The 120,551-nt window shown below is 40.4% G+C and overlaps 2 protein-coding genes across 2 annotated transcripts; one reads left to right on the forward strand and one right to left on the reverse strand.

The window, feature by feature from the left end:
* The first annotated feature begins 10,500 nt into the window (after window positions 1-10,500).
* On the forward strand, window positions 10,501-64,374 carry FAH (fumarylacetoacetate hydrolase). The gene is made up of 14 exons (XM_072618940.1): window positions 10,501-10,727; window positions 23,766-23,876; window positions 26,225-26,346; window positions 26,826-26,875; window positions 33,438-33,528; window positions 36,188-36,285; window positions 36,419-36,471; window positions 36,858-36,957; window positions 37,268-37,398; window positions 43,045-43,120; window positions 46,074-46,120; window positions 50,077-50,178; window positions 54,807-54,924; window positions 64,248-64,374. Exons 1-14 carry the CDS (start codon window positions 10,647-10,649, stop codon window positions 64,325-64,327), a joined length of 1,260 nt encoding a protein of 419 aa, XP_072475041.1. The 5' UTR covers window positions 10,501-10,646; the 3' UTR covers window positions 64,328-64,374.
* Window positions 64,375-90,081: 25,707 nt separating this feature from the next.
* CTXND1 (cortexin domain containing 1) lies at window positions 90,082-91,666 on the reverse strand. The gene has a single exon (XM_072638773.1). The coding sequence runs from the start codon at window positions 91,633-91,635 to the stop codon at window positions 91,456-91,458; it is 180 nt and encodes a 59-aa protein (XP_072494874.1). The 5' UTR covers window positions 91,636-91,666; the 3' UTR covers window positions 90,082-91,455.
* Between the last annotated feature and the right edge of the window lie 28,885 nt (window positions 91,667-120,551).

Raw genomic sequence — 120,551 nt, forward strand, 5'->3', positions numbered from 1 at the left:
TAACCTGTATTGAATTGCTTGCTTTCTCAATGGGGATGGGTGGGGAGGGAGGAAGGAAGAGAAGTTGGAACTCAAAGTTTTGGGAACAAATGTTGAGAATTGTTTTTGCATACAACTAGGAAATAAGAAATACAAGTAACGGGGTAGAGAAATTTATCTTGCCCTACAGTACAAGAGAGAAGATGGGGATAAGGGAAGACAGGGGTGTTAGAAGGAGGGCACATTGGTGGAAGGGGTAATCAGAATGCATGGCGTTTTAGGGGGGAGGGGAGAGATGGGGAGAAAATTTGGAACTCAAAATTTTGTGGAAATGAATGTTGAAAACTTAATTGAAAAAAAAATTTATAATGTAAAAAAAAACAAAGCAAAAACATTGCAAGGACCTAAGAGAACTCCAAAAGACTCATGATGAAAAATTCTGTCCACATCGAGAGAAAGAACTTTGGAGTCCGAATGCAGGTGGAAGCATACTATTTGATCTCCTTTTCATTTGTTTTATTTTGTTTCTTTTTTCTCATGGTTCCTCCTGTTAGTTCTAATTCCTCTTTACATCATCACTAATGTAAAAATATGTTTAAAATGAATGTATATGTAGAGCTTATATCACATTGCATACTGTCTTGGGGAGCGGGGAGAAGAGGGAGAAGAAAAGTTAAAACTCAAAATCTTTATGGAAGTGAATGTTGAAAACTAAAAATAAATTATTTTTCAAAAAGAAAAAAAAAATGGAATGCTTAGATAGTTGTGAGATCCATGGTATGATTATCTCTCTGGATGAAGTGGAGTGAAGGAGTCTTGCGATTTAAAGAGACTGAAAAATTGGGAGGTTTGGGTATTTGGGGGAGCATCAACATAAGTGTTGAAGTTCCCTACTAGGGGAGGAGAACAGTGCAATAAACCAGATACTGAATTCCTTGAGAAGGGTGAGGGAATTACTTTAGTACTGCTATATAGCCTCCATCATGATTTGAAGAGGTTGGGAAATTTTAATACCGTGAACAGAGAAGTTGTTGAGTGATAGTGGCGAAGGGAGAATCTGGAAATAGCAGTGGTAAGCCAGGATTATACCAATTTCCCCTACAGGACCAATGTGAGTGATGGCACAGCCAATACTAGAGAGGCTAGGAACACAATGGTATAAGACAACCGCAGTTGGGATCCCAGCTCTGCCACCCTTTAAGTCTGGGTAACATTGAGGTTACCCTTTCACTTTTCTTGGCCCCAGTTTCATCATTTGGGAGATGAGGGGGTTGGATTAGATGGCCTCTAAGGCCCCTTTCAGGCCATGGATAATCTTTTGAACTTTGAGCTTAATGACATTGACATAGGCATTCTTGCTGTAAAATGAAACCAAAGTCAGCCAATAAGCATTTAAAGGTTCCCCCCTCCCCACCAGCCCTCAGAGCACTGAGCTTTTGTCTGGGCGTCTACTGAGGTGATACGACCTGGAAATTCCTGGAATAAATATGGCATCCTCTGCCTCCTCAGTAGCCACAGCTATACAAGACACAGAAGAGAAAGTTCTTAGCACCAAGTTCCTTGACATTATTAAATGGCTCAACATCAGAACAGACATGGTTTTTTCAGTGAAAATCACATGTCAAAAGATGCATTGACATCTGCGTTGACATCATATGCTGAAGATCATGAAACCTTTCCATGTAAAACCTCTTTTACAAATGTTCTTTCCCATATTAAAATATGAACTTGAGAGTGGGGCCCGTTTCTGCTTTTTACTTTGTATTCCCACTGCTCAGTGCTTTACATGTTGTTGCTCTTAGTTATGTCTGACCCTTTGTGACCTGTGGATCATACTATCCATGGGGCTTTCCTGGCAAAGACACTGGAAGAATTTGCCATTTCCTTCTACAGTAGATTGAGGCAAAGTCACTTGCCCAGGTTCATATGGCTAGTAAGTATCTGAGGCTGGATTTGAGCTCAGGTCTTTCTGACCCAGGCCCAGCACTCTGTTTGCTGAGCCGCCTAATTGCCTCCTCCTCTACACATAGCTATCACTTAATGAGTGCTTTTTTTCATTCATTCACTTACTCACTTCCTCTGTGCCATGCAGTATGCGGAGTGGAAGGAAGGAATAGAAAGAAATCTCACCATCGCCACTACTCTCCCTTTCTAAAACACATGCCCCTGTAAACCTCTCTTTTTACCTCCTCCACCAAGAACTGGTTCACAAAAAACAATAGGCGCTAGCAATTATACAGCACTTTCAGATTTGATGAGCATTTTTCAAATGAAAAATTTTAGCATCACAACAATCCCGGGAAGTAGGTACCATTAATCCCATTTTGTATAGATGAGGAAGCTTAGGTGGACAGTGGTTAAGTGACTTACCATGGACTGCACAGTTAGAAAGTATCTGAGGCCAGAATGCAGGTCTTCCTGATTCTATCCACTGCAACACCTACATGCTACCTCCTTCATGCACTCCTTGTTCCAAAGCTGAAAGTGGTCTCTCCCTCTTTAAATTTTTCATTTCACTTTACCTGGATCTCTTCTGTACCCTTATGACACTTCCCCTTTTCATCACCACCATCATCATCATCACCATCACCATCATCACCACTATCATCACCACCACCATCATCATCATCACCATCACCATCATCATCACCACCATCACCATCATCATCACCACCACCACCACCACCATCACCACCATCACCATCATCATCATCATCACCACCACCATCACCATCATCATCACCATCACCACCATCATTATCATCATCACCGTCATCACCATCGTCATCATCACCACCACCACCATCATCATCATCATCCTTTTTTGTCTATTTGCTCTGCTTTCCCCACCTCCATTAGATTATAAACACCCTTGGAGTTGGATGTTATATAATCTCTGTCATTCTTCAGTACCTAGTTGATAGTGCCTTGAATGTAGTAAGTGCACAATGCTTGTGGTGAACTAAAGATTTTTTTCAGTGCTGTCTTCATATACAGTTGTCACAAACCCATAAAGGTTCTTTTTGATCAACAAGCATTTATTAATCACTTAATAGCAACCCTAGCACTGTGCTAAGCACTGGGGATAGAAAGAAAGGCCAAAAAACAAAACCCAAAAAACCCACACTCTGCTCTCCAAGAGCTAATAGGTTAATGGAAGAAACAAACTGAAAAAAAAAATTACTTATGGGGTGTCAGTAATGAAGAACTAGACCAGGAAAGGCGAACCCAGGGGAAAGATGTGAGCAATTCTAAGGAAAGACCTGTCGCAGAAGGAAGGATCCAAGCCTAGTCTTGAAGGAAACCAGGGAAGCCACTTTCTCATTGGCAAGGGTGAACAATGACACTCATTTACTCCTAAATGGCCCTTGCCTAATTTTGGCAGATAACACCACTGCCCCAAAGTTATCTGGACTGTTAACTTGAGTATTACGCAACTACATTATCATGTTGCTTGTCCTTGAAGTTGTCATGGGCACACGGTCTTTTAGACTTTGCCGTCTCTGATGAGAAAACCAGTCTTTTGGGTTAGGCTTATGGTGTACTAATCGTCGCCATACATTCCTGTGTCCCCTCCATATCATAGTACGTAGAGTGCTGGACTGCAGCCACAAGGACTTGGTGACTGTGGACAATTCAGATGCTTTCTTAGCGGATGTTTCCTTATCTGTAACATAAGCATAATTATTCCTTTAGTGCCTACTTCATAGTACTTATGCAGACTCTCAGAATCATTTAAAATGCAATCATTTAGGTAAAGCACCTAAAGACCAGAGAGCTTAGCTTAGGCACTTAATAAATGTTTATTGACTAAGAGGCCAGTTTTCCTGGGGTTTTTTGCAAAGCAGTTGGGGATAAGTGACTTGCCAGGGGTCACACAGTAAATGTCCGAGGCCAGATTTAAACTCAGGTCCTCCTTACTCCAGGGACAGTGCTCTATCCACTGTGCCACCTGGTGTTCTCTTGTTTTGTTTTTGTAGTAAATAAGAGAGCTGGCTTTGGAGCCAAAACCACAATTGAAGCCCCACTTCTTACACATATTGACTGTGTGACCCTGGACATATCCCCTAAGCTTTCAGTGTTATAGACAACTCTACTTTGCAGAGAAGATGTTAACCTCTGAAGGCATCGAGGTAGCACAGTGGCTACAGCACTGGGCTTGAAATCAGGAAGACTCATTTTCATGAGTTCAAATCCAGTCTCACAGTTACTACCTATATGACCCTGTCACTGAACCTTGTTTGCCTCAGTTTCCTCATCTGTAAAGTGAGTTGGAGAAAAAAAATAGCAAACCACTCCAGTCTCTTTGCCAAAAAAAACCCAAATGAGATGGTGAAGATTGGGAAACAACTGAAACAACCAAACAACATCATGCCAACTTTCACTGGTAGAGGGAGTTTCCTCACCTGGGAGTTCCCTGTAGAGACAGTAGGTGGCACAGTGGATAGAGTGCTGGGCCTACAGTCAGTAAGACATAAGTTCACGTCTAGCCTCAGGCATTTACTAGCTAGACCCTAGTCAAGTCACTCAACCTCTGTTTGCCTCAGTTTCCTAAACTGTAAAATGAGAATAGTAATAGTACCTACTTCAAAGGGCTGTTGTGAGGGTCAACTGAGATATTTAGGAAGTGCTTAGCACAATGCCTGACATAATAGTCGCTGTATAGATGCTAGCTGCTATCATTATTCTTCGTCATGTTGTTTACTGCATGACCCTGAGCAAGTCACTTACCCTCTGCCTCAGTTTCCTCAGTTCTAAAGGTTATAGCAATAGCACCTATCTATTAGAGTTGTTGCAAGAATCAAATGAGATGAATTTGTAAAGTGTTTAACCTAGTGACTGGCACACATAATAGATGCTTAAAACATGCTTATTCCTATATGAATAAACTTGCACAATGAGATCATATATGTATACATATACATATATGTTATTGTTATATTGCTGGGTTGTGAGGCACTGTATCATACTGCGATTGTATGTATCTTAGCTTCTTCACCTTTCCAAGACTGTTCAGGAATCTGAAAGACTGGTAAGGAAGTGGTTCTCCCAGTTCCTTCTGACATCCATCCAAACTTCTGGAGAACCCAAAAACCCACTCAACTTGGGCTTTCGCAAGGCCCAGAGTTTGACCAGTCCAGACTTGCCCAGCACCTTCAAACATGAGTGCTTAAGGCAGAGACATCTGGCCAGTCAATACCTTACTCCAGTAGATGGATATAAGGTCTGGAATTCCTCTGACTGGGGAGCCTTGTACCTCCCCCCATAACTATGGAGCGTTCTCGATATCAAAAGAAGAGGCCAAGGAACTCTAGATTGATAATAGGAGTTTAATCAACCATTATAATTACTTAGAAAATCTGGGGCAGTTGCCAGACAGTTCAGTGGATCCCCCCCAAAAGAATCCCCCAAACCCCTATGGTAATTATAGAAAACAGACAAAGGGAGGAGGAGCCAGAGAGTACATCACTACTGATTGGTGGATATTTTGGATCTCTGCTTAATAATGAGCTCATTTCCAGGCTTGGGCGTTAAGCCAAATGCTCAAACACAAGATTGTGTATAGGACACAAAATGGTCACAAACAAATCACCTTATTCTTATTATGACTTTCATTGGTCACAATATATAAACTATGACTCAGTGTCTCTCAGTTCATTATGATTTCATATCTAAGTTATAATTTTAACATATCACCGTATCTGGGCTTCCACCTTGCACAGAGTCTTAAGTTAATGGCTTTTCACTTCTTACTGTGTGTTATGGCTTTTCCCCACAATAGAAAGAAAAACCTAGATGACTTTCCTAGGGCATTCACCTGCATATCAGTTGCCAAGACCTTAAAACACTATTGGAGTTCACTGCTGGGACTTGAAGTGGCTTCTTAGAAGAAGCAGGGAGCCAGTCTGTGCTAAAAGCAGTAGGGCATAGGGACCAGCTTTCTGATTCCACAGGCACAGGGAGCTCCCAGGGGGTTCAGCCACTCTTCAGCCTAGTCCTGGAGAACTGCCTAGATCACTGAAAGGTTAACTCCCTTTCCAGGGTCATGTAGCCAGCGTGTGTCAAAAGCAGACTCAGGTTTTCCTGATCCCAAAGCCAGCTCTCCATCCACCGTGGCACACTGCCTCTGGCCAATGGGCTCCTCAGTCAATTGAAGGCCAAATTTTTTAACCAGAAGCACTCAAGGCAGGGACTGAGGGGCAATACCTTTATCTGCCAAACCAGGACAGGAGCCACCTCTCCGTTAGACAGCTTACATACACATTAGGGCTAAAATGAACATCTCTGAATTGGGTTGGAGGAGAGCTGGAAGGAGATAAAATGGGATGTCATCAGAGTGGCAGAAGGCCACACAGTTTTGAGAAGCTGTTCCCAGGATTTAGGAGCTTTATGTTAAACTCTTGGCAATTAGATAGGTGGGACCTTGTGATATGTCTTCACTTCATACATCAAACTAGCTCAGGGAAGCAAATCTGCTCATAACTGGATGTTTTATAGGGAGAGGTGGGATTTCAGGAGCATGTTATTGTTTTATTACCCCCACATTAGGGCCTGGAAAGGGCTAATCATTGAGTGCATGAAAGGTGGAAGTGCCTAGCAAGAAAGATATGGGTTGGGAGAAAAGGGGTAAGGCAGAAAAGGGGGGGTTACCCAGATAGCTGGACAGGGTGTGGCTAGGGCATTAGCAGCCTATTGTTGGGGGAAGGACTAGGCCCCCAAAACAAAGAGATCTAAGCCCAGGGGACAGACCACAACCATTTTTTCTGAATTTATCCTTTTCTAGTGAGAATAAAATCTCTTTATCCCAAAATTTCAATCCTTTTAGGCTGCTTTGAAGGTAAACTGAATTCTGAAGAGATCCTTTAGTAGAATTTGGAGGAAGCTTAAATTACCTGGCCAGAAGGCTCAGGGACAATAATGAAATGAGAGTATTTATATAGGTCTTTAAGGTTTGCAAAACATTTCACAATTATTATCTCATTTTATCCTCATAACCTTGGAATGTAGGAGCTTATATATTCCCATTTTACAGATGTAGTGGTTGTCCTTTGTTCTCAAAGAGGACCAACATGGCATCACTACGTTGGAGTCAAGTTACAGCATGTCCCACTGTGACTGATCAGACCAATACAGGCTCAGAATGTCTACCATAGGTTGGGCACAAATAGTCCACATGAACATTTGGGGTGGAGTCTCTAAATTTGCACATTTTGTGTTTCTTTTGAGCTACTTCAGTTCCTCTTTGCTCATTGAGCACAGCATCTCCTCTTATGTGGACACGTCATGCTGAGCGGTCCTGTGCCATTGTGTCCCACATCACACAGTCAGTTTCAGAGTTCTTAAGAGAGACCATGAGAGTGACCTTGTATCGCTTTTTCTGACCTCCATGTGAACACTTGCCCTGTGTGAGTTCTCCATAAAAGTTGTTTTGGCAAGCATACGTTTGGTATTCTGAGAAAACAGATTAAGTGACTTGTCCAGGGTCACACAATTAATAAATATCTGAGGTCACATTTGAACTTATACCTTCCTGACCCCTTATTTAGTTAGACAGCCATTTTTTTTCCTGTATTTATCCTTTTCTAGAGAGGGTAAAATTATCCCAAATTTTCAATCCTTTTAAGCTGCTTTGAAGGTAAAATGAATTTTGAAGAGATCCTTTAGAATTTTGAGGAATCTTAAATTAGTTAGAGGGCCTAAAGCAATTATCTTCAAGGTATAGTTCTAAACAACACAGAGATTCTCTCATTGGGTCTCTTTGCTCAATAGCCATAGGTGGTTTACTCATTGGTGATCTAGGGGTGGGCAGGTAGAAAGGTGGGTCCTCCTAGTTAGCAGCCCCCATCTCTAGAGCCATCATCAAAAGCACCTCCAGAAACAGCCAATACTGGTTCACATTCCTCTACCACTGTTGGTGCCCCCTTCAATAAACTCATTACGTTCTAATCTTACACGTTAGCCGAGGTTCGACACTGGAACAAAATGAAACGGTGGCAAATCATTCAGCAGCTAGCAAGAAGAGATTTACTTAGCCATAGCAGGAGAACTGAATCTCCCTTGCCTGAGTTACCAGTCATTTTTCACCAGGGAAGCATGAGAGACGGCACCTTGAGCTCCTGTTAAGGTGACCAAGAAGAGATATCAATAGCGTGAGCCCTTAGTCTCCTGATCCAACTAAGTCTGGAGGATGTTTTCAGTATCCTTTAGGGATAAGTAGGCTAACTTGCATGGGACAAGGGGTTAATATAATATTGGTCCTGCCTCACTGGGTTGGCACCTTCTCTGTAGTCTGGAGGAGTTGAGTGCCTAGCCTAGGATCTCACAACCAATTCCTGTCTGAGATGGGACTTGAGTTAGGCCTGCTTCAGAAGCCAGCTGTGTATACACTAGGACTAGTATTGTTTCTCTGAATTCTTTATTTTTTATTTTGGGTGGCACCATAATGTTCCTTTACATTCCTGCACCACAGTGCTACAGTGAGTTCTATCTTTTCTGAACTTTTAGACTTGAGTGCAATCTATCAATGAAACATTCAATCAATGGGAATTTACTGTGTCTATTATTTGCTAGGAGACATGCTAAATGAAGGGGATCAAAGGGTATGAACAATGTCAGAAGAAGAAATCAAGCCACTGATAACCATTTGAAAAAAATGCTCCAAAGAGGAATAGACAAATGCAAATTAAAGCAGCTCCAAGGTTCCATCTTGCACCATCAGACTGGTGAAAATAACAGAAAAAGAAAAATGACAAATGCTGGAGTGGCTCAGGGAAAACATACACATGGATCCCTGTTAATGGACCTATGAAATGGAAAGCAGTGTGGAACACTGCCCCACAAAATCACTAAATTTCATACCTTTTGAGCCAGCCATACTCCTTCTAGGTCTATATACCAAAGAAAGCAACAACAACAACAACAAAAAAATGCAAAAATATTTGTAACAGCTCTTTTTCATTGTACCAATGAAATGAAACTAATGGGTGCCCCTTGGGAATGGCTGAACAAATTGTGTTATATGCATGTAATGGAATATTACTGTACTCTCAGAAATAAGTAAAGGATGGTTTTACAGAAACCTGGCAAGACTTGTATGAGTTGATGCAGAATGAAGTGAGCAGAAGCAGTGGATCAATTTATACCACAACAACATTGTAGAGACAAAAATCTTTGAAGGATGTAGCTGAATCAATGCAGTGCTCAAACTACAATTCCAGAAGACTTGTGACAAAGCTTGCAACTCACCTTGGGAGGGGAAAGTAATAGACTGAAGATATAAAATGAGACACCTTTTTGCATGTGGCTATGCATATTAGTTGCAATGTTTTTCATCTTTTTCTCCAGCTGGTTGAGGATGGTGGGTGGAAGAGAAAATAAATACTTGCCAATTGAAAAAGAGATTAAGGTGGTTTTTTTTTTTAATGGAACAGTCCCTCCACTTCTATTGAGGGCAAGTAAATATATAGAAATCATATGTATATATACATACATATGTATATATTCATACATACCAAATGCAGAGTAAATCTGTAAGTACAGAAACAAATACAAGCTGATTTAGGGAGAATTGCTTCCTGCATAAGACAGTTGACTTGGGTCTTGACTGAAGAAAGATTTTAATTAAGTAGTAGGGGAAGGTGAGTGTGAAGTTTTAACTTTTAGCTTTTCAGAGCCCACGGTCAGGAGCAGTGTTTATCATATAAAGCTACATATAAAGTTCACACAATTAAACGATATTTGGGATTGTCCATGGATTTTTGGGGGAATCATCTCCTATCTCCAAACAGAAAAGCAGCCAGCTCTGATCTGGATCAGAGGACCTCGGCTGGGGGTCTACTTCTGTTACTAATTCTGTAGTCTCGGGTAAGACATTTTATCTCTTACTCTTTAAGAATTTTTCTGCCTCTCAAGCTCTAATCCTGTCATCCAGGGAGCATGTTAATATATTACTTTTCTTGTAACACCTCCAAACCACTGCCTGTTTATTAGGATCATAGCATTTTTGAACTGGAAGGGACTTTGGAGATGGTGTTTAAGCCCTCCTATTTTACAAGTGAGGAAACAGACTCAGAGAGGCAGAGACATGCCCAGGGAAACGGGCTGGCAGGATTCTTCTCCTCTAATAATCTGGTGCTGCCTTTCATCGGACCCCCCAAAAGTCTGTGGGCGCCTCCAGCTGTGCACCCTCTACCTTGGGCCGGTGGCATGGCCCCCACAGAGCCAGCCTTCTATGTGTGCCCGCACAGGGGCCTCAGAAAAGGAAGGCGGGGTGCCCAGTGGGGTGTAAAGCGGGGAGGATCTGGGTGCTGGCACTGGCGGGGTTTTGTGATGGCTGGAGGGTGCTCCGCAAACAGCCGGGAAAGTCCCGGTCTCCCTCTTTAGCTGAGTCATACCAGGACCTGGATCAGCGGCACTGAGCAAGCCCCGCAGGGGTGTCGGGCTGGAGGAGCAGGAGGGGAGGGACTGGCACTGCCCGGGAGCAGGCGGGGCCAGGCTGGCAGAGGGGCAGCCTCCCGGGGGCCGGGCGGCAGGGGAGGAGCCGGCCCGCAGCCAGCTTTAGGCAGCGCGGGGAGCCCCGGAGCGCACGTCGCTGCTGAGCCCCGAGCCGAGGACACCCCGAGCCGAGGACAGACCCCCTAGCCGGGGCCACCCCGTCCGGTGCCAGCATGTCCTTCATCGCCGTGGCCGAGCATTCGGACTTCCCCATTCAGAACCTGCCCTACGGGGTCTTCTCCACCCCAGAGAACGTGAGTCCCTTAGGGCTGACTGCGGGAGGAGCTTGGACAGCGGCCCCTGCAGACCCCTCCTTTTACGGGGGGACCCCGAGGCCCCGGCGCTCCGCTCCCTTGCAGGGTCCCCCGCCGAGGTTCGGGGCACAAGCCTCGGTCAGCGCTCCTGTGTGTCCGTCTCGCCGCGGACAGGCCCAGTCTGTCCGGTTCTCTCCCTGGGAGCCCCGGTCACTCCCCTTGAGCTTGGCGTCTGGGCCCCCCTGCTTTGAGGGGCGGGAGGGGGGAGGGAGGGTGTTTGGGGGCCCCTAACCCGCTTCCCTGGCGCTTGTGTTCTCGGTGGTGGGCGGCATGACTCCCTTGTGGGCAGAGGTGGGTAAGGCTGGGGCGTGTAGCACCCGGGTCCGCCAGTGTCAGAACCCCTCCTCTGTCCGCGGGACAGAAGGTGAAAGTATCCCTAGGTGTAAGGCTAAAGCCAGAGCAGCCGTGGTTTGTGAACGGGTCTCTTTTTAAGAAAGTGGCTTTTTTAAAAACGGGCTCAAGTTTTTTCCTTTGGAACTATTGCTGTAAAAACGTAGTTTTTGCCTCTTTTCTCCTCTTTATTTGCAAGGTAAATTTGCTTTCAGTCATTTCTTGGTCTTTGTTACCCTATTTGGGGTTTTCTTGGCAAAGATACTGGGTGGTTTACCATTTCCTTCTCTGTCTCATTTTACTTATGAGGAAACTGAAGCAAACAGGGTAAAGTGACTTGCCCAGAGTCACCCACCTAAGTGCCTGAGGCCAGATTTGAACTCACCACCTATGCAGCACAGTGAATAGAATGGCCAGGCCCTGGAGTCAAAAGGACCTGAGTTCAAATGTGGACTCAGACTAGCTGTGTGACTCCAGACAAGTCACTTCACTCTCTTTGCCTCAGTTTCCTCATCTGCAAAATGAGACAGAAATAACAAACCATGCAGATATCTTCACCAAGAAAAGCTCAAATGGGGTCATGGAATGAATCAACAACAACTATGTTCAAGGTAAAGTTACCTAATCCTAATGATATCTCAGAGACACACACACGCACACACACACACACATCCCACACACATACCCCTTAAATTTGCACACATTATCTCATTTGATTTTTTTCAGCCACTCTAGGAGATAGGTACTACAGGCCATCATCACCCTCATCTTACAGATTAGGAAACAAGGACAGAGTAACCCATGGTTCCTGAGCTATTAAGAGTAGAAGACAAAGTTCAAACCCAGGCTCTTCAGAACTCCAAGTTAAGCATTGATACCTCTGTACAATGTTTTTAAGTGAAGCCAGACTAGGAGTAGGCAAGTTAGGCAATCATCTGTGTCACAACTTGCAAGGAAATGGGGACACTTTTTAACATCACTTTTTATAAATGTACCTAATTTTGTTGTAGAAAGTTTCACTCTCTGGATCGCATTAATATTATTTTGTGATAAGTCAGGCCACATGTGTTATTACATAAAATGAAGGGTCAAAGTTTCTTATGGTAAAATGCAGCAAAATTTGCAAACCTTGACTAGGACTCACAAATACCTTGAATACAAATACCTGAATTGGGTTCATCTTTTAAACCTATAAAATGTTAGAACTGGAAGACTGCTCCACAGGGCCATCACATCCTATAGATGAGAAATCTGGTGATTTCATAGAAAGGTGAAGTTTCTTGCCCCAAATCACATAGCTCTTTAGTAGTAAAACTAGGACTAGATATGTCTTTTTCTCCCTGCCCTTTCATCTCTTCAATGCCAGATCACAGGGCTGCTAGGTGGTGCAGTGGATAGAGCACCAATGCAGGAGTCAGGACGACCTGAGTTCAAATCTCACCTCAGACACTTGACATTCACTAGCTGTGTGACCTTGGGTAAGTCACTTAACCCCAATTGCCTCATCCTGCATCATCTCCAGTCATCCTGATGAATATCTGGTCACTGGATTCAGATGGCTCTGGAGAAGGGACCTGCACAATCCTCCTTCACTCAGAATAAAGTCAAGTGAAAGTCATGTCATCATTTCTCTGATGGCATGGTCTTCGGCAATGAAGGATGAAGACACACACAGCTAGATCACAAAAATAAAAGTAGCTTCCAGCCAGTCCAGGTAATTTCTCTCTGACTTCTTGCTCTTTCATCTTTGTGTAATACTATTTTTTTAGATTTTATTGATGTCTTGTTTTTTCAGTCATATCCTGATATGCTCTTTCCTCCCAAACCACCACATTGAATTTTTCCTTATAATAAAAACAATTAAGCAAAATAGACTGGTAAAACAAACACACCAGACAGTAAATGCAACATTCTACACTCATAGTCCCTGTCTGTGTTCAGAGAAAATATTTCGTTCATGTTCTACATAGTCAGACCATATCCTCGACAGATGACAATGGCTAGCACCTTAAGATTTGCAAAGCACATTACAAGTATTGTCTTATTACATATTTGATCCTTACAACCCTGGTGAGTAGGTGCTATTATTATGAGAAACCTGAAGCAGACAGAGGTTATGTGACTTGCCCAAGATCACATAGCTAGCAAGTCTCTGAGAATGGATTTTTAACTCAGGTCTGCCTTATTCTATAACTGGCACTTCATCCACTGTGCTACCTAGCTTTGAGAAATGCTTGATGAACGAGTGAATGAATAAAAATGAAGACCATTGTTGTTATGCTAGTTTCTGTGATAATAATTCCCTTGATTTAGAAAGCTCTTAGGATCATTGACTTGAGGTAGTCAGGGACCCTAGAGGTCATCTAGTCCAATAGTTGAAGAAAATGAGGTTCAGAGAGGCTGTGACTTTCCTAATATCACAAGGTAAGTGGCAGAGTCAGGATGAGAAACCCAGGCTCCTGCCCTCAGAATCCATTGCACGTTTTCCTGTTGTACCATGTTAGATTACTTTTAACTTTCCAAAACTTTCAATGACTGTATTTACATGGAGGACGCCTTTGAAAGCATGCCCTCAGCATTCAATTATGTCAATAGCATGTGAGTAAGGAGCCAAGAAGGCAGAGAGAGATAATGATCCAGGGATGGAGTTTGATAATGGATGGTGCACAAGGGAGCTAGGAATTTGAGAGTAGACCTGAGTGTTGGTTACCTATAAAACATAGAAACCTAAACTCTATCTAAACTATCCATTGTTAACATTTTTTGTCCCTACCTTTACAGCATCTCTAATTCTGCCCCCACCTCCCCACTAATGAGCCATGGTAAGAGTTTGTGGTCAGATAGAGGAATGTCAGAGGACTGAATCAAAGAAGTGGAACACTTATGAGTAAGGGTGAGATTCCCAGTATTACTGTCCCTGTGAATAGTTGAGACAAAATAAAGGAGCCAGGCATAGGATAAAAGGAGTTTGAGAAACTGGGAGTTTAGGAATTTACGGGAGCATCAACATGAATGTTGAAGTTTTTAATCTAATGGTAGGAGATAAGGAAGAGAAGAAGAAGATGACAGCAAATTAGGTGCTATACTCTGAGAAAGGAAGACAGAGCTGGCAACCTGTATCAAATAGCCACCATGATCCTTAAAGGGTGAACCTTTTTAGGAGAGCCGACCACAGAAGAGGAGAGAGAGATTGCTGATTGATGGAGGCAAAGGAAGGATCTAGAAGTGGTAGTGGGGAGTATTTTAACTTTCTCTCTAAGAATAGCGTGCTGGGTGTATAAGAAATGGTACAGCCAATGTGAGAGAGTTTCAGGATGAAGGAAAGGTTGTTCATTATGGAAAAGGAATTTCAGAGGACCCAGAAGTGGGCATAGTTTAAAGTGGGACATTAGTGAGGTTGAAGAGGAGGATGATAATGAGATTGAGCGGTCAGTGTTGGGGCTCTTTTACTCATAGGTAGCTGGTGGTTAATATAGGGCTATAAAAAGTGAGGGCAACTAGGTGGTACAGTGCAGGGAGTTCCAGGCCTAGAACTGGAAGACTCCTCTTTCTGAGTTCAAAACTGGCCCCAGACATTTAACTAGCTGTATGACCCTGGACAAGTCACTTAACCCTGTTTGTCTCAGTTTCCCCATCTATAAAATGAGATGGAAAAGGAAATGGCAAACCACTCTAGTATCTTTGCTGAGAAAATTCCAAAACGGGGTTTGAAGAGACAGACATGATTGAAAGGACTGAACAACAATTAATAGGAAGAGTGAAAGGTGGTAGGGATTTGTTAGCAGTATGTAGCAGTTGAATTGTAATGTTCTCATTTTCCATGGGGTGGTCTTTCAGGGGAAAGGCCAAAACTGCTAGAGACCTTATCTACCTTCCTGTTCCTTCTGGTTGGGTGGGATCAGGGTGCTATACTTCCTTTTCATCTTTGCCTTTTCCATATATCAAGTTCTATGCAAAACATTTGCTGATATCCCCTTCCCCAGTTATCAATGTTCTATCCCTCCACAAATTATCTAATACTTTTGTATTTGTACATTTTATACCCTACCTGCAGTCCCATAAGATATATACCCCTTCAGGCTAAGGACTATTTTGTGTTCATCTTTATATCCCAAGTTCTTAACACAATAGAAGGCATTTGATAAACATTTATTTAAAATGAATTATTGACATCTAGTCCTTGTCCCACTATACCACACTACCTCCCTTTAGCACTCATCCCTGACTCCTGAATGAACCATGATGAAATCAGGAGCACGTGTGCTGTCTCTTCTCTTAACTTTTTCTGAGTCCCTGGCCTGGGCCAATAGACAACCAGGTGACAAGTACCCCTTTTTAAAAAAAAAAAAATTTAATTAATTTGTTTTCAGTTTTCAACAATCACTTCCATAAGTCTTAAATGTCCTCCCCCTCCTTCTCCCCTCCCTCCCTGAAAGGGCATGCAGTCTAATATGGGTTCTACACATACATTCTTATTAAACACATTTTCACATTAGTCAGGTTGCATAGAAGAATTAAAATGAATGGGAGAAACCATGAGGAAAACCAAAACAAGCTCCCCCTGTCGGCTATTTGCAGAGCTAGGGCTAGAGCCCAGGTTTCCTGGATTCCAGGCCAATATTCTTTCTGCTGCACTAAAAGTCGGTTTGTGTCTGTCATATCAAGGTTGTATCAAGGATAGCTAGTCTTACCTGATGTCTGCGAGGCCGTCACTGCCCATTTGGAAAAGTAGCCTTACGCTTCACCACAAATCTCCAAAGGATTAAATGCTAAAGATTTCCTTTAGTTCCATACCCAGCATCAGGGCTAACTGAATGAGCACCCAAGTTGTCCTGAGCAGGACCTCAGTAAGTAGAGACCTGTTAAAGTGGCTGGACTGTTCTATTATGATAGTAAAAATATATTAGAAAAGGGCAAACTGTCCAGGAAGGGGTTAGGCTAACAGCTATGTTACCACTGCACCCTAATTTGTGGTTATTCTTGGTTGGATTTCTGATCCTAATGTTGAACATATGTGCACATATTATGCAGTATTGTAAAGTTTATATTTTCAGTGATTTACCATTAGGACTTTTCAAAGATAGGAGCTTTCCTGTAACTGTGATTTCCCAACATCTCAACTACACCAGAGCTTCTTTTGATGTTGTTAAACCTAAAGTTAAACCTAAATCTGACAGCGCAATTCAAATAGACTTCCCAGTTAAAATTTAACTTGTTAGCCAAACACAGGCTTTCCAAGATGACCCTTCTAATAATGAACTCTGACAGTATCTTTCTACTTTTTATCTAAGCAAGTGGCATAGTACAGTGACCACTGGTTCTGAAATCGAATCTGACTTCAGTTCTTGCCACTTATACTACCTGTGTGACTTTAGGTAGCTCCTTTAACTTCTCTGCATCTCAGTTTCCTCATATTGGGTGTAGGGGGAACATTAGATGTCCCCAGGTCCCTTATAGCTCAAGATCTATGATCCTAATTGTACCTAATAGAAACTCTAAGCAACAAAGCGTGAATCACCTGCAGGAAACCCTTTGGCGTAGGTAAGGTAGAGTCAAGTTAGACCCTAGGAGAGATGAAGTTCTATTTGTCCAGAACAGCCCTGGAACATCTCATAGGATGAGGTTTGATATCATCACATTCTTCTGATATTAGGTGTAGAAATGTGCCAAAACAGCAACTGAGGGGAAGTCTGTTACTGTGACAGAGGAAGTCTGTTTCTCCTCCTTTTAAGAAAAGATTAAAAAAACCCACTTTATCCTAGTTAATTCAGAATTTTGAAATGGATTTCCTAAGAATCCTTGGAATTATTGGTCACTTCTTAGTGTGATGAACAGTTATAATATGATTCCTTCTCTATCTGGTTCCATGACCTCCTTTCAAACAAAAACTAGTTTGCCTGACCATGAGAGTAGACAATGTGGTTTTTTTGAGAATCGGTATGAGGTAACTTTGAGAGGAAAAGAGCAACATGATTGGAAAATAGTGCTATGGAACATAGATAAAATATTATTTAAAGAATATTAATTTATCATGTAGCTAAGTATTACAAAAATAACTATTGTGGAGGCAGAAAAAAATTTTTTTAAGTGACTAGCCTTGAAGATTTCCTCCTCCCCACTACTCTGGAGGATTATCCTACTAACAGGTAAAAGGGAAATCAGCTGGATTTAGGATTCCTTTAGTACAGAGAACCACTAGATGAGGATTCACTCTTTACCTGTGCAGGTCAGCACCTTCTGTGTAGCATTATAGTCTTAAAGCTATATGATCACACAGACTTGAACCAGGACTTGACCCCAGGTCACTCCTGGCTCAGAGGATAGTTCTCTATCTACTACCTTATCTGAAGTAACCTAACCTGTCAACGTAGTTATTTACTTAAAGCTTATAATGTAATTGAGTGTTCCTTTCTCTCTCTCTCTCTCTCTCTCTCTCTCTCTCTCTCTCTCTCTCTCTCTCTCTCTCTCTCTCTCTCTCTTTCTCTCTCTCTCCATTTCCCCTCTCTCCTTAATATTGTTAAGTTTTGAGGGTGATCATTAATTTCATTCTTGACTGGTCTATTCTGTTTTTAGTATCACTAATGGATATTATCTTTCTGGATAGAGTTGGTTTGTTTTTTATTTTGTTTTGATTTGAACTGGATAAATGAAGCTAAAATTTCCAGACTTGGAGCAATGTTGACCAACCCCCAAGAAATTCCATTTTACCCTGTAGCCCTCATTTAATGGAATCGTTTCCTCCTGAAAGCAGGCAGATCTCTTGAAGTGACTGAGGGGTCCTGTTGTCCCCAGCACAAATAAATACAAATGAAATGGTCTGAAATCTTGCACAATACCTCCTACCCCTCAGCCAAGAAAAACAATTTAAAACTCCTACATAGGAAAGACCCCTTGCCTTTAATTTTCTCTTCTAGGCCTGCTGTTGGCCTTCCTTTGGGTTCTAGGCATGAATCATGTCATCTCAGAATTAAGATTCACATAAGAATAATAACTAGTACCTTGGTAATGTTTCTCCATTGTTTATAATGCAGTCACTAATTTCCCATAGTCACAACAACTCTTATCAGATGGGTCAGTCTTGTTTTCACCAGAAGACACTGAGTCATGGAGAAGCTAAGTGGCTTGCCAAGATCACATGAGTGACCTTGAGCCCAGATTAGAACCCCAGTTTAGTGTCTCTGATTCCTTTTGCACAATCCAGCACTTGATAGATAAACAGTGAGGATTAGAGGACAGAAATGACTTTGTAGACAGGCATTGCCAATAGCTGCTGAGCTCTACAGTTTCTGTCTCATGAAAGCAAGTCACAGGAAGGAAAAGATGAATGTGTTTTTGGAGTACTGTCCAAACAGCTACCCTTAAGAGCATGAACAGGCACAGGTTGTCACTGGATGTACAAAGCTGGAAGCTGGCAGTGAGGACTGATGAACATAACTCATTTTGTCAGTGCTTTAAAGATGTACAAAATGCTTTACATACATCGTCTCAGCTATAGTCACCTTTTTATACATGAGGAAATTGAGATTCAGGAAGGTTAAGTGCCTTACCTATGGTCACATGGCTAGTAAATGTCTGGGGTGGATTTGAACCCAGGTCTTTCTCACTTTAAACCCAGGAATCTAGTGCAGTATGCTGTTGACATTGATAAGATATATGGGCTTGAATCAAAACGTATTTTCTGAGAGACTTTTGACCAATTTACAAGAAAGTATAATAAAATGAGTTTTCTTTATCTTATGGAAGTAACTGTGAAATAATTGAGACATTCTGGTGGCCCATGGAAAGTTAAGGTGTAGTTCCTAGGAGTGGGGATGCCCGCCTCCTCTTTATTGTTGTTTTTGCTGTTAATTAAAAAGCACAGAAATGTTTGCCCTAGATGGAGATCGTATCATGATGGCTCATTCATTATGGCAGGCAGGTGACCCTGAGTTCTCCAAGTTGAGGCCAGTGGAATGCAAACTTGGGCAGGTTTTTGATTAGGAGCTTGGTGGAGACATTCAGTCTGAGAGGCTCATCACTAGTGCCATCTCAGGATGATGAATCTTTTGGGCACAGCAACTTGAAATACCCCCTTACTGAATTATAGAAGGGTTATCAATGGATATGGTCACCTACTGCTTTGTAAACTGCTTTTGAGGTAGGCTTAAAGCTTTCAATGTGTTCTCACAAGCTCAAAATTACTCTAAACATAATGAAATGATAATGGAAAGGAGTAGAAATCATTGCATTCTTTGTTTTAGATCTCTGCCTGATTTCCATGCAGATAAGAAAGGCCAACGTAGAACCAGACTGGGATCTTGTCTCAATTAGGATCATAGAATCATAGGTTTGAAGGAGGAAGGGACCTTAGAGGACATCAAGACAAACCCCTCATTTTACAGATGAGGGAATTGCGAGGCACAGGGAGGCTAAACGACTTATCTAGGGCCATCCATCTAGTAAACAGTGAGGCTGGATTTAAACCCAGGCCTTCCTGAATCCAAGACTGGCACTCAATCCATTATGCCACGGCACTGCCTCTACTTACTAGCTGTCTGCCTTTAGGTAAGTTGGTTAATTTTTCTGAGCCTGTTTCCTTATTTGTAAAATAGAGAAAATAAAATAATTATCTCTGCCCTTCTTCCTAGGGTTGTTCATTGGATCAAGTGAGACTGTGTGTGGGAGAAGTGTTCTGTAAAGAATAGTGACAATAGCGTTTATATAGCACTTTAAGGTTTGCAAAGTGCTTTTTTGTATTAGGTGCTATTTTTATCCTTATTTTGCAGGTGGTGAAACTTAGCCTGAGAGGGTTAAATAACGTGCTCAGAATTAAGAGATGTATCTTACCTAATGAATGTTACAGGCAAGATTCAAACTCTGGGTCCGTTACTCCACCTGGCTGCCTCCCTATGAGCTGTAAAATAGAGGTGTCACACATGGCCTGCAACCCTCTTGAGTGTGTCCTGAACCAGATTAAAATGTAATTGGGAAGCATTTCACAAAGCAAATAGGAATCCAGCAGAACATAGATAATGCTAATATGTGGTTTTGTAAGTCCATATGTGACCCATGGAAAGCCGTATATACCGTATGGTTTATGTGTCCTCCTTTTCTATTTGAGTTTGGCACCAACGTGGCAAAGCATGATAGAAGTATAGTGTTATATTTATTATTTGCATTTTAATAATGATGCCCTGTATTACATATTGGTAATGATATATAGTAATTATAATAATACGCTACACAATAATATGTAACCATATGTAAAATATAAGGTATCATTATTTTTTAAAATATATTAATTATTTTTTATTACATTTTAAGTTCCAACTTGTCTCCCTTCTTCTCTTCCTACCCCATGCTAAAGAAGGCAACCATTTGATATTCATACACATATACATATTTAATGTGTGTGTATGTATATACATATATACACACACACACATATAATACATGCATAGCACATCCTGTGCATTCTTCTGTTTGTCGTTGTTTTCTCTGGAGGTGGACGGCATCTTCCTAGGTCCTTGGTAATTGATTCGAGTATTTATAAGACAGAGTAAGTTAATTGTTCACAGTTATTCTTTGAATAATTATTGCTGCTACTGTTTACAGATTTATCTTGGTTCTGCCCATTTCGCTTTCATTATTTCATGCAAATATTTACATGTTTTTCTATAATCAGCTTATCCTTGTTTGGGGGGCAGGAAAGTGATTAATTATTTTTAGTTTTCAACATTCACTTCTATAAGATTTTGAGTTCCAAATCCCGCCCAAGATATCATGCAATCTGATACAGGCTAAATATGTACAATCATATTAAACATTTCCACATCATTCATGCTGTAAAAGAAGAATGAGAAGAAGAGGGAAAAAACATGAGAAAGAAAAGAAGAGAAAATAGTGTGCGTCAGTCTGCATTCAGACGCCTAGTTGTTTCTTCGGAGGTGGATAGCACCTTCCATCATAAATCCCCTGGAATTGTTTTAGGTCATTATATGACTGAGAAGCAGCTCATCCTTTCTATTGTTTTAGGTCATTATATGACTGAGAAGCAGCTCATCCTTTCTTACAGTACAGTAGTGTTCCATCACAACTTGGTTAACCACTCCTCAGTTGACGGGCATCCCCTCAACGTCCAGTTCTTCGCCTCCACAAAGAGCTGCTGTAAACATTTTAGAACAGGCATCATCATTATTACTCGAAGCTTTAGAGTGTCTCATGGGGTTGTAAGACTCACCTGGTAGAAATTGAAATCAGTTTAGAAAACATTTATTAATTGCCGACATGTGTCTCTAGTTTTCCGTTTGGGTGGTGATTTTTGTGGCTGAAACTGTGATTTTGATCTGTAGGAGACCTTTCTGTTCTCTCCCTCTACCCTCAACAGTTACTAGTGCCTTCCTCTTTCAGACTGCCTTCATGTACTCTGTAGATAGCTTCTTTGTACAATTTGTACATACAAATTTGTATGTATATTTCTCACTTTAGAATGTATGTACCTTGAGGGCAGGAACTGGGTGGGTTTCTCCCCCTTTCTTTGTATTCCCAAAGTTGGGTATATAATAATTTTACAAATGCTTATTGTCTTGATTGACCCCTTTCTCACTGAGGGAACCCTATCACCAATGCAGATCTGTACCTCCTATGTAGCCTGTAGTCCTAGAGAGTTGCCTTGAAGAGCTGACAGTTAATAACAGCTCCAGAAATGTCCCTTAAAATGGGGTTGGAATTCCTCACTTGGAAGCCAGGCTGTGGAGAATATTGCGGATCAACTGGGCAAACATGACCCAGGGTTTCTTGCTTTGAAGATTACAGATTAGGTCAGTGGGAACAAATTCCAGGGTTTTACAGAGTATTTATTACCATATTGGTAACAGCCAAAGACCTTTATGGGCTTTTATGATACAGAAAAGAATATTCAGATTACATTTTAGATATATTATGTCCATGAAATGTTGCATTCTCTCTGTCACTTGGCTTTGTATTTCTTTGCTATAAGGGAGGATGTGTGTGTGTGTGTGTGTGTGTGTGTGTGTGTGTGTGTGTAGATGACTGCAATGCAAATCCAAAAGGCATCAGTGCATCTTATTATTAAATTAATTAATGCATTAGTTAAGTCACATCCAGGAAAAAGTTCCGATGGTCAAACATTTATTAAGGGTAATGTGTTTTTGTTGGACTTTAGTTTTTAAAGTAGTTTGAACAATAATATCATTCATAAATGTGATTTAGGTTGCGATATTTGTGATTCTAAGAAGTAGTAGGGGTAGGTAGGTGGTGCAGTGGCCTGAAGTCAGGAAGGCCTGAGTTCAAATCCAGTCTCAGACACTTACTAGCTGTATGACAATGGGTAAGTCACTTAACAACCCTATTTGCCTTAGTTTCCTCATCTGTAAAATGAACTGGAGAAGGAACTGACAAACCTCTCCAGTATCTTTGCCAAGAAAACCCCAAATGGGGTCGCAAAGAGTTGGACGCAGTTGAAACAACTGAGTAGCAACAACAAAGGAGAAGGAGAAGGACCATATTGAATCTGTCACCAGTCATATTTTCACAAATAATACTTAGCATGGGGAAGTAAGATCCTAGAGCTGTGAGAAAGAGACCTTAGGATCATTTTCCACATTTTATGACTGAAGACAGTGGGATCCATGGAAGTTGTGACTTGCCAAGATAGCCAGGAAGACAGAGATGGAGTTGAGATTAGAACCCAAACCAATCCAGTCCATTGGTCTTTCTACTCTACCATAGTAATTAATTAGAGGGCCTTGGTTAAATCGCTTTAATCTCTTTGGGGTTTCAGTTGAACTCATCTTTAAAATGCAAAGACTGAATTTGAATAATCTCTTTAAGTTCTAACTTTCCAGCTCTTGGTTCAGTGATTGCTTGATGGTCCGAGGTGCCCAGTGCTGATAGCTAGCATTTTTGTAGTGCTGTTTAAGGTTTGCAAAGCAATTTGTATATGTTACCTCATTCAGTCTTCGGTATTATCTCCATTTTACATGTAAGGAAACTGAGATTGAGAGAGGTTGAATGACTCTCTCAGGTTTGCACACACAGTAAATGTCTAAGGTGGGATTTAAACCCAGGTCTCCCTCCCAACGCTGTGTCCACTGACACCTGTCTGCCTTAGCAGCAGAACCCAACGGCAGAATGAACTACTTTGTGAAGGGGTAAGCTCCTCATTACTTGAGCTCTTTAAGGAGAATATATATGATTGATCACAGGAATAGGGGATGTTGTAGAAATGATTCCTACCCTGGGTGGGAGGCTAGACCTCCAAGTTTGGACAAGCTCTGACTATCTTACCAACTAATGAACTTGGTTCATTTCCCACTTCACAGGCACAATATCCTTTCCTTGCCCCTTCCTTCTTGCCCTTTAAAAAGATATGGAATTATTTTATCTATGAGATGTGACTTACAGTGTGGTATATCTTGTCATTCAGAACATATTTGGGTTTATAGCACAGCTGGAGGCAAATGAGTTTGTGTAGAGAAGAGAAAACAAAATGCATTTCACAGTCCTTTAGAGAGAACCGATTTTAGGAGAGACAACTTATTCTTGAAATGACAATAATCTTTAGGTTTTTTTCTCTAGATGCTAGATGTGACTTCTAATATCTCCCCAGGACTTTCCATAAAAATAAATTGCATTTTCCCCTTATAGCCAAGACAAAGAATTGGTGTGGCAATTGGAGACCAGATATTGGATCTCAGTGTGATTAAGCACCTATTCACTGGACCTGTCCTTTCCAATCACCAGGATGTCTTTGAGCAGGTAGGTCTATCTGCCTTTTGGACAGCATTACTTCCCCTCCCCACCCTGTTTTTAGACAGCCAAGCCATTGGAAGTATTTTCTGTAGACAGTATTTCAGTGTTTAGCATGGGGAAGTAAGAGTTTTCAGAGTAGGATTGTGATATGGTTAATTTGGGACCAGTCAAACTAGCAGAAAGTGACACAAGAAATTACTAGAGAACCCCAAATTTTTAAATATACAAGGGAAACAAGTCCAGGTTAATCACTTATTCAACAAATATTTATTAAGTACCTACTATGTGCTAGGTCTGTAGATATCTGGCAAGCATTGAAAGGAATATTGGATTCTTGAGTTCATGACATAGAAGAGATGAATATACAAGTGTCTCCCAAATCACAAAATACTACGAGGTCAATGTGGCCTTCTAGGTCCTCAAGTGCAGCCCTTGGACTGAATCCAAACTTCACAGAACAAATCCCTGGCCACATGTGGCCTCAAGGCCACAGATTCCCCAACCCTGTTAACTAGCCCTTGGAGCACCCTGTAAATTTTGGACAAATAAGAGTCCTACTTGACATAACAGATACTAAAATTAAATACGTCATTATTCCAAGAGGGAAAGAAGACAGGTTCTTGTGGTGGAAAGGACATTGAAATGGGAATCACGAGACGCAAATTCTGGCTTCAATTTTGTCACTACTTTGAACTTGAACCAATGGCTTCATTTCTTTATCTTAATGTCCTCATTTCTAAAATGAGAAAATTGGACTAATGGATCTCCAAAGTGTCTTCCAACCCTCAAAGTTTCAGATACTTTGACACTAGCAAGAAGGTTAGCTCCATCACTGTCACCATGAAAAGTCACTCTTGAGAAATGACCAATTTTCCTGTTCATCCTGTCTTCCTGAGTTCTAACCATATGGATAATGCCTGTTTCAGTACTAGGAGAGAACTGGACCTTTTCTAAACCTAGGTCCAGCATCTGGAGTACATACCCATTTTGTTTCCATCACGATGAATTTACTTTTGATTGCCAGGATGAACTTGGAGTAATTAACTATGGCCCATAAATTGGTGTCATGAAGACATACTTAGGTGGAGGAAATCTACTCTAAGCCTTCTTGGTGTAATGGTTAAATGATTTTGAACATCTAATTATGGATGAATTAAACTTCATCATGGCTAACTCCCTATTTTCTCCAAAATGTGCTGTTCTTCCTGAATCTAATCTCTCCTTGCTTCAGTGTATCCTTCTCACGGCCATGGCAGTAGACTCTTCCCCATTGTCGATTTCCTCATATCAACTTAATTGATTAACAGTCTATAGTTGCTATCAATTCTAAATCTGCACCAGGGCTTGTGTCACATCCCATCTTTACTCTTCATCTTTACAACTTCATTCTTTTTGCTTCGCTTGGTACCTTGGCTCTAACCAAACCAACCTGCCTGCTGTTCATGGGCTCTAATAGATGAACTCTTGCCTTCTCTTGCTTAGAACCAAGCCTTTGCCATATTTCCCAGCCACCAGCCCCAAATCATTTTGTAGTCTCATCCCTACTCCCAGTATGTTTTCTTTCCCCGCCTCCCAATAATATAAATTCTTTGAAGGCAACATAGGGACTGTCTTGCCTACTTTTATTTGTTTCCCAGCACTTAACATGGAGCTTGGCATATAGTAAGGGCTTGATAAACATTTTCTCTCTCTCTTCCTCCCTCCTCTCGTTCTCCTTCCCTCCCCCTCTTTCCCTTCTCTCTTCTTCTTCTTCTGCTTCTTCTCCTCTTCCTCCTCCTCCTCCTCCTCCTTCTATGCTTTTCCTTCTGTCTATCTCTCCTCTCCCCTTTCCTTCCTTTTTATTTTTTCCCCACACCCCATGACTTACAAGTCCCATCTCTGCCTCTCTTCATGCCATTAACCCTCATGTCCAGTCTTCTCTTAACCAATTCATGCATGTTATGGCATTTGAGACTGGTCAAACATTCTCCAAGAAACTTTTCTCCACCCCCTAACAGATCTCTCCTCTACTCTGCATTCCTCTAGCATTTTTAGGTTTATGTAGTCTATGCTACATTATCATGGTTAATGTTTGGTTCATAGATTACTTGGCATCTCAGTAGTTCCATGTTAGTGATATTCTCTAGTTCCGTTTTTAGTTAGGGCTATTTTTCTTCCTTTTTCTTTCTTTCTCTCTCTTTCTTTCCTTCCTTTCTCCCTCTTTCTTTCTCCCTCATTGCTAGGAATCAATATAAGGTCTCAGTAGATGTTTGTTAAGTAACTATTACTTCCTCAAGTATGTTAGAACCCCCATTAACAGTATAAAAGCCTTCTAGATGTTCATGTACATTACTTTCTCCTTATTTTGATTTTAGCCAACTCTTAATAGATTCATGGGCTTGGGTTATGCTGCTTGGAAGGAGGCAAGAATGTACCTTCAGAACCTGCTTTCAGCTGCGAAAGCAACTTTGAGAGATGATGCCACTCTACGGAAACGGTGAGGGGTGCTCTAGGGGAAGGTGTTCAGGCAGCACAGGGGATGGGTGGCATCTTAGTTGGAGACCCTAAAGGAGTCAGCTTCATCTTGTAAAGTTACCCAAGTCTTCTTTCCCTTGCTTCTATTGGCAAGCAGAAGAGTGCTGCTATCCCTCACGTTGATCCTGTGCCCTCCTGAGCGGCTCGCATCATTTGACAGCAGTCCATTCATTATTCATCAATACCTCTAGGCAGAGGGCAAGCGGTTCTTGACCTGTTTCAGAGAAGGAGTAACTAAGGAATGGAGGCAAGAGATTGCATTTCCCTGGAGAGTAACCACAGCAGCTAGCTCTCAGATGTGGCTTCATTTCAGCCAAAGCTCAGTCTTGTCCCCTGGTTCAGCAGGTAGCTCCTTCTGATAGGAACAGGATGACCCAGGCTCATCTAATGAAGGGGATTCAATTAGACTTGGTTTTTGAACCTTTTGATTCTGTATTTCAGTGCATTCACACCCCAGGCCTCTGCCACAATGCACTTGCCAGCCACCATTGGTGAGTATTGACCTTCTTTACCAAGACATATTTGTTTTATATATCAATAGCCAAAAAGCCATCCATCTTCATCAGCTCATGGTTTTCTGGGAATATGAGTCTGGGTGTCTAGAGAAAATGAAAATGAGAGACTGTAGGAATCCTCTTCCTCTCTTCTTGTTATTTAATATTCTTTTCCTTCTACTTTAGAAGGCCTGTGATTATATCATTGTGTGTCCTCCTCTCACCAGCACACATAGCAAGCTCTCCACGAATTTTGAGAGTTGCTGTGGCCAATAAGGTCATCATCTAGTTAGCAACCTTTTAATGACAAGTCTCTTTGTATTTAATTAGATCAGTTCTAAGATGAAAAACATAGTCACCCTGTACTCATCCTGTTTGAGCTTGAGTTTTGTTGACATAAATTTTTTTTATAAAATTAATATTATTTTTTTCTGAATGTAAATACCAACCCCCCCATCATTTTTATATACACAGCAGAACACAAAAATAAAGTTGCATTTGAAACTGTCAGTCTCCATTTCATAATGCCTGATTTTTTAAAATTGGATGTAATAGGTTCTATATCTCACTTTCAAAACTGATCTGCTTTTCTGTGCTTGATTTTGAACTTCCTTCTGGTCTTTATTTTATTTAAAAAATGCTTCTATGTCTTTTTTTTGCTATCATTATTGCTTTTGAGTCTCTCCTGGAAACTATTATGAAGTTACTTTCTTCCTCTAGACTGGAAATTGGGGCACAACTATAGCCATAATAAGTTTTAGACTGGTGAGGCCACCTTTGGTTATTTCTCCCTTTAGCTTTAGTTTCTGAAAGGGTACATTTTACCAGGACCTGGCTCCAAGCTCTGCTGCCCTTGTGGTCAGTACTACTTAGTCTACCCTTGGATTACCTGGATTCACTTTTTGGATGTTAGGCCCCTATAAATCTTTGAGATTCAAAGTATTGAGTCTTCAGGCCCTCCCTGTGGTCTTAGGACATAGTGCAAGGTTTCTTAGAGACCTTTAGTACTTGTGTGGTCCTGTCGCCAGGTGGCACGCTTTCCCTTGCTCTTTGGGGCTTCCAAAGTCGTCCCTGGGAGATTGTGACCACCATGAGACTTTCTAATCAGTCTTGGAATTTCTTAGGGAAACCTTCCATTTGTGCTGCCTTTGGACACAGAGCCTTGTTGGCTGATCTTGTATACCACCAATCTTTGGTTGGGTGAGGACTGTGGAAATTGAGCTAGTTTTTGAAAACCCATATTTATCCATCTTGTGACCAGTCTGAGACACTGGAGTGAGTCTTCAGTGAAGGACTTCCTACTGTCACTACATGATGTTTACAAATATTGGAAATAATAATCTCTAGTCTTGGTGACTCCATCATCCAGAAAGTCAAAGCTTTCAAGTAAGAAAGCACAGCTCAAGTTAATGTTTCTGTCCTCCACTGAGAACTGAGAAGACATATAGAAAGCAAGGGATAGGGACTATACCTGTGATTTTATTGGTTTCAGGAACTCCAGAGTGAGGAAGCTCCCTCTTTCAATGCAGGTTGACACGTTCTCTACAACTTAGTCTTAAAGAGTTGCCTAGAACACTGAGATGTTAAGTGACTTGCCCAGGGTCACACAGCCAGCATGTGTGAAAAGTAGGTCTTGAACCTGATTTTCCTGCCTCCACGCCAGCTCGCTATCCATTCTGCCACATCATCCATGTGGCCAGAGGTCTTTCCCAGGTCTCAGTTTGTCTGAGACAACACCTATTCAGTAGTTAAAGTCTCAGTAAGAATTGAGGTAAAAGATGATCTACTTCACAAAAGAGAACAATGTTTCTGGCCAGAACAGAAAGGATTGTTATTTATACTCATTCTGAGCCATCAAAACCCAAACTATGAGCAAGTGAGGCTTGGGCTGAGACCTATTATTGACCAATCAGTGAGAGCCAGAGTGATTTGGGTTTAGAGGTATAGTCAGGTAGCTCCATTTGAATCCCCGAGGGCTTTCTCCAAATCTGGTTTCCCACCTGTATGCAGAAGAAATCCTCACTATAATGGGTCTGACCAGGAATATGCTTGGAGATCTCCTAGGTGAGGAGAGTCTACCATTTCTTGAGACAAGTCATTCCACTTTTGGACAGCTCTCATTGTTAGGAAGTTTTTCCTGACTCCAAGCCTAAATTTGCCTCTCTGAAACTTCATTGTTCCTTGTTTCACCCTCTGATCCCAAACAAAGCTGCTCTCATTCTTGTTCTACATTATAGTTGCTCAGATCCTTGAACATAGCTCTCACCCTACCTCTCCACCCCTTATTCTAGTCTTTTTTTTTCTTCTTGGCCAAACGTGCCCAGTTCCTTCAACCAGTATTCCTAGGTCATACACTCATGGTCATCCTGGCTGACCTTTGGACACTCCAGTTAAAATATAGTTCCTAGAACAATATTCCAGGTATCCAGAGGAGGATAAAGAATACAGAGGGATTGTCCCTCCTGAGAGTATTGTGAGGCACGAAGGAAATGATGGATGTAAAGCAATTTACAAAACCTTAAAGTGCTGTATAAGTGCCATCAATGTTTATTAAGTACCTACTATGTGCAGGCACTATGCTAAGCAATGGGGATACAAAAAGAGACAAAAGACAGCCTCTGCTATGAAGGAACTTAAAATTATTTGGAGGAGGAGGAGTAATAGTCCTCCAGTCTGGGGATGACTTCCTTCCCTGAACCTTCTCCTGCACACCTGCTTTGCTCAAGCAGTGTTTATAGAACAATGCTGGGGTATACTGATAAATATTTAACAACTGGGTTGGGGAGGGGGCAGGAACGTATACATACACATTCGAATTTAATCTGCATTCTTAACACTTTCTTAAATCTAGACAATCAACAAAACAGTAAATGAAGCCCTGGTTTGTAGATTGCTGAATTCTGTGGAGTAAATGTTCACACTGAATGTAACAAAGGGGTCTTGGGAAGCTGATTAGAGGAGGCTCCCACACACTTCCAATTCACGTCCCTTTTCTTGGAAGTTAAACCTCTCTGATGTCTGTCAGTCCTTGATCACGTTAGTTATTGGGGCTGCCACATCACACTGCTAACTCATTGATCTTGTAGTCCATTAAAACACCCAAATCTTTTTTTTCTGAGCTGCTGTCTTTCTATGCCTTCCCCATCTTATAACTAGGAAACTTCCTTTTTTGGTACCCAAATGCAAGATTTTACATATATCCCATGAATTTCATTTTATTATTTTTAGCACAATGCTTTAGCCTGTTAAGATCCTCTTGGATTCTGATTCTCATCCATTGAGCCAGCTCTGTTTCTTAGCTTGGTGCCTTCTATAGGTCTGATGAGCACACTATACATTATCCAAGTCATTGATAAAATTGCTGAATAGCATAGGCCAAGCCCAGATCTTAGGATTACTGTACTATAGACTTGACATTTGGCCTCTTAAACTTTTAAAGTCAGACCATCTAACCCTTTGGGCAGCTAAGTGGCACAGTGGAGAGAGTGCTGGAGTCAAAAAGACTCATCTTTGTGAGTTCAAATCTGGCCTCAGATACTTACTAGCTGTGTGACCCTGGGCATATCACTTAACCCTGTTTACCTCAGTGTCTTCATCCGTAAAATGAGCTGGAGAAGGAAATGTTAAATCACTCCAGTATCTTTGCCAAGAAAACCCCAAATAAGGTCACAAAAAGTTGGACGCATCTAATAGACTAAACAACATCTAACCTTTACTGACTTCACCTGATTGTATTATCCACTAATCCATAGATTTTCATTTTTTTCCATATGAATATTATGAGATAGTGTTTCAAAAGCTTTGCTAAGGTCTAGGTAAAATATATCCTCATTCCCTCATCTATGCTAGTATTCTCCATTTTCAGATCTTTTCTAGACGATTTGCATTTGGTTAGTTAACATTTTACTTTTCTGGTTGTCCCCAAAGCACTTTGACCTGCGTCACATCACTTTATCTCTTTTTCCATTTCTTCATGCATTTTTGTGTTAGAGATACCCTCATTGGTCTCCCTGCCAGAAGTCCCTCCTCTTAAGAATCCAGAGTCCATACAGCTGCCAAATGGATGTTCCTCCCAGATCTGAAAATGTCACTCTTCTGCTCTAAAATCTCCATTGCTTTCCTCTTGCCTTCTAGGTATAGTGCAGATTCCTCCGTTTGTTATTTTAAACTCTTCACAAGATTATGAAGGATTTCAATCTACCTCTCTAAACTTATGACACCTTACTCCCCTTTATGAACTTTTACATATTAGCTGCTTATTTACTTGCTGTTCTTAAGACATAATGTTGTATTTCCTCAACACAAACAATGCATGTAAAACCCTGTTACATCACTCTTGTTCCACCTCAGGCAGTTTTGCTCTCAAATTCCCTTATTTTGTACCTAGAAAGTTTTTGCTGCATATCCCTTTTCACTTTTATATGAGATTGTAAAGAATTTGCAAGGTCATGTTTCTGACCCTTACCTCTACCAGGCTGCTTTTGGTATAAGGTCTACTTAGTGTAGCTTTAAACAAATTACACTTTCAAATTTATATGTGGTAGGTAGATTCGCACACGTGTGTGGCCAGCTTTTGAACTGTGCAGCCTTGAACTGTACTCTGGCTGTGAATTCTTACTTCTAATTTTGTTCTTGTTATTTAGTTGTTTCAGTTGTGTCCAACTGAGGTTTTCTTGGCAAAGATACTGGACTGGTTTCCCATTCCTTTCTCTGGTTCATTTTACAGATGCAGAAACTGAGGCAAATAGGGTTTAGTAACTTGTTCCCGGGCACACAGCTAGTAAGTGTCTGAGGCCAGTTGTGAATTCAGGCTTTCCCGACTCCAGGCTCTGTGTTCTATTCACATTATTTCCAATTTACTCTTGATGTAAATTTGCAACCTGCAATTCTGTGGGAGTGGATAGGATTCCATCCCAGCCTGCACGTTATTTCAGACAAATGCTGTTGAAGGAAATGATTCAAGATTACAAATGTTTTACAGAGATTTGATTTTGTTTTGTTGTCTTTGTAGCAAACTGCTTGCAAAGCAAGCACTCACTATCAAGGTAATTGGCTTACTTTTGTCAAAAAAGCCAATCCCCATGACTTTGAAGCAAAGCCTGGATTTTCCAGGCTTGTGCCAGTTAATATATTTGGCTTTTCCTGTGTAGAAGCAGCAGGAAATTGAATTGAGAAAAGGCTATTCCTGAGCCAAGGTGACCAAATTACAGTCTCTCCTAATTAGTTACTCCTCCCTCTGAACTGGAGGGAGTATGTAGAGCAGTCATCTTGCCTAGCAACACACAATCAATGCCCATTTCCTCTTTATCTTGGGGAGGCCTCTTTATCCCTAACCCTTCCACATTTCTATACTGACTGATCTGAGATATTTTCACTTTTTCCCCTTTTCCTTTGATACCCTATCATCTGCTAGCCATGTGACATTGGGCAAGTCCCTTATCTTGAGTTGTTTAGGAGCTTCTGTTAAATGAAGATGGCCTTACTTTATCTTTCTAAATGTAGGGGGCAGGAGGTCTTTCTCATTTTTGAGATTTATAATTTAATGATTCTATAAAGATAAGATATTCTCAAGGAAGACAGCTTAAGCTTTAGAGAATCCCTTTCAATCCAGGACCAAATTTTAGAAAAGTTTGTGTCCTTTTCATTCTTACAACCAATCTGCTAACTTTAGTCCTACATCATATATGGTTTCAAAAACGGGGCACCAGCATCATTTAATCCCTAATAGATTCCTAGACTATTAAACTATTCTATACAATTTCATCTCTCTTGGCTTTTCTTCTCATACTATTCAGTTCAACAAACCCTTTCAGGTTAGAAGGGACCTTAGGGTCCCACCTGGTGTAGGAACCCCCTTTATGATACACTTGGGAGGTGAGCCATCAACAAGTCTCTGCTTTATCATTTCCAGGAATGGAGAACCCCCTCACCAATTTCAATTTCTTATTTTTACCCAATCTGCTTTTTTTTGAAGAAACACAAGAGGGCAGCAGAGAAATTGTCTGAATAGGTTCAGAACTTGCCAGGAGTTGAGAACTTGCCCCAAGAAGAATTAGATCGTAGGATTTTGACTCTAGAATTGGAAGGAACCTTGAAGGCTATCTAGACCTGTCCTCTCATGAGGAAACTGAGGCCCGTGGAGGTTAAGTGACTTGACCAAGGTCAATGAGGTAGTAAATTTCAGAGTCCAGATTTGGCCCCATGTCTTCTGTCCGATTCGGGGGTTAGTGTGTTTTTCCCTATTTTATACTGAAAGCAAATGATGAAATGAGCTGCCAGCTTGGTAAATTTACAAATGATATTTACCTAAAACTTGGAAACCTTGTTTCATAAACTCAGCTAAACATTTTGCTGTTCACTGGCGCCTGTTTCTTTGAAAGTGTTGACTATTTGTTCTTACTGGGTTTGTGTTATTAAATAAGTGACTCTTCTTTAAAAATAAAGCTGCATATCTTTTCCCATGACTTCTCCCACCAATCCCTGGAGAGGTATGCTGTTGTCTCCTAGCATTTGAAGTGCTTTATCATTGATGGGGATTTTTTTTCTCTCCCTTCTCTAGGAGACTATACTGACTTTTATTCCTCTCGACAACATGCTACCAATGTTGGAATCATGTTCAGAGGGAAAGAAAATGCTTTGATGCCTAACTGGTTTGTATTGTCTTTAGTTCTTAGTATTTTTCTTTTATAATCACATAATATTTTTAGTGATCCTTTCCTCATAGGGGCTTAAAATGCCCATAAGAATCAAAAAGAGAGAGAAATTTAAAAGCTCCATAGTGAATTATGATTTTTTTAAGTTTGAGAAAATAAAGTACTTTGGGTACAGAGGAATTACACTTGAATTCTGAAGGTAGGATTTGTCAATATTTCATACTTAGAATCTCCGAACCAGAAATGATCCCTTGCATGTATATGGTGGTTCATTGTTTTCAAAGTCCTCTCCTAAACATTATCTCCTTTGGTCTCTGCAACAGCCCTTTGAAGTAGGTGGAAAGGGCACAGATAATCTCCTCTATCTTACAAGTGATCAATTGGAAGGCTCAAAACTTCCCCAAGGTCACAGCTGATGTCAGTATAGCTGGAATGGGAACCGAGGCCATGTGACCCTTCCCCCAGGCTCTCCTGTTGAGAATGTCCTTCACCTCTCCTGCCCTCAGTTACTTCATCTGTAAAATGAAGTTACTGTTAGATCAGAGATGTTGAACAGGTGATCCAGGCAACATTGGCTACCACCCTCCAGAGTAATCAGATTAAACTATAATTGGGAGATATTTAACATGATAAATAATAATACAATAGAACATAGATAATGTTAATATATGGTTTTCTAAGCTAAGTCACCTATGGGGGATCCATGCCTCTGTTATGGCTAGAGCAGGATTAGACCTTCACATATCCTAATTAGCAAACCAGGGCCCTTTTCTGATTTCATGTGGTACAATAGAACCACCTGAAAAAGCAATACTTCAGGCTTGGATACTTTGCAGTGGTCTGGCCATACACCACGATGACGCAAAAGAATCTTGTCTCTGCTTGCTTTTTTGGGGGGGGGAGTGAGGATGGGAGTAGGGGGATTGGGGGATGTAAAGCTAACCACTGCTGGATCTTGAATATTGGCTGTGATGACTCAGAGTTTGAACTAACTGATCATTGTGGCTCGGTTATCCCCATCCTTCCCCCTCCAACTGCCAAGGACCTTCTTCTTCTTTTAAAGTTAATTTTTTTCAATAAAAAAAGTTTATTTTCTTTCTCTCCCACATCTCCCTGCACCCCAACTTCAGTTGAAAAATCAAAATCAAAACAAAGCTCCTGTAACAAATTAGCATAGTCAAGCAAAACAGATTTCCACATTGGCTTCTTCAGAGTATCCTTGTCGGGGTTGACTCAAGGATGATCTCCCCTGTTTCCCCGCCCCTAGACTCTTAACTCCCTAGAAGTTAATGAGCCATACATTGGCAGACAGTAGTGAGAAGGCAAAGGCAAAAGAAGAGCCTGGATTATATATATGCAGTCTTGATTACCAGCCTCAAAAAAAAAAAAATCAAGTGTTAACTGTATGAGGCATTATTGTGTGAGAATTATGACCATCTGTTCCCTGTCTCTTCTGGACAGAAGAACAAATAGGCATATTTGGAAGTCTGAGTCAAGGGGAAGTTGTGGAATTTCCTTCCCTGGGGACCTTTAAGGAGAGATGTACAACTGACTCTCCAGGCTTTCTAGCAGGAGCCCAGATTTGTCCTTCATCGTAGGATCATGAATCTAGATCCGGAAGGGGCTTCCCAGGCCTTCTTGGCCAACCCCCTTTTTTCCTCTTGGTCTCACTCTAATTCTGTTCTCTTTTGATCCTTGTAATCCATTTTATCTATAGTCATCTTTTTTAAAATGAATAATCCTTATGCCTTTTAATTTTAATTTTAAATGTTGTATCTTTTTTGGTTTTTCTGTCATTTTCATTTCCTTTTTTATTCTTCCTCTCCCCCTGCCCCCCCAGCTATTCCCACATAACAAAGAATAAGTAAGAAAAATAGAAAATAGAATAGCAATTCAACAGACTCCATCATCAGTCAACAAGCGTTTATTAAAAATATACTTTCTCAGTGCAGGACGCTGTGGTAAGCACTGAGGATATAGAGAAAAAGTCAATACAATTGCTTCTCTCAAGGAGTTTACATTCTAATGATGAAGAAAATATCTAGGTACAGTACTTAAGTATGTTCAAGATGCATAGCACATACAAGGTAACCTGAGAGGGCAAGGAGAATGAGAAAAGGCCTCTTGCTGAATCAAAGAAAGCTAGGGATTCTAAGGGGTTGAAATGAGAAAAAAAAGCCTGGGGAGCAACCAGCTCAAGGTGCAGAGGCTGGAGATGTAGGTCTAGGAGCTATCTACATAGAGGTAGTCATTGAATCCATGGGAACTGGTCATATCACCCAGTGATGTAGACTGTAGAAAGAAAAGTGAACAGGGCCTAGGGTAGACTCTTGGTGTGACATACACGGTTAGCAGTTTTAAAAATTGACCAATATATCAAATGATTCTAGCCATATAGTTGTGGTGCCCCATACCTGTATTCTCACTCTTCTGCAAACAAAGGAAGGAGGTTATGGGTTTTTTTTAAACACCAGAATAATCTCGCAATATATTGCCTTCCTCAAACTCTATTGAATCTTTCCTTATAACAAAGAAAAACTAGATCAAAACCCAACTCTAATTTGACCCCAAACAGTATGTTTCTGACTTCCATGTTCCAATGTGAAATACTGATTATTACTGACAAGTGTTGTTTTACACGTATTCTCTGAACCAGGCTGCACTTGCCAGTGGGATATCATGGCCGAGCCTCCTCTGTTGTGGTATCAGGCACACCGATCCGCAGACCTGTGGGACAGTTGTGCCCTGATGAAAGTAAGTTCCCTTACGGTCGCTGTAAATAGATTTACCAATGGCACAGCCATGTGGATTCCATGAAGTATGATAGTTCTTTCCAAGAGGACTGTATAAATAATGGCAATCTCTTTTGCTTGTCTCAATTTTCCAGCCAAGCCTCCGGTACATGGTTTTTCCAAACTTTTGGACTTTGAGTTGGAAATGGTAAGATACGTATGCAATTTCTGATGGCCACTTATGTAAAAGACCTTTATTTCTCTGGAGAACAGACCCTTCCAAGAATCCCAGTGGTGTTTTGCCCCCTGTGGTAGGCACCTTGAGATTTTTTGTTTGTATTCAGTCTGAAAACAGAATGTCTTTGGGTTGATGATTTGATTCTGAAAATGCTTTATAATTTGTCAGACCAGTGGATTTTAATCACTTGAAATGTTGATGGTTTTTTGGATTTTTCTACAGTTTGTAGTGCGGTTCACTTTACTGACACTGGATTAGAGCTAACCAACATGTACCCTCCTTGCCATCATAGTCTGTTAGTGATATTCAAACCGCAGCTTCTCAATTCTGACTGGTATTTTCTCCTTCTACATCAGGCATTCTTTGTAGGCCCTGGGAATGCACTCGGAGAGCCAATTCCCATTAACAAAGCTCATGAGCATATTTTTGGAATGGTCCTCATGAACGACTGGAGTGGTAATACACCTAAATGTTCAAGCAACTGTGAGAGCCAGGTCCCTCTGTAGAATCAGTAGAGATTGTGATCATTGTTCAGAGTTACTCAGGATAATTGTGGGAGAGTATTTTCATTTATTATCATTATCTTAATATTAGGGTCCAGTGAAATTGAAATATTTAAGGCATCAATATTATTAATGATGGTTAGTGATACTATTTAGTATATATGAATTTTCCTTTCAAATACCCATGAATCTTTTATGTTTTTAACCTTGCCTTGGAGAAAGTTTTAGAGTGAACCACAGGTATCTTGTTCTCCCCACTGCAGCTCGAGATATCCAGAAGTGGGAATACATTCCTCTAGGGCCATTCCTGGGGAAGAGCTTTGGAACAACCATCTCCCCATGGGTAGTGCCCATGGAAGCACTCATGCCCTTCACGCTGCCAAATCCAGTGCAGGTAAGCACCAGGTGAAAGGGATTCTTCTCACCAGTATGTTCCCATGGGGAAAAACCTTTTTTTTTCCTCCTGTTGGGAACTGCTTTACGTAGAGGTGCAGCATGTAGTTGCATGGTAGCATGCAAAAGCAAATCCACTGAGGATTATCCAGAAATAAAAAGAATATTTATATATGTGTGTGTGTGTGTGTGTGTGTGCGTGTGCGTGTGCGTGTGCGTGTGCGTGGTGTGTGTGTGTGTACATATATATGTATATGTATATACTTTTGCTTTGGAACATGTGGCATGTTAGAATCATAACAAGTTTTACTCATTGACAGGGACTGTTTTTAAAATGTTTAAAATATATATGAATTCCATCTGGTAGCCTTTTAAGGATGTGGGGGGAATGAGATACTCAGTTCCAAGGTTAAAGTATTTTCAGAAGAAATAACCAAACTGTACTGGGTGTGGAAAGTGATCTCTGACAGAACAGGGAGCCCTTGTCTGATGGGAGCATCCTTTTCTGACATTCCAATGTTCTTTGGCCCCAAACAATATATTAAATGTTTAACGTATGTTAATACATCAGCTAGGTGTTTGCAGTCATTTCTACTTTTACTCCATAGGTCTCTTCCTTTGTCCTTTCTGTGTGTGTGTGTGTGTGTGTGTGTGTGTGTGTGTGTGTGTGTGTGTGTGTGTGTGTGTGTGTGTTTGGGAGGGAGGGGCAGGGTGGGACATAAAGCCCTTAACTCCTAATAGACCCCATTGCATCTGATCTTTTTCTAACTCTGAAGAAACAAGGTTCTTTCTGCCTTCAAATTCAACCTAGATAAAACTCCAAGCAACCCACTGGCATTCTGAGCTGTAATACGTTCTCTGTCTCTCTGCTCTCTCTCTCTCTCTCTCTCTCTCTCTCTCTCTCTCTCTCTCTCTCTCTCTCTCTCTCTCGCTCTCTCTCTCTCTCTCTCTCTCTCTCTCTCTCTCTTTTTCTCTCTCTCTCTCTCTCTCTCACACACACACACACACACACGCTCACATGCACACACAAATCTACCTGATCTCTTCTCACTCTTTCCTGGGCACATAGCCTGTGGGTAGTACCTGGGCACTGCTCCATTTTCTTTTTTGTATTCTAGCCTTTTAGTGCCAGAAGCCCCTTTAAACGTAAAACTATCTTGCTGTCTTATCCAATTCCCCCAAAAGCTTCCTTTTACTCATTAGCTTACCTACACCCTTTTTCATTACCTCCAAGAATGCACATATCCTAAGTGTCTACTGAGCACAAACTGTTTTTAGTTTGGACCTGGGTCTTTGTTTCAATGTTATGAGAAATTCCCAGTATGACTTCCTCTACCAATGCAGGTTGACAGCTATTTAATCTGTAGAGAGTTGTCTAGAAGCCTTGAGTGTGAGGAATTTGCACAGGGTCAGTTAGTAGGTATGAGAAACATGGTTTGGGGATCACAGGACTTCCCAGGCAAAGTTAGGGAGTTGGTCTGGGCGAGCTGCTGCTGCCCATTGCTTCCCTCGTAGCATGCCAGCTGGGAGACCCATTTTCACTGAAAGAACTCAAAACAGAGTAGGCAGAAGAAGGCATTTATCATGATTCTCCCGAGTAGTGTGGTGCTCACTAAGAGAACCCACACTGATACAGAAGCAGGAGTGAGGTTATACAGTTCTGTCTTTCCCGCTAGAGGTAGGGTTGGTTCAAATTCCTCAGTTACACTCTTTATTACCTTATATCCCTCCTTATACAAATTTCCCAGGCTTGGTAGTGAGGACACTTGTGACCGCCCTGAGCTATTTGTCACACCCCCAACTTTGTAGTTCCCCTTTGTCCTGGCTGAACAGGTTATGCATGCTTATCTTATCTCAAGCTCCCATCAGCCTAGGAGCTTTACTTTTTCAAGAACATTTGTGGGAGCAAAACAAGATACAGTAATATTCATTCTTATAGTATGTCTAAGGTAGGATTTGAGCCCGTGTTTTCCTGGTTCTCCAGTCATTACATCCCTACTACCTCTCAGTACAGATAGTAACAAGTCTAATAAATTTCACTTATATTTCCATGTTTCATCAGTATGGGTACCCCCTCCATTAATGTGGATTGTAACCCTTTTTTGCCTTAAGAAGGCAGTTTTTCTTATTGCCATGGCTGAATTGGTGATAGTCTTTCAGAATTTAGCCAGGTAGGCACTTAGGTGATCACAGGAGATGTATGTAAATCCTTTATAGCTTGGTAGGATCTACCACAGCCTGGGTTTTCTTGACACAGTCTTCAAAAAAGAGGAGTCATCTGTATGCCACAGCAAGGCATCAGAGTAAGACTGGAGGGGAGGAATGAGCCCCACATTTGCAGATCTTAACTTTGGCCTCGAGGAAAGGAGTTACAGCCCAGGTTCACAGTAAAAGGGGGTCAGGTGAAGAGGTGAGGGAGCGGATTACTCCTCTGAGTTAAGGAGAAGGAAATGTAAGAGACTGGTACCTTCTCTGCTATTAGAAAGTCTTCGAGACTTTGCCTGGGAACCAAGCGGTTAGGTGATTAGCCTTGGGTCTTGTAGCTAGTGTACTTCAGAGGTGAGACTTGAACCCAGGTCTGCTGGACTTTCAGGACAGCATTTAATTCATATTCCGTCCAGATAACAAGAATAGCTGCGGTTTAAATAGTAGTTTAAGGTTTAGAAAGTGCTTTCCACCTCTCCATTCAGTTGGGCTGTGGGTTTCAAAGTAGCTTGTCACTGGTCATCTACTCGGTAAATAAATACTCAGTAGATATTTTACTGAATAAATAAATAGCACAATTCCTGGCACATAGTAAGAGCTTAAAAATGCTTCTTGATTTGACTTAGTTATATAGAAGGGAGGAAACAAGCATTTATTAAGCCTCTACTATGTGCTAGGCACTGTGCTAAGCACTTGGCAAATATTAAGTTGCCACAAAGTCACGACATTTTCACAAGTCACAATAATAACGTTGCGCTAAGGATTTTACAACTATCTCATTTGGTCCTTACAACCACCCTGGGAGTAGATGGTATTGTTACCCCGCTATTTTACAGTTGATGAAACAGGAGCAAAGATAAGTTTAGTGACTTGCTCAGGATCCCTTAACTAGTATTCTGAGGAGACTGAATTTGTACTCGGGTCTTTCTCATTCCAGGCCCAGCTCTCTAGCCACTGCACCACCTCAGTGACCCTAGATAAAGCTAGGCAAAATGCTGAGACCTTTTCATGAGAGTTGTGCCTCTCCATTGAAGATGAGAAAGTTGTGAATGCCTGAATTAAATTCTTTGCCTTTGATTAGACCTCCTCTAAGGGCTTAGCAGATCTTAGTGCTGTCCCAAACACAGGACAACCTCAGTAATTTAAGCAACTTAGAAACTTCAGCTATTTGTGTGGTAATAGCAACGATTTGGTCCCTCTTTAAGGGGTGGGAAGCAAAGAAAACGAAAAGAAATCTAGGGCCATCTTCATTTCAATAATATTTCTAGAGGAAGCACTGACCCCACAATGCAGCTGGAATCTGCTTATTTTCTGAATAATTTTCTGAAAAGTATTGGTTATGTTAGTTCACTGGTTATTTGATTGTGGACAAGTGTTGTTTCAATTCATAACTGGAGCACCTCCCAGGGAGAACCAAACAAAACTAAACAGTCATTTAGAAGTGGAAACTTAGTCATCCTCCAGAGTTAGGAGAGGAAAAAAGCCCCTTCAGACTATTTGTTAGAGAAGGCAGCTTCCCATTCCCAGGCCCAGACTTCCCTTTCTTAACCACTTATCCAGCTCTCTTATAATCTTGTTTTTGTCTGGACAAACTTATTACTACTCTTCTCTTAAAAATCATTTATCTTGACTTCTCTGTAGCTTCTGATATTATTGAGAAACACTCATCCCCATCCCCATTTTCCCCAGTTCCTAACTCATCCTAGTATGAACCCTCATTAACATTCATTTGAACTGTTGCAAAACCCTAAGAGGTCTTTCAGCCTCCTTATCCCCCCACCCTCTAATCTGTCCTTCACACTGATGTCAGATTAATCTTCCACATGCGTGTCACTAGTCATGTCTCTCTGCCTTTTCCCCCTTTTTTCTTTAAACATTGGACCTGTATTAATATATTGAGGTAGGGAGCTTCTGGTAACAAACTTCCTCTATTAATGTAGGTTGGCACCTTCTGTGGGATCCCTGAGAAGTTAAGTGACTCACCTAGAGTCACATAGCTAGTATATGTGAGAGGTGGGATTTCAACCTCAGTCTTGTATTCACTGTACAGTGCTTCCATTTATGAAGTATATAGGTTTACAAACTGTTTTTCTCACAGCAACCTTGTGAGATAGGAAATTGATTATCAGCCCCATTTTATGGATAGGAATACTGAGACTGAGGGATTACCACAGAGTGATTTACCTCTGGTCACATAGCTTTTAAGTGTTAGAGCAAGGATCTGAACCTAGATCTTGTAATTCTTTCCACCCTATAACACTGATTCCCTATTGCCTGCTGAGTAAAGTTCAGGCATTTTTTTGCCTTGTATTCAAGTCTTTCTACAGTCTGGTACCAGCTTACCTTTTTAGCCTTGTTTCATACTACTCTCTGCCCCATTTGATTTTTGAATTAATTTTTGGTCATTGAATGCCCAGAAAACTTTTACTGTTGCCAAATTTTTCACAGTTTAAGAAGCACTGAGTTAGAGCATAACTAAAATATTTCCACTTCTGTGAAGCCTACTCTGATTTTTTCCCTTTTCCTTCCACCCAAATAGTAGCAAGCTATTTCAGTCCCCACCAACTCTCAGCACCTTGTATAGCACCCCTCATATATACAGAGCAGAGCATTATGTCATTTTCTGTGTGTGTCCCTTCCCTATACCAGATGGCAAGCAAATGAGCACAGAGATGGGACCTCATCTTAACTTTTTATCTCCTGTAGTGAATGATCCCAGCATAGTGCTTTGTATACATAAGGTTTAAATGAATATTTATCGAATTATACAGCATGTCCCAAACATCTTCATGCAGTTTAAAATTATGAAAGTTTAAAACCACTCTAAGACTTTTGGATTGTGCTGTATCGTAAATCCTTAGAGAGCAGAGAACTTGGCTTATTTTATTTCTTTGTCTTCTCAGTACCTAGCCCCATGTCTTGGGTACAATAAGTCCTAGATAAGTGCTTGTTATCGATGACAGTTTCCTGCTCATTTTCTAAGGTTAAGGGTTCCCAGGCATGATCTTGGGGAAAGTTGAAATCTTTGTAGAATGTAAGCTTGAAGGTGGAAACCATTTTTATTTTTGACTTTATGTCCCCAGTTCCTAGTCTTGTGCCTTGCGTATATTATAGAAACTTAATAATTGAACTAGGGGCAGCTCAGGGGACAGAATGCTGGCCCTGGAGTCAGAAGACTTGAATTCGAATCTAGCTTGAGATACTAGTTGTGCTGCCCTGAGTAAGTCATTTCACCTCTGCCTCAGTTTCCTCATCTATAAAAAATGGGGTAATAGTAGCCCTTATTTTCCAGGGTACATGTGAGAATAAAATGAGTTAAGGTCGTATTTATATAGAGCTTTGTAAACCTTAAAGTGTTCCATAAATGCTAGTTATGATGATAATGGGTATGAAAAATTTGTCATGAACTAAAACTTACATTTCATGTTCTCTTCCCTTACAGGACCCTAAGCCACTGCCTTACCTCTGTCATGAAGAGCCCTATACCTTTGACATCAACCTCTTTGTGGCTTTGAAAGGTACTGTATGTACTCATGCTGGGTTGGAAGCAAAGTTTTGGGAGTTTTGATCTCCTCTGTGGCAGAGGAGATGAGATAAGCTGCCTGATTACAGGCTGCTTCTGCCAAGGGGATGAAGTATGGCAGATAGAATTTAGTTGTCTGCCCCCAAATGGTGGGAGCTGAGGAGGTGACAGAGGGACATGGCCCAGCTAAGCTATAATAGCCAAAAATTTAAAGTATAGACAGTCTTCCGCCCCTTTACCCTACCTATTGGGGCAGCTAGGTGGTACAGTGGATAGAGCACCACTGCAGGAGTCAGGAAGACCTAAGTTCAAATCTCACCTCAGACACTTGACACTCACTAGCTGTGTGACCTTGTACAAGTCACTTAATCCCAATTGCCTCATCCTGGGTCATCTCTAGTCATCCTGATGAATATCTGGTCACTGGATTCAGATGACTGTGGAGAAGAAGTGAGGCTGGTGACCTGCACAGCCCTCACTCAAAAAACAAAGTCAAGTGCAAGTCATGTCATCATTTCTCTGATGGCCTGGTCTTCTTTGGCAACAAAAGACGAACACACCCTTCCTATTATAATGTATGACCCTGGATATTCTTCTGTTGTAGATCTAGAGCTGAGTTTATCTCATGCTATAATCCCTTTATTGAATAAATGAAGAAATTGAGACTCAGAGACATTAATTGGCTTATCTGAGGTCATATAGATAGTCAGTGTAAGAGCTAGGATTTGAACCCAGGTTCAGTGGTTTGAAGTTTAGTGCTCTTGGTGCTGTGCTGTGTGCTTTCTCCCTTCTTCTGCACTGGGAAAGCTTGGGACTGGACCAAGGGAGGCAGTGCAGCTCAGAGCTTCCTGCTGCTTAACTTAAGGTATTTGTTTAGTAGAAAACCTATAAATAAAAAACCTAGAGTCATTTTCAATGCCAAGTTGGCATTCCTTCCTCTCTCATTGTCTCTTCTCTTTTGCATCACTACCTGATTTTCCTGGCTACCCCTTTTTTTTTTTTGTACTTAGCGCACCCTCTGTGCTTTTGTTCTTTCTCACCTCCTTTGGTCCTTTGTGTTTCTCAGTTCAAAGGCATTGGCCTCTTCCCAGGTACAGAGCTGTTGGCAGGAGAACAGATCCCCCAGAGATGCCCATTAAACCAAGTAAGGGGTAACTGATTCTCATTCCACAAGTGAGAAGTTAACTTTGGGAGACCAGTTGAATATTGGCATTACTGCTCTGGCGTTCCTCTGAAATTAAAATTGCCTGCGAATTCAATTAAATTCAGCTTACAATACATATAACAAATGTCTTCTCAGTGTGTGGCGCTATGCTAGGCTCAGCTCAGTGGCTTGCAGGCAATCCTTAGCCCGTCCATACTATGTCACTGTAACAGAATCAGGACAAACTGGTGAACCTACTGCCATTTGCAGCTGTTTCATGCTTATTGTACTATCTCTTTGCTAACATGCCAGCCCCACTTTCCTGAATTCGTGTAATTCTGATTTTACATGCTACTAAGTAATTGAATTTTACCATCTGAACACAGCATGATCATTTCAGTGGCAGACTTTCTTCCATGCCATGTTGTATTGTCAGCTGGAAGAATGTTATTTAATCAATCACTTATTTTTCAAGAGGAAATCAATCAGGAACCATTTATTAAGCATCTATTATGTGTTAGTCTCTGTGCTAGGCACTGGGGATACAGAGACAAATAGTGAAATATTTCCTGTTCTCCAGGAGTTTATATTCTATCAGGGCAGACAACTTGTACACAGATAATTACATGCGAAATAAATACATCATTTGGAGGGGAGGCATCATCAGGAAGGAACTCATGTAGGAGATGGTTCTTGAATTGAGCTTTTAAGGAAACTAGAGATTTAGAGAGGCAAAGATGAGGAAGAGAAAGACATTCTCTCTGCTCAGTCATAGAGACAGAAGATGGAATGTCCTATGTGAGGAAGAGCAAGGAGGCCAGTTTGCTTTGGCTAAAGAGCATGTGAAAGGGTGTGATACATATGTGTATGTGAGTATGTATGTATGTGTGTATGTGTGTATACACACACAAACACATACACATATATAATAAAACTAGAAAATTAGGTTGTGAAGGGCTTTAAATGTCAGAGAAGTTTGTATTTGATTTTAAAGGTAGTAGGGAGCCAGTAGAGTTGATTGAGCAGGGGAGATCAGGATCAGACCTGTGTTTTAAGGTTATCACTCTGGCAACTCTGTCGACGATGGGATGGAGAAGGAAGACAAGAGTCCCATAGAAGCTTTCTAGTCCAATCAGCTTACTTTAAAGTTGAGGAAAGAGATCACAGCTTCAGAGCCAGAAGGGGCCTTACAAGGCATCTCGAGGCACCTCTCATTTTAAAAAGTGAGAAAACTGAAGTCTAGAGATTCAGTCCAAGGATACACAAATAGTGTCAGAATTAGGGCTTAAATTCAAGGCCACTACTTCAAAATCCAGCATGCTTTCTACTGTGCCAGGATGCTCTCTCTGAAAGGCTAATCACTTTGGCTAAGATTTTCCACTGATAGAAAGGATGCTTTACTCTAAGAAGATCAATGATATGGTGAATGAAATACACACACACACACACACACACACACACACACACACACACACATACACACACACACTGTTCATGAAAGCATACCAATGTGTGTTCAGTCATATCTAACTCTTTGGCCCCATTTGGGATTTTCTTGGCAAAGATAGTGGAGTGATTTGCCATTTCCTTCTCCAATTCATTTTTACACATAAGGAAACTGAGATAAACAGATTTAAACAACTTGCCCAGGAGCACCCAGCTAGCAAATGTCTGAGACCAGATTTGAACTCGGGAAGATGAATCTTTCTAACTCTAGGACCAGTGCTATGTAGTGCACAATAAATGCCTAGGTGCCCCAAGACAATTTACCAGTGATATTCCTTTTTTTTTTTTTTTCAAATAGGGGAAGGAATGAACCAACCAGTTACAATATGCAGATCTAATTTTAAGGTAAGACTTTGGACCATACCCCATTTCTATGTTGTAGACTCATTCTATCAACAGATATTTATAAAGAAGTATGCAAAACAATAGCGATGAAGACTGTGCAAAGCAATGAGTGGGATACAGAAACAATTAGAATATATTCCCTGCCCTCATCTTACTTGAAATCTAACAACAGACAAATAAATACTCAATTTGGTAAAAACTAAACAATAACTATACTATGGAATGGTGTCTAGCAAGAGGCCAAGACAGTTTCCAAGTACTTTATGATACAGAAGGTGGGGGAAAGATCAGTTCTAACTAAGAGAACAAGAAAGACTTCCTGGAGAAAATGACATGACCTGGGTATCTAGGGATGGCCAGCATTTTGATAGGCTGAGGTTATGGGGAAGGAGTTATAGGGGTCAAGGAGAAGAGGGAACAATGGGAGGAAAGGCCAAGAAGTCAGAAAGCTCTGGCAGGAGAAGCATAGCCGGTAACCCAGTCGTGCATCGGGAATGGGATCATGAGATAACCTCAAAGACTGGAAAGGCAGAGGCACCAGCTTGTGGACTGGGGTTATGGTTTACCAGCATCCTCTGGAAGAAGAGGCTTTTGCTTTCCTGCCTTGGAGCAACCCACCAGTTACATCAGCATCTGAATTAGATTGCAGACCCCTCAGGCAAATGTGGTAGATTGAGCTGGGGTGTCTAGGTGTGTGTGCCCAGACAGGTCTCTTGTTTCATGCTTAGACCCTGCCCTAGGCTCTTCACGGAAAAGGGCTGACTTGCCCTCCAGCCCTAAAGTGACTTTTCTCTCTTTGCTGCTCCTGGAGGAGTGTGTATAGCATGGATATAATTTCATTCCCCCAAGGAAAGTAAATGGTTAATGTAAATCTCACTCAATGACTGTAAGACTCTGGAATACATTGCATCTTTCCTCCAGAGAGGGCTGCTTAACCTTTTCTGTGTTAGGGTCCCTTCTAGCAGTCTGGTGATGCATATGGAACCCTTCTCAAAATAATTTTAAATACAAAGAGTAAGATACATTGGATCAGAAAGAAAACCAATTCCACTGAAATAGTTATCAAAATACTTTTAAAAAGAATTTCCCAGACTCCAGATTATGAACGCCTGGTCAGGTATTTCATGTAAACCCTGAATTATCACCCCACTCTCCCATCTCAAGGACTGAAGCTGTCTTTGGGAAGAGGCAATGTTCTGACGTTGTTCCTCTTTAGGGAGCCAACACGTTTTCTATCTCTTTTCGTTCTAGTTGGGTGCTGTCTTGGGCTCCTGGCATGGGGCTCCTCTTGGGGTGTATCTTCTAATCAGTTTGTTTTCTTGGGCATGTGGTTCTTGGTCTGGTCCCCCCAAAGTGCTTCCCGTTTTTCAGTGACTCATTCCCTTTAAATATCAAGAAGCATGATGGTGTGGCGTTTAAAAAGCTCCAGAGACTTAATTCCTGGGTGATTAGTCATTTTGTTAATAACACTAGCATTTTGATGAGAGAGGCCAGTGGGGCTCTTAAATGCTAAAGACCCTCAGGACTCAAGGCTTATATGGTCTTATAGAGTGGGTGTTCAAAAGGATGGCAATCAACTCTGATTGGGTAACATGTAATGAGAGATAATGAATATTAATTACGAAGAGAGGCTGAACCTATTCTAATGAACTTTGATTATGCCATTTTCTTTTAAATTACCCCCAGTCTTGGGCAATCTAATCAATTTATCCCCACCCAAACCAGAATAGAACACAATGGGATTAAATTCTTTGTAAGGTTGGGTGGGGTCTGACCTAGACTGAAGAGAGTTAATTCAACCTCATTACCAGTAATGTTCTTCAAGAGAAAGAACTTGGAAATAAGGACTATAGGAAAAGGGGAAACTCTGGATCCCCCCAAATCATTGGTTATTAATCATCATTTCTCTTAATGGTATGAAATTTTTTTTGTTTAGTCATTTTCAATTGCGTTCAACTCTCAGTTGGGGTTCTTGGCAAAGATACTACAGTGGTCTGCTCTTTCCTTCTCCAGCTCTTTTTAGAGATGGAGGAACTGAGGCAAACAAGGGTGAAGTGACTTGCCCCGGGTCATACAGCTAGTGAATGAGACTGATTTGAACTAAGGAAGTCTTCCTGACCCCAGGCCCAGCATTCCATCCACTGCATCACCTAGCTCCCTAAATGAGATATCAAAAGCTATTACTTAAAAGAGCAGTGGGAAAAAATTGCTGCTGACGTTAGGTCTTTCTGGGTGGTACGGTCTGAGTGTGCCCTGACCCCTTTATTTTCCTTGCTGTCTGACTTCCCTTTAACTCACCCTGAGTTCTTTTGGTCCTGGACCTGAGCTTTTTTATTATGGCTTTTCACAGGGTAGTGAATAAGTCATTCGACAATCTTACTGAATGTAGCAGAAGGTGGTAGAGTGAGTGATAAAAATGCTGCTCCTGCCTAAGAGAGGCTTATAGTCTAGTTGGGTGAGAAAAGCCCATAAATGTTAAAAATCTTTGTGAATGTTTACAAAGTGGCATGAAAATAGCTTAAGGTGAGTTTTGGAAACTGAGGGGTCACAGAACAGTGAATTTAGTGGGCAGGGCAGGCATAGGATGGAATGACTGGAGCTTTGTCCTTGGGTACCACAATTTGGTCAGTCAGTCAATAAGTATTTATTAAGCACTAGCATGGAGGAGATCAAGAAGGGCTTTTTGTAGAAGATGAGATTTTAGCTGGGAATTGAAGGATGCCAGGGAGTCCAGGAGCCAGTGGTGAGACTGAAGAGTATTCTAGGAATGGAGACCAACCAGCAATGGAAATGCCTGCTCTGGAGATGAAGTTATTATGCTCAGGGAACAGTAGAGGTATTGTGTGTGTGTATGTGTGTGTGTGTGTGTGTGTGTGTGTGTGTGTGTGTGTGAGTGTGAGTGTGTATGTGTGAGTGTGTGTATGTGTGTCTGTGTGTGTGTGTCTGTGTGTGAGTGTGTCTGTGTGTCTGTGTGTGTGAGTGTGTCTGTGTGTCTGTGAGTGTGTCTGTGTGTGTGTGAGAGTGCGTGTGCATCTGTGTCTGTGTCTGTGTGTGAGAGAGTGTGTGTGTGTATGTCTGTGTCTGTGTGTGTGTGTCTATGTGTGTCTGTGTGTGTCTGTTTGTGTCTCTGTGTGTATGTGTGAGTGTGTGTGTGTGTGTGTGTGTATGTGTGTGTGTGTCTAGGGGTCAGAGGGTAGGGAGTAAGGTGTAAGAAGTCCAGAAGGGTAAGAGGGGGCCTCATTGTGGAGAGCCTTGAATGCCAAACCAAGGTAATTTATTTATTTGATCCTGGAGGTGATTTAGCACTCCCCCTACACATGCTTCCTTCCTAGCCCTTCCCTTCCCATCAGTGGTCAGTCCTTCAGTAGCATGGAAACTACACAATATCCCAGAGAATGCTTCTTTCCCCCAGTGCCTACATTATGAGCTCTCTCTGCCCTGTGTTCTCTTAACTCTCTCCCAGTCCCCAGTGCAAAAATTCCTTATTATAGTTTTGTGACTAGCTGGTCTAGGTTAATCCTGAAAACTTCTAGGAGGTGAGTTTGGAGTAATATTGTAAGGATGGGATCAGTCTGAATTGGTAGAGTTGCTGTCATGAAGGCTGCTCCAGATTAAATGAGGGAACTAGGAACTGCAAAGACACAGATAGTATAGTAAGTAAGTAAGACATATATAAGATTAGAGGATGGGCTGTCAGTTTCTTGGGGAAGTTGTAAAAAGGAGCCTATTTGAGTAGAAGTGAGTCTATGAAGCCTCAGATTGGGGAATTACCTCCTGTCTGAGGCCCTTTACCACCTGGATCTTGCTACAGTTTTGATTCCTATGGTACTGACTCTTGATAGAGTCAAGTCAGCTTAGCTTTATCCGGCTTGTGCTGTTGAGGAAAATGTTGGGTGAAGAGCCTGGTCTTAAGAGTGTTCTCTTCCCAGCTTACTCATCTCTCCTCTTCATTTCAGCACATGTACTGGACAATGAAGCAGCAGCTTGCTCACCACGCCGTCAATGGCTGCAACCTCCAACCTGGGGATCTCTTGGCATCTGGGACCATCAGTGGGCCTGTGAGTATTAGATGGCTGTGGCAGCTGTCCATCAAAGAACAGTCTGCCTGAGAGAATTGGCTAGTCTTGGACTCATCCTCAAAATGGTGCTTCTATACCCTTTACCCTTCCTTATCTCCTTACAGGTCGTTCTTACTGATCTCTTCAGTTTTCTTCTAGACTCCAATATAATAATAATGACGGTAACATTCATACATTGCTTTGAAGTTTTCAAAGCTTTTATTTTCCATCTATTTCCCATCTTTTATCTTTTTTCCATTTATTTAATTTTTTACCTCTATGATCTTTACGTCTGTTATCTAATTCGATTCTTTCCCTGTGTGACCAGAAGAACCTTGAATATGTACGTGATTTGGTGGTCTCTATTCTGTTTCTGGTATAATAAGTATGGAGTTCTATTTGTTATGAAAATTGGAAGAAAAAACCAACCCCAACAAAATCTGTCTTTTTTGTACCTTTCAAGAAGACTTAATAATAAACAAATAATTTTGAAAATTTAAAGCAATTCATGAAGAGAAAACATTTCCTAGGCATTGCCTTTAATCAGCCACTCTAGTGATAGTGTATAATAGAGTATAGAATTGAAAGTCAGAACGTCTGAGTCCCATGGGCAGCTCTGCCGGGCACTTCTTAATCAGTTTGAGCCCAAGTTTCACCATCTAGACAATGGGGACAGTCATTATCCCTGTCACAGAGTAATTTTAAAGACCAAGTGAGATGTTATATATGTTATTGGAGTACTTTGAAAGTTATAAAAGGCTTTGTAAATGTGAGGGATGATTATTAGTTGATGATGGGCAAGAAGGAAAGAATTTGAGTCATGCCAGTGTTGTTATTTTGAAATGAGCATGCCTACCTAGAGTACATATTTTCTGCTTCTTTATGAGGCTGTCTTTAGGGTTGGCCATGCATTCTGTGTCCGTCAGCCTTGGAAGTGGAAGACACCTTACTCCTGCAGGGTAAGGCAAAATGTTAGCCTGCACCACGGGATGTTAAGAATAGTGACTCAGTTTGCTCATTTTCCCCTATTTACTGAATATCAGGCCACTGTACCCAGATGGCTCAGGAGAAGAAAGTGGGGTTGGTGACCTCCCACAGCCCTCCCTCCCTCAAATCAAAGCCAACTGCAAGTCATGTCATCAGTGGATGTCATGGTCCTCTTTGAGAATGAAGGACAAACACAACACAACACAAACAAAGATACCAGACCCTTAGGGTTAGTTCCAAGGATTCAGACCAGTCAGAGGAAATTCGTCATGTTTTGTATTTACTCTTTGTAAATAGAGATTTGGAGAGTACATCATGCAACCTTTTGTATTTGCAAACTCTTAAAGATTTTCATTGGACAGTTGTTCACATTGTGATAACCTTGACCCAAAGAACATTCTTTTCTTGTGGGAACTAAGTACCCTGAAGGCTACTTTGATTTTATAATCTCAGGGTCCAGGATGTGTTTTAGTTCCTTCTTAATCACATCCACCGTCCTGTCCAGGAAGTACATGTTGTTTCTCTATTACTTTGGGCTAACAACTCCATTTGTAATGGTTTGCCTGCTTATCTGTGTGTTCATAGAATTATTCCAGGGCTAACGCCTGCTTTTCATCTTGGATACCGTCCAGAGTTCATATTCTGTACTAGTTGGAGTCTAGCTTACCTGTAGTTAATAATGAACAACTGTCTCCTTGCAATGTGCTTCATGATTTATTGATCCCCTCTCCCTCTTCCATGAGCCCCTCATTCTGGCCATTTATGGAGTAGTGGAACCTCAATAAAGCCTGATTAAAATGGATGACTCCTATCCATCATACTAGGGCAATGCAGCAGATATTTTAAACCTTATCAATGCCCGAGTCATAGGATCATAGATTAGAACTGAAAAGGATTTGGGGGGGTCATTTAGTTCAATTCCCTCATTTTACAGATTATTTAAATCCTTCTTTCTCATGGTCTATAAACAAGAATTGTAGTGGAAAGAGCCCTTAAACTGGAGTCAGAAATTCCGGGTTCTAGTCTTGGCCCTGTTCCTAGCTGTGTGAGGCTTCTTAACCTCTCCAGGCTGAACAATGAGGATATTGAGTTACTTGACCTCTGAGATCCTTTCCAGCTCTAAGATTCTATGCTTCCTTAGCTCTTATATCTGTTCTAATGTTATGTACATACAGAAGATTCTCAAGTATAAATAATAGTGTGTTAAATACCTGAAGTCTAGTCAGGGATGTATTGGCAAATACTTAACAACTGGCCCTCCAGAAAACAAAATGTATGCATCATATCTTTTTAAGTACATTCTGCATTATTCACACTTTCCTTATCCCTTTCTTAAGTCTAGACAGTAGACGAAGCAGTCAATCAAGCCCTGATTTATAACATTGGCTGATTTCTGAGCTGTAAGTGCTCCCCCTGAAGGTTTCACACAGGCTCTTAGGAGCTTGTATGAGCTGGCTTCAGCATACTCTGAATCTAGGATATGGTTGTGTATCCAAATGACAGGAAAAAAAAAAAGGGTGGCATAGTGATGTAAAGATGGATTTAGGGAAAAGTATCATAAGGCAATGAAAGAACCCTTACCGTGATGTTCTTGTTCACTTGTCCCCCAGGCTGCAGCACACGAGGTAGGAAGGAACGGAGCAAGAATGGCCGTGCTATCCTTGCCGTAGACCTTCCTCCTTCTCTGTCTGTGTGCCTCTTTGAGTGAATACATGAAGCAGCATATTTAAGAGTTTACTTTGTGCCAAGCCCTAGAAATACAAATAGAAAAGCAAGATGACTTCTGCCTTCAAGGAGATTACATTCTGATTGGGGGAAGTAGCACTTACAGAATGGGTCAAATACCAAGTACATGGAAGGGCTCAGTGGTCCTGCATCAACAGAATGGATGACACAGGATGCCATCAACAAACGACACAACCCTACATCCTTGGGGATGCATTGGTAGGTCAGATTTTGAACCACTGGAAGAGTCACAGTCTCTTAAAAATGAGCCTGATTTGTCTGATAGCACATGTATTTGGGTACACTCCCATCAAAATGAGATTCTTTTATGGAACAGGATCATATAATTTAGACTTCGAAGTGATCCTTGGTATGTTTTTGTCTTATGTTGTTTTCAGTTGTGTCTGATTCCTCATGACTCCATTTGGGGTTTTCTTGGGAAACATACTAGAGTGGTTTGCCATTTCCTTCTCCAGCTCATTTTACAGATGAGGAAACTGAGGCAAACAGGGTTGAATGACTTGTCTAGGGTCACCCAGCTAGTAAGGGTCTGAAGCCAGATTTTAACTCACAAAGATGAGTTTTCTCAGCTCCAGATCCAGCACTCTATCCACTGTGCCATCTAGCTACTCTTTCTTTTTCCTTCCTTCCTTATTTCTTTCCTTCCTTCCTTCCTTCCTTCCTTCCTTCCTTCCTTCCTTCCTTCCTTCCTTCCTTTCTTCCTTCCAGTTTGCCACATGGCAAGTGTGGAAACAGAAGTTTAACGAGTTTAAATGATAAAAGCTTATATATTTAGAGCTGAAAAAGATTTTAGAACTCATCCAACACCTTCATTTTACAGATAAGGAAACTGAGGCTCAAAGAGTTTGAATGACTTGCCCTTATTCATATCACAGGATCACACAAGGAAGAAAGGAGAACAGCCAGGATTTGAATCCAAATCTTCCAACTCCTAATTTAGGGCTCTTTCTACTGTACCACATTGTCTTCTGCATTTGTTCTGGCACATTGCAAGTTGAGGATGTTAAACAGAATGTACTTGGTTAACTGTAGCCTCTAGAGTATAATGGGAGAGGGTATGCTATAGTAGAAAACAATATCAGACTAGAACTGGAGCACGTTAGCTCTAATGCTAGCTCTGCTGCCTGCTCACTTGGACAAATTACTTAACTTTTGAGCCTCAGTTTCGTCATCTGTAAAATGAGGGTTTTAATGCTTTTATGTGGGTCAGCTGGTTGGAACAGTGGATAGAGCACGGGGCCTATGTTCAGAAAGACTCGAGTTCAGATTTGGCCTCAGATACTTACTAGTTATGTGACCCTGGGCCATGGGAATAAAAATAGCACCTGCCTCTCAGAATCGTTGTGAAGATCAAATGAGATGGTAATTGTGGAGGGCTTAGCACACGGTAAGTGATATGTAAATGTTAGTTATTGTTGTCATTACTTGTGATAGTGTTCAAAGAATTGGACTTTTTCTGCCATGGGCCCCACTTGAAAAATAAAAGAGGCACATGGTACTTTTCAGGTTACAGAGTGCTCTATGTCATTATCTCTTACACACTGTCCAACAGCCCTATGATAAAACTGGTTAATGATATGCCAGTCTTCTAAAAATAAGAGAATACCAAGTGTGAACACTTAATTCTCCATCCCTAAGGAATGAGTTAACACAAGATCTTCTGGTGATCGGGTCTTTGATTCTCTGTGACATCTTGAGAAGGGTTTCCCTTCTAGGGCAAATCAGTGACTTCAATTTGTAGGAAATTCAGTGACCCAAGAGTGTGAACCATACCTATTGTTATTAATAAATAAGTGTTCAATTCTATCAGATTTTATTAAACACTTTCTATGTGTAAGTCACTCTGCCTAATAAACGATATTTCTATTCCTATTTTCCCATTTTCCATTGTTAAGAATCCTGAAAACTTTGGGTCCATGTTGGAATTATCATGGCGGGGAACTAAAGTCATTGATCTTGGGAATGGACAGACCCGAAAATTTCTGCAAGATGGAGATGAAGTCATTATAACAGGTTAGAACACCCTGATCTCTCCAAATATTGTCAAGTCACCAAGAATTTATTAATGCCAGATCTTTTGTCACGTGCTTGTATGACCATTGCCAAAGTTCTACCCTTTCCCATTTTCCTCCCAATATCCCATTGACCTTTCAGGCAAATAGGTTGGCAGGCTTGTTTTCTTTTCCACACTGTCTATGCTTGAGGAACAAAGTATTTTTTTTTAAACACCTGCTAAGTAGTCAGAGCAATAATACGACTTCTGCAGTAATATTTGAGTGGGAAAGGGATGCCTTCTATTGTGTGCCTGCTGTTTATCCCTTGACTCTACAGCAGTTTTGAATGGTTTGGAAATGTCCCTTCCAACTCGGTTTTTTATATAGAGCACAGCGTGACTTAATGTGGAAGATGACTGACTGAGCTGTCAGGAGGCCTGGTTCTTTGTCCTTGTTCTGCCCTTAACTTACTGTGACCGTACGCAAGTAGCTTCTTCACTTTGCTCAGTCACATTTTCCTCATCTGTTTGCCCCATGAGGGGATTGGATCAGATGATCTCTAATGCAGGGGTTGGCAAAGTACATTTAAATTAAATTTAATTCAATTTAAAATTACACTTAAAAATGTCAAAACCATTCTTACAAAAAAAGGCAGCAGGATGGATTTGATCCATAGGCTGACCCTTGCTCTAAGGTCGCTTTCAATTCTAAGTTCTACAACTTAAATGACTTTTTCTGTTCCTTTCTGTCAAGATGATATGTAAGTGAAAATAAACACATAAAAGTTCAATTTAGAGGCCTGTAGAGGAATTAATGGAAAATTTAAAGGAAGTTAAGGTTATTAGGGAATAAGGATAAGGTGACCGGGTGATTAGAGTTTGAGGCTATTAATCTACTGAATCACACTATTTCTAAATAATGTTAGGAATTTGACTAAAAAAATTCTATTTTAATAATTAAAGTATTGAAAATATGTTACTCTCTTTTTTCATTATTAATAATAAGACTATCCAAAAACTCAGTACATATGACCTAAGAGGCCTATGATTTTCATTAGGCCGCTCATTATGGGTGGCCCTCTCTCGGGCTGGTACCTGCTTAGTTCAGGATGAATGTTAGGATGGTTATTCAGCAAAGAACCAAAGGAGATTTACTTAGCCATCGCATAGGAAGGATATTCAACAAGGATCTTCCAGCACTTAGCTGTAGTAGACACAGCCCCCCACGTCTCTGTATGGAAACATATCTGGTCAGCAGGGCAGGGTTTGCTGATTTACTCAGTCTTGGGGTATTTGCCAAATCTCAAGGGCTTTGACCGCACAAAGGTGGCCTTTTTATTCCATTAGAACCTGTACTGCCATGGACAGAGGCTTCCAGGAACCTGTGTCAAGACAGATATAACTTGAGGCTTGATTAATCGATTCCTGTGGACAGCTTTATCACCATTTAGGGAAAAACTAACCTCATGTTGTGGAAGGGAGGGAGTTTTGGCCTGTCACATCCCTCTTTTCTATTCCTTCTCATTTTCTAAAACCAGCATGTCTGTTCAAAGGGGATTGTATAAAAAATGGGATTTTGTTATAGTAGCCCTTCTCTCCCCACAGGAAGAGATTTACTTGTAGACAAGGTAAGAATGACTAAGTAGTGGACTAAAATGAAAATCTCATTATATTGCTTTGACACAGAGGACAAAACCACAAAAAGCACAAAATTTTAGGGCCTCAAAGAAAGCTTCAACTACCCGAATTTATGCCTCTTGCACGTCTAAAATCCTATTAGTTTTATAATTCTCTTTTCCATGTCATAGCAGCATTATGGGGTTTCTGTTTTGGACATGTTTATTATAGTTTATGTCCCCTCCAACCCTGCATTTCTATGATTCTACAAAATAACTACCATCAACTTTGGCTATTCCGAAGTTTATTATCCAATTTGGGGATTTTCCATTCCCTTTAATTCTGTTTTCCCCCCTTGTGGCCTACCTTGGGGCCTTTTGGCACTCATTAGCTCTCTGAAGGCCAGTTGGGAACTAGCCGCACTGACTTATCAATCTTATTGCTAGTTAGTTGCCTTGTAGCTTATTTGAGCCAGAAGTAACCTTTGAGATGATTTCATTTTGGGTTCCTCCTTTTACAGATAAAGACACTAAAACCCTCCTAAGTGACTTACTCATGGTGATACAACTAATTAATGTCACTGGCAGAATTAGAACTCACATCTCTCAAATCTCAGATCCATGCTTCTCCCCTTAGCCAGACTGAGTGGGACTCGTTTGTTTGTAGGCCAAGCTGTGATAGGCTTATCAATAAGCATCTACTCTGTACTGTGCCTTGGGAATGCAAATACAAGAAAAGGAAATGGTCACTGCCCACAAGTTTACATTCTTTCTTAAGAAAACAAGTGGTGAAAATACAGTCTCTGGGACCATATAGAGAGAGGACTTTTCTCCGTAAGGGCTAAGCTGGCCATATTATTTTTAAAGGACTTTCCATGCCTCTTCATGAACTCTTCATGCTTCTGAGTCATGGCACTATTTGGGTAATAATGGAAAAAAAAACCATCCTTCCCAAAAAAACCCCAAAACACTGCACAAGAAGACATCTTTGTCCTAACTCCACAACTAACTGGCTGTGTGACCTCAAGCTAAACTTAAACCTCGGAACCTCTGTTTCCCCACCGGTAGAATGAAGCGGTAGGATTAAATGATTTCCAGGGTTCTCTGCAACCCTATAATCTTCTTTAAAAAAAGTTTTATGAATATTATTTCTTTTTATTTTTCAAATATCAAAGTCAGTGACTCTCTCCATCAACTTTTCCCCCCTGACCCAAGGAGAAGAAGCGATCATATTCCAGAACAAAAGAGTGAAGCTCTAAATTTTATTTTTATCTTTGGTGAAAAATAATAGCTAATATTTGTATCTTCCTGAGTTCAAATCCAGCCTCCAATACTAACTACCTGTGAGTAAGTCATGTAATGCTGTTTGCCTCAGTTTCCCCATGTGTAAAATGAACTGCAGAAGGAAATGGCAAACCACTCTAGTGTCTTTGACAAGTAAACCACAAATGGGGTTACAGAGGGTTGAACATGACTGAAACAACTGAACAACAACAACATTTGTATAATGTTTTAAATTTACATTTGAAATCTATAAAGCATTTTATATATATTCTTATTTGATCCTCCCAGCAACTCTAGGACATAGGGTGAGATTATTATCCTCACTTTATAGATGAAGAAACTGAGGCTGAGAGTGGTCAAATGAGGGAGTCTGAGATAGGATTTGAGCTCAGATCTTCACTTCCAGCCCTCTATCTGCTATGCTATCTAGCTGGTTGAGAGAGCTGAACTCGCTGAAGCAGTGTGGCTGTTATCTCCTTTGCTACATCATTAAGTGACAACAGATTTGGCCTTGTGACTGACTTTCTATATAAACTCAAGAGAAATGTACTTTATTGTCACTGTGTTCCACGTCCTCCTGCAAAAATCTGCGTATCTCACAGTTTAATGATTTTCTTCCCTAATGCCTTAATGGTCCGAAGGAGTCAGTGTGCTCTCAGAATACCCATTTTAACAGCCAGGAGTTACCTGTCATACAGAAGGGTTTATAAAATGTTGAGAGAAATGTTTTTCTTATGTGCTGTGGATCCTTCCCCTATCTTAGAGAAAACTGCTGTTCTAGGTTAGTAATTTTGATAGATTATTTATGTGTTTCAAACAAGCAAAAAAACCCAAAACCTCTTTTACCTGATAGGATTTTCCCTGGAATGGGTCTTCTGAGCATTGTAGTTCAACAGATGACTGACATAAATATAACGAAACTGAACAGGAGAACAAGAAAGAACTTTGTCTCTTGACAAATGTTGCCTTGGTGCATTTGATTTAAATCGGAGTGATAGATGCCAGAACTGGGTGTCAGGCTGAAATAAAGAAAGATCTGGAAAGACAAAGAATCAGGATGGGATACTGATTTTGAAAGGGAGATGAATGTTATGTATGCTTTAGAGACTGCATCTGGAGCTGCATTGGATGGAACAAATTGCCATTGGCCAGGACCTAGAGCCCAGGACATTAGGGTCACTGGTGTAGACGATTATAGTCTTTTAAGAATGTTGGCCAGCTTGGTTACTTTTCCCATCTTGGAAAAGCCCAGAGAACTATTAAACTTGGGATAGAATTTCTCCTAACTTTAAGTGATTCATTATTTTCTTCTCATGTGATCTAGTGTATCAGGAACTCAGAAGTGATTAAAAGATATTGTGATTCATGTTTAACCAATATCAAATTGCTTGCCTTTTAAGGAGGAGGGAGGGGTGAAAAGGAGAGAGAATTTAGAACTCAAAATTTGAAAAAAGAATGTTAAAATTCTTTACATATAATTGGGAAATATTTGATGAAAAAACATTTTAAAAAAGAAAGATTGTGGTTAATGTATTTTTCACTAGTTTTCTAGTCATGTCACTTAAATTATAGTTTATAATATAATTTACTTACATTATAGTTTGTAATATTTGTTATAGTTTATAATATGGTTTATTTGGTAAAATTTGGTAGCAACTTTGCAATTTTTACCAATTTTATTTGAGTATAGAGGTTACTCAAAGTCATAGAATCGTAGATTGTTCAGTGCTGGAAAGGATTTTAGAGATCATCAAGTCCCCTTTTCAGATGGGGAAATTGAGGCTCAGAAAAGCTGTCCAGTCTGGTTTTCTGACTTTTCACATTCTGTTGGTACTTTTGGTTGGTTGGGTCAAACACACATGAGGTCTTTCTGAAAAAGACTTTAGGATGTTACTCAACTAAAAATTCCGTATGAGCCAGCAGTCTGTGTTAATAACAAGAAGAGTCTAAATTCAGAGTGCATTTATATGAATATAATATCCAGAACCAGGAAAGGAATAATCAGTCCCCTTATACTATGTATTGGTTAGATCTCATTTAGAATATTATGTTCGATTTGGGGAATGATATTGTAGGAGGAAAACTGCTAAATTGGAGCTTAACCCCCTTCCTTCCCTTGCTCTCTAACCCCCTTATGTGTGTCGCCTCCTTAGAGGGAGCCAGCTGGCGCAGTGAACATAGTCGAGAAGACTTGAATTCAAATCTAGCCTCAGAAGCTTACTAGCTGTGTGATCCTAGGCAGGTCACTTAACCTCCGCCTATCTTAGTTTTCTCATCCGTAAAATGGTGATACTAATACCACTTAGGTCACAGCGTTGTTGTGAGGATCAAACGAGATATTTGTGAAATGCCTGGCACATGTTGTTGTCATTGTTCAGTAGTGTCCGACTCTCCATGACCCCATTTAGGATTTTCTTGGCAATGATACTAGATTCATTTGCCATTTCCTTCTCATTTTACAGATGAGGAAACTGAGGCAAACAGGGTAAAATGACTTACCCAGTGTCATCCAGCTAGTAAATGTCTGAGACCGGATTTGAACTCAGGAAGAAGAGTCTTCCTGACTTTAGACTCAGCACTCTATCCACCATACCACCTAACTACCTGGCATGTAGTTGGTGCTTAATCCTTCCTTCCTCCTCTGTTAGAATATAAGCATCTTGAAGATAGGGTCTGTTGTGTCATTGCATTTGTATCCCCAGTGCTTAGTATATAGTAAGTGCTTCATAAATGCTTCTTTTTTCTTAAATTTGTTCATTCATTGGTATCCAGAGAGAATTACTTAGGATAGTAAGAAGACTATATGCATGCCACATGAGGAAAGGCTGGAAAAAATGCGGGAATGTATGAGAGAAGAGAAGACTTAGATAGGCAAAGGGTACCAATATAGTAGCTATCCTGAAATATTTGAAGGACTGCCATGTAGAAGAGGGATATAAGACTTATTCTACTCAGCCTCAGAGGGAAAAAGAGGGTTAATGTGTATAAATTATATTGAAGAAGATTTTGATTTAATATAAGAAAGTACTTTGTAAAAATTAGAGCTGTCTGAAAATGAAATGGACTGCCTAATTAGGTAATGAATTCCTCATTATTGGAAGAATTCAAGCAGAAATTGGTTCACCAATTATCTGGAATGTTGTAGAGGAGTTTTGTGTGTCAGTCAGGAACTGGGTGGGATGACCTCTGACTCTCCTTCCAAATGTTCGATTCTGGGATTTGCGATTCTGTTTTACACCTCCTAGGTCCTCAAACTTCTTGAATCTCCCCAGTGGCATTTGTTGTCTCTCCCCATATCTCCTGATCATGCTGATTCCTGTTTGTTCAGGAAACCCTAAAAGCTGGGTGCCCTCATCACTGGGTTACATGCATTCTTTTAAAAACAGATTTTTACTGATATATTTTATTTTAAAAATCTCCTACATTCCCTCTTATATCCCTCTGCTTCCTGCTCCCATAGAGCTATCTCTATGACATTTTCTTAAGAAAGAAGAGAGAAAAAATTTAAGCAAAACCAATCAACACATTGAATATATTTAATGTTCTATGTAGTGTTCCACACTCTTGGACCATAATGGAGCAAGGTGGGACAATGGGGAGGGGAAGAAATATTTTCTTATCTCTTTATTAGGGCTAATCTTGTTTTTGTTTTGTTTTTATAGTATTGCAACATTAGGTTTCAGCAGTTTGGTGGTGATTGTTTTTTCTATTTCCATTGTTGTGGTCACTGTACATACTATTTTTCTGACTCTGCTTCCTTTAGTTTGCATATGTTCGTGTAAATCTTTCCTATATTCATCATTTGTCATTTTTTTTACAGCACAGTAATATTACGTTACAGCCATGAACCACAATTGGTTTAACCATTCCCCCATCAGTGTCATCTACTTTATTTCTAGTTCTTTGCTTCCACAAAAAGGGGTGCTATAAATATTTTGGTGTATGTAGTGACTTTCTTTTTACCAGTGACCTCTCTGGGATATATGCCCAACAGTAAAATCACTGAGTCAAAAGGTATGGACATTTTAGTCACTTTATTTGCATAGTTCCATGTGTCTTTCCAAAATGTTTATACCAATTAACCCTCGATGCATTCATTGTTCTTATATTATTGATAAAGTATGTCTTTTAAAATAACCCAAAGGTGAGAATATAGAATACATTTTTCATAAAAGTGATTTGTTAGTTTTTCATCCACTTGCCTGATCAAATGGTGGCCATTTGGGGAGTTTTCTATCCAATTTAGTGGTGACTGATAAATCATGGGGAAGTGGTTGATCTTCTGTGTCTCTGGTTTTGTGTTTCTTTCCTGACTATTTTTAGAAAGGAAGGAAGAAGGAAAGGAAGGAAGGAAGAAAGAGAAAAAAAGGAAGGAAGAAAAGATGACTCTTTAGGTCTACCTTGCATGGCTCATTTTGGAACGTTAGAATGATTTGAGTGGGAAAAAGCACAGGATTTGGAGTCCAAGAATCTTTACTTGAGTCTTAATTTTCCTACTTATTAACTGTGTGGCTTTGGGTCATTTTCTTAACTTCTCTATGCTGCAGTTTCCTTATCTGTGCAATAAAAGGGTTGGAGACTTCATAGCCTCTGGAGCAGGTTCTAATTCCAAATCCTGTTGTCCTGTTTTACCTCCAGATTTGTTCTCAGTTATTCTTAAACTTTCCTTTTTTTCCCCTACCTTCCCCAAATTGACTCGTAATATTTTATCTAAGCGTTGTGGGACTCATTTTACAACAAGCTTTGAGGTTATAATGATCTGAAAAAGAAAAAAACAATTCTGCCAACCCATTTCCGCTGTGAACCACTATAGGTCACTGTTTCTCTTCCTGTCAATTGTGACAAAGGGATCTGAGACAGAAGAGCTCATTTACCATGATCTTCTCTAAGCCTTTGAAATCTAGGTCTGTTTCCTCTCCCTTGAAGTTTTCCCCTTTACCTGGAAAATGTACGGTGATACCTTTTTCCATTAGAGCATGACTTGGACTAGATGGCAGGTATAGATGGGGTTTCTTACAATTATGAAATTCTGTGATTCTGTGACAATCCCAACCACTCTGTGGCTTCACTCAAATGCCACCAGTCCTCCAAAGAGGCTTTTCTAATTCTCAGCCAAAAACAGTTTCTTTCTCTTAATTCCTATCACATTGAGTTCTACTCTTATGACACGTCACATTCTGCTTCATGTATAAGTATTTGTATATTGATCTTAACTCTCCGACTAGATTATAAATTGTGAGGGTGGGGTGTATAACTAGCATTCACTTCAGTTCCTGATACCACTAAGTCCTGTCCTTGTGTTAGGTCTGGCTTTGGCAAGGTTAGGCTTGCTGGCATTCTGGGCTTGATGGAGCAGTCTCAGAAAATTGTCATATCACAGGATCAAAACGTAGTCTTGTTTTAGGAAGACCTTATCATTAAATTTTCATCTATGCTGGAAGGCTAGCCCCTAGCCTACAGGGGGTACCAAGTGTAGTTACAATGCGCAGCACACCCAAGAGAAGGGGAAACGCCCAGATGGATCCTCTAAGTTGCCTTCCCAAGGGTTAATGTATTCAGAGATAAATCCCCACCTTTCTAAAATCCCAGCAGGAATGGAGAACCTGCAGCCTTGAGGCCACATGTGACCTTCTACGTCCTTGGGTGTGGCCTTTTGACTGAGTTCTAGTTTTATAGAATGAATCCATTTATGAAGAGGATTTGTTCTGTGCAGTGTGGCTTCAGTCAAAGGTCCTCCCTTGAGGACCTAAAGGATCACATGTGACCGTAGGTTCCCTACCCTTGCCTCACAGGCTCATCTTGTTACAAGCAAGGCTTCCTGTTAGTGGTCAATGTGTTAACATTTACTGAGCACTTATTATGTACAAGGTTCTATACTAAATACTGGAGAAATACGAAGATGAAGAAAACATAATCCTTTCTCTCAAAGCAGTTCCAGCTGAGCGAAGGAAATAGGACATGGACGAACTACAGAACCCTAAAAATAGTTAGCTTGTAGTAAGCTCATGGTAAGTACTATGGGGATTTAGAATGGAGAAAAACCGCTTCATATTCTTTTAACATCTCCCAGGTTTCTGTTATATAATACTTATTATGTATTGTGCACCTAAACAATAGTTTTCATCTGAAGAGTTCATAGGATCCTTAGGTCCCTCAGATCAAATAATTTAGTTTTCCCTTTAACAGGTGGGATACTAAGTGACTTGGCCTAAGGTCGCACAGTTTGTGATGGATTCAGGACTCTGCCCAAATCTCCTGAATTCTAGTTCAGTATTCTTTCTACCCTTTCCTTCAAATGCTTAATTTTAAATAAATGATCAGTCCTTTGAACACAACACATCTTCTGGTTTGCTTATTTACTGTTTCCTAGCTCTCCTTGTGGTTGATTGCAATAGCAAACTTGGTTGTCTCATTAATGAGCCTTTTCTGTTTTTCTTTTGTAGGATACTGCCTTGGTAATGGTTACAGGGTTGGATTTGGCCAGTGCACTGGAAAGGTACTTCCAGCACCTTCAGTGTTATGAAAGTTTCACGTCTGACCTAAAGATGAAATAAAAAGAATTCCAATCTATCTTCCACTGGTGTCACTGGTTTTACTTTTATTAACCACTATCTAAAAAAAAGGAATTATTCTTTATGTATCCAAGTTTCAAGCCATTATTTAAATAGAGTAGCACCCTTGCTTTACCATAATTTGGCCTTATACTTGAAAGCCTCGTGTGAGTATAAAAAAAAAAAGGTCAAACGTGGAGGCAGAAGAGGACGCTTGTGGTGGCTTGCTCAGCACACAGTAGATTTTCTCCCAGAGTACAACTGCCCTGCTGGGGGAAGCCATTGAATTACAAAGATACTTCTGCTGGGTAGTCAGGGGAGCTAGATAATGGGAACAGGGATGAAACAGCCCATGAGTGTTATTAAGCAGATTGTGTGCTGAGAGGGAGTGACATGAGCAGTTCAGCTGTAGCATCTGTCCTGTTGGTGCCTGGATTTTTCCTTTTTTGTGTCTCCATTATGGGCAGTGGGAGGTGGTATTTGTGGGTAGCTTTGGTAGCCTCAGGACATGACTCGTGCTCTTCTAGGATCCAGATGTGGCATACAACAGAATTGGAGGAGTAGGTTATGATCCTGTGGCCAGATCTAGTTTAGAGTCGTCTGAACTGTATCAGATGAATTACTGCCAATCCCCTCTCCGTAATGATATGTGGTATATGTGGTGCCCAGTGGTAAGCATTGGGCCATAATACCTGGCGTTCATGAGTTATTACTATTGAAAACATTTTGTCTCCTTTTCACTTTTCCTTAACTGATTTAACTAATAAATCATATAGTCATTTGCCATTTGTAGATTTTATAGTTTTCAATTTTCCTTTTAACTTTTTCTGTTCAAACACTTATAAGTAGTTGGCTCCTTGAAAGGATTTATTAATTTTAGAAGTCATCTTTAAAAAAGCTACCTTTTAGGTTACTGAGTACTGTGGTTAATTCTTTTAAGCATAAACAAGTTATAGACTGGGGGATATAGTTCCGTATCTTTCTCACTAAATTGCCATTTAAGTCCATTTGATTTCATAAACAGATAGTTGGCACTCAACAAATACTTGCTGAATTAAATTCTCCTCTGAAAATCAGAAATACACCTGAATTAATGGCAGCTTTTATTCTGGGTATATTGATCTCAGAAGAGGAGGAAAGGTGCTTCATTCTCAAGCAAATACACTTTTCTTGTTTTCAAAAAATTAACTAGATTCACACAAGATATATACAGAGTGGACGAATGGTAATCTCAGACAGTAAGGCAGCAGCAGCTGTGGGGATTAGGGAGGAACTTGTTAAAGTCTTTTGTAAAATGTGGGAGTTGAGCTGAGTCTTAAAGGAAGTCAATTAAACAAAGAGATAGAGGAGAGGAGAGAATCCATTCCAGGCATGGAGAACTATCGGCATGAAATAGAGACAAGTATTGAAGCGTCCTATATGAAAGACAATAGGAAGGCCAGTGTTGCCAGACTGTAATATGTGGAGGGAGGTAGAGTGCAAATTGATGATAAAGGTTGATAGGGGCCAGCCTATGAAGATGAAATGAGAAGCATAGGAGCTTATATTTCCCCTGGAATTTATTAAGTAGGGAAGAGGAGTGACAGAGTCAGATCCATACTTGAAGAATGAAAGCTGGATGGAGGATGGCCTGGAGTGGGGAGAGATGAGTCAGGGATACCAGGTAGAAAGGTATTGCAATGGTCCAGGTGATAGGTGAGGAGTACATGAACTTGGGGTGGTGACTGTGTGAATGAAGAGAATGGGTATATTTTTGTTGCTTAGTTGTTTCAGTCATGTTCAACACTTCCTGACCCCATTTGGGGTTTTCTTGGCAAAGATACTGGAGGGCCAGTATCCTGGCATTTCCATCTCATTTTATACATGAGGAAACTGAGGTAAACTGGGGTAAGTGATATCTTGCTCAGGGTGTAAGTGTCTGAGATTTAAACTCATGTACTGGCTGTACTCCACGAGATAGATAGAGAATATGTGTATATGTATATGTACACTGTATATGCTTATGTACACACACATACACATATGTACACATGTATATACACAAATATGTACACATGTGTATATAGAGAAAGTAATTGAAAAATATATATAATTAAGAATCTATGTAATTGAGAAGGTAGAAATGACAAGATATGGCAATGGACTAGATTTGTGGTAGGAGAGTGAGGAGTCAAGAATGACATCAAGATTGTGTGGGTGGGTCCCTGGGAAGGCGGTCCTTACCTCACAGTCGTTACCTCACCTGTAATAGCGAAGTTCAGAAAAAACAAGTATGGTTTAGGAGGGAAGACAGTGATTTTTTTGGACATACTGAAATTGAGATGCCTAGAAGACGTCCAGTTCAAAATGTTCAAAAAGCAGTTGGTGAGATACGGACCAGAGTTCAAGAGAAAAGGTACGGCTGAATATATTGATTTAGAAATCATCCAGTGATGACTGAGCCAACATGAGCTTATGAGATTACTAAGTGAAATCATAATGCAACAAAAAAGAAGAGGAGCCAGGACAGAGCCTTGGGGAATAGCCTTAGTTACTGAGCATGATGTGGAGATTGATCCAGCAAAGAAGACGGAGTATTCAGGCCATCAGTAAACATTAATTAAGTACCTAGTTCATGTGGGGCACTATGCTAAGGGGATATAAAGAGGCAAAGAAGAGTTTCTGACCTCATGGATCTTATAGTTGAATGGAGGAAAAAGCAAATGAAGTGTCAAACACAGCAGACAAGTCAAGACGAGAACTGAGAAAAGGCCATTAGGTTTGGCCACCAAGAGGTCATTGCAGAAGGAGATTTCAGCTGAATGATGAGACTGGAAAATAGATTATAGAGGGTTTAGGAGTGAATGAGAGGAGAAGTGGAGTATGCTTTCTCAGAGTTTAGCTGAGAAAGGGAGGAGAGATATGGGATGATAACTAGCCAGGATGGTAGGAGCAAGGGAGGCTTGTTTGTTTGTTTTTTTTTTTAAGATAGGACAAGTATGGGTGTCTGGTTTTTTTTTTTGTTGTTATTGTTTTTAGGCTGGAGGGAAGGAGTCAGTAGATAGGGAGAGCCTGAAGAGAGAGCAGGGATGATGGGGGAGTAATCTGACGGAAAAGGCAAAAATGCACTCATCTATGGGAAACCATAATAAATGGGATCACAACACAATTAAATTCAACATCCTGGTAGGAAAGGAAAGACCAAAGAAATTCATTACAATTTTCCAATTTTAGAAAAGGAAAATAAGCTCTAAAGCAATCGTTAGGCAGGGGATTAGAGAGGGAGGAGAATGGAAAAGTAGTTTTAGAAGTCTGGAACCCTCTGGAAGCCTAGAGACTGAAAAAAAATTCATATTAGAAGTCCAGGATTGACTACGTTGAGAATTTCAGAAATGCTTCCAACGGAAAGCAAAACAACTCAGTATAGCTAATTGGCTGTGGCAAAGAGACTATTGCAGGGAAAAAATGTGTCCTTGAAAAAATAGAAAAATAGGTCAGGTGAGAAGTTGGCATGTATTTATGTATGATTCATTTAATACAAATTAGGTAGGCTAAAAATCTTTGAGAAGTGTCTGATAAGGCATTCCAGAATGCAAAATAGGAGTTCCTGAAATCCATTTTGAGGGAAAAAGCAGCTCTACTAGACATTATGCAAAGTATGTGCTAAGAGGTGAAAAAGTGATAGCACAGTAAATTACTTTTATTAGACCAAGAGCTGGATAGGGGGAGTTTTTAGGAACTAGGGGCCTGGTAGCAGGCAGCTGTTTCCTTTGGTGGGGTAAGAGAAGGAAAAGGTTGAGGCAGTAGAGAACTCGCTTGGAGTAGGGAAACCATGTAGTGATTAGGGAAGGACAATGCTGATTTTTCTTTCTCTTTTTGTATCTCTTCCCTTCCTACCCTGCATGTCTCTGATTCCTTCCTCTGAATATCTTTCTCTTCATGACATGGAATTAAATAATTTGTTTTTATGACTGTCATAGGATCAGATATTTGGAGCTGCCAAAAATCTTAGCCATCTATTTTAAACCTCTATTTTTATGCATAAGAAAACTGAGTCTTGGGGAGGTGAAGTGATTTACCCAAAGTTAAAAAATTAGTTTATGAGGGAGCCAAGTGTCAAACCCATGGCCTCTGACTTTAAATCCAGTATTCTTTTTACTGTATTTTGGTATTTAGTGTTTATGTTGCCTATTAATTTTTAAAAAGAAGTATGTCCAGATTTTAATACTTTTCAAAGATCCACATATCTCTGAAAGAAAAATCTAATACATAATAAAGAAATTTTTTTTTAACACATGCAATCTTTGTTTTCTTTCCCCTTCTGTTTCAATGGCCCTTGACCAAAAAAAAAAAAAGTAAAATAAAAAAATTGACTACCCCCAAGCAACTCTCTCTCTCATGAAGAAGGCATTGATTAGTATAGTGGGGAGAACTATGAAGAAAGGTTAATTTGGTCTTCCTAGTCAAGTTGGGATCATAAATAATGATATTTTGACAAGTCATCCTGAGGAAAGGTCAGACTGAATGTTCTATTGGGCCACTGACTGATTTAGTGATGTGGGTTAATGCCAAAACCCACCAATAAGAGCTTATTGCTTACTTCAGAGCCAAATGCAGGAGATGTGGGTAATAAAACAGAATATAGTCAAATGATGATTTATCATGCAGCAAATTGGAAACTGAGCTGCAACCTGAGTAGAGTCGTGATTTCAGCAAATATGACCCAAGTTGCCTGAGAGTGCAGTTTTTCTTCCGTCTTGTTAATAAGACACTGATAATTAGCAGTTAGAACTAAGAGGAAATTAATGAGGGACACTAATGAGTCTGATGTGATGGATGAGGTAGGTAGAAAGAGAGAATTCCTTATGTGGCCCTCTGGAATCTGTTAGAACTTATGCCTTAAGTCTTGAGGACCAGAAGAGACTGCCGTGTTTAAGGAAAAGGCATCCAAAAAAGGCTCCATGATGGTAAGGGAAAAAGATGAGTAAATGAAGGGAGAAGATAGGAAAGAAAAAGTATTAGATTGCAGAAGGAAAGAGAAGAATAAAAACTGCTAATAGATATAACTCCTTATTTCAGAGGGTTCCTCCTGACACAAAGAGTCTGGTTTCACTTTAGGAGGCTTTTTATGACTTTGATTTATCATCTATACCCAGATGACCTGAGATCTTTAATGTGTGATATCACCCATCCAGGAGGTACAAGCACACAATTTTCTCAGGCCTTAAAACATGAATAGTTTTACTTTGATGTTAAGGAAAATGGGTAGGATTCATCTGGAATCTATAGAAAAATAACTATGCCTACCAGTAATAAATCCTTCCTTTGGAGACCTGATTGGTGACGGTCACTTACGGCACTGCCGTGACTAGGGTTCCCATGGGGGTAACTAGGATTTTCCCTTTCATATCATTGTTCTCCATCATTTTGTTTCTCTGTGTATTTTGGTATTTCCAGCAGCTTTCACCCCGGTCTGTCAGGAGGCTGGCTGCTGATACCATCATGCAACATTTCCTGTTGCTGTTTCCACAACATTACTTCTTGCAATCTTAGAAGCTCCTAATAGGAGGCAGTTGTTCTGTATAAGCTCCATGAACTCTCCTTTGCATCTCCACTTAGATTCCAGCAGGTAGCCAGAGATGGCAATCCCCTCCCCAACCTTCTTTCACTGGAGTTCTTCCTGTCATTCTCCTCCGTCCCCAGCAGGTCGCACTTATTCCCCTTTTCAGAGGACTATTTCATTAACAAGTACCGCTTCAGTCACAGGGGTGGAGAACCCTGAATTCAGTCAAAGGGCCACAGTTGAGGACCTAAGAGGGTCACATTTGGCCTTGAGGCCGCAGGTTCTATGAGAAGAATGCCCTAGAACTTCTGAATTGGCCAAATCTGCTTACATTTCAAAAATCAATCTCTAGACTAGAATGTGCCCATTCTTCTGAAGCTTTTTTGCACTGGTTCCACAAGCCTCAGACCTCAAATACAAGAGGCTTCCCTGGGAATCAGAGACATTTTTTTCCCCTTATACTTTACCTTGGTGTCTCTACCTTATTTTATGTAGGCTCATGGGGACTTGCTACCTTTTATGTGTTCTCTTCTAGGTGATGTGTCCAGGAGCACTCAGGTGATTCATCTCCTATTAGCATTTCATGCAGGCTCTACGGGATTAGTAGGGAGCATCCCACTTTGTCCCTAACTATCCCTCCATCTTTTTTCTTTTCACTTAGGCAGCTTGGTTGGGACACCTGAATTATCCAGGGCTACTTTCTGAAATGTCTCCAACAGGGAGTGGAAGGGAACTGTGTAGTGTTGGGATTGGAAGCTCAATTCCGTGTGGACAGTCTCGGGCAGGTAAAGGTGGGAGCTTCTAAATCTTAGAGCTCTCACGAGACCCCCCCAGGAAACGGCAGGGAATCGAGGTGAACCGAGCTATCTCGAGTAATTCCGCCTCTTCCCGTGAGAAACGTGATGGGAGAGAGATCTCCCCGCCCTTGAGATTGTCCCGGATCTGGGCACACCTAGTTATCTAACAGCACGGTATTCAGATGCTAACTATGCGGCTGAAGGTTAAGTAGGATTGAGGAAGCCTGAAAGCTCTCTTAGCATGTGAGGAGCCAAGAGGACAGTAGGCTCCGCTTCTCTTCTTTCCTCTCTCCCCTCCCCCTCTCTCCCCGCTTGTACTTCTACTTCCAATCCCTTAAGATCCTAGCCTCCTTAGGAAATCTCCCCCTCTTCCTCCTAAGGAAGACCCCCCTGCACTTGTAACCGAGACCCTGAAATAAAGCTCAACCCTTGTTCGACTCTGGAACGTCCTTTCTCTCATATGAGCATCCGGTTTTGGCCAACCGAAGACCTCGGAGGTGAGGTAAGAAGACTCGGGTAGCCCACACAGGCCTCTAGGCCTGGCAGTGTAGTATTCCCTAAAACTACTGAAAAAATGGTCATCTCTGCTCCATCAAGAAACCCTTGAGATAAAGCAATTAAGAGAAAGAAAAGGAAAAGCATAAGGAAAGTCAGCTTTGGAAAAACAACAAAGAACCATGGTTCTGGTTTGGTGGGAGGAGTTAGCCATAGTTCTTCCTCCTAGAAAATAGCTACTTAGATTGGGCTACCATGTTAAGTGATTCTTGTCTTGAGGTCTCTCTCATTGCTGCCTGGATCTTGAAGGGCTTTATCAGAGAAAGAAGTAAAGAAGTAAAAATAAAGAAATCTTTCCAAATTGTAGACCAGAGTAAGGCTGAACTCTCTGCTACAGTAATTCTTGCCTATATCCAAGGCAGATTTCCTCCCAAGGCTTGTTTCAGGCTTCTTCAAACTCCATAAAGAATTACTTCTACTTCAGATTTCTGTATTAACTCAGTAATCCAGCAGCCATTGCACTTTTGCTCTGAAAGATTGATCAATGAGTCAAGCCTTTATTAAATATTACAAGAACGAATAAAGTCTCTGAGGGAGAGTTTAAAAAAATGCACAAATTATCCTCCCACCACCCCCCCCCCCAAAACTAATAGAGGACCAAACGATGAGCCTTGGTATATGCCCACAGTCAAAGACAGTAGGAAATGGAGTTAGTGAAGGGAAAAGAGAAAGTAGCTGGAGGAATAGAGGGAGTACTAGGAGAAGAAGTGTCATGGAAGCCAAAGAAAATGAGTCCCAGAGAAGGAATCACAAGATTATAGACATAGAGCATGAAGGAATCACTGGGGCTATGAAGCCCATCCTCCTCATTTTACAGATAGAAAAACTGAGACCCAGAGAGGTTAAGTCACCTGACCATGTCACATAGGTGTGAACTGGGATTTGAGCTCAGGTTTGGTGACTCAAAGTTGAGTGCTTTTTCCTACCCACCATTATTCAAGACAGTCAATGGTTTGAGGTCCTCTGGAATGGTTAAGAAGAATGGTGTGGTTAAAAGACCTTTGGTTTTAGCAATATGGAAGTGATGACTTTTAGATGAATAGTTTCAATTGAATGACTGCTACAGAAGTCAGAGTGCTGGGTTTTAAGGAGGGAATGAGAGGAGAGATAGATAAGACAAGCTGAGGCATGAGTTAAGAGTCTGCATAAAGGTGGTTATAGGAAAGGAGAGATGCCTGAGATACTGTGAGGAAACCAAAGACACAATACTTGTAATTACATTTTAAAGGTCATCCAATACCACCTATAAAACGGAAACATCACCCATTATGTTCCTTTCTCTGAGTGTCACCGATTTTACTTCTGTCTGCGATGGTATTGACAATGTGCCTACTGAGTGCCTGGCTGACACGGTAGCAAAGATTCCCAATTTGGGAAATCTGATAATCAGCCATTGCCCTTGACAAGAGCCTTGATTTATTTAATATCTTTCTCTCAAGAACAACAAGCTGCTGATAGAATCATAATGGTATAAAGGACCTTGAGGCACCCATCCTCCCTCTTGAAGTAAAACTGCATTTAAACCTTCTCTGCAGGAAAAAATCTGCCCCATTAATTCTCAAGCTCTCTTCCCTTAGGATCAGAGATTTGAAGATGGAACAGATCTTTGTTGTTTGGTCGTTTCAGTGTCCAACTCTCTGTGACCCTATTTGGGGGTTTTCTTGCCAAAGAAACTGGAGTGATTTGCCATTTTCTTCTCTAGCTCATTGTACAGATGAGGAAACTGAGGCAAACAAAGTGAAGTGATTTGCCCAGGGTCACACAGCTAGTGTGATTTGAATTCTGGAAGATTTGAACTCCAGGACTCACACTCTATCCACTATGCCACATAGCCACCTTTGGAGGTCATCCAGTCTATGTCCTCATTTTATAAGTGAGGAAACTAAATCACAGAGAAGTAAGCTGCTGGAGGTCACAAGAGTAACAAGCAATGGACACAGGATTTGAACTTAGGTCTTGATCCTCTGATTCCACCCACTCCAGTGAGTCAGCATGTCAAGGATTCAAGTTCCTCCCCTTTCATCAGGGCTTGACTTTCCTCAGGCGTTTTCTCAAGGTGAATTAGCATGTGTCCTGGGCTATAGAATCACAGATATTGAGCCAAAAGTGGTCTTATCCAACCCCCTGACTTTGCAGATAGGAAATGGAGGCCCATATGGACAAGTAACTTTCATAAGCCTAGACAGGCAGTAAGTACAGGGTCAGGATTTGAACTTGGGCCCTTCACTAACAAATCCAGGGCTCTTTCCGCATAGCTGATAAGTATCAGAGACCAGATTCCTGACTCTAGGGCTAAATCTCTATCCACTTTGCCACCTAGGTGGCACAAAAGTGTCCTCTGCTCTTAGCACTGCAGGCCTGAGAGAACTCATTAGTCTGCATGAAAACTGGAGAAATGGTGGTGTTGTTTTAAGCCAGTAAATTTTGTATGTATTTCCATTTTTACATTTCTTCAAGTCTTTGCATGTGCTACCTTGGGACCTCCTGGAGCCTGATTCACTCTCTGAACTAGGTCTAACTAGGAGACTATCTATATCAGACTGACAACTCAGAAAGAATCTTAACAGTAAGTGGCAAGACCTATATGAATTGATGCAAAATGAAGTGAGAAGAATCAGAAGATCATTGGGTACCATTAACAGCGATGTTGTAATGAGCATCAACATGAAAGACTTGGCTACTCGGATCAATACAATGATCTAAGGCCATTTCAAAGGACTCATGATAAAAGAATGCTATCTATTTTCAGAGAGAAAGAACTGCATGCAAATTGAAGTATAATCTTTTTTCCTTTATTTTTCTTGCTTTTAAAAAAATGGCTAATATGGAAATATCATTTACATGATTTCATGTGTATAATTGGGCAGCTAGGTGGTACAGTAGATAGAGCATCAGTGCAGGAGTCAGGAGGACCTGAGTTCAAATCTCATCTCAGATACCTGACACTCATTAGTTGTGTGACATTGGGCAAATTACTTAACCCAATTGCCTAATGCTGGGTCATCGCTAGTCATCCTGATGAATATCTGGTCACTGGATTCAGATGGCTCTGGAGGAGAAGTAAGGCTGGTGACCTGCACAGCCCTCCCTCACTCAGAACAAAGTCAAGTGCAAGTCATGTCATTATGTCTCTGATGGCATGGCCTTCTTTGGCAGTGAAGGATGAACACACACACGTGTATAATTGATATCAATTTGCTTTCCTTTTTGGTGACTGGGGTAGGGGGTGACAGAAAGAGAGAGAATTTGGAAGTTAAAATTTAAAAAGAATGTTACAAATAAAAAATAATTTTTAAAAAATAAAGAATCTTAACAGTATACTTTATTGTACACTTGGCCCCAATCATAATCTTTTTTTAAAAATTTTTTTAATTTTTAATTTTTTATTTATTTTTATTTTTAAAATTAATTTATTTAACTTTTAACATTCATTTTCACAAAATTTTGGGTTCCAAATTTTCTCCCCATTTGTCCCCTCCCCCACCCCAAAACACCGAGCATTCTAATTGCCCCTATCACCCATCTGCCCTCTCTTCTATCATCCCTCCCTTCCCTTGTCTCCATCTTCTCTTTTGTCCTGTAGGGCCAGATAACTTTCTATACCCCTTTACCTGTATTTCTTATTTCCTAGTAGCAAGAACAGTACTCGACAGTTGTTCCTAAAACTTTGACTTCCAACTTCTCTTCATCCCTCCCTCCCCACCCCTTCCCTTTGGAAGGCAAGCAATTCAATATAGGTCATATCTGTGTAGTTTTGCAAATGACTTCCATAATAGTCGTGTTGTGTAAGACTAACTATATTTCCCTTCATCCTATCCTGCCCCCCATTGCTTCTGTTCTCTCTTTTTGATCCTGTCCCTCTCCAAGAGTGTTGACTTCAGATTGCTCCCTCCTCCCATTGCCCTCCCTTCCATCCTCCCCCCCACTCTGCTTATCCCCTTCTCCCCCACTTTCCTGTATTGTAAGATACATTTTCATATCAAAAGGAGTGTGCATTTTATTCCTTTAGTGGAATGTGATGAGAGTAAACTTCATGTTTTTCTCTCACCTCCCTTCTTTTTCCCTCCACTAAAAAAGTCTTTTGCTTGCCTCTTTTATGAGAGATAATTTGCCCCATTCCATTTCTCCCTTTCTCCTCCCGATATATTTCTCTCTCACCACTTAATTTCATTTTTTAAGATATGATCCCATCCTATTCAATTCACTCTGTGCTGTGTGTGTGTGTGTAATTCCACCCACTACCCAGATACTGAAAAGTTTCAAGAGTTACAAATATTGTCTTTCCATGTAGGAATGTAAACAGTTCAACTTTAGTAAGTCCCTTATGACTTTGCTGTTTACCTTTTTATGCTTCACTTCATTCTTGTGTTTGAAAGTCAAATTTTCTTTTCAGCTCTGGTCTTTTCATCAAGAATGCTTGAAAGTCCCCAATTTCATTGAAAGACCATTTTTTCCCCTGAAGTATTATACTCAGTTTTGCTGGGTAGGTGATTCTTGGTTTCAGTCCTAGTTCCTTGACTTCTGGAATATCCTGTTCCAAGCCCTTTGATCCCTTAATGTAGAAGCTGCTAGATCTTGTGTTATCCTGATTGTATTTCCACAGTACTTGAATTGTTTCTTTCTAGCTGCTTGCAATATTTTCTCCTTGACCAGGGAACTCTGGAATTTGGCCACAATGTTCCTAGGAGTTTCTCTTTTTGGATCTCTTTCAGATGGTGTTCTGTGGATTCCTTATTTTGCCCTCTGGTTCTAGAATCTCAGGGCAGTTTTCCTTGATAATTTCATGAAAGATGATGTCTAGGCTCTTCTTTTGATCATGGCTTTCAGGTAGGCCCATAATTTTTAAATTGTCTCTCCTGGATCTATTTTCCAGGTCAGTTGTTTTTCCAATGAGATATTTCACATTCTCTTCCATTTTTTCATTCTTTTGGTTTTGTTTTATGATTTCTTGGTTTCTCATAAAGTCATTAGCCTCCATCTGTTCCATTCTAATTTTGAAAGAACAATTTTCTTCAGTGAACTTTTGAACGTCCTTTTCCATTTGGCTAATTCTGCTTTTGAAAGCATTCTTCTCCTCATTGGCTTTTTGAACCTCTTTTGCCAATTGAGTTAGCCTATTTTTCAAGGTGTTATTTTCTTCAGCATTTTTTTGGGTCTCCTTTAGCAATGTGTTGACCTGCTTTTCATGCTTTTCTTTCATCTCTCTCGTTTCTCTTCCCAGTTTTTCCTCCACCTCTCTTACTTGATTTTCAAAATCCTTTTTGAGCTCTTCCATGGCCTGACCCCATGATATATTTATTTTGGATGTGTGGGATACAGAAGCCTTGACTTCTGTGTTTTTCCCTGATGGTAAGCATTGTTCTTCCTCATCAGAAAAGAAGGGAGGAATTATCTGTTCACCAAGAAAGTAACCTTCTATAGTCTTATTTTTTTCCCCTTTTCTGGGCATTTTCCCAGCCAGTGACTTGACTTCTGAGTTTTCTTTCCACCCCCACCTCTCCTCCAGATCTGCCCAGCCAGCACTTAGGGGCTGAGATTAAAATGCTGCTTCCCAGCCTCAGGGCTTTGGGCGGGGGCAGGGCTGCTATTCAGTGTGAGATTAAGTTCAGGTGCTCAGGTGGGGGCAGGGTGGCCTCAGGGGGCTCAGTTCCCTCAGGGGTTTTATGCAGAGACCTTCAACAATGGATCCTGCTTGGGGAGCCCCTGTCTGCCGCTGCCCCGACTGCTGCCTCCCGAGGGGGCCTGAGTTATGGGGACACCCCACTCCCCTCTTGACCAGCCAAAGAGACCCTCTCACCAACCCTTGTCACCTGTGGGTGGAGGGACCTGCGCAACTGCTGGAGATTCTGCCCCTGAAGCTCTCTCGGATCTGCTCCTCTCAGTGTTGCGCAGCCAAGGCAGGGCTGGGCTCTGCTCTGGTCTCGTGCTCGATGGACCTTTCCCGTCAGGTTTTGGGGTCTCTCTGGAACAAAAATCTCCTCTACTCCATTGTTCTGTGGCTTCTGCTGCTCCAGAATTTGTTGGGAGTTCTTCTTTACAGATATTTTACGGGCTATGGGTTTGGAGCTAGCGTATGTGTGTCGTTCTACTCCGCCCTCTTGGCTCCTCCCCTCCCCCCCCTGCCAATCATAATCTTAAATCACACTGATGATGAATCTCTGAAGATCTCAGCTGCTTTGCGTTTGCTTAGTTCTCCTCATGCTTTGATAGTCTCCATAGATACCAATTTACATTTTGAATGATGCTTCTTGACCTCTGGGTCTTTCAAAGCCTCTGCTTCAAATCCAGTAAGTCCTCTTTATAGCTAGAGCTGCCTTCATGCTTACTGACTCAAGTCCATTATCAGTGATGAAGGCGACTGGTTCAAAATGGAACGTATTTGGTTTTGTGAATATGTTTTTTTCAAGCATAAATTAAGAAGTCTGAAGGATTTCTTTGTTATCCAACCTAATGGCAACCATCATCTCCTCTTATGTACTGGATTTGTTTTGGGTAGTGGGGAAAGAGGCATTTGGTCTGGAAAGGTTAAGTCATGAGCCCCATCTGGGCTCCAAATTGAATCAGAAATTCAAAATAAAATTTCTAACCAGGTGGACTGGAAAATGCTTGGTTGGCTGGTTAACTGGGGCCATATATAAGTTAGACTACTTTCCTAAGTGTTCTTTTTCTTAGCACTTGCTGCACATCTCACCCTGAGAGTTCTAGCTACATCTCTGGTTTTCAGGCCAACTATCTGGTCCTCAGCCCAGTCTGCTCTCTGGACAAGGTTACTCTCTGGAGAATTGAGTAGAAGGTGTTTGCTAGCTACTACTGCTCAGTTATGAATGGGGACTAACCTGATTACACATGGACTAATATTTTTTAAGTGCTAAGAGATATGCGTGACAGACAGAAACCTAAACATTTTTTTAAAATCAGGCAAAACTAAATACAGTTATTTTTTTGCAGAAGTTTAAGCTTATTTGGGGGTGATGGGGTGATGGTAACTGACAACATGATGGATGTCAACCATGACACTTTTTCAATTAGAATGGAACAAGAGAGCATCCGTTTTCTGACCTCCAGGAGTGCCAATGATGAATAACTAATATGATTTCTAATGCCAATGACATGTGGTAGGCACAATCTCACATACTGAGGAGAAACCCTTTCATGTGGTCATAGATTTAGAGCTTTAAGAGATCCCAGAGGCCATCTTATCAAATTCCCTTATCTTACAGACAAGGAAACTAATGAGATCTAGGTGACTTGTTTACGGTCACATGAATGGTAAACACTGGAGATGATATTTAAACCCAGATCTGCCCACTCAGTCCCAAGTTCTCTCTGCCACACCTTGTTATCTTTCCTTCTTCCCTAATTCCCCAAGCAAAGACATATAATAGGGGAGGGACCTGTGGAAAACACAAGGACAAGGAAAACAGAATCATAGAATTTCAATTACAGGGGATCTTAGGGATCACCTTGTCTAATTGTCTCATTTGAAGATCAGAGATCCTTAATATTTTTTGATGTTATAGACCCCCTTCACAGTCAAATGAAGCCCTCTGGACCCTGTCTCAGAATAATGTTTTCAAATGTGTAAAATAAAATACAGAGGATTCCAAGGAAACCAATTATGTTGAAATACATTTATCAAAATATTAAGATTAAGAACCTCTGCAATTAGATGATATTTAATCATTAGACTTAAGCTCCTTCAGGGCAAGGACTGTCTTTTGCCTTTTCTTGTATCCCTAGTACTTAGCATAGTGACCCAGCACATAGTAGGCACTAAATAAATGTTGACTGATAGATATCTAAGGCCCCATTGGAGCTCTCAGTCCTCTGAGATGATGATGATTCAATCTGGTTTCAAACTAGATTAAATTGGCTCTTGTCTGAAAGAGCAGCACTGAGGCTCCCTCCATCTCTACCCATTTCATGGATGGGGAAAAATATCCTCCTGAAGAGAAGCTGTTATGTTTATCTTGACACTATTGACCAAGGACTTAAGATATTTGTCCTCAGATCCCTTAGATTCATGGGCTGTTATTGTTTAACTCATAATGTATCTCCCTCCATTTACCAGGATGATGTTCTGAATCCAAGATGGTTGGGTTTTTTTTAGTAATAGAGATAGATATATGCTGACTCATGCACACTAACTCTTTTGTTAACCTTTGTTACTAAAAAAAAGGCTTTGTTCATTGACTAACTGGAGTGAGATAAGTAAACCATGGGAACAGGGTAAAGCTAACTGACCTACATGGAATTTGGACCAATGAATTTAGCTTCATTGGCACCATACCTGGACTATTCAACATGGGGATAATATTTTCAAATTTATGTGTCCTTTATTATTTTAATATTGGTCCTCAGATCTCATCTATAGGAAATCAATATCCTCTCTCATTTTTAAATAGATGAGAAATATTCAGTAATTCACACTCCTCAGATTTGCAAGCTCAGTTACATTTACAAGATATTCATGAAAAATGCTACTGATGACACAGTAGCTCTTCAATTCTGTGGTCATCTGTTTGGGGACTTCAGTCTTCTGGACATCTGTTTGACCTCGCTCCCTGCCAAAAGCAGAGATGCTAATGAATTCTTGGCTTGCTTTAATGATGACTTCATTCTTCAAGCTATGGTGGAAGCAGAGAGAGGAGTTACAAGTCTGGACTGGATTGTCATTAACAAAGAGGTTGCTGAAATAGAAATGTTGGGAAACTTGGAGGAAGTGACCACTCCATCAAAGAATTTGTGATAAAGGAGAGGGAAGCTGGACTTCATCTGCCACGTCCTACAGATCTGAAAAAAGCTGCTTTCAAAAAGTTCAGAGAAAAGGAAAGTGGGAGCCCATGGATTAAAATTTTATGGGGTGAGTCTGTCTGGGAAGAAGGGAAAACACTCAAGAATGAAGTTCTGAAAATACAAAGAGAAAAGATTCTGATGAGGAAGAAAGGGGAGTGCTGTCTAGAGGAATCAACGTAGATGTGAAAGAAACATCAACCTGGCTTAGATTTTTTAACATAAAAGATTACATGGAAATTCTCATATTATTTTGGTGTTTGTTAAGTTCAAAATGAAAAAATTTAAAAATCATGTACATAAGACATAAAATATAAAATCATGGAATGGCCCTCTAAGAACAGTGTAAAAAATGTTTAAAGTTCACAATGAGCTGACAAAAAGTGCAAAGGGCAACAAAAGAATATTTCTTCAGTACACAGGGGATAAGAAGAAGATATAAGGACTAGGTCTGCCTTTTGTAGTGATTAAGATGATGATAAGAAACAATTGGAAGAAGGCAGGAACATTCAATTTTTATTTAATTTTCCCCCCCTAACAACAACAAAAAAAATGAAAATGATGAACCTACAGTAGAAACCCAAGGTAAGTAGGAAAATAAGAGTTCAGGTCAGCTGAACTACATGGTCCTGAAAAAAACTGGTAGAAATTATTGTTGAGTTAGTGATCATTGAAAGACTGTGTAAAGAAACAGAGCAGATACTCATCTTTGGGGAAACAGCTAAACAAATTATGCTGTATGAATGGAATGGAATATCATTGTGTTGTATGAAACGGTGATTATGACAAATACAGAGAAGCATGAGAAGACTAATGTGAACTGATACAAAGTCAAGTAAGCAGAGTCAAATACACACACACACATACCAATTACCATAATGAAAATTCAAGGAACAACCACAAAACAATAAAAACGAAATGTTGTACAATTGCAAAAAACATACTTGACCCCAAAGAAAAACTGAGATTTTCCCACTCTTTTGCAGAGGTATGGAACACTGAATAAATTATAAGGGGGCTTAATTTTTTTTATTTTCTGTTTTGTTGATTTTTCTCTTCTTCCTCTTTTTCTTTTTGGAAAAAAAATATTTATCATATGGTTTAGCTGTCTGAAAGAGAACAAGGAGAAGGATATAAGGAGAAATACGTGAATTTTTAAAAAATGTGTGAAAATGAGAAGGGGACCACAGACTTAGAGAAGAACAAACTTTGACTTTTTTTTTTTTTTTAAATGAAGCATGGAGTCTGCAAACAGTAGTCCAATGAACTTGACTTTGCCTTCTGGAAAGATTTTGTAACATATTAAAGGGATGATTAATGAAAATCTAGAAAAGGAAACAGTGATCAACAAAGAGTCAGCATATCTTCATCAGGAATAGACCATGCCAAGGCAATTTCATTTCCTTATTTAATCGGATTACTAGAAAAGTAGACGCTGTAGATATAGTTTACCTACATTTTAGCACATCCTTTGATAATGTTTCTCATTATATTCTTGTAGAAAAGATGGAGAAATGTAGATTACACAATGGTACAGTTACATGGATTTGAAAATGGCTAAATAGGTGGACCCAAAGAGCCATCATTAGTGACTCAGTAACTCAGTATCTCTCGAGAAGTGCCCCAGTAGTCTGTTCTTGACTCTATAGTGTTCAAAATTTTCATCCACAACTTGTGTAAAGATATAGAAAACATAAATATGGGAGGGATAGCAAAAACTTTGGATAACATAATCAAGTTTCAAAAAGATCTCAGTAGATCAGATTGTTGGACCAACTATAGTAATGTGCAAGTTAATAAAATTAAATGCAAATTCTTGTACCTGTGGTCAAAAAATTGACTTCACAGGGGTAAAAATGGGGAATACTTGGTTAGATAGTTTATCTGAAAAAAATAGGATTTCTTTAGTAGACTTTCCACTCAGTTTCATTCAGCAGTCTGGTGTGACAGCCAAAATAGCTAATGCAGTTTTAGACTGTATTAAGAGAGACACACTATTCAGAAAGAGAAGGTCTCATTGTGCTCTGCTTTGGTCAGACCACACACATGGAGTATTCTATCCAGTTCTGGGAAGTTCATTTTTTACAAAGGGTGTTGATAAGTTAGACAACATGAGATTAAAATCTCAAAGACATCTTCTTGCAAATGATGAAACTGAGACCAAGTGAGGTTAAGTGACTTGCCCAAGGTCACAAAGCTAGAAAGTAGAGGGAACAAGATTTGAACATAGATCCTTTGAACCTCAACCAATTGTCTTTCTTGTGACACCAAGCTGTAATCAGAGGAGGACAACCAAGATGGTGAAGGGCTTCTGGGCTATTCTATCTGAGGATCAGCTGAGGGAACTGAGGGTGTTTATCATGGAGAAGTGAAGACTTAGGAAAGACATAATACAAACTTCAGTATTTCAGTAGATTGGAAAGAATTCAGGAGATGACTGCTTGATCAAGGTTTAGTCATTGGAGAGCTTTAACATCTGAGGTAGTAAATGACACTGTAGAGTTTAATGTGACCATGGAAACCATCTTAATTTCATGGAAGTTTTGATGGGGCATGGTAGGCAAAGCAGAGGCCCTAGGGTCAGTCATTAATCGTCCCTATACCCATCGTCAGGGTCACAAAGTACATAGATTCTCTAATAAATGGAGGCTTATTTGACCAACCTCTCCTTGGATTTGATATGCATGCAGGATTTTCCTCTCATCACCAAAGTGATTCTAAAGTTACTGAAATTGGGTAAATGGGCAGTGTTGATGCATATTTGGCAGGGATAGAGATTTTGAAAAGGGAGATTCTCAAATGGTATTTTAAAAAAGTCATTGAAAAAATAAGAGAAACATCATAGCAAAACAGAAGCAACAACGACCTGGAAAAATCAGGATGTGTGTGTGTGTCTCAATTCTTCCATTAGCTGTATGACTCTAAGCAAGTCAAATCTCTGGACCTCAGTTTTCTCATTTGTCAAATGCAGGGGTTGAAGTTAATTGCTTCTGAAACATGTTACAGATCTAACTTTCCATGAGTCAGTGATTTCTGGTTGTTTATTAAAATTTCATGAAGGAAGGGAAAAAACATTCTCTGGCCATCAGGTATTCCCATGACTGAATTTTTGAGAGGCAGAAAATCTATTTCTCTCCAAAGCTGAAGATTCTGATTGCATGTTAATAACTATCAAGAATGCTTTCATTTCTGTAGCAGTTTATTTACACTTTCTTAATTTGAATCTCATCAAGAAAAAAACAAAACAAAGAAAACGAACCAACAAATGTTTGGGCTGGGTAGTACAAATATTGTCCTGGTTTTAATGATAAAAAACTGAGATGGAGATATGTTATTGTGATATCTCTGTACTTTCCTCTGAAGTTAGGCCTTGGACCTCCATCTTTTGGATCCAAAAGCAATATGGTGTCCATTTTAGCAACACTGTGCATAAGATACTGATTCTGAACATATTCCAAGCTTCCTTTTCCTATAAAACTTTGAAGTAGATTCAAAGATAAAGTAATTTATCTTTGGCATCCTTCTTCCTTCACTTTACCCTACAAAGCTCCCCAGGTTCTTCTGATAGCCGGAGCTTTCTACATAGTCTTCCTGTAACAGTCCATTTTGGTTCATTCTCCCTAGCATTCAGGACCTCTGCCACTTGGCCTCCAAAACAAAACTTGCTTATGATATATCTCCTTTTCACTTGAGTTTTGCTTTCAGATTTTCGAGGTGACAGGTAGCTAATCTGTTATAATGAATTCACCCAAATATGCTAAGTAGAATTTAGGATATTTCTTTGTTCTCCCTTATCCCAAAGTCAAAGTCCAAACTGCTACACCCACAGCTTTCCCTCACCTCCCAGATAATGTGCTCGTTTTAACACTGACCTCGTAGTAGTGATGTCTCTTTATACTTCTGCACTGCTTTCTGGGAATCATTGTGGAAATTATGAAGAAATCCTGAGATGGTGGAATCGATCAGTAAATCACCAAGAAATTAGGAAGAAATTTTCCTGATGTGGTGTGGCTACGGTGAGGATTAAACTCATGTTTTTAAGGAATTCCTGTGATTTCTATGGGATTTTTACCTCCCAATGTTCTCTTGGGTCTACTTACGTATCTTGTCTCCATTTATATTTATACACTGGTCTCCCCCATTCTTTGCCTCATATTATAGACTCTAGTTATGTCTCCACTTTTAGTCTAGAGCTAACTTGAGGACAAGGACTATGTCATTTAAAAAATCTTTGTATTTCTAGTTCCTGGCATGGTACCTTGCGCAGAGAAGGTGCTTAAAAGTTCTCGGATGGTTACTTCATGTTTTTGAAGGTACTGCTGGATTTTAACAAAAAGTATGATTAGAATTCTAACCATTATATCAAGTGTGGGGAACCTGCAGCCTCAAGGTCACATGTGGCCTCGAGGTCGTAGGTTCCCCAGCCCTGTTTTATATATTAGAATGGAGTAAACTCTTGCTCAGTAGATTGTCCAGGTATCCCCTGCTGCTGATGGGAAGTGAGCTGCTTTCATCTTTGTTCTTTCTCATTCGTATTTCAGAGGATAGGGGAATTATAAATTTAGAACTAGAAGGCCCTTTCAGGTCAGTTAGCCCAACCTCCTCCTTTTTTTCATATGTCCTTTGCATGAAACCTTGTGCAGCAAGTACATTTTGTTCCCTGCTTATTTCTGGGTCTTTAGGCACCAACAAGAGAAGGAAGCTAAGATCCTAAGCATCCTAGGGAGGACCGTGATAAAAGGTAGTGATTAGGATGTGAGCAGGTCATGCTTCATGGCAAGACCTCTCCAATGGCATATGCAAAGTTGTGTGGTGTTGGCCTTTCTGGGCCCTCTGGGGCACAACTGACTTGTTGAGAAAAGATGCAGAAGAATTTTATTGGCTGCAGGGAGGGTAGGGGAATTTTGTGGAGCCAGCTCATGGAGGTACTGAGCAAAGAACTGACTGAGAGGGGAGTGCAAGTTCTCCAGGCATAAGGGTCAGTGATTAACCCATGGAGACAGCACTAGGTGATTGGCAAAAGGTGACTTCCCCTTTTTTTGAGTCTCAGAATGCTCACTAAACGGGCGTTTGGACTTATCTTTTCCTGTGGTAAAAGAAGGGGACAGATCACAGAAGAAAGGTGCCAGGGAACTGAAAATCTAGATTTATTATGGCAGTAGTGCTCTGCCCCTTCCAAGCTTTGTGTAATCCTTTACTCATGTTTTCACTGCAGTAAATCCTTTTGTCCTAGAGATCAAATGGGTGGTCTCTTTGGGAGTTTGCTGAGAAGGGGAATGATATTGGGGATACAAGTGGGTGGAGTTATAATCCAAGAAATTATGAGTTATTTTTTGAAGTTTATCTATTCTTCTAGACTTTAAACAGAGTTCCAAGGTATTTGGGAAGACCTTAATGCCTGGGGCCTCCCACGTACACAGTTTGAAATGCATTGACACTGTGAGTTTTGAGTTCCACATGCTACTTTGCATGGGTAGGACACCCCAAGTATGTCTGCTGGAAACCTTGGTGCTACTGTTCCCCAGGAGATCCAAAACTGTCTGTGCAAGGAGACAAAGACTGCAATAGTGTTATACACACAATGTACATATTGTATATAAAATATTGTATAGTCATACATAAGTACTATACATATACACGCTATATATGCATATGATACACATTTATAAGCTACATGTGTACAGACTGTATATAGTGGAAAGTATTATAGTATATACATAATATAACAATATGTAATAATATATGTATACATACTCTATGAGACAAGTATTGCAATATAGCATATATTACATAATAACATATAATAAATATGTACACATGCTATATATTACATATGATATTGCAACACATGTGTATACACATATATACATACATGTAGGCAAGCATACATGTATGTATATACATACATACACTTTTTTTTTGGCAAAAGGATTTCCTTACCTGGTAAAGGTAGAATCGTCAGACACAGAGCAAAGATATGTGAAGCAGGATCCGAACCGATAATATTTATCATCAGTGGTCACTCCTGCACTCCTCCCCCCAGGCCTTTCTCTAAGGCTTGTCCCTGATTCCAATCTCATAGCAAGTAGCTCCAGCTCAAGGCAAGGGTCTCAGCAGGACAAAGGAATGAGAGTCCCTCTCCTGGCAGCTTCTTTAAACCTAAATGTTGGATGATTGGGTGGGGGGAGGCTCGAGGGGGAGAGTTACTCAGATAATTGGGAAGATGGGGGTGTGTGACTTGAGGGTTGTCTATCTCTTACACATGTGCTGTTTGATTCTCCCCTCCCCTCTATTTTACAATCTTGTGTTGCTATTGTTTGCTCACAGCTAGTCTGAGTTACAGCAGAGACCCTCATACGCCGAAAGATGAGGAATCTTTGGCCCAGAGAAGTTGAGAGACTTGCCCAAGGTGACACAGGACGCAAGAGGCAACGGCAGAGTTTGCATCTGAGTGCTCTGACTCTCGATCCAGCTCACCTCAGGACTCCAGGGCCGATGTTTATTAGTCTGGGAGCTCCTAGAACCATCGTTCCGTTCTTTACAGAACCCAGCTCCATAGCCCAGTGCTAACGTTGGATAAATGAAGGAATGCATGAGGGTGAACGTGTGGACGAAAAGGCCAGTCAGGATGTGTGAATAATAAGCTGTGTGTAAGAAACATGATTTCTTAAGAGAGCAACCATACAGGCTTTCAGGGAAGTCGGGAAAGGACCTTCCTGGAGGCAATGCCCTCCCTGCTGCTTGGATCTGAGCAGTTAGAGTAATTGAGTTGCTGCAGGTCTAATTTAAAATGACAGACACTCTTTTGTTGTTGAGTTGTATTGACTGAGTCCAGCTCTTGGTGACTCCATTTGGCGTTTTCTTGGCAAAGACACTGGAGTGGTTTTGCCATTTCTATCTCTGGCTCATTTTACAGATGAGGAAACTGAGGCAGACAGGGTAAAGTGACTTGCCCAGGGTCACCTAGCTAGTAAATATCTGAAGCCAGATTTAAACTATGGAATATGTCTTCTTGACTTCAGGCGTGGTGCTCTATCCACTCTGCCACCTAGTTGCCCCTAGTAGACGCTCTATTTGTGCTAAATTGGATCCATAAGCAGGGCTCACAGAATAAATTTCTTATGTAACAAATCCTAAATGACAAGAAATTCCAAGCTATTTTGTATTTATGTATGTGTTTTGTTCCCACCTCTTCCTCCCTGTGCAGAATGTAAACTTCCTGAGGACAGGGACTGGTTGACTTTTTATCTTTATACTTAACACAGTGCCTGGCACCTTGTAGATACTCGACAATTGAAATAAGAATTGAAATAAGATTGAATTAAGCCATGGAGGCGTCCATAAGTCAGAATTCAATTAAGGAGAAGGACTGACAGGGACTCAGGGTTAGGGCTAGACATTGACTGATTACATTTTTTCCAGTTGAAATGATTAATTTTATTATCAGATGGTACATCTGTTATTCATTTAAATGAGTTATTCAGAGTGCATCTCTCTCCAGGGTGGAATAACTATTGAAAACCAAAATGATGACTCAGCAGAGGCACTTGCTACATGCGCTGAAAAGAACCGCAAAAGACAACAGCTCACATTTATATCACGTTTCAAGGTTTACAAAGTGCTTTCCCCACAACAACCCTGTGAGGTAGGTCAGTGGTCCACTGGTCTGTAGAAAATTAATTTCTCTGTTGGCTATGGGTGGATGAGCTTTATGGTCAAACATCAGAAGCAGGGAAGGAAGGATTTTTATTTTCCTTCTTAATTTTCCTGTCATGACAAGTAACCTATCTGCCTTACTGGATTTCGGGAAAAGAGGTACTGGAGGAAGACTTGGGTTTAGATAATCAGGTAAGACAGACTTCTCTGAAAATCAGGCGCACTCCCCGTTAGGAAAGAATTTATGGGAAGAGTCTATAGGAAAGGCATAGGCAAGAGAATAAATCTGCAAAATGGTGACTTTTTTTGATCAATGAAAATAGTCATTCATCTGGACCATAATCTTTAGGAAGGAGGGAGGTTCCTTCTGTCTTTAAAATAAGGAAGTATTTAGTAGCAGTACAGTTTAGATATTGTTAAATAAATTTAAGTGTTGAGTCTCCAAGCAGAATTCTGCTCCCTTCCACTTTACCATACCCACAGAGATACCCTTTTTTTTTTTTTTTTCAGAAACTCCCTCTTTTGGTGAATCCCCAAGCACTCTAGCTGGGAAGTGAAATTCTGAGTTCTTTGCTCATCTTTGGGGTCTCCAGCCTGCCTGTTCTGCTCCTTGCCTTTCACTTTGGGAAACCTTCTCCCTAACCCTCCTCAGGCTCTAAAGACTCTCATGGCTTTCCATAGCTCCTCTTTTCCCTTCCCATATAATGTCCACACTGGGATATTGGAATAACACTGCCCTCGGGAATTTGCATAATTTCAGGGCCCAGAATCTTAATCTAAAGGGACCAAGCGGTAATGGTAGAATGGCAGGCAATGGCTAGCAGGTGGGGGAGTCATTGTAGGCATCTGGTCTTGAAACCTCACCTGTTGTCAGTTACCTATTGCCCACCTGGGGGATGCTTAAGTCTATGGCCTGCTCGGGCCTGCTCCTCTCACAGAAGTTGTCCTGACTCCTTAGAAGATCACATTACTGTCCTTGACTAGGACTTTGTTCCCATGGAAAATGCCATGGCCCCCCTTGCAAGTTCTTTTCCTTTTTCTTCCCCCCATTCCCCAATATTCATTGTAGATTGTTAGGAATTAGGCTTTCTCTATAGTGCTTCTTCCACTGAATTCTTGGTGCTATTTCATGGATCCCCACAATGGCAAGTGAGGTAGGTAGAGGGAACAGTGAAATTAAGCAAGTTACCCTCAGACACACAGCATGCTATGGAGGGAGCTAGTGCATGAATCCAAAGTTTTCTAACAAGTTTCTGTGCTCTAACCCCGTGACAAAATAAAAGCCAATACGCCTTCTTTCTTCAAAGATCTCCAGGCACTGCAGTATTACTGAAAACTTATCAATGCTGCGAAGTATTTGGCCAGTGGAATTCTCCACAAGTTCTAATAGGAGCCTTGGGAGCCCAGTTATCTATCATCCAACAAGAGGAAGTGAAGCAGGCCTCAGAATCCCTGCCTGGGTTTGCCTCTCTCTTCTATTTTATTTACTGCACTTTTGTACACAGATCATCATGGCAAAAGATCAAGAAGAGAATGGAACAGTTAAGCCAGCCTTCCCCCCAGAAAGGCTACCCAACAGAGAATTTGGCAGGTATTTCCTCTTTCCTGGAGCACACAGGGCTGGGATTTAAGAGCCAATTTCCAGCTTCCATCTCTGTCTAAAGCTTCCAAGTGGAGCCCAGTTAGAAAAGCTGCAGGGGAAACTCATCTTAGATCAGAGAGAACTGCATGTGGGTGGGCTCTCCTCTCCTCTGCTCTCTTCTCTCCTCTAATCATGAGAAAATAACTATTTGCAAAATAAATTCACAAAAATGGACCTTTTTTCTTAGAAAGTGCTTTGTTTCTCCGAGGTAGACTGCAAACTTGAAGACTGCTGCATTGGCTAAATAGAATTTATCCAATAGTAGAGGATAAGTTCCCTGCACATCCCCCTTTCCCCCCCAGGGACCTTCTCCTTCCTTCCATGGAGTCCAAGATCTGGAACATTCCCTGGGAACTTTGCAGCTTGGCTGATTGCCTTCTGCTTGTTTGTGCTTCCCCATATGAGTGGGTGAACGTCAGAGGTGTGCCCTGGAACTACTGTGTAGGCCGCGGTGCACCTGGTTAGCTATCTCCAAGTGGTGATGGAGCTCTGGGAGGTTGCTTCCCCCTTGAACCCATATTTGCAGATTGACTTATAAAAGCTAGGGTGGCTGGAATGCACCTTTTCAAGCAAGTGAGAAGCTATGAGCCTATGACATCAAGATCTCTTGCTTCAGATGATCTCTGAAAGTATGGGTGACCAGTGATGAAGGGACCCCAGATCACTGAAGGATTAAGTCTGTGACCCTTCCTAGTTAAAGAAAGGGTGCCCAGAAGAGTTGTCATTTTTGTCTTGTTCCAAAATAAAATGAATAATGTTGTTATTAATACTACGAGTCACTAGAATGACAGCTGTCACTGCACTGATAGGTTTATGGTCCAGAAGATATGGCCATGATTATACCTGTTGAACCACAATCTAGCTCCTAGGAATAGTCTGGGGCCATAGACATTTAACTGGCTGTGAGATTGTGGGCAAGTCACTTAACCTCTCTGTGCCTCAGTTTCCTCATCTGTAAAAAGAGAAGTGTGAACTTGATAACCTCTGAGCTTCCTTCCAACTTTAAACTTGGGAGTAATAGTCAAGGCTGATAAAGTCCTGTAGGAAGCTTTGTCATCCAGGTGATGGAAGCAGGCTCGTTGCTCTTGGTACTAGGGAGAGGGAAGACTTCTGATAAACACTCTCTCTACATCAGCCAAGGCTCCTGGCCACCCCTATATGGGTACAAGTGGGGATGATAGGGTCTATTCTGGTGGGTAGGGACCTGAGCACAGCAATTACCAGTGGCGTATCCCTTGCTCTGATGTGTTGCCTTTCATTCTGAAGCATTTTCACACTTACAACTTAATTTTATCCTCACATCCTTATGAGGTGAGAAAGGGCAAAGTTTATTGTCCCCATTTTACAGCTGAGGAAACTGAGGCACCAGAAACTGAAGTGAGTAGCTCAAACTCACACAGTGAATCAGTGGCAGAGCCAAGATGGTTTCCCCAGTCTCTCTGACTTAAACTTCTTTCAGCAGATGATGTTCCCTCAAAAGACCTAAAGTCACTGCCTCAAGAAAGCCCACATCCATTGATTATCATTCAGTTGCGATACTTCCTGTCTGTTTTCCCAGAGGAACTGAGTCTTCACCCCAATACTCTGAGAAAGAGACACAGGTTCCCAAGGGCAATGCCAGCCAATCAGCACCTAAAAGATACAGAGCAGTCTCCAGTGGCTGAGTGTTCTACTTCCAGCTCCTTTCACTCTAGCTTGGAGAGAAATAGATGATCTCTATATAACAATAGTCAGAGGGGGCTTGAGACTGCCAACAAAAGAATTCATAAGATCTCTCAAAACAGCATGGCAAACAAATACAAAACATTTCCCAGTCCACATAAAGGCTCCTCTAGGCCACCTGCTTGCCAGGAGGTACATGGAAAATCAAATAACTTTTTTTTTTAAAGTGACCATTCTTGCTTCCACACTTGGTTGGATTCATGACTTGCCATTTTGCAAGCTGCTACTTGCAAAGGTTTGCATTATTTTGTGTGCTCTCAAAGACCTATCAGTTGGCAAGGACTTGTGAAGAATTGGCACTCTGCCATGGCTTTTTTGGAAGGAGGGGACCTTTGGGTTGAGGCCCCAGGGTAGTGATTTTCATCCGGCCTCCCTGAAGGAGGCTAGGGGCATTCAGTCATCCAGATGTTGCTCTTCCCAGGTAGATGTGGGGATGGCACTATAGGGGTCCACGATGACTTTGGCACAGCGAATAATCATTAAAATGAGGAAGAGGCAAAGGAAGACGAAACAGGCCAAAGTCAATCCTTTGTCCACATCGACTTGCACAGGCATTGGCGTTGGCTCTTCCATTGTGAGGTTGTCTCCTCATTTGGTTTTATTCTGACTGGTACCATTTCTGTTCCTACAAAAAAAAATCCCAAACATTAGATAATGTTTCCTGTAGCTCAGGGGAAGGAATAGGGAAGCTGACATTCACTCTAAACATTATAGATAGACTTAAGATTAGATTTTCCCCACCTAGCAAGCTGAGTAAATGTCTCTAATGCTAGCTCAATTTGTAGGACTGTGAATATCAGCTATGAATGATGTCATTAGGGGTGAGTCAAGTGTTAAAGCAGATATGCAGCTAAATAGTTAACTCTTCCTTCATGTTGAGCCTCACCCCGCCCTCTAAAGGGCAAGCAATGCTAGGGAACATTGAATTTAATGTCAACATTTTTTTATTTGTTGATTAACTTTGCTGATTTTTTTCATTCTTCTTCTTTAAAAAACTAGCATGGGTTATAAGGCATGGCTCTTTGGGAGAGAGAAGGTGGCAATGTCAATAAAATGGTATCAATATAATTAAAATTTATTTTTAAAAAAATCCAGATGCCTTTGGCTACCTAGGAAATAAAGGTGTCTGAGAGGGGGACTGAGACAGCCTCTACAAAATAGATTGGGCAACCTGTCATAATGTTGAATCTTTAGATAAGACTTTCTAAGTGGCAGGTTACTACTGTTCTCTCTCATGCATGGAAACCATGCAAAGTGTGATTGAATGATGCTGCCACTGAGAGAAATAGTGAAGTCAGAAGGAGGCAGAAATGCTGAGGGGAAAATAGCTTAGTTTGGGACATGTTTAATTTGGGGTACTGATGGGTTATCCAGGTGGTGCCACTGAGCAAAGGCTTGTTGGTTTTGATAATGTGATCCTGGATCAGAGTAATCAGAGAATACATCTGAATTCATTTTCAAATTCTTCGGTTCTCAGACTCTACCTCATTGGTTTATCTTGGCATAGCACAGGAAGGAACTGAAATACAGGATGCAATCAGTCACTGCTTCTTACAAAGTTGTTGCCTTGACATGCACCTTGATTCAGACTGTACAGTAAGGAGAGATGAAGAACTTGGGGGTGCAGCTGTAAGGTGGGGGGGACCTTAGAACACTAGTTTTATATATACTTTTGGACAAATCAGTCCAGATTGTAGAGCTATTACACTCCACCTTTCTCTATCTTATTTAAATTAAGGGAATTCAAGTTTGGCCTGTAACCATACTTAGTTACCTATAAATATGGGTCCTAAAAAAATTGAAAAGAGAACAGGAAAAGAGGTTTATCTTTTAAAAAAAATTGTGTGAACTTCACTGGTGTCTTTTAGGTACAAACTGAATTTACATAGGGAATGGTAGTATGAGAATATGCGTAGGAATTTAAAGGGCCATCTCTCATTTATATGACAATTTTATTGCTCTACAGAAAGTCAGGTGGAAAAGTTATCTTGACCCACTCTGTCTTCAACTCCTTTTACTCTGCTTTCTAGCCCAGTCCTATGACTCTCCTCTCTTGAAGATCATCAATAACTTCCAAATCCAATGGACTTTTCTTTTAGTTTTTATCCTCCTTGCTCCCCTTGAATCATTTGATATTGGAGATCATCCCCTCCTTCTGAATAATCTCTATTTCCTTGACTTTAAAGATAGTGTACATCTATCTTGGTTCTCCTTCTATCTTTTAATCTTTGTCTCTATCTTTCTCTACCGCTTCTTTGTGTCACCTAAGGTTCTACAATTCTCTCTCTCCCCTCTCTGCTTTTCTCTGTCTCTGTGTCTCTCTCTCTTTCTGAGCCTCATTACTTATGGTGATGACTTTCAAATTATCTCATCTGAGCAGCATCATCTGAAACTGAAAAAGTCCAAAACTGAGCTCACCTTTCCACCTAAACTTCTACCTCCATTCAAATTCACCATTTCTTTCAGTGGTACCATCATTCATCCAGTCCTCTCTTGAAAACTTGTTATCTTGGGGATAAGGAATAATTAACTAGTGACCAATTTTGTTAATTTCACCTCAGAAATACCATATGTTTCATCCATCCCTTCCCTTTTATTCCTGTTGCCATCACACTAGACCTCATAGCTCTTCATTACCAATGGAGTACTGGAAAAGTCTTCTTATACTTCTTCTGACCTCTATTCTCTCTTTCCTCCAAAGGCTTCACAATACTTATCTTAATTATGTCCCTCAGTATATGGCTCTCCATTGTCTAAAGAGCATAGCTCAAGTATCTTCTCTGGTGTCTTCCATGATTTGGCATTGATCTGACTTTCCATTGGTATCTCAGACCATTCTCAGTTATGTCTTCTATCCTCCTGTGAAGATGGCTATTCCCTTTCTTTGAACATATCCTGTATTGCTCACCTTCATAGCCTCAGTCATGCTGCCCCCTATACTTGGCAAATTTCTCCGTATCTTTTAAAACTCAATTAAAAATTCACTCTCTCCAGAAAACCTTCCTCATCTACCTCCTAACCCCTGGAGCCAAAAAGCTCTTATATTTCTTTGCTCTTATGTGCTGAAGAGTGTCTTCTTCCTTAAGCATAAGCTGCATGAACCCAGGGGCTTTTTAACCTCAACGTTTCATCCTCCCTCAATACCTAGCCTGTATATGTGCATAGGCTAAGTATTCAACCAGTGTTTGTTGAATTTTAATTTTAATATGATGGTTGAGACAAAAAACCATTTTCATCCGCCAGTACTGATTGAGCAGCATCCAGGACAAAAGTGTCGTCTTGACCTTTGACTTTCCATTGGACTTCGATGACTGGAGAAGTGAGTAAATCTGATGTTTTTGTGCAGCTCTGCCCCACTCACATCCAGTTCATGATCAAATCAAGACATAACCCTCATGATGTCATTGGTGCTCTTTGAGAACGAAGAACAAACATAATTCACTGAATGCCTGTGTATGTCATGGCAGTGGTATTTGAGTGTGATGATTACTGTCTGGGGAAGAATAGGAACCATAAAATCCAGAATCAGCCAGTCAATAAAAACTTATTATTAAATGCCTATTGTGTATTGGGCACTGTGCTAAGCAAGGAAGATACAAATTAAACAAAAGAAAGAAAAGACAGTCCCTACCCTCAAGGAACTCATATTCTAGAAGAGGAGAAAACAACACATGAAAGGAATCTAAAAAGAAGGGACAGAGGACAAGAAGGTATCCAACAGAGGTATGATGGAGATATCCAAATGAATTCAAATGAATGCAGTTGTGGGAAAGAAGGAGATGGTTATTTTGGATCCACTCCTGAAAGAGAAATTTTGGAGCTCATGGCTCTACTTATTCTGAGGCCAAGAAGATGGCACAATAATAATGGACAATAGAAAAAAAGCAGAATTATTTTTCTCTTGGTTCTGTCCTTTCACAACTACCCTGTGAGGTGGGTGTTAGCACTGCTCCCATTTTTAATAAATGAGGAAATCGAGGATAAGAGAGAACAGATGACATACCCAGGATTACATTGCTAGGAAATGTACAAGGCAGGTTTTGAACTCAGATTTTAATAACTCCAAATCCTGTGATCTATCCATAATACCTAGCTTCTAAGGATGATGGTGATGATGATAACTTGCACTTGTATAGTGCTTACTACATGTCAGGCACTGTGCTAAAACTAGGTCTTGCAGTATTGAACTAAGGCAAGTCTTGATTTTCAAAAAAGGTAGATTCGATAAGCTATCAGCTAGCAAGCTTAACCTTTCATTCCTGTCAAAATGCTAGAGTGTATTATTAATAGGATTGTTTTGAACATTTAGAAAGGGAAGTAGCAAGCAGAAAGTATAACATTATGGAGAACAGATTGTGACAGACTAGCTTCATTTCTTTTTATGGCAGGGTAATTAGATTGGTAGATGAGGGAAGCGCCATAGAAAGTATACCTACATGTCAGTAAAATATTTGACCAAATTTTACATGCTATTTGCCTAGACAAGATGAAGATATTGGGTTAGATGATCCAGTAGGGCCTCAGGTACCAACCAAAGAGTAGTTATTAGTGGTCTGAGGTCAACTTGGAGGGAGATCTCTAGTGGGGGTATTTCAGGGATACATCCTTGTACCTTGCTATGTAATATTTTTAACAGTGACTTAAGATGACAATATAATCAATAAATTTTCACATGATAAAAAAACTAAGAAGATTACTAATAACAGCTTCTAATTATAGTTGCCTTAAATTTTGTGAAGCCTTTCACCTATATTATCTCATTCGATCTTCATAATAACCCCATCAGATAATTACTATTCTTATCTCCATTTTATAAACAAAGAAATGATATTTTAAGGCGTTTAAGTGACATGCTCTGGTCTTGTATCCTATCTGATAAGACAGGCAGGATTTATACTTGGGTCTTTCTAATCCAAATCCAATATTTTGTCCAAGTTCTGCTGCCTTTGACATCTGAGACCTTGGATTATAGAATTAGGAACCCAGAAAATTTGGGCAGGAATCTGAATGGGAAGAGTCTTCTTTTAATAAGAAGGGACTTAATAAGGACAAATGTAAAATTATATGCATAGGTTCAAATTAATGCCTGCACAAAGGATAGGGGAAAATAACTGTCTATGGTACAAGTTGCTCACGTTCTGTGCCAAGTCCAAAGTGAGTTGACAGTGTAACATCAGTGAAAAGAATGAATTTCTCCTAGTCTACATGAAAAGAAACATTAATTTTCATAAAAAGGTGATGAATCTTCTTCCATCTTCTTCTTGATATGAAAAAAGAATCTTGGTATTGGGTTTCTTTTGGATACCCACCATATTTTAGACATTGAAAAGTTGGAGCTTATTCTGAGGTCAAGCCTTGTTGAAAAGACTGGGGATCATGCTTTACACTGACCAATAGAAAGAATGAGGATATCTTTAGCTTGGAGAAGGCAAGGAACCATGGGAATTTATTTATGTCTATTATATTAAAGGAGGGCTAGCCTTTTCCTGCTTGGTCCTAAGGAGAAAAACTAAGAACAAAGATGAGAGTTGCCAACACAGAACTAAACTCAATGTAAGATGAAGTTCTCTAATAATAAGTGCTATCCAAAAGTGGAAAGGGCTCTCTTGGGATGGAGCAAGTATGGAAGGCTGAGACTTTTAACTTTTGACTCAGGCCCTGGTGGCATCATAATTGGTGCTCCCGGATCTCAATAGTTCCAAGAGGAAATGGAAGACAAGTTATATCAATAGAAACTCCACAGTTCTTTTTTGTCCTTTTCCGTCCCGTCTCTGTCCTTCCTTCCTTATCAGTTCCCATAATGTTGGAGCTTCCATAATAGATCACAAGAACAACCACAGTACATTCAACCAAAAGAATAGAGCTTTTGGTGCTACTGTGGCATGATACTAGGCAAGTTCTATTACTATACCATAATGAGGGATACATGCTGCTAAGATCCCAAGAAACTCAGACTGCAATTTCCTATAGATATTATTTCAAGTTAAGTTCTGTGGTACTATTAATAGTACTACACTTCAAGTATATTATGTATTATTAAATGGGTTTTTTATGGGCTAGCCTGGATAGCTAATCATCAATCACATTTCTATTGGAAAATGCATTAGAATTCTAAACATCCTATTTATATTTGAGCTTTTGGGAGCACAAACTGCTCACACTTTGGGGACTGTTCATACATTACTTTGGGGTTGTCTTTCTGTGCCCTCCCCTCAACTAAACCAGCTCCAAATTTAAGCTGGGTGAATTCCCAGAGTATCACAGGAAATTATAAAAGTAATTTAAGGACAAGGTACGTATACTGTTTTCAGGGCACATCACTGAGCCCTTTATTGCTAAAACATGGACATCTAGTGATTTACTTTGAATTACTATCAAGGTGAGTAGCTTCTGTTATCTAAATTCACAGAATCTGAAACTTGGAAAGAGTCTCAGAGGTTGTCTCTTCCAACCTCATACCTAACACATGAATCTCTTCTGCAACATCAAAGAATCTCCAGATTTTTAGACTTAGGAGTCTTTTTCTCTAATGTTCGAGTTTCTTTTCATTACATGGCAGACAGGAGTACTACTAATTTTGTCCAAAACACTGCTGGATAAGCATTTAATGACATAATTGGATCAAATAACTTAAAACAATTATGTAGCAAATAAAAAAAAAGACAAAACCAACCTGGTAAGGTCTAGACAGATGGGGTCTGCTTTCCTCCTGTCTGGCTTGCAAACCACTCCAATTGTAAAGTTTCAGGTTTTGGTCATTCTTTAGAAGAATGGTCATACTGTTACAGTTCATTCAGGAGTAATTCTGGTTTGGGGAAAAAATACATTTATATTCCTGACTGTAGGTTCTGAGCCCCCACCAGTGTACATTTAAACAAACCAGTTACAATGACACCATTAACTCTTAAACATAAAACATTTACTAAACGATAGGCAAAAGCAAAAATAATCACAATATAACATTTACTTAATAGATGGAAAAAGTAGGAATAAGCAAAACATCAGAAAACCCATAAACTTAATTTGTACTCTCCCACCAATTCACAAAGTATCCAAAGAGGTAAGAGTGGGGAAATGGGTATACCCAGAAATTTAAGAGTGAGGGACATAAATAGGAAAACCTACATGGCTCAAGCAGTCCAATCCATGGACTGTAGGCCTGGATGTTTGTGGATTCTAGGAAATAGCTGCACCACACATTAGTTGTTAGGTAAAATCTGTCTTTTTCTAAGCCTCTCAGCTCCCCTGTAGGAGGAAGACACTTCTTTGCTGTTCTTGGGCCATTAAAGTAGCGTTAATCTGTTTTAGAGAACAGAAAGCTTAAGTCTGCTATCTAAAGAGTTTCCTGGGTTTGTTTCCTTGACTGTGCATTGAGGCAGCATTACACTTTGAGAAAAAAGCAGTTCTTTTTAATCTTGGATCTGTAAAGCTATTCAGTTTTTGTTCTCCAGGGGCATTGAGGGGTTTGTCCTCTTGAGCCATAGATGGAGTAAACGGCAACATGGGTAAACCATTCTCTCTTAAATTGTATATGGTAAATCAAGAACAAGGCAATCTTTCCCCCAACCAGCTCTTGCCTTACAGTCAAACATTCTCCTTTTCTGTGGTCAACTCTATCAAATACAAATTTTCCTCCAATTTGATTAGCTTCCACTTCATCTCCATCAACAACCTCTAGCGGCTGGTCTTAGCTTTTGTTGGCATACCAGCTCTACCAGCCTATGTGTTCTGTGTCCTATGTTTTGGCTTCAGATATCTTGGCTTCTCTTATCAGTTTCTCCCATGAACTTCTTTGATCTCTCTCCTGAATGTGACTTCTTGTGTCCTAACTTGATCTGGCTTTAGATTTTGCTTATAATGCCTTGTCTCATATGTAATGTCCCTTCTCTAGCTTAGATTGAGAAACCTCAAATTCACATTTCAGTCAGATATGACACAAGTAGCTATTATACAGTGGTTCCCAAAAAATTCTTTAATTTCATTTTCCAGCAACGTACTCCAAAGTTTTGATAACAATCATAGCCACTGGGAAATGATGCACTTCTGTCATCCCTAGCTGATTGTGCCTTTGAGTGGCCTGCTTTTACTCTGGTCCTCTCAGAACTCTCATGTGTCTTCTCAAGCACTTTTATTTAAGGGCTGGCTTGTTCTCTCAGAATGGTTTGGTTTTTTTCCAATCACTTTTCTCTGATTCACACTATGTCTCCTTTCCTACCCTTTTCAACAAATAAATTGTCCACCCAAGAGAGGTTCTTGTAGGTATAAGGTATCTTACCCTAGGATTGTTTGAAATACAAAATGGAGTCATGATGCTTGCACTCTGCCCTGGGCATGAAGCTGGAATACAAGAGAGCAAGGAACAACTCTGCTTTTGAAGCAATGGCCTTTGAATTTACATGCCTCTGAATGTATGAACTCCCAGAGACTGCTCACATGTTTTGTCAGTTTGGTAAATGGTTGATTGCCTCATTCCCTGTTTATGGAACCAACACACGAATACACTGCAGATTCATTTCTCATTACGTGGTTTTCTTGTGCCCTGTTCATTCCTCCAGTCTGGGACTTCTTAAGCTCTGTGTCTACTTTTTGGGGTTTGGAAATACATCTGCTCAAGAGTAATACACTATATAGAAATGAGGCTGAGTGATGGGGAGCCAGGGCCTTCTGCTGACATAGGCCCTTTCCTTTAGTTCCCCAGCCAATGTTTCCAAGCCCTGACCTTCCACAGGCTCCAGGGAGAAGACAATGTGGTGGAGCAGAACTCAGCATGCCCCAGATTGAACCTATTATCTTTTTCCCAAATCTTTCCCCTTTCCTAGTTTTTCCATAACTTGGTGGATACCGGCATAGGTAACACCCTCAACTCTTCACCCTCTTTCCCGCCCCATATCCAATCTATTGATAAGGCCTCTCAATTTTACTTTTCATTACATCTCCTACATGTACTCACTTCTCCCCTCTGTTACCACTACTACACTGTTGTAGGCCCTCATCATCTCATGCCTGTACAATTGCAGTAGTCTGCTAGGGGGTCTCCCTGCCTCATGTTTCTCCCCACTCCAGTCCATCCTTCTGATCTTTCTAAAGCATAAATTCGACAGTGTCCTCCCTACACCCTCCACTCAATGAACTCCAGTGGCTCCCTATCACTCGAGGAACAAATGTTAAATTCTCTGCCATTCTCCTTCATGCCTGCATCTACCCACATCTTTCCAATCATATACACTTCATTCCCCATCCCCACCGGCATACACTGTGAATCAAGTGATACTGGCTTCCTAGCGGCTCCTTGAACAAGACACTTTTATTGACTGACTCCTGAGGTAACACATTCTACTTTTGGACAGCTATAAGTATTGGGAAGCTTTTCTGACACAAGTGGGTGAATAAAAAACATTATTAAGTGCTTATTATATGCCGAACACCATGCTAAGCATTGAGATACAAATACACTGCCCCTGCCCTTAAGGAACTACATTTGAAAACAGGGGGTGGTTGCCTGGGAATGGACATTTTGGTCTGAGAAGTCACTGGGCTGATAAGTAGAATACCAGAGAATTTGGTTATTGTGCTCTTTCTAGAAGCAAAGACAATGCTGATTTTACTATGGTTCCCACAGTAAGCAAGAGACGGAAGAGGAGAGAGAGAAAGATCAAATCTAAATATGGCCCTTCCATGTAATGCTCATGGTTGTGCCCCATTGAAGCTAAGCAGGATCTCTCTTCCCTATGACACGCCCTCCCCCAAACACTTGAACAGAGCTATCATGTCCTCTATAAGACAATTTTACATAAAACCAGCAATTAGTCCGACTCTATACAAGTGAATTTAGTTGCCAAATGATCTAATTTATAAGGTGATAGCATCAGAAGTACCATGTGTAGAGAGTACAATGAGATGTCTGCTGGCTTAAGCCAACCCAGTAATGCTTTTGCCTTGACATGCATATTAATGTGACTGAAGCTGTCCATAACATTGATTATGAATCTGGGTATATTGAATACTAGAGTTCCATTAAATGTATAGACATATCCCACAATTCAAGGGACAGAAGATTGATGCAGTCTTTCAAATCTCCTCTGGCTAACCCAAAATTTACTCCCTGTCTCCATGACCATTTTTTTTCCTTTTGGAGTATAATGGATGACAACAATTAAAATTTCAGGTTGAATGCACCAGCGCCATGACCAACAGTACAAATAACTCATCTTCAGAACAACATGTGCCCTTTCTCAGCGAGTCTTTCAAGAATCAATGAATGTTGTCAAGGACCTTCTGGATCTTCTGTTCTAACTCCTTCACTTTATAGTTGAGGAAACCGAGACCCAGCAAATTTCAATGATTTGCCTGAGGTAAGCACATATCTAGACATCAAAACTCCATTGTGTGTCAAAGGAGACACAGCACGGCTTGCCTCTATAGCACATGAACGGTAATGGGTTCAGAGTCCCCAAGGTGGTAGCTGCCTCTAGCTAGGAGGGACTTGTTTTCCTTTGGAATAGGGGCTCCTCTTTTCTCTCTCTGAGCTGATTTCCTTCCATTGGTCCAATCTGTCTGCAGCTGTTGGTTCCGAGTTGCTGATACAGCTATTGTCCCATCACTTCTAACAGTGCCTTCTTGTGCCCTTGAAACATTTCTCTGGCTGCTATGTGATCACCCTCCTCCAGTGCTGCAGTCACAGGCCTGGAAAATTCTCACTTTCCATCTGCCCCAGCTGGAAGTAACGTTAGTAGAGATAATCGTCCATGTTCCTTTCCTCTTGAGAAATGTACTTCCCGAATCTGAACCTTGCCATAGAAGAAGAGAGCCCACTAAATTGTAAACTTCTGAACTTTATTATAGAATGGCAGAGCCCACTAAATTGTAACAGCTTGCGAATATCTTGTATGTCTTTCAACTGCCCCCCTCCCTAGCCCCCAACCCTAAGCATGATGTTTTATATATAGTAATATAATGTCACGGGCAGCTAGGTGGCACAGTGGATAGAGTGCTGGGCCTGAAGTCAGGAAGACTCATCTTTCTGAGTTCAAATCAGAAATCAGACATCTACTAGCTGTGTGACCCTGGGCAATTCACTCAACCCTATTTGCCTCAGTTTCCTCATATGTGAAATGAAGTGGAGAAGGAAATGGGAAACCACTCTAGTATCTTTGTCTAGAAAATCCCAAAAAGAGTCACGAAGAGTCAGACACGACAAAAAGCAATGGAAGAATATGGCAATAGTATCATCTTTGAGCCTCAAACAACCCTGTGAAGGTAGGTACCACAGATATTCTGATGAGGAAACTGAGTCAGAGCTTAAATGCTTCACCCGTGGTCACAAAGATAAGCCTCAGAGACAAGACTTGAACCAAGCTCTTCCTGACCCTCAAGTGTAACACTCTACCTTCTATTTCATACTTTCTCTCCATTAAATTAAATGTTGCAGCTAGAAAGGAATCTAAAGCTTATTTAGTCCAAACCTTTTAATTCCCAGATGAGGAAACTGAGATCCAAAGAGATTAATATTGCCCATGGTCACACAACTAGTGATCAAGATGATTTAAAAAGAAAAAAAAAGAAATCAGCTCCCTGATCCCTGAATCCAATGCCCCTTCTATTGTATTCATATTCTCTGGTGCTCCTCATCTCGGTTCTTTTTACCCACTCAAAACTGTGAATGGTTTTAACTCCAAATTCTACCCTGCTTTTTAATCCCACCCTTTATATACTGATCTAATCTTCACAGCCAGAACAAAGGTGAGAAATCAGAGATTTTCACTAATAATTCAAGTGGAAGCACCTGAATTATCTAGCTAATGGATTTCTTTTTCCAGCTGGTTTAAAAATTGAGACCAGCCTCAAAGATAGCTGCATTTACAAAGTATTTTCCTTACAATAAGCCTCTATGGTTGGCACTGCACATTATTAAAACCTCCACTTTACAGTTAAGAAATCAAGGCACAAAGAGTAAGTGATTTGCCCACAGTCCCATAGATGACAAGTGGTAGAGCATGAATCCAATGCATGTCTCCTGCTCTGTGTTCAGCATTCTCTCTCTACCCTGTATGGTCATAGTACCATACAATTACAGATCTTGAGTTGGACGCCATTTAGTCTAACCTCTTCATTTTACAGATTTTATATTTTACATAGGTCTGGAAAAATTAAATTACTAATCCAAGGGAACAAGGTAGTAACACCTGGGTGCAGAGCTAAGATTGAAACCCAAGCTCTCAGGCTCTAAATCCAGTACCTTTTCTACTGTACCACACCCCTCCCATCAGCCCTACGTATATCTGTGCTTGTGTGTACAGATTGCAAGTTTTCTTGTCTCTGGAGCAGCTAAGTATTGTTCTGTTGTCACAGGGCTGCCTTTAAAGCAGGCAGGATGATTTTATCCCCCAACTTTTTTAGATAATTTGAGAACTTTGTCTTTTCAGCTGATGTTAAGAAAATCTTCAAAGGCTGTGGCAATTTGTGGAATGAACTAAGATGATATGCCCCTCTCATGTTAGTACGTCAAGCACAAATCCCTAACTGGGCTTCTGCATATGGATTGAGTACACTCTGTTCCCTCTCTTAGAGCCAGGAGGGCTACATCTGAACTCTAGCGTGGAGTCTTTTCTCCATCACCATCAGCTCAGGCCCCCACTGTCTGTGTTCCTTCCATCATTATGAGCTAGTGACGGATAACTCAGATCCATTTAACCACTTAACATTAACTAGTTTTTAATAAAGGGATATTTACTTTAAAGATGTGTGTGTGTGTGTTCATCCTTCGTTGCCAAAGAAGGTCATGCCATCAGAGAAATAATGACATGACTTGTACTTGACTTTGAGTGAGGGAAGGCTATGCAGGTCACCATCCTCACTTCTCCTCCAGAGCCATCTGAATCCAGTGACCAGATATTCATTAGGATGACTGGAGATGACCAGAATGAGGCAATTGGGGTTAAGTGACTTGCCCAAGGTCACACAGCTAGTGAGTATCAAGTATCTGAGGTGAGATTTGAACTCAGGTCCTCCTGACTCCTGTACTGATGCTCTATCCACTGCACCACCTAGCTGCCCTACTTTAAAGATTTCTCAAGAATAAATGTGTAGACATTTCCCCCAATACTTTAGGGGAATTCTTTCCCTTACACCACCTGAAATGGGGTAGGGAACAGGCTCAGACTAGTTCAGTTCCTACACAATATCAGTTCTATTAAGTTCATGTCCAAAGATAATATGTTTGCCAGATAAGTACTTGTTTTGCCTATCACTGGGCTGAGTCATCCAGAAGGCCACCTCTTGTTTCTTGGGGTATTGATGCTGGGTTGGCTTTGAAACTTATCCTGGCATGCTGGGACATTGGAATACCCTGCTAACCTTTCAAAATTAAAAAAAAATCCTGAGGTTCCAATTTCTCCACCTAAAGTAGAAAAAAACAAACATAGAGGCCAAGGACTGAAGCTCATTTTTAAAGACCATTTGGCCTTAAAGGGGAGAAGCACCAAGGTCACTCCCATTATTACGTAGTCTTTCACGGGACACCATGGGAGGAAGATTCAGAATGAGGAATATCCAAAGTGACTGATGCAAGAAAATTGGCAGAAACTGATTAAGATATTTTCAATGTCCTCAAAACCAATTCTTATTGACCTGAGCTATATAGCTGGCAGACCAGAACCATTTACATAATGTCCACACATGTTCTAATGCTTCTTTAAGGTACTGACTTCCTTTAAACATCATCACAGCTCTTGCAGAAGTAGGCTCCCAGTCTTTCCACGTGGAGAGATGTTATTTGAGTTGCTTGCACATGTGAAAGACACCTGTTACTCACTTCCCCATTATTGAATATCTTTTTGTACTCATCAGACAGGGAGGGGCGCATTTTGAACACAACTTCCTTGGCCTCAATCCAGAACAGTGCCTGGGGAGGCAAAAACATTCTTTCACTTGTTTTCCCAGTGCCATATAGGAAAGGAGGTCAAAAAAAATCAATATGACTGAGACTTGTGTGGGTTGAGATCTTAATTGTCCACAATTACACAGTTACGCAGATTTTACAAAATTTACCAGATTGCTACTTACTTAGTACTCAATAAGTCTCTGACTCAAATTTTAAAAAAGACCAAAAAATTGTCATCCAGAAGGAAATCTAGTCCTCAGAGAGTTTCCTAGCCTATATGGAGTTCTTCCTGAAGGGATTTCGGGGTTAGGGACAACTAGAAGTCACCCTTTCACTCTCAGGCAAGAAACCAAACTGATCTGGTTTGGTGATGCAACCCAACTCTGGGTCCTATTAAGCTGAGGGACTTTACTCTCTTTTTTTCAATAGAACCCTTGCATCTCCTCCGAACCCACACTCACAAAATGAGTTCAGTCATTGAGGAACTCCAAAAGAAAAAGAAAATGAAGTTTCCCATTTCAGGAAAGGTGGTCCCCTATTATAATACCAGAACACTGTCTGTGGAACTTGCTGCACAGAGATTAAGAGACCTAGGATAGGTGGAAATCATCCAGTCACCCTCTGATTAAAACACCCTGAATGAAAATTCTTCCACATAGTTCTTCATTTGAAGGGCTATCCAACTGGGCAGGGGATGGACAAATTTTCTAAGTGCTACTTTCTATACAAAGCACACCAAAATTTTGCTAGGAGTACTTGTACCATAGGTGATCAATCCCCTTAGAGGCCTAGGCACCTTTCCTCTGCATACTTATTCCAAAGCCTACCTAACCTACCTAATATTCACCCTTCAGTGGATCCCTGCCACAGCAAGGGGAATCCAGTTAGAATCCCAGACTCACCTAGTAATAGAACAAGTGGGCATTAGTTAGATAAAATGAATATTATTTCCTCTTAAACCCATTCACAATGAAAGTAGTTTACCAGAACTACCAGCCTTCCTCCCCCATCTAATTCCTCTGTATTAATTCTTCCTCTTGCACCTCATCTGAATAAAATAATTTTCTTTTTAGCTGTTTCTAAATGGTTTTTGCTTTAAAAATACATACTCAGGTTTACCTCAATCTTTCTTATGAGCTACCCAATTATTAATAAGAATCTTAGACATACATTTTACATACATAAAAAGTAAATGATCTGCCCTTATTGAATCCCTTATATTCAGGCTTTGGTATGTACCTTATATTTCTCTTGTCTCTTGTATGTCAAATCTTCCATTAAATTCAGGTTTTGTTTTGTTTTTTTAACAAATTCTTGGAAGTCTGAGAACTGATCAAATGTCCATTTTTTTTTTCATTCAGCATTATGCTTAACTTTGCTGGGTATGATATTTTTCGCCAGAGCCCCAGTTCTTTTTCTCTGCAGTATATAAAGTTCCAAGTTCTCTGGTTCTTTAATGTCCCTGCTGGTAGGTCTTGTGTGATTCTAATTGTTGCAGCCTTGTATTTAAATTGTTTTCTTCTTGTTGCTTTTAATATTTTATCCTTGAGCTGGGGGTTGCAGAATTTGACTATAATATTCCTATGATTTTTCCTCATAGGATCTCTTATAAGTGGTGATCAATGGATTTTTTCCTACTTCTCCTTTCCCCCCTTGTTCTAATACTTCAGTACAATTTTCTCTAATTATTTCTTGTATTATTGCATCGATTCTTTTTTGGATCATAACTTTCATTTAGTCTGACTATTTTTGTTTTCTCTTTTGGATTTATTCTCCAGATCTGTTGTTTTTCTTATGTTTTACTTTCTCTTCTTTTTTTTCATTATTCATATTTTATTTAATTATTTCTTGATCTCTTATAATTTCCCTGGCTTCACTTTGCCCAATTCTAATTTTCAAGGTGTCAGTTTCTTCCTTAAGATTCTGGATCTTTTTCTCTAATTGGTTGACTTTCCTTTCATAATCTTCTTGTTTTTCTTGGATTATTCTCCTTTCTTTTTTAGTTTTTCCTCCATCTCTGTCGTTTGACTTTTAAAGTCCTTTTAAAGATCTTATGTGAATTCCTTTTGGGCAGGTGACCATTTGATGTTATTCTTTGGGAGTTTTTTTGCTTCAATATCCTCCTCTGAAGATGAACTCCAGTCATCTCTATTTCCATAATAGCTTTCTATGGCTGGATTCTTCCTCCTTTCCCTGTGCATTTTTTGTGGTAATAGTTTAATTTTTATAATCACCTCTAGCCTTGGAATGTGGGGAATGGTGCTGCTTGACCCAAGTCTTCAGTTCTCCCCTCTAACTTGGAACCAACACCGAACCTCCAGCCTCCTGTAAGTGCCCCCACAGCCAGAGGCTTTCAGCAGCACTACTTCTGCACTCACTGGGTGTGTGCTGGATCCTACTTGCCTCTTCACAGAACTACTGGGATTGGTGTTCCTTAATAAGCAGAGGTTCCCTCAGTCTTCCCCAGGTCAGAGCCAACTCCCTCTCACTATTGGGGATAAAAGTTCCTGTGACTATGGGGAGGCAGCCTGTCAAACCCCCTAACCCCAGGGCCTGCCTCTCCTTGTTAAAACATACTGAGCCTGGAGGTATTTACTCTTCACAAGAACCAAACCTCACCCCAGGATTTTTCTTCTGATCTTCTCAAATTGTCCCAGGAAGACCCCTGTGGTGCCCCTATTCTTATTTATTTTTACCTGTATTTTGTTCACCCTAAGGTACTAGTTTATCTCTTTTGTGGGGGAAAATCTTGAAAGCTTGGAGTTTTCTGACCTACTCTGCCATCTTCCCAGAATTCTTTCTCTATGGTCATACAAGTATCACAGGCAGGATTCAAACCCAGGTCTCCCAATTTCACTTTTCCCTTTGCGATATCCTCTCTTCTGAAATTCTTTTCATTGTTGTCTGCCCCACAGCCCCCACACAGTGCCTTTGTATAGTAGGTGCTCAATGAAAAGAGATTAAGGGTACAATTCTATATCGTCTTTTTGCCAATTCTCTGCCGTCCTCAATTGTGTTCAGTCTTGGAATGTGCACATGTATAAAAAAAGAAAAGTTAGAGAACAAAGTCACTGAAAGCTCAGACTAACTCGTGAGGGTGACTCTTCATCCTTTGGGATCAATAACAAGCATCATAAACCATAATGGGACAAGAAGATGATGAGCATCTTTGCGGACACCTTTAGCCAAGGTGAATTCCAATGGAGCACGTGGTAACGCAAAGGCTGGGAAGGGAAGTCAGAGCTGGTGTAAGCCATTTGTGTGTCCCAGGCAAGGTTAGAAAATTGAATTTTCTGTGTATTCCCATGTAATGGGGACTTAGAACCTTCCCTAGGACAGATTCAACTGAACACAAATAATAGAATGTTAAGAAATGGCCCCTGCTTTTGTGGAGTTTATGCTTCAGTGAGGGAATAGGACATGAACACAGAGAGCCAAGAAATGATCAGTCAAATTTAGGAATTCACGTGCGTAAGTGAAAAGTCCGAAACTTAGCTTAAAAAACTCAGCTCCAAAAGTGAAGAATAAAGTGAAGTAGAAGATAAGATAGCTTATGTGAAAAAAGTCTTAGGTTTATGATAATAATAACAGCAATAATTACCACTTATGTATCACTTAAAGGTTTACAAAGTGATATGTACACACACACACTTATTTTATCCTTACAATAATCCTGTGAGGTTAGTGCAATTTTCACCATTTTACAGATTAAAAAACTGATGCAGATAGAGGTGAGATGACTGGCCCAGACTCACACAGCTAGTAAGTGTCTAAAGCTGGATTTGAACTCAAGCTTCCTGATTGCCGGTCCAGCATTCTATCCTGTGTACCTAGCTGAAATGGATCATCAAGTCAATGAGTCAGCTGTGTGACATGGCAGCCCAAAATGAAAACTGATTCAATTTTAAAATGCATTTAAGTGTACATTTGTAATTAAAAGATAATAGTAAAAAAAGTGTTCCTTGTGCCTAGCTACCTACCTACCTACCTGTGTTGCCTAAGCATAAGTCAGTTAATAACGTAAGATAACATAACACAATGTATTATTATATGTGATATAATATAGTAATAACTTAGCACAATATATTATACCATATCATTTCATATCATATCATCAATGTTGGTTGAGTCAAACTGAAAGTAGCAATGCCAGGAATGAACCCCAGATTTTTCTAATTTATTAGCATCTATTAGTGCTTCCTATGTGCCAGGCACTGTGCTCAGTTCTGGGCATACAAAGAAAGACAACAATATGGTATCTGACCTCAATGAGTTCCCATTCCAGTGCTGGCACTGGTACCAGGCAAACAGAACTTTAGTCTCCAATCTCCCCCTAATTAGCTGCATGACCTTGGACAAGTCATTTCATCTTTTTGGTCTGAGATCCTCATCTTTCAGATTAGAGGACTGACCTTGACCACGTCCATATCTATGATGTGATGATTCAGAAAGGTCTTACTCAGAGAACTTTTTCCGCTTCTTTCTGGTCCCAGATAGAATGTGCTCATTAAGCTTATTTATTTGGTAGAAATCTAATCCAGTTTAATTCAGTAAATGGCACATTTATATTCAGCTTACATTTAGTAGGAAGTAAACAACTGTCCAGTTCCTGGTCTCTCATTTGGTCAACTTCTATTCCATATAATACATAGTCAGAGACATAATTGCATTGTCCTTCAGCAAGTACCCAATGGGGATCTAAATTCAGTTTCTACTTCTTTGGGATCATTTGATCCAGGAAGGGCAGTAGGGTTCTGAGGGATTTACCTGGAAGAAGTCAGCTTGTTTGGGAGAGCTCTCTGAGAGCAATTTTCACCTGGGGAAAAATTGACTGATCCAAAGTGTAATAGGAATTGTGCCTAAGAAGGAAACAAGTCTAGGAAGGGATGAAACAAGTTAAGTCCTGTCTGAATACAGAGTGGCATGAATTAGAGATGAGTTGGGAGATATTGGCAAAGACTAATGAGAAACTTAATGGGCCCAGTTCAAAGTGTTCAAAAACAGCGTCTCAAACTTTAGAACACATTCTTCATTTTTCCCAGCAATCTTTTGATCTGTACAGCTTTTAAGTGGTAAGAATATATATTATACATAGAAGAAAAGTCATGGAACAAAAAGGAGAAGGCACCAAGGCTAATGATCTTATAGTACTGATAGGAAGTTAGAAAAATCTGGGGTTCATTCCTGGCATTGCTACTTTCAGTTTGATTCAACCAACATTGATTATGTGATAGGATATGATATGTTATGTTGTGCTATGTTATGTTATTACAATATCACATGTAATAATATATTGTATTATGTTATGTTATATTATATCATACCATATCAATTATATTATATATATTGTTGTCATGTCACATCATGTCATATCATGTCATATCATGTTATATCATGTTATATATTATTACATCATTATATCATTATGTTATATTGTATTGTATTATATTACATTATATTATACATGTGCCAAATACTGTGCTAGGTACCAAAGATACAAAGGCAAATATGAATCTCTTTGCTATAAGGAGGAATGGTTTCCATTCCTCCACTAGCCTCTTCATCCTGGAAGCTTGCTCCAGCCTGGGATTTTTCACACATAGGAAGTCCCCTCTGCCCCTAGGGCCTCTTCCTCTGATTGAATGGCTCCTCCATTGGATGAGGGTGCCCAAGCCAGCCATGCCTCATTTCTCTGCAGGCTGCACTCCAGACTTTCTCAATCATCCTCCACCATACCCCACTCCTAACTTTTCAGCTTCCTCTTATGTGTTGTTTTCCCCAACTAGAAAGTAAGCTTCTTGAGAGAGAGACTATCTTTTTTTCTTCTTATATTACACCAAGTGCTTAGCACAGTGTCTATTAAACAGTAGGCGCTAGATAAATGCATACTACCTGATTGATATTGTATTACTAATAGGCTGATTGTCCGCTGGCATTATGTAGCTCCTTAGCATAGTTTCTGCTGTTGGGCAACATAATTGATGTCAGTAATATGGACAGTATCCAGAAGAGAGTGACCAGGATGATAAAGTGTCTCAAAGCTCATTCCATATGGAAGAGCAGTTAGATTTGTTCTGTATGACCCCATAAGGAAGAACTAAGAGACATGGGTAGAAGTTGTAAAAAAGCAAAATCAGTGTTTGGAAAAACTGCTTAAGACTAGAGCTATCCTAAGTGCAATGGATTTTCTTAAGAAGTAGTGAGTTATCCATCATCACCAGTCTTCGAGCAGATGGCTTGGGCAACTACTGGTGAGGCATGTTGTAATGGGTTTTGGGTTTTGGTTATGGGTTAGACTAGAGGGCTGCTGAAATGCATTCCACCTCTACAACTGTGTCATTCAGTAGATGTTTAATAAATGTTTGTTGAGTGAGTTTTCATTCAACAAACATTTATTTGGTCCACTTTAAAAAGTAGCCAGGTTTGACATCATAGGTTAGAATAGGAAGGGACTTTAGGATCATGTCATTGGGTGACTTCTGGCTAGAATCTGAAGTCAGAATGGGCCACATGAACAGTGAAGGGTCAGGTCTGACACTTTCCTTGAGGCCACAGGCCCAAATGCCATCTTATGCCAGAATCAAATTCTTTCACTTATCCTGGTACTATTCTGACTTCTCTGAGGAGAGTCATATCACTCTGAGGCACATAATATGCAAATATTCTCTGCTTCCTCCTACTTGTACTCAACCCAGGGACAGCTGGACTCAGATGGACACCATACTGGAACACTGGACTGGCTGTTAGGAAACCCAGGTTCCGTACCTGACTCAATCCCTAATTCTGTATGTGCTTATGAGCAAACCACTTCAGCATTCTAATCCTATTTTTTCATTAGGAGAAGGGAGAGGAGAGGGAAAAAGAAGGTTGTTGTACTAAATGATCTCTGAGCTACTTTTCTGTTCTAAATGTATGTGATTTTGTGTCCGATTGCTAAATGTTGCAAAAGAGAATCTCTGAATAGGAAAGGACCTCAGAGACTTTCAAGTTCAACCTGAACAAAAGTCCCCTTTACAACATACCCAAAGTGTGATCATCAAGCTTTTGCTTGAGTGAAGGAGTCTTTACTATATCCCTTCTTCTGTCCTCTGATACTGTCAGTACTCTGGCATAGGCCCTCATCACCTCACTCCTGGATTATTACAATAGTGTCCTCATTGGTCTGTTTGTCCTAAGTCTCTCCCCACACCTGTACTCCGTTCAATTGCCAAACTGATCTTCCTAAAGTGCAAGTCTGACCATGTCACATACTCCCCCGCATTCAATAAACTCCAGTGGCTCCATGTCACCTCTAGAATCAAACATAAAACCTTCCATTTGGCTTTTGAAACCCTTCATCATTTGACCCCTTCCTACTTTTCTAGTCTTTTTATGCCTTATACCACCCCATCTCCATCTCCAACCCTCTCCATGTACTCTGCGATCCAGAGACCTGGTCTCTCTGCTGTTCCTTGAACAATATGCTCCATTTACTAGTCTGAACATTTTCACTGGCTGCCCTCCATGCCTGGAATATTCTCCCTCCTCATCTCTGTCTCCTGATTTCCTTCTGGTGCCAGCTAAAATCCCATGTTCTACAAGAAGCCTTTCTTTATCCCTCCTAATTCTAGTGACTCTCCTCTGTTGATTATTTCCTACTTATCCTTTTATATAGCTTGTTTGTATATAGTTGTCTGTGCTGTCTCCCCCATTACACTGCAGAGTTTGTCTTTTCCAATGCCTGAAGTAAAGACTTAGTGAAAGACAACAAGACAGTTGTCTTCACATATTTGAAGGACTGTTATATAGTAATTGGATTAGACATGTTTTTGTTGGCCTGATGGGAGAATTAAAACCAACAGGTGGAAGAAGTAGAGATGATTTTGGCTCAGTCAAAGGAAAATCTTTGTTCCTATTATAACTGTCTCAATACTATAGTAGTAGAAGGTAGTAGAAGATGCTGCTACACTGGGCAGGGGGATCTTCTAGATTGCATAAAGGATGTTGTAAAAGAGTTTCCTTTTCTGGTGAGCTATATAACCTCTGGAGTCCCTTGCAGTTCTGACATTCTATGACTTGGTGAGGGCTCACTATACCTAGCCAGCTCCAGAATGCATTATTCCACCTTTTATGGTGGGCACAGTAAGTAAAAACTTCCATTGCTATCATAAAAGGGTACTTCACCTGCACTCACCATCCTTATAATTTCACCCTGCCCCGGCCATCACTCCCCTTATGTGTTGTCATGCTCTATTAGAATGGAAGTTCTTGAGGGCAGAGACTCTCTCCTTTGTACTTGAAGCCCTCAGTCATCAAGTCTAGCACCTTAACACCAAGTCTAGCACTTGGTGAATGCTTAAGAAATGCATTTTCACTCATTCCATCTACACATCGAAGTACATTAGAGGGTAGAAGAACAAAATGTTGATGAATCTTATGGCAATAAACTGGAGCTGGGAAGAGAGTAGGGCAAGGGAGACTACACAGAAAACCTTGGTGGTGTTGGGTTTCAGTTGATCCCCTTTATGGTTATAGACAATGATCAACATGGAGAACTGGATGTAAACATGGGACCTGGGCACCTACAGACCTGGAAATGAATTAGTATAAAGGATTAGCCAATGTGGAAAGAGCTTAGGAATCTAAACACCTTTGATGGTCTCCCCCATCATCCTTTCACACTGTACCTCTCTGTTTTTGCTTACTGCTTGCCATCCCTTAACCTTTATCCAGACTGCCATCAGAATTGCTTTTCCAAGGAAGGAAAAGGTGTTATTAGATTTACCCTACTCTTAAGGCCATACAAATGAGCAGTCACATAGACTTATTAGGAGGCTGTCTGCTTAACCATCCTTGGCAATACCACAATTAACAGCTCATAACCAATTATCTTCTAGCTGATTGGTTTGGGGAGATGGGAGAGGTCAGCTGAGAGCTTTCTCTATTCTGCCATCTTGGCTCTGCCCCTAGAAATCCTCTAATTGGAGTTCTTGATAATTATTTGATCTTGTGCTAATTTTAGATTTTGGTTTGAGTATGACCTACAAATCTGGCCATGATACAAAAACAGTATGACCCCCGAAAACCTTTCCAGCTGAATTTTCTATTATTGTCTTTCCTGTATTCTAGAATTCATCAAGCTGGTCCTACTGTTCCCACCCCAAATTCTACCTCTTGCTTCTTCTGTTCCTTCTCTCCCACCTTTTCACACTTTTTGTAAGAACTCCTCCTTTCCCTCAAGGCTTAGCTGAAGCACGCCTTCTACGTCAGGGATTCCTAGCCTGTGGTCCATGGAGACATTTCAGGGAGGAGGTCTGTGAATTCAGATAGGAACAGTTTACATTTTTAATTTCACCAACATCTAACCGAAACTTGGTTTCCTATTACAAATGTAGGTTACAAACTCTATTCTGAGAATGGGTCCATAGGCTTGCCAAAGGGGGCCATGACACCAAAAATATTAAGAACGCTTGTTCTATACAAAGCCTTTCTTGATTTCCTCCTCTTCCTCTCTTTCCTTCCTCCCAAACCCCCCCCACCAGGCTGTTAGGGCCTTCCTTCCAAAATCACCTTGTACCATTTTGCATTTTTTTGCGTTTATATTTATTTGTATTTCTTGTGTATACCTAGTTTTTACTGTAAACTCCTCAAGGACAGGGACTGCGCTTGTATTTCCAGTGCAGACTGGCACACTGGTACTTCATGTATGTTTGGTGATTTTTTTTAAAGATCACTTATAGTGTCACATCAATCACATCTGCCACTTCTTTTAGGACTCTGGGAGATAGTTTGTCTAGACCTGGTGACTTGAATACCTCAAGGACAGCTAGCTTGGTGCTCATTTACCACTTTCAACTCATTATTTCTATTGCATTCTTTATCAATTGGTCATATTTATCTGAGTCGGTATATATGAAAGTCTATCATGAAAAACCGTCCAATGAATATACGTGCATAAAGTATCTATTTATGCAGCTACCACATGAGTGATCACTTCCCTTTACTATTTAGGCATAATTAAGAGCTAAAGCAGTCTTTCCTGTGGTTTGGGGAATGACAGGGATGAAATATAGTACAGCTTGACTGACTCATTCTTTACTTAAAAAACCAGTAGAAATGCCTTTCTTTGAGCAGCTGATAGCTTAGACTGGCCACTGCCATCTACTTATAGTTTTCACTTCACTATAATTCTATTTCTAACCTTAATCATGGCATGGAGGTGACTACAGGTTCCTGAAGGCTATGTCAGCAAAATGTAAGTCCAGGCAGATCTTGCTAGTTAGAATATGGGCCTACCATCTGTGAACCAGCCTAGCTAAATTTAGACAGGTTCAAGGAATTGATCCCAGAGTGGGGACATTTTTTTTGGTCATAACAACTCTTGAAGACTGTAATAATAATTAGTGTAGGTACACACACACACACACACACACACACACACACACACACACACACCCTTAGCATTTCCAGAGCTTTTTACATACATTATCTAGTTTGAGCCTTACAACAACCCCATGTGGTAGACGCTAGAGGCAACACTGACTCCATCTTACAGATGAGGAAATTGAGCTTATTAAGGTTAAGTGACTTGTCCATGATCTTCCAGTAGTACATGTTAGAGGTGAGATTTGGATGCAGATCTTACTGACTCCAAGTCCCTGAGCCAGGAACAATCCGTGTTCAAGTCCTATCTCTCACACATAATGTGTGACTCTGGGTAAGTCACTTAACTTCATAGAGCCCTTAAATGGAGAAGGTTCCAACCTGCAAAGGTAGAGGAAGTTTGTGACCAGGAGCTCCCTACGCCAATGAACTCCCTACACTTCTGCCGTAGTTCTGCCAAGTTTGAAGGGAATGTCAACAAAGTATTCATACTGATAAAAGAATGAATTCCTTAACCATCAAGGGTTTTTTTTTTAGTCTTTGGAGAATGCTCATGTTCCTCAATCTCCTCATTCCAAAAGACTAAACCCTTTTGGAAGGCCAGAACTTTGTCTCATCCAAATTATTCAAGTCCTATAGTATCTACTCAGAGTCATATACTTCTTAGGAAAACAATACATATTGGAGCATCCTCTTGATTAGGGTTCATCTACTTCAATACAAATATTCTACACAGAAAAACAAGATATACGTAAAAATAGAATACTTATGTCGATAAACAAAAAGATACCTCTTTGGTCTGCAATAACGTTAGCAGTTCCTTCAAGGTAAAAAAGGGGGGTCATATCTAACAAAGTGCAGGAAAAGAGGGTATGTGTTGATAGCTAGAACTGAGTTCATCTTGAAAGATGACTTGTCAGAATCACTTTTCTAGCCTACAACAGGGTTAAGTGGATGATAGTTCCCAGTGTCACTGACTCACGAGTATTATTAATTATATTATCACATGAAATTGAAGGTAGTACCTTTGTATCTCTATGTGAAAAATTAAAAAAAAAGGCCATCAGATGGAGAATATATGTGTTAACATGCTATTAAAACAATGCCAACTTCTTTGGCTGGAAAGATTAATGAAATAAAATATAATCTCATTTCCTGCAATCATTGTAACTAAATGTTCTAGGCCTATCATTAGTTGGCTTCCCCTTATATTTGAACTCATAACCTTTAAACAACCTTCAAAACTTTCCTCAGAGAAGTGAGGCAACATCAAACAACATATTTTTAGATATTATTAGTTATGAAAGAAAATGTTTCTGTCACTGTGTTACAATTTCATTTCAAATCTCTATTACAAATTATTATACCATTAATACAAGACTAGAATATCATTTTAACAGTGGGACTGGATTTATATGCAGTATTATGTCAAAGCAGATGAAGCACTTTCACAGGGAAACTTTTTGTTCATATGGCATAGTCCTATTTCTCTCATTTCCCCTCTGATTTGGGGATTTCTTTCAAGTAAGTCTACTATCTGTATGTCTGCCAATGATTCACTGTTAGTCAGGTTGCTTCAAGATGGTGAAAGCAGATGTTCTGAGGGAAAAAAAACCAGAAACACAGGTAGGGAAAGGTTGTGGTCTATGAGTAGAATTTCAGAATTCATGAAATGGATTCCAGAATGAATTCAGAATTCCATGAAATGATGAGTTTTGAGGGATAGTCACATGGGTGTGACTGAAGCCAGTTAGGGTTAAAGGAGGTGGATGAGGTCCAGTGGAATGTCAGTTTCTTGAAAGTAGAGGTTATTGAATTTCTGGTTTTGTGTCTCTAACATCTAGCTCAAGGTTAAGAACATAGTAGATGTTTATCAAATTGTTGTTCAACTGAATTAAGGTCATTAAAGTTAATGAAGTCAAAGAGTTGATTTGAGATCATAATGTAAACAGTCATCGATATGAATAGTGAAGTCCCAGAAGAAAATGATAGAGGATGGAGTAAGTTGGTAAGTTGGTAGAATCACAGACAATATTCTTAATGCTGCAACAACACAACCATGGAAAGAACATTGTCTTTGAAGCCATTAGCTCCTCTGTCATTGCTTGTGTGACCTTAGGCAAGTCATTTAACCTCTTGGATCCTCTGTTTCCTCATCTGTTATGACATGACTTGCAGTTGAAGAAGCCTATTCATTGAATGGGTGTATCTCACTCAAAGTGAGGATGTGATAAGACCTTAACCTGAAAGGGCCAGGGTCCCACATTGCATCCTGGGCAATCTCCAATCATCCTAATGAATATCAGGCCATTGGACCCAGTTGGCTCAGGAGAAGAAAGTGAGGTTGGTGACTTCACACAACCCTCCCTCACTCAAATCAAAGCAAGTCATGTCATCATCTGGATGTCATGGTTCTCTTTGAGAATGAAGGACAAACACAACTTCCTCATCTGTACAAGAATGGAGTCTTTAAAGTACCTTCCAGCTGTTAATCTATTATCCTATAGTTTGTAAATCTTTCTGATAGTGCTGTGTATTTTTTATACAATCCAGTGAAGTACTGTAAACTACATTATCATCACTGATATTTCTGTCTTTGAATACTGAACTGGGGAGATTCAAGTACAAACTGGTTGATAGAAAAACTCTTCTTGTGTATTAATATAGTCTTTCTCTTCATTTTTCTTCTCTAAATGAAAGAAGAACAAAACTTAATTTTTTTTTTTTTTTTTTTGAAACCAGTGGATTTCTACTTGGACTGTTTGGTAAGGACTTTTTTACAATTTTATAATTTAAGTGCTGCCTGATGCAGATACACTGACTACCACTGAAAGATTTATATTAAAATCTTCCTTTTGAATCATTTAAAATAATTGGACGATTGGGGTAGGGAAACTGGGCAGCATCTGATTATAAATCTTCTATCTATCATGCTAAATAAAAAAGTTATACCAAAATTTTTCATTTCCCATTCCCTCCAATTATCAAAATCTGTTCTCCCTCATGAAATGTTCTATTTTTCAGGCATAATTGGAAAAACTTCTGGATTCTCAAGGCTATAAGCTAGCATTTTATAAATGATGCTTCTGCCTTTCCTTCATTATATATTTTTTGAAGGAAAATACAGTTTATTATGGGGAGAAAGAAAATAATGAATGGGGCCCGATTCTTCTTGAGACAAGAATAAGGAAGCAAGAAGATTAGGGTTCTTTGTTTCATTATTAAATGAACAGATGTATACACATTCTCCCCTTCCCCTTCCCTTCACATGTGTAGATATAAAGAAAAAGGATGTCCATGATAGGCATGGTCTCTCTTCCTTTAATGCTTATTTGCTATTTTTAGCCCTCAGGGATTTTCTGCCCCTAAGGAGGACCTCAACTTCAAGGCATTTTGAGGGTTTAAGATATCATATTGAGAGTGGGATTCTGAACTCTTTGGTAGCTCAAAAGTTACTATAAGCATCCCCTTTTACAGCTGTCCTTGAAATTATTGTACCAGTGATTGAAGTGATGGCAACCCCAAAAGCCCCTCCCCCTTCAAGATGTTAGGAGATGGAGTTTCTGCAGAACTAGAAGACTGTGAATGAGTACAGCTCTTGCTATTTCTGAATAAGGAAAAGAATTCCTTCTATTATTCTCCCTTCTGTGGGACCAGCTGACTCAGGAAGAAATTGTGTTGGCAATTCTGCCAAGGTGTTCAAGGGTTCTAGGGAAAAGGAAAGCTGCTGCTGTTTGAGTGCCTTGGTAGGAGAAGAGATAGGTAATTATTTATGTAGAGAATGTACACAATAGAGTTATGATATTTGGGGTGGAGAGAACATTTGATCAGAGTTGGAGTAAATGCTGGAGAAATAGACTAAAAAACTGGAAATTGCAGGGTGTCTATGTTGTGGGTCTTGGATGTCCTCCCATTATATTGCCATTATGCTGAATGGAGATGTTTGTCAGTACAAACCATACCTAGTGGTATTATTCATGTGAGTCCCCAAATAGACTAAAGAAGAAAGACAGCAAACAATGATAAAGCTGTGAAGTCAGATCCAATCTAGCACTTTCTCTCTGAATTATGCTGGCTAGCAGTGAGGTAGCATGCCAAAGTGGAAAGAAAACTAGTTTTGAAATCAGAAGATGCCAGTTCAAAAACTGACTGTCTACTTGTGTTATTTTGGGCCTCAATAATCTTGTCTGTAGAAGAAGGGGGCTGGCATAGATGAGTTCTAAGCTCTAACATTCCATGCTTCAGAATGTCAAGGTCCTTTCGCCAAGACAGGGCATCACTGATTGTCACTGAACATTTGGAACTAATGTTATTTAACGCAAGAACCCGACTGCCCATTGGCTCCAATCCAGAGTTCTCAAGCCTGTTGGCATTGAACCCAGATGTCACAACCAATTTACCAAGATTGACAGAGTAAAGGTTCTTCCCTTCTTTTCTCTCCTTCTTTTCTCTCATCTTTCACCTGTTGCCTTAGGCTGTCCCCCATTCCTGAAATGTACTCTCTCCTCACCTCAGTCTCATCTTTGATTCAAAATCTTACTTAAGAAACACATTCTACCTAGAGCCTTTTCTACTCCATATTAGCAGCAGATAGAGCATTAGACTTGGAATCAGAAGCCCTGAGTTCAAATATAGATTCTGAGCACCTGTGTACCTGGGCAAATCACTTAACCTCTCTGTGTCTGCTTCCTTATCTGTAAAATGGGAATAATGGTGTTACCTACCTCCCAGGGTTGCTCTGAGGATAAAATGAAATAATTTTTGTAAAGTTCTTTGCAAACTTTAAAGTCTTCTATAAATGTCAGTATTATTATTATCCACCCAGATTCTAGCGTGCTACCCCACATTTTCCAACCTTATATTTATTTTGCACCTATTTTTGTATGTATTTATTTGAGCTCCTCAAAGGCAAGGACTACTTAATTTTTGGTTTTGTATCCCCAGCACAATGCCTGAGGACAGGTCCAATGGGTAGAATGCTGGGATGTGGAGTCAGGAAAATGTGAGTACAAAACCCACCTCAGATACTTTTCAGGTGTGTGATGTTGGGTAAATAAATCAACCTTTCTGGGACTTAGTTTTTTCACCTTAAGTCTTTTCAGCTTTTTCTGAAATCCATCTGCTCACCATTTCTTAAGGAACAATCGTATTCCATTACATTCATATACCATAACTTGTTCACCCATTCCCCAATTGATGGGCATCCCCTTGATTTTCAATTCTTTGCCACCGCAAAAAGAGCTGCTAT

Source organism: Notamacropus eugenii, chromosome 1, assembly GCF_028372415.1.
Source record: "Notamacropus eugenii isolate mMacEug1 chromosome 1, mMacEug1.pri_v2, whole genome shotgun sequence".
In the NCBI taxonomy this organism is placed as follows: Eukaryota; Metazoa; Chordata; class Mammalia; order Diprotodontia; family Macropodidae; genus Notamacropus; species Notamacropus eugenii.

Excerpts from the sequence above, each read along its gene's own strand:
- CTXND1 (XM_072638773.1), bottom strand. The coding sequence starts at position 91,635 with ATGGAAGAGCCAACGCCAATGCCTGTGCAAGTCGATGTGGACAAAGGA.
- FAH (XM_072618940.1), top strand. The coding sequence starts at position 10,647 with ATGTCCTTCATCGCCGTGGCCGAGCATTCGGACTTCCCCATTCAGAAC. Across the intron at positions 33,529-36,187 it reads AATGCTTTGATGCCTAACTG|GCTGCACTTGCCAGTGGGAT; the intron begins GTTTGTATTGTC and ends TCTCTGAACCAG. Across the intron at positions 37,399-43,044 it reads CGCTGCCAAATCCAGTGCAG|GACCCTAAGCCACTGCCTTA; the intron begins GTAAGCACCAGG and ends CTTCCCTTACAG.